Consider the following 144,179-nt stretch of genomic DNA (forward strand, 5'->3'; position numbering starts at 1 on the left):
TTTTATTTGTTCGTCTGGAATTCGTAAGTCCATTGTACCGTATTTAGGAATCATTTTTCGACCATCTATCCACTGGATTCAAGTAAATCAATTATACTTCTCAAAGCAACTTTTAATAGGTCAATAAAATTCCGTTAGACAAAGTTAGCTTAAAGTTCATTGTTCGACTTTGAATCAATTAAATTTGGATCAATATTGACCATCCATTGGAGGATGTGTGCTGTCTAGGATGATATGCGTATAGAAAGAAAACTTAGACGAATATAATAAACATACGATTCTCTTTTTGATGATAAACAATAATTCAAAAGATGTTTTTAGTAAGGTATGACGTCCTTACAGTGAAATGACTTATAAATCATCCACAAACATTTATTTTATACATAAGAAAACACATGTTATTATAATTGTTAAAAAATTGATTTAAATCACCATCATCAATTGAAAAAAACGAAAAATAAAAACAAATAAATATAACCCGATAAACATAAAGCAGTTTTACGAGCGTAAACGGGCAATCGTATCCGCACCGACTTCATATATTTTTCACGCGAAATTAACCAGAAATTCGCAGCGGCGGCAATCGAAACTGTAGTTACCACGATCTCTATTCGGGATAATACGGCAAATGCCAGATGTTACCGTCGACTAACTGCCGCAATAAATTCCCCAAAACGCCCGATAAAATGATAAAATCTCATATTTATAAGGTCATTTAAATTCGACGAAACAATACCCGGCAATCGCTATCCCGGCTCCGTTATACGGCGAATTATTTATTTTAGGGGATGAAATGATCGCTGAAAGTGGAACATTCTCCACTAGGGTTCAATTGCTTTACGAATTTAATATTTATTTTTATCTAAATTATCTATTGGTTAGTGCCATCGGGATGAATGTCGCAAAGAGCAAATCGTGATTTGCAAGATTCTTGTGACGCATTCCAGTGGTGGTTTTTAAACACCTCTTCACTAGCTTTTTTTAGCATTATAGCTGCTACTGCACAGGATATCTTTATAGACGTATAATTCAATTTAATTAAATTAATAAACTCCACTCACCAGATCTGTAGGTGCCCAGTAAAATCAATGTAATTAGTCCAAATGGAGCACCTATTTAAATCTGTTAATTAATTAAATAAGCCAATATCGATTAGCGTAATAATTAAATGGCACATGCCGATAATAATGCTCATGCAGTGTTAAGCATTAGGGGGTTCGGCAGGGAGGGTGCGCGCGGGGCGAAAATCATTCACTAAACGCGCTGATTAATTTTCGCATTAAATTTACAAACCGCGCCAATTAATCGATTTGTTTCCCCGTTAGCGGGACCGTTTGTCTCCTAATTGGATCGGCTTAATTAATTATATTTTATACTATGGATGGCGGTAAGTGTTCCAGGTGAAGCTTGGATTTTGTCGGTTTGGATGTGGCATCAGTTCTGTTGAGTAAAGCAAATGAAGATTCAACTTTTTCGAGATTCATAAGGTAGTTGAGCTTTTCTGATTGTAAGTAGAAAAAATTATTTAACTAGAAAGCAACCGGAGTCGAGGTCATAACGAATTTTTGACTAAACAACTTAACATCATACACAAAACCTTGATATTCGCATACAATGAAATTGATAACCAGAAAGCAAAACATTCCGAAAACCAAATAGGTAACAAAGCGAAGAACTGTTCTACTACGCAAACACAAGGGAACAGAGCCAACCAAAATACTTTACAAGGGCTGTAAAGAAATCAAGAAGAGAATGTCTATCTCCTGATTTGATTACCAGAAAGCTTTTGACTAGCTTTCCCAGCTGTTAACAGAAAAACTGAACATCTACAAAACATTGTACTCCTTAACTACATTAACAAAACTATAGCCTCTTGGAACATCTTAAACCAACAACTGAATTATCATCAAAACTTACAAATCAATAACACGATAGTGATAGAAGATATAAAGATTAAGAACAACATCTAGCAAGGGGCCTTTCTATTACTCTTACTATTCTGCATCGCGCTCGTCCCCCTTATTTCTATAGAACCAATAACACTAAAAACAGACACAAATGAGTAGAATGAATTAATGAATCATCTACTTTACATTGAAAACTTTAAGATCATAGTGAAAGAACAATTTTTAAAAATTTGTTCTTTGTCATGACAAAGAATTAGAGAAAAAAAGATCATAAAAGAGAAAATAAGGATAAAACTCAAAATTGAATAGAACGCAAAAAAATAAGATTACAGCCATTAATTCCCTCACAACATCGCCATGATAAAATGGATCTAGACAGAGATCAAAGAACTAAACACTCAAATAAGAAACCTGCTTGGTAGAACCCCCACGATTAGACAATGACAGGGTCTATGGACCAAGACAAGAAGAAAGCAGAGGTATGATAAATTTCGAAACTACTTATAAAATTGCCAAAGTGCGACTCTTGAACTACCTAAAACTGAAAGAGAAAGACAAATACTTGCGTGATGCGTGGTGTATTGAGAGAGCCAACAACAGGCAGCCTTAAGGATGACTCAAATATGAATGAATCTGAAATAAAGAGAGTTCAAAGAATAGAAAATAGATAATGAAGAAGTGGATACCAAAAAAGCTAATAAGAAAGTAAAAATCAAACCTTTAAATGGCCAAATGGAAAAGGAAGCACACCAAGAAAACGTCAGTCAGAGTAACTATATAAACAAAATACTAAGAATCATTAAACTATGATTATAAAAAAAAGTAAAAAACTTATTGCTTGAGTGATAAATTAAGGAGGCTTGCTGGTAATTTGTTAAATAGCTTCGCTGCATTATAAAGGAAAGATCTTTGAACACGGCACTCTGATGACATCTTAGATCCAAATTATAAACATTTGCTAGGAATTTTTTTTTCTTAAATGAACTTGGAGTTAATGTACCGTAAATTATTTTTATTTAATTATTTTTACTGTAAATTATTATTATTAGACTCTTTATATTTTACAAAATGTAAAGAGTCTATACATATCCATTTTGAGCCGAGTAATATTAGAATACAAGTGAAATTTTCTAATTCTACATATAAATCTAAGACATTCATCTAAACTCCAAATAAGAAATGGGACAAAATAAGAGAATCGCATAATTCAAGAGTGTTCAATGTTTGAAAAATTACGGTTTCAGGTGCTCTTTGGTCCTCAAACACTATACCCAAATTTTTAGATCTAAGGATAGTTCCGCTCAAAAAACATGAATTGAGACTTGGCAGAATTTAAATTTAAATTATGCATTTTTAGGTTCAAGTTTATTACTCTGAAAACTTTATTCAGTCTCATTATAATTATTATGACTTTTTTACTTTCGAGCGAAATTTAATTTTTAACAATTTAATTTAGCTTAGTATTTTTCATTATATTCCTATCACTATATATAGTCGGAATCTTCACCTTACGATAATTATTGATAACATTTAATATTAGGTCTAGATAGTCAATAAGCTTTACCATACTTCGAACCTCGTGATACCAGGTTCGATACTGGTTTTGGAGTAGATGCACATTCTGTAATAATTCATTGCAATCAAGGAAATTGGGTTGTGTTTTAAATAGAACAGTTTTCGAGTGACTCCAGAGAAAAAGTCGAGGGGTGTTCGATCTGGTGATTCTGGAGGACATTCTATTAGGACCTCCTCTCTCAATTCACTACTCTAGAAATGTTTTTAAAGATTGTCTCACAGGAAGAACATAATGATGTCGAGCTCCATCTTAATGAAAATATATTTTAGGTTCCTATTTCCATTAGTATCTAATTGATTTTCTATATGTTAAATTATAAAAGGATGAATAACGTCCAAATTATATTTCGCCATTAAGGTTCCCGCCCATACATTTATTTTTTGGGTACCATATGTGTCCTTCCCTGAAAACATGCTGGTTTTCATCATCTCAGTACTTAGACTTATGTTTATTAATAGAAACCTTAAAAAAATAGATTCGTCGAAATAACAATTATCGCAACATTGAATTCTTGGACACTTGGGTCACCTTCGCACAATGCCTAAGTATTTTTGAAAAAAGTACTTATGCAAAATATAAATTCCTTTGTCAAAGTATTTATATTTTGTATAAATATATATTATTTAATTTATGTACCTTACGAAAGGATTTATGAGAAACTCCTGTTAACACTAGGACTTGGCGTAAGTAAAGACCCTTAAATAAAAAATAAGTAATTTCTTTTAGCTGAACTGTACGCCATGTCTCATATCGGATTAAGAAGAAAAAGTATAACGATAAATTTCGTTTGAAACTTATTTTAAGTTAATCATTTATAATATTTTTGAAATACAATTCAACAAACTAAAATTGGTAGCTAATATTTAGTTTAAGACAACTAAAGCCTGACCTGTACTTAAAATAGTTATATATTAAAAAATATCCGTTGTACCTAAGAAGGAACGTAATTTGAGCATCAAATAATCTTAGAATAGCATAAACCAAATAAAAATGTTTCGGTTTTTTTATTTTGAGTTGTACTTTCTTTCGACCCACATAATTTTAATTATAAAATCGCCCACTGGTTTGGGTGCTCGGTTATTAAAAATCCCTAATCCGTTAACGTAACGCATTGATCCTTCGTCGAAATTAATTAGCGTGGTTGATTAACCGTTTAGGTAGATTCGTTACGAGCCGATCACGCCAATTAGACGCGCATTTGCGCGCACATATTCCTGTCCGACGCTCGCCATTATATCGACCCGTGCATATTAAACCTAAGCCGATTAAATTCGTTTCAATTTGTTGCTAAAATGCGATTTTTTTTCCTCTCTAGAAAAGCTGTATCATTCGGATTTTGACGTACGGGAAGTTAGCAATGGAGTCAGGCATGAGTTAAATATTATCACAAGGAAGCAAAACTATACTTACACTTAATTCTTTTGTCAACGTAAATTTTAATGTAATTTTAATTACGGAAAGATGTAGACAAAAATGATTAGGAACTCGTATATGAAATGAATACTAAAGTCATCAATTTAGATGATTGAATTTATTTAATATAAAACCTTCATACAAATTTTACGTAATTTTTATTACTTTACTTCCTACCTACCAATACCTACTAATGTCTATTTAAGTTACATAAGGTTGTAAATATAAATATTTTGAAAAGGCTTTCATGTTTCCAGTATTTTACGAAAATACAGTTATTAATTTATGTAAAATTTATTTTAAAAGAAATTGTAAAACAAATATTTTATATGGAATTAAATTTAAAAAATGATATACATAAACATGCTTCAGAATCGCTTTAAATTTCCACGTTTCTTATTAACAGTACAGGTGATTAATGTAAAAACTATATAACAAATTGTACTTATATATTAAATAAAATTATACAGGGTATTGTATAAGTATAATTAGTGGGACAAACTTGATAGGGTTGTAGAGGTCCTCAAAATTACCAATTTTTTTAATACATAATTTAATTTTTTATATAGTTAATTCTTTAAAAGAAATAGTACGCCACTGTTTTTCTCAAATAAAAAATATTTTTCAAATCCTCATTTAATTTAGAGCAAATTTTGTCTCTTGGCTTTTTTTTTGACGTACCGTTTTTGAATAAAAAAATAAAATTCACTGTTCGAAATTAATTTCTCGCTAAAATTTAAATTTTTAGTTTCATCCGTTTGATAATATTTACGGTAGGTATTAATTTTATTATTAGAAAAAAAATTAAAATTCTTTCATTTTTAGGTTTTATAAATATCTACTGATATTAAATTCTTTAAAAAAATACATAATTTTTTTCATAGCTTTTCCTCAGAAATCGTCTTAACTTTGAGTGAAAAACTCATTGAAGTACCTGGAATAGATTTTGAGCTACCAAAGATAGAAGTTTGATTTTTTTGGAAATAAGTGCTGTCAAATATGGCTCAACTAAAATCGCGGTACTTCAGTTAATTTTTTACCTAAAAAGATGTTTTACACTATTTATTGAAGATGTTTAGGCCAAAAATATTATTCAAATGTTCTATTCCCATAATACCATTGTCTTTTCATGTAATACATTCACGTTAAGCTCTTTTCATATACCGATTACAATTTTTTGTCGATATTAATTGAATTATCTAATATTACTCACTGGAAATTAGGTTTCAAATATCTAAAAAAGTCCAATAAAAAAGAGGAAGAACAACAAAACACAATCTACCATCTTATTTTGAAAGATAAAAATGATTGCAATGCCAACAAAACTTCTCTGGGTGGCTATAAAATGTTGACTTTTTTTTCTGATCTCTTCTCTTCTACATACACCAATATCTTAATTTACAGCGATAATTGGCGGACATTTTTGTGCTTACTAGGAATTAGCTTCTAAATATCAGTTTAAGTATGTATAATAAATATATAAAAATAAAAAGAAAAAAGGGCAAAACACAATCTACCATCTCATTTTAAAGATAAAAATAATTGTAATGCCAACAGAACTTCTTTGGACGACTAAAAAATGTTGACTTTCCCTTTTGATCCCTTTTCTTTTACAGCGATATCTTAATTTAAAGCGATAATTGGCGGAATTTTTTCAAGACGGGCCGAAACTATAAACTTAGCTAATCTTTAAGGACCCTTGGATAAACACCAAGCACCGTGTAAAATTAGCTGCTCATCCAGAAAATTGAAGTTACGCCGAGATTTATATAATACGCCGTTCGCCCGGGGAGGGAGGCAGGGAGGCATTACCATAATTGCTTAATATTTTGACTGCGACCCGGCGATTTACATTTAAATGAAAACCAATTTAAAGTTGTCAAATGTCTGAGCGACTCTTTTGTCGCTTAATTCGGGATCGGTTAATCGGCAGCGCGGCTTAAGGGCTCGAAGCGACCAACCGGAAATCGGGAGGGTGTGTCTGTGATATATGTGAATTTCGTCCGGAATGGACGTGTGTACCGGTTATTGTTTTCTCTTAGTTGATTTATTTTTAATAACATACGGCTAACTTGTTTAATGGTCCAGTTTAAGATGCACTTATGTCACTTATTCATACTTTATACCATGTCGCAGCGAAATGACGTTGTCAATTTCTTCTTCTCCTTTTTTCTCTCCTTCATCTATAATTCTTTTAAGTTCAATTTGATACTGAGTTAAATCCTTCAAGATAACTTAACTGAAAATATACAAAAATATCAATTAAAAATCTGGGATGTTAAAAGCACTTGATAAGAATATATTAAAGGAACATATACATAGACATGAAACAACTATTTCAAACACATTACTACAATCTCTATTTCTAAAATAGTTGGGTAAAGTGCAATGTTTTATAGTGGATTTATTCGCCTAAATTCACACTTAAAAGGAATTGAAAGTTTTGATAATTTTTGAAAATTTAAATATTACTTTAAAGGGATAAAGAGATATAAGCTTATACCAAAATTTCCAGAAAATTTATTCGCTAAATTCACATTGAATTAAAGAAAACCAATAGCCAATCTTTTGTGGCTTAACATCCAATTGTTTACCATATGATGCATGAATTTGTTTACCATATGATATCTGAACTAACGGCCGAGTTTCTGAAGGAGGAGTAATCGATAATACTATATTTATGAAAAAATTACTAGAAAATAAATTAAATTTACCGGGAGCAGAACCATTAGGTGAGGGTAAAACACCATTGAATTACGTATTTATCGGAGATGAGGCATTTCCTTTAATGCCAGATTTTTTAATGTCATACAGTCAAAAGGAACTTGATTATGACAAAGAATTTTTAATTATCGTTTATCCAGGGTGAGAAGAATCATAGAGAATACATTTGGAATACTGGCTAACCGTTTTAGAATTTTTCATACCACAATCAACTTGCAAGTACATAATATTGACAAAGTTGTTTTAGTTTGTTGTGCACATTACAATTTTCTGCAAAGAAATTGTTCCCACACATATACATCCAGTGATGTGTTTGATACTGAAGATGCTACAAATGGTACAATTATTCCTGGTTTACGAACAGACTCAAATAACTTGTCAGGCCTATTTACTACAAATTTTATTAAAAGTTTCTAAATATTTAGTTAATACTGCTAAACATTTTTTCAATGTACTTACCTGCATATCTTCAATATTCGATTTTGTATTTCTGGGAGTTTCCTGATCCCTTATAAAATTCATCATATCATAGTACCATAAGTGGGGTACGTAAATGTCCTCTTCTCCTGCACCTGATCGCTCGGAGTCCAGCACTTTTTTTAGTTCCTTCTTGTATGTGGTACGTAGCGAATTAATTTTTTTCCCAACATTCTCTCTGTTAGCCTCTGGGTTAAATGTCTGCAGTTTTTCTATTAAAATTTCGTAGGGTTGATTTTTTGCATTTCGATCACTGTATTCCTTACTCTTTACTTTCCATAGACACGGAAACGATTTATATAGCTCGATAAACTCACGGAGACACTCCTTTTCTTTCGACATTTCTGGTGTCAACAATCGAGACAAGCCCGCAACAATTAACAATAAAAACAAAAATACCACATAAAAACACCTAAACCTTCGTACTTTTTTATTGCAAGCACACAAAACGTACCAAGTTGCAAATAAACAAACAGAAACACGTGTTTACAAGTGTCACGATACTACTCCGCATGCGCCAAATTGAACCGTAGGCGCGATTATCATTCACGCTCATGCAAATCCACCAACTTAAATTAAAAAATCAAGTTTTAAAAGAGCAAATATAGAAATTTAATAAACAAATTTAGTATAGTATAAGTGTGTAATTGAGTTGATTTACTGTATACAGTTTATTCTTATTCTTATTAATTTAAAATGAGGAAATGTGCATTTTTTATTAGCATAAGATAAGTAGGACTAGCTTATATTAATCCTTGAAGAAGTTTTATTCAACATTATATGACGTTATTATCTTCAACTGTATTTTTTGTATGAACAATTTTTCATAAATAGAGATTGATTTGATTAGACTTCTATTATTAAGAATTTGTAGTTTTTCTCTATTGACTCATATTCTATCCCTTACTGATATTGTAAATTTGACAGTTAAATTCATGACAAGAGAGATCTCAGGAATTTGACTTAACATGTCAAATTCCTCCAAATCAATGGGCTTTATACCCCTGAAATATTGACAAAGCATGTAACAAGTGCACCCTTCTTTTAAAAATTGGACTAAGCATTTGCCTAAACCCCTTAAAATATTGACTAAGCATGTAACCAGTGTGCTTTAACCCTGATTTTTTGAACAAAATTTGCAGGGAAACTTCAGAAACTTGAGAACTTCTCAAAACTTAGAATGAAATTATTTTAATAAATATTAGTAGGCGTAAGGGCGGCTACCATTTGCAAAATATTTTACAATTTTATGTCAGACCGTTTTTGAGAAATTTTAATAAAACCGATTTTCCGATTTTCTTTAAAATTATGTGGAAAATTGGTGTGTTTATTTTTGCATTAAGTTCTATGTAAAAGTTCCCAAAAAAGCCAAAATAACTTTTGCCCTTAATAGCATGTTAAAGGAACTATGGAGGATTTTTGAAAAACCGCGCAATTTTTGATCAAAGCACCAAAAATGTCTAAAAATTTAAATTTTCAGAAAATCAAAAAAAAAACTTACCACATGACAAAGCGTTAAATAGGCATTAAACAATTCTTATAATACTTTTTTCTAAGTTTCATATTAATGAAACAAAAAATTTTTGAAAATTTTAATACCTCAAAAAAGACTCAAAAATTAACCCTAACTCAAAAAATTATTAATTAGAAAATGCTATAGGAAAAAAAATTGTTAAAATTGTTGTAAAATGGTTCCCAGAACTAAAAATGCAAAACTAAATAATCAATTTAATTCGACTTCGAAGAATATTTTTACTCGAATCCCGTGTGTTTTCATGATACAGGTGATGAGAATAATTTGCTGGTATAGTTAGTTAGAATACGGAAAAAATTCAATACACCCCCCGAATTACCGAATACTTGAAAAATGAAAAATCCCAAACTTTGGAGGTCGATATCTTGGCCTCTATGGACACTATCGGGAAAGTTCCAACAGTTCTGACTTAATTTCGTTATTTCTAATTCGACGAGACTATCCATAAGGTCGTAGCTTTCATATTAGCCGAGATATCGCATTTTGTGCGAGTGCCCATTTTTAGGCTCAAAAACTAGTTCAAAAATTGACTTTTTCCAAATTTTCAAAGTGCTGTCATTCCCTTAGTTCTGCTCGAATCCCTTTATAATCCGGTATTTTAGTGATGTAGGTGATGGGTGGAAGCCGCTAGTATAGTTTTGACATGTTGTTTTTTCTCGTTCTTCTTTCAAGTAACTCCACTACTCTCAAGAAAAAGACAAAGTTTGTTTAAGTCATTTAGTATATAGTATTAGTATATAGTATCAGTTATTGTTTCTTCAATATCTCCCTATTCCAAAACTCCGAGTACTCCGTTTTTACTGTTTCTTATCTTTATCACCTATAGAGTATACAGTCTTTCTCTTGTTTCCCTGTCTTATAATATGACATTCTATCCTCTGTTTCTTCCGCTTCAGACAATGGGGAGAGAATTCAGAACTTCCACAAGAAAAAAATCGCCAATCTTCTCAGGTAAATAGTAAGTCTTCGACTGAAGTGGCTCATGGTCATGATGATCTGCATTTAAGTAAACTGGACTGTAGTTCATATAAGAATATTTCCTTAAAAAAACTTTTAAAACATTTGGTATGTTTATTTTTGTATTTTTATTTTATGTACGTTATTTTTGTAATCTTTTCACGTAAGTAGTAAGTCTTTGACTGAAGTGGCTCATGGTCATGATAAACTGTATTTAAGTAAACTGAACTGTAGTTTATACAAGAATATTTCCTTAAAAAAACTAATAAAATAATTAGTACGTTTATTTTTCTAAATCTTGCTTTGGCAGTAATTCTCCATCAATTTTCCCCATTGACAAGCCAAGTTTATTCTCACATTACAACTGATAAACCGTATCGGATACAAAAGCGTGAGTGCTCCCTTGGTTTACCGATAAATCGGTATAACAAACTGCCGCTTTTGTTGACGGATGATTGATCACGTAATTAGGTGTTTTTTAATATATAGTAAAAATTATTATTGTATAATATAAAATCTAATACAGAGCAGGTCGTTTATTTTGATTGCCTTTTACCAAGGGCAGTTTTCGCCCTTTTTCTTTTAATTGGCCTCAGTTACGTTCCTGTTTGTGGTCAGAATTTTAATTAGTTTGCGAAAGGTATAATGTGTAAGGCAAACCCTTTTAGAATAATTTATTAAATCGCTTACAAATTAATTTCTACCATTATATACAATTTAATTAGTTACTTAATAATAAATATAATATTTATTCACGTGCAGGTTGTTTTACAAATATTTTAAATGTTTTTACAAAATTAATATTAGGACTAGTATTAATAAGCTAAAATACATAATATCAGTTATAAGTAAATAAGATGTTTGTATTTTTTTTCTTTGAATTTTAACTTATTATAGTGCTTGTTATAGTTAAGTGACAATATCAGAAATAATCTATTGTTATAACAATAATAAAAAGAAAACTAGTTGTCCTAATTTTAGATCAAAAATTATTATAAGAAAAGAACTTCATAAAATAATTAAAAAAAAATTAAAATCATTTTTACTAATAATGCCATAACTTATTTTTAAGAATAAATACAGAAACAAGCTGAAGACCTTAAATTAGTTTTTATTTAAATTACATTTTAAATTGGTTATTTTTTTAAAATAAGTTATTAATATAAATCAGTCTTCAATAATAAATATTTAATCACATCCAGAATATTCTGGAAAAATATGGTATAACATTTTTATTTGGAAATAAAAATAATTATAAACCCTTAAAAAACTGGAAGTTTGTGGTTAACAATTAAACAAAAATATATAATTAGTGAATATAAAAAAACCAATAATATACCAGGGATATCCCATACAAAAATCTATATATTATCCTCAAGTCTCATTACAATAACATTCCTAGAATATCTAAACCCTTGGTTTGTTCTTCAATCTTAGCTTTTGATCGGGATGCCAATTTTGTTTTTTAGACATAATGTGACAAAAAAAACATTATTCTATTACCCTCTTTTATAATAAATCAGAGAGAGAGGTAATTAATGATCAAAAATCTAATTTTTCACTCGTCTGTGATACCTCACAGACTGAGGCGAAAATATTTAAATATTCAAATTAATTTTTTTTCATTACTTTTCTATATCATCATTTTATTTCTAAATTACTGTCTAGATTTTCTAGAAATTGCATTTTCTGACATAGTTTTCGTCATACAATAGAAAAATCAATGTTATTAAAAATAATATCATCTAGATGCATGGGGATATAAGAATAAAAATTGAATGTTTCCACTTTCAAAGACAAGCGCCCACATTTAAATTTTCCACACTTAATTCCAACAAGGAAATCCCTATTTTCCGCTACTTTACATAGGTGCCGCATCTCCGGCAGGAATCCAGGAGGCATTTCTCCCAGTTTAAAACCGCAAGCAGATCCTCGCTTCCTCTCTCCAGTTGACCGCATCCTAATTCACGCTCTTAGTGCCATTAAACATTCACGCCCTCTCTCCCCCCCCACACTTCGGGATAGAAAACAGGATTCGGGATTTTCCTCCGAGTAGTTACAGGCAGTTAGAATAGACTATTAAATTGATTGTTCTCGGCTTTTGCCAAATTGAACCCTCGTGTACTAAGAACTAATTATTAGCTGCGAAGGATTAAGATTTATTAAGGGATATACAATAAGTTGATTTGAATAAATTTTGTGTAGTCAAAATGGGCAATTAAATTGATTTTTTGGAGTACAATAAACCTTATGAACAAATAGAACTCTGTATTATATGGTTATTGTTGATTGCTTCTCACACCATCTTTAATTTTTGTTATAAAATAATTAACGCGAATAATGGTCGTCACCTACAATTTTGAGTTGTTAAATTTTATTAGTCAGTTTAGTTTGGTTTAAGATTGTTTTGGACTTTTGTATGTAAGATCTGAAAATTTTAGAAGTTTTACGCAAGAAGCACGACTTTAGAATTTTTAGTAACTAATATTTGAATAAAATCCTTTTTATTTTATTTATTCAATTAAAAACTTAGAATATCAATACAAGAGTAATTACTTAAAAAGTCAAAAGCATACAACAAAAAAAACAAAAAGAAAATGTTTATATAATATATTTCAATCACACGATAGAACTTCAACTATAAATATAGGATAAAATGTCCGCATGATATACGTTGAGGAATTTAATATTAATTAGATTTTAATATTAATAGGAATTTAATATTATGTTTATGCTATTTACGTTTAACAAGGAGCATCTTAATAATATACATTTTTCTTTCAAGAAAATATTTTCTGCAAAAAAATACCGTTTTTCGGTAATCCTACCCTTAGCCCCCCACCCACCCCACATAACTTATCAGTAAGATATTCTATTAAAAAATAATTGGTTGTCGAATAAAATGCATGAATAACAGCTGGTTTTGTTGTTAATATCCAATCTAATAACGCAGTTTGTCTATTTAAATTTGATATAATTATATATATGTATATTAATAAATATTTAATACAAAAACAGTGCTATTAGATTGGATATTATGGACGAAAAGCAGGGATTTTTCAAAAGAATTTCTTATTGGAAAAATGTTTGAGGTGGGTGGGGGGGTAAGGGTTTTGTTGATGAAAAACAATATTTGTGCAGAAAATATATATGCAATATTGATTTTCATAACACTGTTTATTTAAATTTGATATAATTTTATATATAAATATTTAGTAAAAAAACAGCGTCATTCGATTGGATAATATAAACAAGAAACAGTGATTTTTCAGAAGAATTACATGAAATATTTGAATCAAGTTTAAAGACTAGATATGTAAATCCTGTGTCAATTTTTTTAAATGCCGAAATTTTCTTTGATAAATAGATCAAAACCAAAAATTTACTAAAAAAATCCTTGAATAAATATAATTTTAACAATAATAATATATGACCTGTTGCTTGGGCAATTTACCGATCAAAAAGGTAATATGTGGCCAATTAAAAAGTTACATTAAGATTTTAAATTTCTAAGTTCACTTACAGATGTGTTTAGGAAGTTAATATTATTATATTTACATAGATCATTATTGATTGATTTAAAGGACTGTCAAATGAGGATCTAATACTAGATAGCTCGTCATGCCTACATTTAAGACTGACTTTGGGAACACAAAAATTTATTGTTTTAATAAGAATAAATCTTTGGTATTTTATGTTGCTTAATATACATAGTGCCTACCAGAAAAACCGCTAAACTTTAAGAGGTGATTAAAAAAGTCATTTGCAATAAAAAAGTCCTATAACATTTTTTCGAAAAATTATTAGTTCGTCTGGTATTTACAATTTTTTGATTTTATTAAATTTCTTTGCTTTTTTCATATAAACAAGAATATCTCCGTTATTCTTACCACCACATAAAATTTAGATATGAAAGAGAATTAAATTTGCTATCAGATGGGTATATTCAAGCTTTTGAGTAATTTTTTATACCGGGTGTTATCAGAAGTTAAATGTAACATTTGGGAGATGTGCAAAATTAGTGGTATCTTCTTCGTTGTTGTTTTTCTAAAATTTGGTAAATAGGGACTTGTTTTTTTTTCCAGCAAAAACTACTGCATTTAATATGCTCCTTAATGATATACTTACTTTTGTGATAGCTATTTGTTTTCACAGCAATATCATGGGCAAAAGAAAGAAAACCACAAAAATATACAGTAAGTTGGGGTATGATCGGACAAGGGACAAACAGTTTTGTGTTTTTTTGGTTTATTTTGTGTATTCGAACTTACCCCCTTCGCCAAACTTTGCTTCAAAAGGTAAGTTATTAACATTATATAGGTAATCTCTGTTGTAAATGGTCTATCTTTATAAACTATTTGGATTAGTAAATCATAACCTCAATTAAGAGTGTTATTATGAGTTGGTTCGATCTTTCCCCGTATGTAGAAGTAAGGGGCAAGTTCGAATAAATTTTTTCCGATCTTACCCCAATACATTTACAGCATTGATTTTTTGTTACAGGTCTGACGATGGTTCGAAAATATGTAAGAAAATCCGACAGGGGGAAAAAGTACACTAAGGAGGACCTTGCGAAAGCCATTAATGAATTAGAAGGGGGATTAATAACCCTCCACGGTGCATCAAAAAAATATCACATTCCAAAATCAACACTGCATGATCATTCTAAAGGAACCCATGGGTTAAAAAGCCAAACGCTGGAAAGGAACTTGGCAATTTCCTTAGAACATGAAAGGATTTTGGCGAATGGTCTTAAAACACTTGAGAAATGGGGGTTTGGTCTCTCAAGAAAGGAAGTTTTGTTTATTGTAGCTGAGTACGTAACAAAAAATAACATATATATAACAAATAATATGCCAGGTGCCGACTGGTTTATTAATTTTAAACAACGACATAAACTTTCGATTAAAGGCGGTGGAATATTCGGGAAAGAAAATGACCGATCCTTTTATAATCAACGAGTATTTTAGCCTATTAGAGACAGTTTCAAATGACTTAAAATTAAATGATCTTCCACAGCAAATTTGGAATTTAGATGAGACGAGCTTGTCTATAGATCCATCTAAAACAAAGGTAGTTGGTGCAAGAGGTGTAGCTTGTTCGCGTGTTACCAGTGGTCCCGGAAGAGAGAACGTTACAATCTTGTCTGCTGTGAATGCTGTTGGTGACAAAGCCCCTTTAATTATCTTTAAGAGCAAGAATGTATGGGACCAGTGGATGGCAGATCGAGACGGCGAAACAGATGTAGCATACGCTGCTAGCAGTAATGGTTAGATGGAGACTGACATTTTTATCAACTTTATTAAGAAAACGTTAATTCCTGCACTGGGTGGGCAACGACCGATTTTACTTATATATGATGGACACAGTACGCACGTAGACAATAGGGTAGTAACTCTTGCACAGGAAAATGGCATAACTATTTGAAAGCTTCCGCCGCATACCTCCCACCTTTTGCAGCCCCTTGACCTTGCTATATTTAGGTCATTTAAAACATCTTGGGACCAAGAATTAGTTACTTGGCAAAGACAGAATCAAGGCGTTAAATTGCCAAAGAAAATATTTTCCTAAAAAGTGCGGAAAATATGGAATTACATAAGCCCAATTGTTATTCAAAATGGATTTAAGAAAAGTGGAATATATCCTTTTAATCCGACAGTTATTCCAAGAGAAAAATACCATCCTGAAGCATTAAAAAAGTTTGAAAATATAAAGAATGCCGGTGTAGGCGTAACTGACAAAGCGAATGGTAATAATGACATTCTGGGCAGGGATATATTAGATGCAGGGCCAAGCAGTGCTTTACCTAAAATAACACGACTAACACGACTGACGGGGAAATATCTGAGGGACAGTCTGGACCAACAAATGTTTCTTTTGAAGACCTCCTACTTGCAACCGTGAAACAGAATTCCATAAATGCTAAAATCAGAAAAAAAGACGTGTTGCAACTGGTGCTGAAGTTATCACGCATAGAGATGTAGATCAGCTGTTAGAATGCAGCACGAAGTGCCCAACACAAAGAACTAAGAAGCCTAGAAACCAAAAGTGTGGAAGCTCAGAAAGCACTAACAGTGAAAGTAGTATAGAACCATTGTACGAAGAGTCTCATAACGATTTAGATTTCCTTGACGAAGAACAGAGAGATGAATTGGAAAACTTTAAATTAAATGCTTGGATATTAGTCAAATACTGTAGCAAGAAGACTGTAAAATATTATGCGGGAAAAATCGTAGAAATAAACAAAGTTCAGCGCGAATGTGTTGTAAAGTTTTTAAGATTTAAAGAACTCAAAAAATTTGTTTGGCCTAAAACTGACACTATAATCTATGAAAACATAGAAATGTTCTTACCGGACCCTCTACAGAATGAGGAAAATCATTTCGAATTTAATGTAGATTTTAGAGGATTAAATATTGCTTAACATTTTAACTTTGTATTTTTTCTAAAAATAAAGATTGCTACTGTATTCTAGTTTTATAGGGGTGTTTTTATTTAAATACGGAGTAAGATCGAAGATATTTCTTGATTGACCAAAATTAAAAAATCAATATTTCATTAAACAAACCTAAAATTATAACAATTGTTCAAAATGTATTCCCTCTTGTTCAATAGATTTGATGCATCTTCTTCTGACACTATCAACAACCTGTTCAAGTTCAACGCGTTTTTGTCGCATTTCATTGCAACACACACTAATTCGATCAATTAGTTCGTCTCGAGTATTAATGTTAATACTATAAACATTAGATTTTAATTTGCCCCAGACATAAAGTCAAGGGGCGTAAGGTCAGGGCTTCTGGGCGGCCATCTAACCGTACCGCTCCATTTCTCCCCAAGGAATTTTGCACAATTCTACCATTATGGGCTGGGCATCCGTTCATTTGAAACCAAAGTTTCTGTCTAGCGGCTAAGGGGATTTCTTCCAGAAAGTCAACAAGGTCATTATTTAATAAATTACTTATTATTTAAAATCTCATTGGAATTGAGCCAATCAGTAAGTATTACCGACTCGAAAAAGCGACCCCTTATTAAAATCCTATCCATACGTTAACCCTTATCTCATGCCGAAAATGTGAAACAGTCGCATGAGTTCATTATTGATGCGATTTCATAAGTTCATTATTCCGGCTCTTGAAAATGTTGCTTCATCTGTGCAAAATATTTGATCTGTTCCCCACTCTTGCAACTTATTCAAGTATCACCTACAGAATTGAAGCCTGCTCTCACCATCCACTGGCAATAAATCCTGAACTTTTTTCAAATGAAACGTATGCAAATTATTTTTTTTAAAAACCCTATGTACAGTGGAATGGTGAATCCCTAATGCAGCACCAATGCTATTAACTACTTTAAGTTGAAGTGAAAACTTAATGACAGTTCTTGTCAAATTGTAAATATCTATGCTTTTATTTCAAAATTAAGTAATAATACATGGTTTGTGAATTTCCTCCTTTTGCGGACTCATTGCCATTTACAAAAGAAAGAAAACCTGCTCTTTTTCTTAAAGAATGAATATCGCGATATGTTATTTGTTTATGGCTTCTCTAATGGAAATTTATGGAGTTGTTGTATTAGGAAAGATTGACCTATAAGTACTCATCGCATTGGTGTTCAAAAAATCAAGAAATATAAAATTTGAAAATTTTCAATTTTTGTGATTTTCTTTCTTTTGCCCGTGATATTGCTGTGAAAACAAATAGCTATCACAAAAGTAAGAATATCATTGAAAAGCATATTTAATGCAGTAGTTTTTGCTGAAAAAAAACATGTCCCTATTTACCAAATTTTAGAAAAACGACAACGAAGAAGATATCACTAATTCTGTACATTTCCCAAATGTTTCATTCAACTTCTGATAACACACGGTATAAAAAATTACTCAAAAACCTAAATATACCCATCTTATAGCAAATCTAATTCTCTTTCAGATGGTAGATCTAAACTATTCTTGGTGGTAAGAATAACAGAGAAATTCTTGTTTATATGAAAAAAAAGCAAAGAAATTTGATAAAATCAAAAAATGTTAAATACCAGAAGAACTAACAACTTTTCGAAAAAATGTTATACGACTTTTTTGTTGCAAATGACTTGTATAATCACCTCTTTAAGTTTGGCGGTTTTTATAGTAGACATCCTGTATAATAAATAAAAATCATAGAATGTTGCCTTCTATTACAGAGTTCTTAAAACCTTTAGGCTTCTAACATGTTTTGAAAATAAACAAGTTAAAGATATGCATTACAACCTTTTAGAATAACTGCCATTTTCAGTTTTTCTAAAAGTGGAATAATGGATAGTTAAATTAAAGATGTGTGCAATGGATTTTGTTAGAAAATCCGTTCACTCTTTATATACAGTGCTTTCATTTCAAAACGAACCACATTAAAAAAAATATTAAATAATATATTTTTAATGCTCTGTCACACGATGGAGGTTCATATTTGACATATCAAAGTGAGGTTAGCTGGAGGTGAGGAGGTGATTGACAGAACTATGTCAAATATAAAATTAAAGATCCCTCTGTATATCTAAATCTCTATCTTGACGTTTCTTTTTACGGAGAAGTTATGAAAGAAAAATAAAGGCACGGTACAGCATAAGTAAATGAGAGCACTGCATAAAAGAGAATGTTGTCGAACCCCGTAGATTTGTGATAAAAATAAATTGTTTCACACTAAGATCAAATTAAAGCATATACAAAAATATAGAAATGTCTTCAACAAATTGATTGGAATACATCTCAGATATCATCGTGTCATCATGAGCATCATCCGGGAACGCGTAAAGGGCAATTTATCCGGTTCCCTAAGGACCGGGCCTGAATTATGGGAATATCACACGGGGGACTTCATTAATGTCCCGCAAAATGTCGCCTAAATAATATTAATAGTGATCTTTTCAGTGGGGAGTGCGGCCAACGCAATCCGCGTAATGAAATTTCAGAAGTTCTTTTGTTACGGGAATCAGGTTCATTACCGGGAACGGGGATGGTGATAAGTGGCGGAACACAAGCCGCATCTGTTTCGGGTTTTGTCTTTTTATCGTTTACTTCGGGGAGGTAATTGACATCTGTTGGCTTTGTTGTCTTTGGGACGGTTAATAATGAATGAGAGAGAGGCATAACTTATAATTTCCCTAGGAAGTTCATGAGGAATCAAAATAAATTTTATGTGTTTTTACTATAATCTGCTCAAGGGATTTTTATCAAAGCAAATTTCATTGATTATCCCGATCTAGACTCGCAATCACATGTTTATCAGGTGTTTCGTATGTAATTTCAGCTGCTGTTACCTTATAATGGAAAAAATTATTACTTACGTAATATTATCCATGTCTAATTTAAAAGAGAACTGATGTATCGATTACCTTGGAAAAATAACTAATTTGTAATTGTAATTTTTCCATTAGACCGTAACTTTTTATTTCTTATTTTTTGCGTTAAATGCCATTTAAAAACTGTCACTTCAGGTGGGCGTTAATTAAATTTTAAAAGTTTCCGGAACGTCAATTAGGACGCCTCCCCGAGTATTTCCAGGCGGTCCGCACGAAAATCCGATAAAAGATTTAAATTTTTTAATTACCAATTAGCTTTTTGCGATTTTTACTCCCAGACTGAATATCTAATTGGTTAATTAAGAGATCGCCGAGCGTCGCGAGAAACCAAAGGTGTTATTTTTAGATAAAGTTGGATAAAAATAGTCGTTTTAAAAGTCTGGAAAAGTCTTGTCAGTTCGAAAATAAACTAATTAAATATATTTATTTGTTTCGTAACTAAATTGTAATTTCTCGTCGATATCAAATATCAGGCCAACAATCCGAATTTATGTCAAATAATGCTGAACCAAATATCAATTTTTAACTTTAAAAAACACCCGCTTTACCAAAGAAAATTAACATTAAGAAAAATTATTGGAACTTTCTACAAGGTGAGTTTTTTAAGCTGTTACAATGCGATATGCAAAAATCGTTAAAATTATTTTTTTTTGATATTTTAACGACATCATAGGTATACGAGGGGACACATTTTAAGAAATTTTTGGCATTTGTCCCTCCACTCCTCTCGCCCTCACCCCAAGAGAATAATTTTCTTATTTTACATAGAATGAAGTGTTTTTTATTTTAAAAATCAAATGTACGTTAAATGTGAAGTGTGTTATTATGTGTATTGTAAAAATTAAAATAACTCTACGGGTTACGGAATTATGATCAAAAATAGTTTAATTGAATTTTAAAATAATTCTAATATTTTAACCATACTAAAAGCCGTTGCATTGGAAATCCTAGTTTATTTATATCACATACAAATTTTGATGCCATATTGACAACTAAATTGTTTTTAAAAAGAAAAAAACAGGGAAGCAAATTTTAATGTAGATGTGTTGGGATTTTGGTGAGTGCAGAAAACACTATAAGAAGGCTGCAGTAGTGTGTGCAAAGAGGTTTTCAAATATCCCAAAATTATATATGGCCTTTAAAAGATTGGACACTAGAAGTCATGTGACTCGTAGTCTAAAAACCAAACCAAGAGATCAGGTTAAAACTCAAACAAATAAATATAAGTTGGTGTTTAAAGAGCGGAAGCTTTTAATCCTCAAACAAGTACCAGGCGGCTTGATTTAGATGCAACTAGTAGAGGGGTCCCATTCCAAAACATGCCTTCTTCATAATGGGTAAAATTTCACAATTGGCAAAAAACGTTTTAGAAGATTTTCAAATACAAATTTAATATGTATGGATTTACTATAATCATTTGTGTGCTAATTTTAGTATTCATTTAAATCCTGTTTATTTCATTTCCATAAAATTTATTAAAACAATATGGACAAGACAAGTTTTGGCATGACTGCATGGATAAGACAAGTTTTGGCACGAAAAAGTACAGCAATTGATTGATCTTTTTTTTTTATTAAAAAAAGATAACATTATTGAAAAAATCGTAATTTCTTTCATTCTTAGCGGAATATCTTCTTCCACTCCTCCTTCGCAAAATTCATTATTTTCAGTTTCTTCGTCCATTCTCTCAATGTTTTTCTCCTGTTCCTCGAAGACATTTTGAACTTTTTTTTCATTAACCGCCACTCCTTTATCAATGTTACCCACTTCTATTTGATTCAATCATTTCCCACGTTTAAAAATTGTCTTGGATTCTCCAACATCACTGTTGTAGTGTTCTTGGCCTCTAACTGTTATCTTACCACCATTTTTCTCAATAACAATCCTTTTCGCTTTAGAAAATTTAAAGTGCCAAGACTGCACACCTTTCAGATACTCCTTTGCAATTTCCTTCCAAGATTTGACACCAGAATCTCTTAAATTAATGACGGTTCCTCTTTCCTTAAAGATATCGATATACGTGTTGGGGTTTGTGATTTCACTAAGTTTTCTTAATTTTTTTTCGATGATTCCAAATACACGGTCCGATGGTAGGAATGAATGACCTCTAATGGGAAAAACCAGCTCGATTTCACCAATATGGGGCGGTGCGATATTCCCCAAGAAGTAAATGCACATTGCAACCATTGTGGAGTTTCTGTTTTGCCCTCCGCAGCCATCTGCACACAATCTTATTTTGCTGTAACCCGACATATTTATGAGATCTGATAGGCAATGGAAAACAGCTGAGGCGATTTCGTTCGAGCCTTTATGGAACTCGTGTTCCATCCAGGTGTATAAGAACACGTTATTATTTTGTAATTTAGTTTTTGAGGAACCCTTAACGATGGTAAAGTTATAAGTGTAGAGCTGGCGGCTATAATAGGCGATCTGATCTTGGACTTTTGGGTTTACCAAGTTTTTTTGACAGTCAAAAGATAAGACGAGCATGTTTTCCTTTGTTTCCCTCAACTTGGAAAAGAAGGCCTTTTGCCTTTTAAGAAATGAACTCTTTTTTCAATTTGAAGCTGACTACGTTTGTCATTATCCTTTTCTTGTTTAATTTTTTCTGTTAAAGAACTGCAACGAGAGCAAATGTGTAGTTTCTCAATAAATATTTTTTATTTTGGGCATACATAGGTTTTTGTTTTGAGCCACCACGATTTTCTTTAGGTGGTAAGCCAGTTTGTAGAAAAACTCGTAACCAATTCTTTGAATGTGATCCTTAGAAACTTGCAGAACACCTTTAAATGTATTTTGACATACCTGTATTTTGAAATTCTTTGTTTCTCGTATTTTAATAAAATACTTGATCGCCACCGACTTCCTAGATGAATCAGGTTTTCTCGCTCTTGATCTGGATGGGATCTCAACAGACATATATTTTAAAATAAAATTGTCTTATTCAATCTTTGTTTTTAAAGAATAAAATAGGGCATGAAACTCTTTAATATCTTACATTGTAAGAGTTGAACAGCGGTAGGTTTTACCTGATAAATGGTGAAATTTTGGAAAAACTGATAGTTTTAATGGAGCACGCCCACAAAAAAATATCTAAATAATAATATTTAAACGTTATAAACGAAAACAATGTAGGTACCTTTTTAATTTTGCAACACCTTTTTTTCCATTTTGTCGGATCGCTGGGACGTCGTCTTTTTCTTGTCCCACGGGTAAACAAAATAAATCATTATTACTATCCATTCTTGTTTTAATTATTAAAATTTTTGTTACAACAGCTGTTTAAAAACGTAGACCAAACGCTTAGGATTTACTCATAAAATGAGGCAAAAATAATAAATATATCACGCGACCACCAGCATGAAAACAAAATTCTGCGCTCTGATTGGTCACTTAGACGACTTTTGGAATGATACAGGCGATGGATAAGACAAGTTTTGAAATGATACTAAATTTTTCCTATGCTTTTACCGTAGGTAAGGGCGAGTTTTGGCATGGTTAAGTTTGTCTAATGTATAGAGGGACATTAACAGATGCTATAGACACCATGACCTTATTTTTCGCAAAAAATGGATAAGGCGAGTTTTGGAATGGAACCCCTCAGTAATTCTGCATAGGTGCAATTTTCATCCTTACCATATGACAGTCATATACGGATATGACTTTCGCAATTGCATTAATTAATTTTTGCAGTTGGTATTTTGTGCTCGTTGTATATGAAAACCATGTTGTTTAATGAGCAATTAGTTAGGGGTATGAATTGAGCCTCTGAAATATGTCTAAGTGGGCCTGTTGGTTACAAGTAATAAATTCATTAAATTAAAAACACTTCATTTTGATTATCTGTATCTTCCTCTGACCATTTTTTTCCCTTCGACTTGTTCTAGGCTTCGACACATATGATACACGACCACTCTTTTTTTTAATTAAATATACTCGTTAAATACACAATAAATATTAGGTATATAATATAGGTAATTTTTTTCCTGTAAATCTTACAAAATTCCTATAACTTAAAAATTAGCAATTAGATTTTGAAAACTGGTACACATATTTCTGGAATAATTTTTCTGGATACCTGTTTCAGAGTTTTCCAACAAATATAAAGAGCAATGAGAAAAAAAAAATTAGGAAAATAATGATTTTTTAAAAATTTTACAAAATGAACTGAAAACGTATAAGACTGGATACGTATTTTAACGTTTTTTAAAAAATGAACAAAGTAATGAGAAAAACTTTTTTATTTATATAAACAAATATTTTTTTTATATTAACAATTCTTTTATATTTCTTAAATTTATTTTTAATTTGTTTCTGTGATATACGCGTCTATGCAACATATGCATTAGGGTGCTTATGTTATTGGTTTTTTTTATAATCGCTGCGCAGGTCACCATATTGTTAATTTTTATTTTTTATTGATAAATAAATTATTTTTCAACCTAGATTTCACGAAAAATGAATAAAAATTATCATTTTTTAAAACACGTTATTTATTCTCCTGATGAAGTTTCTTTTAATAATTGTGGGCAGGTGAATTCAATTTGTTTTAATTAGGTCATATTCAGTTTCTCATGTTTGTTTTTCTAAAAGGTAGACTGACAAAATATGTCACCTGGCCTGCTCGTTCGCCAGATTTGACCCCTTTTGATTTTTGGTATTGAGAGATATAAAGGATAAAGTAAATTATAAAGGGTAAAGTACGAAACTCATTTTAAGAAAAAATATGAAATTATCGAAGGTGGTCATTTTTAATAACTTCGTAGGCATAATAGACGATAAATAATTAAAAACTAGCTGATAAAAATGTGTTTTATTGTAGTTACAGACTTAGTTATAATTCCGTAACTAGTACAGCTAATAAATTTTTTCAAGCCCGCGCGAAAAACCTTTATTTTTAGCGTCATATGATGAAAAATCGCTAAAAATCTCGTCTAAAGGCCACTTCTTATGTCATGGATTTTACGTTTTTATTTTTTACTTGTTTAGCGGGTAATATTATCTTTAATGCACTTTTATGTATGACAGTTTACTTAACCGTTTTCTTATAAGTGATTTTCTTTTGGACAATATTCAAAAAAAGCTCATTGCTTGAAACAAAAGTTAAAATTAAATTTTAAATATTTGAATATATATACATTCTTTGAAATGATTTAAGCAGACACCTGTTTCAGCATTTTTCAATATATGTAGATGTCAAAAAAAATGATTTTGGAGGAAGGTTATTTTTTTCTAAAAAAATGAACAAAATGCTAATTCATAACTCAAAATCTAGTTCGAATCTAATTTTGAAAATTTGTATATGGATTCTTTGAATAATTTTATTGAATACCTTTTTTAGCATTTTTCAAATAATATACAGGATGTTAGGAGAAAAAACATTTCTATAGAAGGTAATTTTTTTCCTGTAAATCTTACAAAATCTCAACTTGAAAATAACATTTTGAAACTAGTACACATATTTCTGGAATAATTTTTCTGAATACAGAGTTTCCAATATAACAGTTTCAGAGTTTTCCAACAAATATATAAAGTAATGAGAAAAACAATTTATTTTTCAAGGAAAGTAATGTTTTTTTCGTAATAGTTTTACAAAATAGTCAGACTTCAAAATTTAGCAAAAAAATTTAAAAATGTATACACATATTTCTCGAATAATTTGTCTGAATGTCTATTTCAGCGTTTTTCAAAAAATATGCCGGGTGATCCAGTTCAAACGTCAATAATTTAACTACGTGATAGAGAATTGAAAAAAAAATAGACTTTTATTATAATTTTTTTCTGAAAAATGTTTAATAACAAAGATACAGGGTGTTAAAGTTAAGAATAATTATTTGTTTATTTATCATAACTTTTAAACTACAAGCTCAATTTTAATTCAATTTCGCAAGCTGATTATTTTAGTAAATTATTAATTACTGATGAAAACAATTTTTAAAAAAATTGCCAGTGGCGTAACATACGGAGGAACTTGGTCCTTTTTTGTCTCAAATCTGCGAAGTGATTAAATATTTTTTTATAAAAAGTCAACTGTTAGATTCTCTATTTAATTTAAACAAAAATCTTACTCTTGCAAAATAATGATTTAAGTTTTTGCAGCATTTTAACTAACGTTTCTGTACAATTAAAGTAGGATATTTTAAAAACAGTGCCTTAAATCATAATTTTCCAAGACAATTTTTCCAAATTAAATGGAAAATCAGCAGTTTTTATAAAAAAATATTTTATCACCTCGCAGATTTAAGACAAAAAAGAACCAAGTCCCCTCCGTATGTTACGCCACTGCCAATTTTTTAAAAAAATTGGCCTGATCAGTAATTGATAATTTACTACAATAACCTGCATATGAAATTTAATTAAAATTGAGCTAGTAGTTTAAAAGTCATGATAAATAAACAATTAATTAAATTTAACTTTAACACCCTGTATCATTGTTATTAAACATTTCTGAGAAATATTTTATAATGAAAGTCTATTTCTTTTTAAATTCTCTATCACGTATTAAAATTACTGACGTTTAAACTGGACCACCCTGTATCAATGAGAAAAAAAATTGTTTGAAGCAAGTATTTTTTTACTGGAAGTATTTTTATACCGGAAAATAATTGGAGCTGATTTCAGTTTATTGAAAATTTAGCAGATTAATTGGTTTTTTTACGTTTACATTGAAAATTTAAAATGCTAACGCTACAAAACCAAATCAAAAAATTAAAAGGAAGAAACATTTGCTGAACATGAAGAAAAACTTGAAATACGAAAATATGCACGATATGTCCATTAAAATTAAGGCGAGACTTCATATTTATGTAGTTATTGTCAAAAACCAGTTTGTTCCCGAAAATTGTGTATAAATTGCACTAAGAAAAAACGAGATTAATTATTTTTACCATTATTTTGTTTATTTGCAAATTTCATGTAAAATTTACGTTTTAATATTTTTTTTAAATAAAATATACTCAGTTTAGGTTCACAACGTGCTATTTTGAATTAACTAAAGATTGTTTTGTCATAGAATTCATGTTCAATTAAAAAAAATATATATTTTTTTGTATGTACGAATTTTAAGCTTTATAAATCACTTTTTTAAACAAATAATATATGCAAATTAGCGGTGCTGTTTTTTTAAAATATACCATTATATTGCAATTTTTTTCAATTCAATTTCAACAGCTTCTTTGAGCTAGGGTTCTGACGGACTCTAGTGTAACTTAATATAGGGTCACCAGTTAAGGGTTATTTGACTTAATTTAAATTGTACTTAAAGTATTAAAAGGCAATTCTTTGTTCCAAAAATCCCTCCTTTCCATACATGCATATATTTCTATTGTTAGCACTGCCGTCAAAACGAAGGGTCTGGCTTGGTATCCACAGTTTACCTCTGGGCTCGGTTTCAATTCCACTTAATTTTGTGAGTGGAGTTGTACAAATATTTGCCGAACGGAAATAGCCGGGGCGGCAGCTCAATTCGCCCTCCGCCCCCCCGTTTTGTCTGTTTAGTTATACACTAGCTTTATGGTAATTTTTTAGAAAATTTTCACGTTAAGTTCGAAATAAAAAAAAGTCAAAAATCAGGGTTTAATTAAAAAGGGTCGCACGGTATAAAGATTCCCGGAGCGGGATCAAGAACGCCCGTTAAATCCGTTATTGCCTTCGGCGTTATTGGCGTTTTAAATTCGAACCTAATCCAACTTAAAATGCCATTTCATAGATCCGACTGCGAGGCCCCCGGAGTAAGTGCCACACTCGCCCCGGATTTTTCCGAAAAAGAATTTTAAATTCCTTAAGTAGCCGATCGCGTCCTCTCTCTCGCTCGCACTTTAAGCCCTAACGCGATCCTCGTTCCGGGAAAAACAACAGATTTTTAATTCCCACAGTCTTCCGGGGGCTACATATATATTTTTCTTGCTTTTGCTCGTTCCCACTTTACCACTGCAGCGTTTTCTTTTAAAGGATTTTCCGGGACTCCATTTTTACGTTTAAATTATTTAAGGGCCAACGGTGGTGTGCGGGGGGACGGTGGGGGTAGTTTGAGTGGTTTAACAGCGTGGAGGGAGCAGTTTTGTATTTCTTTTTTTTTGTGTAAAATAATGACTAGCAGTGTTTTGCATTTTTGATAGGCATGAAACAGTGTACATTTAAATAAATGAAAAGAATAGTAAATAAATAAAAATATATATATTAGAAAAAGGAGCCTGCGATGTGTGATGTGATATATTTTACGTTTTTGGGTGAACTGAAGAATTATTAAAAATTTAATTATTTATTCGGTGGTGCACCGAAAACTCTCCACCCCAAATTTCTAATAAAAATTCTAAAAAAATAAAATTCAAATGTTGGCGCCACCCAAAAAAAACACAATTATTACATTGTACCTAAAATATTTAAACATTTTTACACAATAATAATTGTCCCAAAATACACCCTCGAGGTACAACATGATCTAGTCAGCTTTATTTCCCTGAGATCCCTGTCCCTCAGATATTTAGCCATAAGTGTTGTTCTTTCCTCTGATAACCACATATTCATAAGACATACAATCAAAGGCCTTGGACAAGTAACAATATGTCACGTTAACTTATTGCTGGACGACAGTTATTAGGGTCATTTCTATCTCCATTTTTATGGGTTGGTTTGGTCTTGGCATTTTCAAGGCAAGATGGAAATGTGCTTTTTCTGATGCATAAGTTATGATGAATAATAATGAATTTTTTTATTAATTCAATCAACTTGGTAAATTAGAAATATCTCAACTATTTTAATTTTTTAGTGAGTCAATGGTATCTCTAACTTGGTTGTAGCTAAGTTCATTAAATTAAAAATGTAACCTCAGAAATTCGTCAAGAGAAAAAAAATTAAACTGCTTTCATTTAGTCAAGTCGTTTATGAAATTTAAGATTTGCTTCATATTTCTAAATAATTTTTTTGAATTTGTATTTTTATTGCAAAGAACTTATTAAATTTACTTGTTATATTAAAAAGGCAAAAAATGCTGTCAACTCTATCTGAGCATTTAGAAAACCCCAATCTTGGAATTCCAACATGAAGCAAAGTCTCTTTAGGCCTCGTCTAGTGAGGGTTTGGTAGGTTTGAAAAGAAAATTTAATTTTAATACCTTATGAAGGAAGCACTGGACATGGAAATTTACAGCGACGTGGTCAGAGATCAGAGAGCAGGATCAAAAAATATCTGTAAAGTAGTGTAATATGTTTTTAAACCTAATATAAAACGTTATAAATACAATTGATTTTATTTGTATTCTTAATAACTTGCTGATATAAGTTGAGATGCATGAGATCACATGAGACCGTGGCTTTTCTACGATTATGAGTAACGAAAATTATGTTAAAATCACTATTAAAAATTATATACCTGAACCGGTTGTAACTTTTGTGGATGAAGTGCAAGGCGTGTTTATATCTAGAACCTTTGTGTTTATATCTAGAACAAATTAGGATCAAATTCAGGTGCTCTATCAATTCTTGCAATTACAATTATTCTTTAGACAAAGTCACAATACCTTCAACATTACTGCCTTGCACGCCCGGTCTGGTTAGGATAATACAGCCATCACGACTGAGTTAATCTGTACTGGGATTCTAAAATTTTAATTCGACACGATTATTCGATATGACTAAATGATGATTCTAAATAAAATTTTCAATCGTGAATGTCTTGCGGATTGCTTAGTTTTTAACGATTTGTGGACGATATAGCTTCTTCCTTATTTAATACGTGCATAATGTGCCAGCATCCTTTTTTAAACGTATTTGTTTCATTGATTGTTTACCAATAGTCATATGCTTTTCATTTATATATCAAGAAGCTTTCTTAAACACAACAACTAATAGATCTAATTTGACCTCCTATTTATCACAACCTTCTGTTAATAATAGAGGCAGAAGAAGTAGAGTTACCATTGAGGGCAGTTTTAGTATGTCAAGATTTTATGCCACAGATTGTTACCAAAGAAGCATTCGAGAAGATTTTAAATTTGGAATTAGGGAAACTACTGCAAGTCGTTGGATCTATAAAATTACTGAAATTATTGACAATCACCTTGCTGACCGATTCATTAATTTTGCAAATATAAGAGACAAATAAATAAAGTAACATTTATGGAGATATCCGAATTCCCTGGTGTTATAGGTCCTATTGATTGCACCCATGTTGCCATATTAAAACCAAAAGTGGATGAACACAACAACCTTTTATGATTTTCTATGAATTCAGTTATTATTTCCCAATGGGTAGTGGTGGTTTTAAACGACATTTTTTTATTTTAGAGAAATAACAGGCACTTATTTAAATAAAAAAAACACGGAGGCGAAGAAAATTAACAAAATAAATGAAAATTCTTAGTGTTTATTAAAAGCAAAGACAATTAACGCATCCAGCTGTCAAATATTAGGGAAAAGAACAAATATATATCCAAAAAACCTAAATCAAATCAAATAAAACGAGTTTAGCCGACGATTGAAATTTAAAATCATCTTTCTCGTCACGACTGAGTCGCGATCGAATTCGAAGTCGTGATTTTAGAATTCCAGCCCTGGAGCAGTAATATGTGACTGTATGGTTTTCAATAGTCAAATTTGCCACTTCCTCTGTTCTAAGAAGAAACCGGGATAGGCATATTAAATGGCTTCTTAAACTACTTCTAAGTCAGGTCTTTTATTCCTCTGGGAACAAATACTGTATCAGTAGGAAATTTAGTTGGAAATTATGACTTGAATGCCCTATTTCTTATTCTACTTTGGGTTTTATAAATGGTTTATTAAATAACGCAATTCAAATTTTAATAGAAACAGTTCTTAAAGTCAAAAAATGAAACTCATATCCAAAAAGTGCGAAACTCCCTTCCCTTAATAACACGAAAACTACGACAAGCCAATTATTCCGGACTCGGTGAATCTCATTGTTGTGCTGGGGAGTTTCGCTCGCTTCCTGGAAACTTAGGGACAATTACGAATGTAACTTTGTAACCGTGGTGGTAAACTCCGACCGACTCCCCATATTTATACCGATGCAATCACGACAATAAGGACCTTATAACAGCAGTTCCCTGCGTTTGGTTGTTTTGGCCATTGTTACCGTTTCCGTAAACAGTTTCGAGAAGGCGATGGTGTTCGGGAAGTTTGTAACATATTGTCTAAATATATTAGATTATATGAAGTTTTAGGTTCGTTAAAGAATAAGAGCGTTGCCTTTATTTATGTAAATGTTTTTTTGGTTGAATGATTTGTTAATAGAACACACTTTTTCTAACCATCTGAGATCAATTTCTTTGATCAACAAAATGTCTATGGTTAATTTGTATATTTCAGGCTAAAAGGTTCTGCTTTAATATTGTCCTATTAAGGTTTTCTTATGCCCTTAAAAACTTAATACTTATGAATTCCAATAAGAAACGCAACTTTTTTAGCTCCCTTTTTTCCTAATTTTGGTGAAAAAAAAAAACTTTCGCAGCTCGTTTTAGTAAAACGGCCCTCCGAAAAAAGCTTTTAAGGGAACTTTTCCCGAAACTCCCCGAGGAACTCTTGCAGGCGGAATGAAAGCTCCGCTTGCCTCCTATCCGATTAAAGAAAAGTTAATTAAGTAGGCACCTCGTCCTAATTGGAACGCCGATTTATTAATTACCTATTATAATTTCGGTTCATTGTACCGGTAAAATCCCCGATTACTTCCACTCGGGATATTTTATTTTAAAAATTATTTTTAACTAAACAAATTTAATATAAATTAATAAATAACATTAAAACTGGCACAACATAAATTTAATCTGTTTAGATGGCAACGTTGGAAGCTGATAAAACTTGACACAAATTCATTATTAAATAGTCAGTATTCAAGCAAGCCAAGATGAGATTTTTAAAATAACTTAAAGCGATGCTGCCAATGTTCTTACAATTTCTAAAAAGTTTAAATTTGTTTACGTTATGTCTTAAGAGTAAAAGAGTTGTTCAACATTTTTTTATTGGGTAAGCTTATACTAACTACTGTTTACCATTGATTTCGATCTCGTACATACTAGATCCAGTTTCCTGCGATCCATTTTATGTAATCTGTCCAGCGTGCGGATGGTCTGCCTCTACTTCTAAAAGCTTTGGATCTTAATCGCCATTCTATAATAATCTTTTTCGTTTATCTACCATCTCTCATTATGGATACATACTGAGTTCCATTTCAGATGTAAAATAGTCTCTCAAACTCCTGATTTGATTCGTATGGTTTGATTAGGGATTTCGTAAAAAAGTTTGATTCCTTGCACGGCATTTTCCATTTTCCGTTACATCCATCTGTATTTTGTAAGCATTTTTCAATGAAAGTAGCGGGTAGATACTCCTCTATGACAACGATAAAGGACAAATCTACTTCAGGGATATTATCCTACCTATGCAAGCCTTGATTATCATCAAATATCCTAACGCATTGAAAAAAAAATTATATGAATACCTAAACAGGTTAATCCTAAGTCTAAGTATTATCCCAGATATTAAGTATTATTAAGATGGATGCTGTTGCAATATTTACCTGATTTATTCCCTGAGATGGTATGAGTAAATCGTTAGTGAGTGAGATTCACTCAACATAAGATAAAAACAAAGCTAACAATTTCATCTGCATAATAAATAACGTTATCCAAAAACTCTTCCAAATGTATTTGCTGCCGAGATCGCTTTTACACAAAATGTTTATACTTGGATGTTGTATATCAGCTTTTATATCCAGCTTGGATCATACTGTAGGTAATGACCTTATAAATCATTGTGAGATTGAATTTCACTAGTTGCAAGATATGGAATCATGGTTTCTTGGGAATACAAACTCATTTGCTGTAATGGTATCAAATTGCTCGGAAGTTTCTTAACCTTATGTTGAAATACTAGTGAGCTATTAGGCGAGTGAGTTTCGAAAGGCTTGAAAACATTGTGATGTCATTCAGATATTTCATGGTTACCACCTAAGTAATATATGAATGGATCTGTCATGTAACAAAACTTTCATGTATTCATGAATGATTGGAGGACTAGGTAGCTGAAAGTTTCAAGGCGATATTTGCATATTTTATATGCCTATGATGGATTTAAAAAAAAAATAATAGTATTCCATTAATTGGCTCATTTGGCATTTAAGAACCCTAGCAGTAAATAGGCAAAAATTTAAAAGTAAAATAAATATTATTATTCTAATTTTTCATAGTTATGTCTGAAAGTCAATAAGGATAGCAGCATTATTTTTAAAGATTTAACTTTTCTTTATATAGAAAGTTAATTATAGTTAATGGTCCATCGTTATCACGTACAAATAAAACATGATTATTATGATCCAGCTTCATAATATAACAGGTAAACCTATTATAAAGCATTTTATTTAATTACACTTGACCGCCTATGAACTTAATATAGGTTAAAAATAAGATTCTACTTGAGATTCTAGCTCGAAGTATCGGTTTTTGAACTATATTAGCTCTTACGTAACGCCCTTTCGATTTTTTTGCAAAATTGTTATATTTCCGACTATATTTTTAATATATCCCACTCTTTGCCACTAGCAATAAATCATAATATTGTATAATATATAAGTTATAGTTTCGTAATACGTACTCCATTCATTACTGCCTGTTTAGCAATACTGTTGGGTAGTTCATTGCCTTTAATTTTAACATGCCAATAAACACATACAAATATCTATATCTTATTTTATCTTATTTTGAATTAGGTCTAATATTTTTAATTGAATGTATATTTTTTATAATAAAGTTTTTTATACAACCTATGCACTCTAAATCTTAATATTTTCGTCAAATACTCATTAAAAAAGTCTTTAATTTGTTTTCATGTGCATAACTTTTATGCCTATTATGGCGTATTTATTAAAAGAAAACTAATATATGAATAAGTTTCAATTATTTTTTATTGTGCATATTTTAAACAACTCTGATACATCTTTTATTTCAACAATGGTATATGTAAAGAAAATCAACGAAAATATAAAATTGAGAATATATATCATATGCTTTATTGTCAAAAAATTACAAAATTTTGTAGACAAAGCTAATAACAAAAAACATATAAAAACAAAACAAAACACACAAAATAAAAATAACAATAAAATATACAAACAAAATAAATACATGCAAAACTGCACAAAAACAATGTACCTGGTCAATATACATCATGATGTATAAAATGTCAATAAAAATAAATACAATAATCAATAACAGTAAATTAATTAAATACAAAATGAAAGTGCAATTCATTTACTAAAGAAAAAAAAAACTAATATATTTTCTATTTTAAGACATAAAAAGAGCCAGTGTGGGATACCCAAAAAGTTATCCTAGAAAAAAATCCTCCACTGCGTACAAGGCTTTTTCCAGAAAGTATGCCTTCAAAGCATTATGAAATCGAGGAAAAGAAGTAATTGATTTAATTTCCAAAGGTAAATGATTATGCATCTTTTTGGCTCTGTATAGAATAGAGCTTTTTACTAACTCGGACCGAGGAGTTTGCAGATAAAGATCATGCACTGCGTTGCGAAGTGAATAATTGTTAGACGGCCTACTTGGCATTTCTGACTTATGTTTGCGTACTAAGCAAATAGATTCCAATATGAATAAAGAGGGAAGGTAAGTATCTTGTATTTTTTAAAGATTTCTTGACAGTGAGCTCTGCTATTAAGTCCAAGCAGATACCGAACTGCTCTTTTTTGGAGTTTAAAGATGCGCTCAAATTGAGTCACACCGCATATGCCCTAGAATGGAAGGGCATAACGTAGATGTGACTCAAAAAGGGCATAATAAACTGTTCTTGATGTTTGAAAACTTAATTCCCTGGAAACTGATCTTAAGGCAAAACATGCTGAACTTAATTTTTTATATAAGGCATCAATATGCAAGTCCCATTTTAGGGAGTAGTCAACATTAAGTCCCAAGAACTTCACAGATTCAACAACGTCCAAACTGGTGTTGTTAAGTACAAAGGGTTGAATAGTAGTTTTATATGATAAGACTTTAGTTTTTGAGACATTTAGGCACAGAAGATTAGAATCGCACCACGATTTAATGGTAATTAAGTCATTAGAAATAGTAGCATGTAGTGCCCTAGCATCCGGATTGCTCCATGTAAAGCTAGTATCGTCAGCAAAAAGACAGATTTTGCTACTGATGTTAAGATTGGCCATGTCATTTACAAAAATCAGAAACAAAATAGGGCCCAGGACTGAACCTTGAGGTACCCCACATTCTATTGGTTTGCAAGAAGACTTCGTCGTATCAACCTTTACAAGCTGATTTCTGTAACTGAGATACGATTTAAACCACTCAAGGGGCGTTCTTCTCAACCCATAGTGATTCAATTTGTCAATTAAGATGTTATGGTTTACACAATCAAAAGCCTTGGAGAAATCACAAAAATTGTTGCTATGTACCACTTTTGGTCATATGCACTATTTTATAGAGCTGACTGCTGTAAATCCAGTGAAACTTTCGCATTTTAAATCGTAATTTTTTAAACAAACACTCGCTAAAACAGACTACTCGTTAATTAATTGAAATATTTTTTTATTATGCATAACTTAATTGCCTATGACGCACCTTTCATTAAAAAATTAAATATTTGATTATTGGGTAACTAAAGATACTTCGGTCATCCTCCACTAAATTTATTTAAAAAATATTAATCCGACATGTTTCGGACATATAACATGTTCATTATCAGGGATAGTATAAAAGAACCAAGGAAACTTATAAGATATAGATTCAAATTGTTAAACTACAAAAGGTATTAAAATTACTTACACCAATTAAGGGGTTCCGTCAATACATCTTACAGACCTAGTGTCTCAGACAAGGCTAAAAGGTTAAAACGACTAAAACCCAATAAAAATGGCATCCACGGGATATGATAAAAACCTTAATTAATTAACAAATAATTAGACGTTGAAGACATAAAACTTACATTAAGATACATGAGAATGGGACCAAACATGGATTTTTAAAAATTTTCAAATTACATTATTACAATACGATAATTATGACCATATAAATTTTCAAACAGTAGCGTGCGACTTATTTAAGTTTAAGTAGTACTTCAACTTTAAAAATTTGATTGGATTTTGATATTTGACACTCTTAGGAGTAAACTAGTGATGATTCAAAAATGCAAAAGAAGTTCTATAAGGAGATTCGAACCTAGACTATTGGATTAAATGCACTCACTTCTTCTTCTTCTTCTTTCAGCAACCCTTCACAGTCCACTCCTGGACATAGATCTCCCCTATATTCTTCCATGTTTATTTGTTCTGTACCACTTGGTGCCATCTGTTGCCCACTTTGTTTTTGATATCATCGAGCCAGCGTAACTGTGGTCTGCCAACGCTGCGTTTATGTATGCGAGGTCTTCATTGAACGATGTATCTTGACCATCTCAAGTCGTCCTGTCGGGCGATGTCGGGCGACGTGTCCTACCCAGCTCCATTTCAGGTGGGCTATGCGTGTTATGACGTCTTCAACTTTAGAGTTCTTTGTCTAATACTCTCATTTGTTATATGGTCTCTCAGGCTTATTCCTAGCATCATCCGCTCTATGGCTCTTTGGGTGGTCCTAAGCTTGTTAGCTGATTTAACAGTGAGTGTCATGGTTTCCATTCCGTAAGTCATCACGGGCAGTAAGCAGGCATTGAAGACCTTTCTTTTCAAATTAATTGGAATAGTTTCATTTCTCAAGACGTGTGAGAGTTTACCCGTGGCTGCCCATGTCAAACGAACACGTCTATTTATTTCGGCAGTTTGATTTTCTTTGCCCAATTTAATGCAATGTCCCAAATATACATATTCTTCGACGTTGTCAATAATTCGGTCTTCTATATGTACTTGAATATTGTCAGGTGACATGACTTTTGTTTTATTTAAATTCATGGTTAAACCTATTCTTTTCGATTCTCTTTGAAGTTCTGCCAACATGTCCTGTAATTCTATTATATTCTGGCTAAAGAGTACTATATCATCCGCAAAGCGTAAATGGCTCAGATGTTTGCCGTCGATTTTGATGCCTCTCTCGTTCCAGTCCAGAGTTTTAAAAACGTCTTCCAGTGCCAGTGTAAACAGCTTTGGGGAGATGGTGCAAGGGGACACCACCTGTCTTACTCCTCTTTTTATTTGAATTTTGTTTGTTTATATCTCTTCTGAGATTTTAACGGTGATTTTCGCATTTTCGTATATGTATTTGAGAAGCTGCTTGTATCGAGAGTCGATTCTCGCATTGTTCATGGCCTTAAAAATAGCCCACAACTATACGGAGTCAAAAGCTTTGTTATAGTCAACAAATGCGAGGTGTAGTGGTTTATTGTACTCGTTGCAGTTTTCTATTATAGTGCGAACGGATTGTATGTGTTCTATTGTGCTATGACCTTTTCAGAAGCCAGCTTGTTCCGGGGGCTGATAGGCCTCTAGTTTAGCTGTAAGCCTATTTGTTACTATCTTTGTCAGAAGTTTGTACGGCTGGAGGTGTAAGCTAATAGGTCGATAGGTTGTCGATTCTCAACCTTTTTTGTACTGTAAAATTACCTGGGCCTTTTGCCATGCTTGGGGTATCACGCCTTCTGTCATACATTTATTAAGAAGAATTGTCATTGCTTCTACAGTAGTTCTTCCCCCAAGTTTTATCATTTTAGCTATAATTCCATCTTCCCCTGGTGCTTTACCGTTTTTCTTTTGAGACAATGCTAGTTCTACTTCTTCTCTGGTAATGTCAGGAAGATCTTCGGAGCCTACATTGAGAATCGTTTCATCAACTCCGATTGCTTGTTCTGGGTTGACTCCTGTGTACAGTGTGCTGTAGAAATTTTCCACGATATCCATTAAATCTTTACTGTCCGCTTTAATGTTTCCGTTAGTTGATGTATTTGGAGGCGTCCATCATTGTTACGTGTTTTACGTACTTTCATGTTTTTGTTGTTTTCGATGGTCGTTGCTATCATTTATGTGTTGTATTGCCTTAAATCTTCCCTTGTTTTCTTTTTTATCAATCTGTTAATTTCGTTGTATTCATAAGTCCCTTTCTCCAAGTTTCTTCTCTTCGCCATGGGTTCTCTAGTTTCCTTTTTTATTTTTGAATTATTTTTCTTGGTAGTGGCACATATCTTTTTGGCTGTCGTTCTAATGTCAGTACTTATTCTGTTTTCTAGGTCGTTTATATTCAAGCTGTTCAGTGCTTCTTTATTAGACAATTTCTTCAGCTTGGAATTTTTGGCGGTTTTCCTGGATTGTTTTTGATGTGGGAAATGGTTGTATTTTGATTAGCTTATTTCGTTCACTCTTCACGTTTATTTCTATTTTAGCTCTTACCAACCTGTGATCGCTACCAGTATCAAAGCGATTTAGGGCCGAAACGTCTTTTATAGTGAGCTTTTTATTGGTTAGTACGTAGTCGATCTCGTTTTTCGTATTTGAGTTCGGGTTTCTCTACGTCCAACGTCTCTTTTCTGATTTTTTGAAGAAGGAGTTCATACAGTACATACTTTCTTTTTGGAGATAATTGATCAGTCTTTCTCCTCTTTCGTTGGTACAACCCAGTCCGAATTTACCCACATATTGATTTCCGTTTCCCGCTGGTACTCCTAGTTTAGCATTGAAATCGCCAATATTGTATTTGTAGTGTGCTGTTTCTATTGTCAGCGCTTGTGAAATGTCATCGTAGAATCTCTCTATCTCATCATCGAGTGCAGAGCATGTAGGGGCATATACTTGAATTATTTGGACGCTATATCTTTTCGATATCTTCAATACTATGTAAATGACTCTACTCGATATGGATTTCATCTTAGTAACTAGCCGCTTTATACTCTTATGAATCATTATCGCTGTTCCGCCAATGTATTTTCCTCTCTGTTGTTTCGATACAAAAGGTGGCCTGATTTCAGTGTGATGCATTTTTCGTCCGGTAATCTGGTTTCGCATAGGCCCAAGATGTTCCATTTGATATGGGATAGTTCCACCTTTAATTCTTCCAGATGTTCGGTTGATCTCATTGTTCGAATATTATAGGTGGCTAGGTGAAGTTTAAATTTGTTCTGTAATAAGAGTCGAGGGGATGGATTTTTGCTTCCCCCAGAATCCTTGAGGCTGACCTTGTTACTGGTGTGGGATTTGTCATGCGATGATCTACCTACCTGGGGTACTATTTCGTTTATTTTAAAATCCATCATGGTTTACGGAGGTTTTTAGCCATAATCTTCCACGTTGGCTAAACGGGTTGGAAGATGTGAATATCAGCCGCTCCTGACATGGAGAACAGACGCTGTTTGCAGCCGTCCACTCTGGATCAGACGCTGCGTGGGAACTTTCTTAGCTTCACCTTCAGCACTTCGAGACCTTACCGGCATGGGTCGCTCTACCGGTAGCTATGCTACCGCCGGCATTGCTCCCTGGCTGTAGGTTACTGAGCCCTCTCACCGACGACAAGGTGACAGTTCCCCCAGAGAGGGAAACCACTACTATAAATTCAAAATAGTACTTTTTTAACCAATATCTACCAAAAGTTCTTTCTTTCAGACTTGGACATTTGTTTTGGATTTTTATTTTGGATTTTTGAAAAAATTCAATTTAATTCTTTTTCAATTTACGGAATGTTTGCGTGATAGCGATTTGCTATTTTTTCATTATTATTTGGCCAAAAAATTCATGATAAGTAATAAGGGATTGTTCTTAAATATTTAAGTCTATACTTTCTATACTAATTAGACAGGAAAAATAATCTGAAGAACTTTAAGGTTTTCAGTTAAGTGTTTTCCTCAAATATTAAATATATGTATCTTTCCGTGAGGTGTTAACTAAGTGTTTTGTATACAAAGAGCACTAAAATTTTTTTGCTAGCTAGAAATACTTTCATATAACCTGGGGGTCTGTTTTCTCTATGATAGTTTTCAGTGTGTTAAATTTCTTTCAATAATATTGGTGTATTTGCCTTCGTAGATTAAGTACATCGTTCTACAACAAAAAAATTTCTATAATCTTTAAGATTCCATCCCAACTTCTCAACTTCTTCAGTCATCTTCCTACTGGTCATTGAGCTTGATAGTTTTACGCTTTTGACAATAGGATAGTCTAGAGCTATTTTTTCTACATAGATTTGCTAATATTGACTTTTTTCTTTTACCACCTGAGTATGTTCCAGCAAGTATTAAGAGAAAATTAAATTGAAAATTAATGTGGTTAACAAATCCAGATGAATGCGAGTGATTGGACAACGCACCAAACTAGAAGAATCGTTAAAATGCTAAGAATATTCAAATTTATAATTTAGTTATAAAATAATAAATTAATTCAAGTGTTGAAGTTAAGTTGAAAGTTACTTCATCTGGTTTGCGAAAACATTTAAAGCTTCAATTATTCTATTAAGTTTTAATGCCTCTTATATGAACAATTATGCTGCAATTTTGTGCCAGGTTCATTCTATTAAACATAATATGATACACTATGCCAATTCTGGTTTTGGAATCTACTAAATGCTCTTCAGTTCTATTTAATTTAAGTCGTTGGCTCCTCGAACGAATACGAACTGTTCGAAAATTAACCAAATCATTTACCACTGACAAAAGACGGTGCTTCTGGCCCGGCCAGCTACTTATTCAATTCAATTAAAAATAAATCTTGTGCCTGGATCTGTTACGGGGCGAAGTCCCCCGGGAACCCCCTTCGGGACTCGGACCCCGAAATCCCGGCGGTGGCTTGTTGCCGACCCTCATTTGTCTAACAGCTGTTCACATATCGTCGGATTGCGTCATTACGAGTTATCGACGATTGTTCTCGCCTGTGTTTATACACCATCCCCCTCATTCATTTGAGGTAACTTTGTACATTTTTAATTTTATCGGCTCTAAGAAAAATTAGCGATTTTTAGACAGCTTATAAAGAAGCTGCATGATCTGTAAGAAGTACTGGAAAGTGTTTTAAAGTGATCATGTTAAAAATCAAAGTTTTACGAACCATACTGTTCTTAAAAAAAGGCTTTTACGGTAGCAATTGTTCCTTTTTCCCTTCCTTCCCCCCCGGAAAATCTCTGGCTTAATTCGCATTAAAACAAACCGAAAACAAGAGTTCGTTATGTACACCGTAATTAAGAAACAAACCGGGAGAGTTAAGTTAGCATTTCCGCAAGACGGATCCCCATCTGAGTTTCGTCTGAGGCAATTAATTCACTTTTAAAGTTAATTTATTTGTTTGAACGGCTCGAAAAGCCGACGGAGAAGTCACTTAATCACCTTAATTAAAACGTTTACCGTTGCTGCCGCCGCTGTACTCTACAGCTATATAGTTTCACTTTCCTGGGGGCCTAGATATGTGGGAAAACTCTAGCTGTTCCGTGGAGATTTATAAATTTAATTAAAACGTTAATGTTACAATAATTAGGTAATTTAACTGTAATATACAGGTTGTTCGAAAAATATACCGACAAACTTCAAGAGATAGAAGGGGATATCAAAATAAATATTTTTTAATTATTTTTCTCTGGTAAAAATATGTCCGCAAATGAGCCGTTTGGGTTCTAAAGTAAAAAAAACTGTTTTTGGTCCTATTATTTGGCTCATTAACTGAATCGCTGTTTGCAATGCTCGCCTGTATTAAGAGACATGCACAAATTGTAGGCAATCGCATTATATAACCTTTTCTTCTATCTATCGTTGCCTTGGAGAGACTGGAACATTAATATGACATGGTGAAGCTGAAGAACAAGAACATCTCGTCAAGTAGGATTGCAAGGTATTGATACAGTTAATAATAGAATTCTGACATCCTTTGATACATCTTCGTTTATATAAATGCTTCTTATAGGGCCTTCTAGTCCAATGGTTAAAGAGTTTACATCTTTTAACATTTTCCTCTTTTCAATAGCTAGCTCTCTCAGTTTTAAAGATTTAAATGTGGCAAGGGTTGTTTTGTTGGTTGATTGACTTGAAATGGTTTTTACCCCCTGGTAGTCGTTTTCTGTGGTATCAACGCCTATTGCAGTTAGCACTTTTCTAACACCATTTTTAAGCGTTTCATTAGCACCATTAAGTATCATTATATTATTTTCTCTTAGTTTTTACATATGCATGCTTCTTTAACTTCATGATTTCATTCTCCAATACTGTCACCTTGTTCTTTAACTCTCCATGTTCCTTCCTAATTCTTTCGCTTTGTTGGAATGATATTGTATTTTCTACTTTATGTTTTATACTCATAGAAAAATATTTTTTTTTATTATAAAAGGTTGCCATAAATGCATTCAAAGTTTTTAATCAAGTAATAACGAAAAAATCACTTTTATTGCATTTTATGACCTAAATCTTTTACACGCCTATTTAAACTGGCCAAAGCATTAATTTTGGCATTTACTTTGTTTTTTAAATAGAACATTATTGGGAACAACTACTCTTGAAATGCGGTTTCTTTTGCTTAATAATTTAATATGATTATCTTTTAAATCGGTTGATAAATAAGCCTATAAGGAGAAAAAAACTATGTCACATAAATAAACATTCTAAATTACTAATTAATTACTACCTACGTTATATTAGCTACTATTACAAAATATGATGTGTTGTCATTTGAAAAAAATAGGCCGGCATGTCATTACAATGCTTCTTGTTCGTTCATTTTTGTGAATTAGTATTTTTCTTCTTATGGGCTTATTTATCAACCGATTTAAAAAATAATCCTATCAAATTATAGGGACAAAAAACCGCATTTTAAAAGTGGTTGTTCCCAGTAATGCGCTATTTAAAAAAATAATGTAAATGCCAAAATTAATGATTTGGGCGTTGTAAATAGGCGTGTAAACGATTTAAGATTTCATAAAACGCAATGAAAACTATTTTTCCGTAATAAATTGATTAAAAATTAAAACTTTCAACGCATTCATGGCACCCTAATTTAAAATTAAAAAAAAAAGATTTTTTTTATGAGGATAAAACAAAAAGTAGCAAATAGAATTCCATTGTTTTCAGAATATAATTTTCTATCGAAATACGTAATAATATATTTAAAATATGAAAGTTAGTGTCATTTCCTGTTAGACCAGAAGTGATGGAAAACAATAGAATATGTCAAAAGATGCTCTTACAACTATTCTATCGATACACCAAATTTCATTTGTTTATCCTAAAAAGTAAAAAATTTATAAGTGTTCCCTCTTTTCTGTGTCACCCAGTATATATATGTTACGCTAAATAGTCAAATTCGAAAAATACGCAATTCTAGTTTTGAGCAAGAAATATTTCCCAAACCCGAAAAAAATATTTTATACGACTTTTGAGCATTACAAAATAAACAAAACTAGTTTTGCGCAATTTAAAATGCACAGAACTAGTTTTGAATATTTCTAAATGACCAGTTCTAATTCTGCTTTTTTTATTCAATTAGCGTCAGCATCGGAATAAATTAGATATAAAGTTGGAAATGGTATGTAAATTTATTTTATTTAAATTAAAAATATTCTAACAAATACAAAATCAAAAAATTATTCTTTGGTAAGTATCCAGTTAATTTAAAAATATTATTTATTTAAACAAGAGCCTGAATGATGACATTTAGAATTACAGAGGACATTTTTTTTTCGACAAGAGCATGATATACTTTTTAATGCACATACATGAAATAAATCCTTGTTTAGACCCTGGTATATTGGATGATGCTGTTCTAAGTGATATTTCTCTGTCGTTCTTATCGCCAAAATTGTTGTTCTCTATAAAAATATTATTATCAGCCAACTGAAACCCGTTTCTACAAAAATGTTTTTGTAAAATTCCAGACTTTGTTGCTAATTTGTAAAACCCATCATCAATTGATTGAACAACTGCCATTACATTTCGTGGTGCTAATCCGCCACGATCCACGTCTGGTATGCGTACAAGGACATTGTCGCCAACTGAGGCTGGTTTAAATTTTTTATTTGATTGTGCGAGCATTAAATTGGCTTGTACTTCCAAACCTCATTTAGCGTTTTCACGATTCGTAATTATATCGCAGGAACGTTGGCAAAGAAAACATTAAAACTCTGATTACAATTCGTTGTTAACTTTTAAAATGCTGCAGGTGTTAGGCTTTTGATACACAGTACATAACGAAAGTTCATTTTCGTTTCTCGTGTTTTCAATGGCTATATTACCTTTAGAAGTTTCTTCTTCTCCTTTTACTCTATCTTAATCGATAATAGAAAGTTGCACTTCGGTATTATCCATATTATCCTTGTTGACTATAAAAACTTGCACTTTACTATTTGCTATATTTTTCCTATGAATCATAGAAACTTGCACGTTATCTTCAACTGTTTCGGTTTCATCTATAGATCCTATAGTTTTTTAAAGTTTGTTGCTTTAATTTAACATTTTTACGAGATCGTCTTCAGTTTCCAAAGAAGCAACTAAATCTTGGGGCAAGTCAGTATCCTTTTAACCATTTCTCTGAGCGCAACCAAATCTAGCCTCGTATGAGGATCGCTTAATTGCACTGTGGTAGCTTCTATTTTTTTTTTGACTGGACGAAACACGTTTTGTATTTTCATCGGACATCCAACATATAAAAGCATCTCGCACATCTCTGTTACACCGTTCCACAGAACCTTGATTCTGTGAGTGGCGCGGTTTTCCATGAACGATTTTCAATTTCGATGTGGCCACTGGCATTTTAAATTATTAATGACCTGATTGGAAAATTCACGGCTATTATCAGAATGAAGTATTGACGGAGCTTCAAATAAACAAAAAAATTCTATTAGTTTCTACAGCAGCTTTACTTTTCATTGGGCGTAGAACACAAAACTTGTCAAATGGTCTTGCTAGTTCAAGATGAATTTGTAGTCTCCATTTGGATCGGACTGCATATCAATAAGATCAACTTGACACCGAGAATTCATTACTTTACTTAAAATAGGCTTAACAACGATTCTCTTTCTAGGTGCCGTTTTTTTCAGTTGACATATTTCACACAGTTTTGGATATGTGTTAATAGTTTCTCTAGTAATGTTTGCGTATTTTTTGTTTAACACTTCTTCCAATGCTGAAACAAAGTGCATGCGTTATAAAAAAATTCTAGATTGAGATCTAACGTGCCGGAAACGGTATCCGAATAAATCCCCGTAATAAGACGTTATAGGCAACCAATAACCTAAATGTTAGTTTATTAGTTGCTAAGAATTTTAACTAACCTTATAAGTTATTGTTAATTCTTGTCGTTATCCTACAATTTCCTGGCATTTGTTTGGATACCGGTAGCGGGAGGCATATTTACTAAATTAATTTAATATTGTACAACTTAAGTACCGCCCGGACGCACCATACCGTGCCGTCCTATTGGCTAGACTAGCCGTCAAAAACAGCTACATATTTCAGAATTCTATTGGATGGCTTAGTTTACAAATTAGTTTGTGTTAGTTCAGGTTGGTTTTGATTAGCTTAGGATAGTTTTTTTGATTATTCGACCAACTTAAGGTAATCAAACTAACCTGAACTAACCCAAACTAATTTGTAAACTAAACCAGCCAATAGCATCTTGTAATATGTAGCTGTTTTTAACGGCTTGTCTAGCCAATGGGGCGGTACTTGCATTGTACAATATAAACAATAGATTTAGTAAATAATTAGTGTTGTTCCGAGACATACTTTTATGCCGTTTTTGACCCGTAGAAATATGTGCCTGGTGAACGATAGGAAACACCTCGTCCGTAGAAACAAAATATAGTATGGCATCAGAATCATCTTTGCGTTTTTTAATTAACTTTTCCACGCCACTTATACTTATTATATCAAAACGCTTTATTCTTATGTACTGTTTAGCAGATAGGGGTTTTGATTGGGCTTTGCACAAATTTGCCTCCTTTACATCATTTTTCCCCATAAGATTAAGTTTTTGAGTACCTGAAGCCTCCAATAACCGAACTAATTGTGACTCGAATTCAGCTTGCATTTTTATAGAGGTAAATGGTTAAATATCGTACTTAAAATAATTGTGATATCTATAATTTCACGAGCACAAACGAAATAAATTTAAAACAACACCATAAACATAACCCTACTTTTTAGCTGGGTTTGGGAGGCTGCAAAATAAGCAAAACTAGTGCTAATAACACAGAAATATACAGAACTAGTTCTGTTCATTTCATATTGCGTAAAACTAGTTTTAATTATTTTAAAATGCTCAATAGTCGTATAAAATATTTTTTTCGGGTTTGGGAACTATTTCTTGCTCAAAACTAGAATTGCGTATATTTTTCGGGAAAGGTCTCGGCGCTTTTCCATTTTTTAAAGATTTGCATATTGTTTTGACTTCGTTTACAGTTATTTTATTTGGGAATGCTATTACTTGTACATTTTGTTGTTGTTTTTAAAAGTTATTTAAAATAAAAATTAGTGCGTGAAAATCATTATTTAATATATATAAAAAACAGCAAAAAAGATCAACATTTTTTTTAATTGCTTTTTTGTAGATTTAATTTTGGAGAGGAGTTGGGTTCAATTGCATTGAATTGGATTAGATTGGGTTGGGTTGACAATTAGACCTCACTGTGATAAATCCAAAGGCCATACTTGATGCTCGACATCCTGAGCTAAACTAAATATAAAGAAGAATCCTAAATGCGTAGAAGAAATATTATAAACCCAATTCAACTTCTCTCCACATCCCATCAAACTCTGCAAAAAAAAAATGTTTAATTTTTTTTGTGGTTTTTTATATATAAAAGAAAATTAAAATATGTATATACTTTACTGGAATTGGCGCAATTATATCTCTTTTTTTCTACTCTTAGGAACTTTATAATTTTCTAGCTCTCTGTATTCTGTCCTTCTAGAAAAGCGTTGATAAACTTGTATTCCCATGTTTCGTTCTTCTTCTGCTTTATCTTTCTCTGTGCTTGACCTTCCTCGTATTTTGCGTTGTCTTTATCAGATTTACAATTTAAAGAGCTTCTGTATTTGTCCTTCTTTTCCTTCATATCCCTTTCAATATCTTCATCTTATCAATAGGGTCTTCCTGGTTGTTTTCTTTCTTGGAATTCCTGAAACACACAATTCCCTTGCCACTTCATGAAAACATACTTTAATAAGTTGACACTGTACTGAATCTTCTATTTCTTCCTCTCTTGGCTTAGAGTCTAGCCTTCCCTTATACAGTATTATTGTGCTGTCATATTCTAGGTTATCTAGATTATAATTTATACCTAATTTTCTTCGTTTCTTTCATGTTTCTTTTGTTGTTTTTCCGTCAGCTTTCAGCAATCTTATTGTTATTACTTTCTTAAGTTGTTCCAAGAATCCTTCTCAGAGACCACACAGCCTACTACTGTACTACCTACTAAGTTAATCTTTATAATATATGGTTGATGGCTTCCTAAGATGTTATGCATTTTCGTAGTCTTTTAAATATAAAAAAATTACTATTAAATATAAAAAGTCTCTTAATTAACAAAAAATTAAATATTCATAGTTGGAATAAATATATCTGAAAATACTTTATTAAATTAACCTATATAATAAAATATGATTAAAAAAATAATTAAAATCAACATCACAGCTAAAACGCCAAACATCCAGTTTATCTTCGATGGTAGTCAATAACGAGCGAACTTTGGCATAACACTAAAGGAACAGCTTCGTAAGCATCCGTAATGGGGTTAACCCGTGCGCGGTTGGTTAATGTCGAGGGGATCGCGTTTATTGTTCCGAATATTCCGTAATTAAAGGAAGTTATGGCCCGTTACATTGTTCGCGAATACGATAATTACCAACTTTATCTCTCGCGGCCCTTTAACTTTGCGTGCTTTGCACTTCCTACTTCCTTTGGGTTATCATATTTTTTATGACCCGGTTATAATTTACATTTCTATCATAACATAAATTAAAGAGGCCAAAAATTACTTGGAAAACTATAAAAAGCGTTTTGATTTTGGCATAACTTAATTGGATACGACTAAAAGGTTTATGACATGAGAATTATTTGTTCCCCTTAGACGTGGTTTACGTATGTGACATTTCAAAAATGACAAATTCTTTTGTGATGCATCAACTTACCAAGAAACCTTTTCTTAAGCTAACCATAAATCTAGTGATTGTCGCATGCCTGGTTGTATTTTTTGTTGCTAGTCCCGGAACGAAATCGGTTCCATTCCGGGCGGAACGTTTCAATTTGCCGCTCCCTTGGCCACCGCGGCTCCTAATCCGACGCTCGATTACGTCACCGGAAACAAAACACTGTCTAAACGACGCCGAGCACCGCCTTATTTTGTTCGTCGTCGCTGAAAAATGACCGCCCTCATTATTCGGCTCTATTAGATCCTGGATGGGAATTTATGACTGATGGAGCAAAGAAATTCACATGCAAGAACACCAAGATGTCTAAGGAGGTGCAATTATGAAGATGTTAAAGAGCTGAAATCAGTGCGAGGGGAAGAAAGTTTATAACACTCAGAGATGGCAAGAATAGTTCATAAGAAATATTTCTTAACAGTCCAGTAACATTATTCAAAAAGTGAATAATTATATTATAAGAAAAGATTTGTATTTTTCAATTTTTTAACGTAATGGCAAAATTTAAACAACTTGTATTTTTTCGGTTTTTAAAATCCTAATAATAGTTTGCCTTAAGTTTAAGACTACCGGCATATTTGAATTTAAATTTTAAATGAAATTTAATTTTTTTTTATAAATATTTTGAAATAACGATTGTTTTAATATAGGCCAAAAATGTAAAATTAAGAATTAAAATGTTATGATTTTTTTAAATCTAACATTGCACTAATGTTAAAATTAAGATTTAAAATTTTTAAATTTAAAATATTTTATTAAAAAAAGTTAAAAAGTAGAAGTGGAATTAAAACAATTATTTATTAAATAAATTGAATATTTAGCAAAATCAAGGGTTCTATCTAATCTTCTATCTGAAGTGACTCAAAAATTATGCAATATACATATATACATATTTTATTTTCGTAATTTATTTATCTTCTAGATTTATATGCAGCTCAGTAATATTTTTTTATTGCTGGTATTATTTTTGTATTAATAAATGGATGGTGTTCTATCCAATCAAGGTTTTCATCTATATAATATTAGATCTAGATATGTTATACGTACTTTTTTAAATTATATTTTTAATTTCGTTTATCTTATTAATTTTTTTGTGAAACGTTAGGGTTCATTGTAACTTAGGAGTGGGAATGAAACACTGTTAGTTTATAGTGCGATGTTTCGCCTGTTTAATTCTATTTTTTTTATATTTTTCTTTAAAAAAATTGATTTTTGCATATAATGCTCAACAACCAGTTCAATTATTTTGTTAAATCTAAATTTATTTGTTGTTCTATTAGTTTTTCATTGTAACCACCCTCGTTGGCTAAGTATATTATATGTAGGGAGTATAGCAGGAGTCCAAGCACTGATCCGTGTGGTACTCTTCCCTACGTAAACTCCCGAGTGCTAGCTACTATTTTCACCCAATATAATTTTCTGATATTTATATACCTATATGACTAAAATAAATTGTAAATAAATCCCAGAAAACCAAGATTTTTTAGTTCTTTGAAGCAATATATCAAAATTAACCACATCAAATGCCTTCTTTAAATCTTTAAATACAATAATATCGATTTCTCTGCTATACAACTCATTACTAATTTTATTGCTACTTTTTTTAATATACCCAAATTGAAACTTATCTGTTTCATTATATTTACCTATAAATATTAAGATTCTGTCTTTCAGTATTCTTTTCATAATTTTCAAAAATTTTGTAAACATTAACCTCTCTAAATTTTTTTTCTTAAAACTGGGTACATTTTAACAAAATGCTGAAACAGGTATTTACTTAAATTGTTCTAGAAATATGTGTAAACATTTTCAGAATTTTATTGCTACTGGGCTTGAGTTATAGACATTTTGAAAATAAAAAAAAATGGACTAAAATTTTTTTTTTCAAAACTTTCATAATTTTCTAAAGAACGCTAAAATAGATGTATAGTTAAAATTATTTCAGGAATGTGTATGGAAATTTTCAATTTTTTTTTATCAGATTTTGGTTTATACGCATTTAATGAAATTTCGAAAAAATAAAATAAACCTCTCCAAAAATATTTTTTTTTTATAAAAACTTCACATTATATCAAATCTGCTAAAATGGATGTCTAAATAAATTATCTTAGAAAGACGTGTAGAAATTTTCAAAATTTTATTTTTACTAGTTTTTGAGTTATAGGTATTTTATAAAATGTTTTGCAAAAAAATTGATAGAAATTTTCAAAATCTTATTTTCACTTTTTTTTTGAAATATGAGCATTTTGTAAGATTTAAAAAAAAAAAAATCAGTTTCTCCAAAAATATTTCTTTTTTCGATACTCAATTTCAACTGAATTTCAATTTCGATGTCAGTTTTTTGAAAAACGCTAAAATAGGTGTCCAGTTTGAGCTAGGTCGCCAGTTTAATTATCCTAGGAATATGTATAAACATTTTCAAAACATATCAATTATTTCTACTGGTTTTCGCGACATGACAATTTTTTTAAAATTTGGAGAAAAAATGGACCTTGAGAAAAAAATATTTTTTTCCTCAAAATCCGGTGGTTTTTTGAAAAACGCTGAAAGAGGTGTGTAGGTAAATTATTCTAGGATTTTGTATAGGAATTTTCAAAATTTAATTTTTACTGGTTTTTGAGTTATGGACAAATTTTTTTAAAGAAAAAATCGATTCATCCGGAATTTTTTTTTAAAACTCCCTTAATTTTTTTACAGGATGCTAAAATAGAGGTCCAGTCAAATTATCCTTGGAATATGCACAGACATTTTCAGAGCTCTATTGCTATGGTTTTTTTGTGAAATTTTGAAAAAATCGACCTTTCTAAAAATCTCTTTTTTTCAAAACCCTGTATATTTTTTGAAAAACAGTAAAATAAAAACCGTTATTTATTATAGTATTATTGTAATATTGGACTAAGTAATTTGCCAATAAAAAATGTTTAAAGCTATCAAATTTGACGAAAATAAGTCCTTATTTCTAAAACGCTGCTACATAGATATATATGCTGATAGAAATATGTTATATTAAATGAAAGGTAATCTAACTGTCCATTAAAATATCAAATAAAATATACGAGTAGGATATTCCAGTTCAAAAAATTAGTTTTGGACCATTTTAATAGATAAAAGATTTTAATTAAATTTTCGATGCCACATGCTCAACTCTGCAGAAAGTGGCCAATTGCCTCAATACATATTTCGATATTAATCATTAAATATTCTCTCCAAACTTCTAGCTCAAATAAACACTAATTAAAAATCAATTTAGATTGGTCGGAAAATCAACTTAACTGCAACCAAACGATAAAACCGCATAATATTAATCGCCAAAAGGGTTGGTTAACGCTACGTTCGGCCACCATCCAGCCACCACTCAATCAATCAGAAATACATTAGCAAAGTAAACAGCATCGATTACACTTTTAATCTGTTTCAGGAACGGGCGCAGTAGCAGCAGCAGCAGCAGCCAAAGCGCGGTTTAAAAGCACAATCTATAAATAAAAAAACAAACCGGAGCTATGCAAACAACGGCAGACGGCCGGCGTTGGCCCAATACAAAAGGGGAGGCCTCCCGTTTGCACAACGTTCGAATTAAAAATGTATTAATCCATTTTTGAACCGGCGGCTACAAACAGACCCGGGGTAATTATTTTACCATTTCCACCCCTAATCAATCTAAATCATTCGTTGATCAAACTCGGTAGGCTTTTCACTACTACCCTTCGGAAAAGGGATCTTTATTAATTTGGCTTCGGGATTGTATCGTTTATGTGTTAACACTGCCATAAACTTGATTATTAGTCTTTTAAGGGGTTTGTTATTGCAACCCCCGGTTCTTTTTCTGTTCTGTTTCTATTTCCGTTATATTGTTTTGTTAACGTCGTTAGATGAAATAGTCTTGATGAATTTATTGTTATCAATTACCTTTTTTATTAATGTATTTTTTTTTTAATTTTTATCAATTTTTGTCTGTTTTTTTTAAGCTCTATAGAAAACACACACAATCTGATGTTCTCTTTGTATTTCATACTAAAATTATATGGAACCATGTAACCTTCTAGAGTAGAAAATACTATAGTAAATAATGTACAGAGAAGATATACTTGGAGAAGCCCATAGAGTAAAGTTAGGAATAAAATTGACTATATTCTGATGAATAGAATGGATATATTCCATAACCGAATTTATACGGACCGGACGAACCATAAAAATAAATACAAGATTCGAAAGAAGTAAACTAGAGCGCAGCAACAAAAATACGTTGAAGCTTTGAGTCGGAACAAAGCTAATTTTTACGTATTATTAAATCTAAACTAGGTCACAGTATAAAGAACAAGACAGTAGGTTCACTCTCTTGCGGCCCTTTGAAGTAGGGACTTCTAAACAGTGCCGACTTTTTTTACGCGGTCGTAAATCATTATTTAGTTTCGACGGCAATCCTTTACGATACGGGGGGTGTTTGAAACATTTTTAATAAGGAATATTTTCGTACATCGCGGCGGGCAGCGTGTAATATATGAAATTTTTTGAAATTAAAGGCACTTTGTATTATTGTTAAAATGAAATTGAAAGAATATTATTAAGTATCTCTTTTGAACAAATAACTGTAAGAAAAACACTTGGTAGATAGCTTTAAAATTAAGTTTATTAGAATGTACACAATTAAATCTTAGCTTTACGTTCCTTTCATGCTCTTTTCTTAACTGACCAAGAAACTACCTACCTAATATTACATACCACTTAATTAATAATAACTTCGTTAATATACCCATTTTTTAAAGATTTAATAAAATTTACATAATAATGTGATAACAACACTTAGCATATGGAACTCGGTAACAGTGAAATATAAAAAGGCAGTTAAATAAAAAAAACTTATTAAATGCCTAATTATTTACTTTTTAAATAGGGGATGAAAGAACAAACCACTAAAATTCAAATAAAACGAAAATAGGTGTTTTACAACCTAGAATTCATATAAATATGCAAAATAAATATAGTTTTACATTGGGGATTATAGTACACATCAATATTTTGAAACTTAAACCCTTAAAAACCACCCTTAATGACGAAAAAAATGCAGTTTTAAGTATGGTTAGACGGTATAAGTGGCTAAAATTTATATCATTCAAATGATTGCAATGCAACTATAATAAATAATAAATCGGATAGCTTTCACTATTAAAAACCACCACTAATAACAGAATATTACCAAAAATTTTGCATTTTTTTAGATTAAAATCACGATTTAAAAAAAATATGTACTCTAAATCGCTGACACTTTTTGAAGATATTATTGGTACCTATATATAGTCCATTGTAGCCTTAAGCGTAGCCTTCTGCCTTAATTTTTGAAATAAATACATACTTCTTTATGATAATTTTTTTTAAAACTGCAATTATTTTTATTTTATTCCTGACTTTTTTAATTTTTATACTAATGACTTACAATCAAGTTTATTTTTAAAGTTTTTGATAGTACATACTTGAAAAAATGTGCTAGATATTTGTCTAAAAAACGTTTTTTTTTTAATTACTTCACGTTATTATTTTACGTCATTATATTTTGTTATCTAAAAAAAGAGGTTATGTTCACACAGTTGTATCTTAGCGCCTATAGCACCTAGATAAATCAAACAAAAGCCAATCTTTTGTTTTTAAACCAACTTTTGTTTATTAGATTTTTTTGTAGGATCTCAATTTTCCGAGATATTTAAGAAATACCGAAGAAAAGCGTGTATTTTTTTCTGTAAACTAATCCATTTTTATTTAAAAAAAAATGTATATCCCCTTTTACTCCTGCAGCCATCTACGCAACATATCGCCGGCATTTTTAAAGTACAAAATTTCCGCACAACGCTATTATAGTTCTAATATTGAAGACGCCCCTGTATAACGCAGTCGCCACCGGGCAGCAAAAAAGAGTAGCATCAGAAAGCGAGTGAGAAAGGCAATATTTTGGGCGGCGCTTAGAGTGATCCTTCTATTCTAGTTTATGTTCGGTGACTAGGTATACCGCTAACACTCACTAGGAATAGACGAACTATGCAATAACATCTCAAATAGTATTCAACTTGCAACAAGAAGTATATGCTTTAAACAAAGGGGGTAAGTATATGCTTTTGAGCAAAATCAGCCACACACAAAAAATCTAATAAAATGTAGAAAAAAAATGGCTCAAGAAAACCAATGATATAAGAATCTTAACAAAGAAATAAATAGAAATATACGAAAATAATTATATAACGGTTAAATTATTACGAATTATATGAAGATATTAAAATGTATAAAAGTTTTAAGATCCGAACTATTAAACGGAAAGTCAAAATATTTTTTTTCTTGAAGCCCTGTCAATTTTTTGAAAAACGTTGAAATAGATTTCTAGTCAAATTGTCTCAGAAATATGTGTAAAATTAAATTATTATTAGTTTTTTGAGTTATAGGTATTTTGCAAAATTTTTGGAAAAAATCGACTTTTCCAAAAAAATTTTTTTTCTCAAAATTCTGTAGATTTTGTTAAAAATGTTAAAATAGGTGTTAAGTCAATTCAAATTTTTTTCAAATTCGTCAAATTCTTCCGGGAATAAGAATGGAAGTTCTCGAAATTTTATTTTTACTGTTTTTTGAAGTATGGGCATTTTGTAAAATTTTTGAAAAAATATCGATTTATTCAATAATTTTTATCGATACTCGATACGATAACTTTTGGAAAAACACTGAAGTAGGTGTCTAGTTTGAACTAGGTAGCCAGTTTATTTATCCTAGGAATATGTATGAACATTTTCAAAATATATCAATTATTTCAATTATTAAAAAATGAGCCTTGAGAAAAAATATTTTTTTCCTCAAAATTTTGTGATTTTTTAAACATGCTGAAAGAGGTGTGTAGGTAAATTATTCTAGGATTTTATATAGGAATTTTTAAAATTTAATTTTTACTGGTTTTTGAGTTATGGACAAATTTTTTAAAGAAAAAATCGATTCCTTCAAACAATTTTTTTTTTATCAAAACTCTAAAACTATTTTTTTTACAGAACGCTGAAATAGATGTCCAGTCAAATTATCATTGGAATATGTACACAAATTTTCAGAGCTCTATTGTTACTGGTTTTCGAGATTTTTTTTTGTGAAATTTTGAAAAAATCGACTTTTTCCAAAAATCTTTTTTATGTCAAAATCCAAAGTAGAAGACAAAAAGGGTAATATAATTAGCGAACCTACAAAGATGGTGACAATGCAGAACTTCTAAAAATTTTGTATAGTTCTAAAATTCAGGGCCGTCAATATCAGAGGAAAATAATACAAAATATAAGATCGGATGGAGTCTCAGAAATGAATATTGAAGAATTGGAGATAGCACTACATCAAATGAAAGACAGAAAGTGACCAGGCACAGTTAAAATCACGAGTAAATTTTTTTGAATAAGAGGTGAGATGCTGATAAAGCATAAAATATTATTGCTTAACAGAACGAAAAATCCCAACTGAGAGGCCAAATGCAGAATCAGCCTTTTATGCAAGAAAGAACGCAGAAACAACATAGGCAATTATCGACTTATCAGCTTATTATCACACTTATATAAATTGCTTACTAAAAATTAACCGATTGACGATCAAGCTAGCAACCAGTCGAATAAGCGGGATCCTGTAAGGGGCTTAGCACTATTGACACCTACAGACAATTTGTACTCTTATTGCAAGTATCAAAGAATATACTTTATTTTGACTACCACAAGGATTTTGACTCTGTCGAAACTTGGGCAATAGGGATTCCATTTGTCAAATATATCTATAGTAAGGCTTTCATTTGTGTTAATTTTTTTTTTAAATTATGATTTAAAAACAGAGAAAATTCCAATCAAAAGAGGAGTAAGGCAGGGAAACGCTGTTCAAAAAGCTTGACTGGCAAGAACACGGGATTAATATTGATGGAGTGCATTTTAACCACTTACAAATTGCCGACGATATTGTTGTCATTGTCAATACAGAGCTTAATATCATGATTCGGTTAATTCATGGAACATTGCTATAAATTGGACTTAAACAAAACAAAGATCATGAGTACAGAATACATCCAAGTCACTGTAACGACCAACCCCTAGAAACCATCTTAGAATATATTTATTTAGGCGACAAAATTCAGTTTAGTAAAGAAAATTAATTTTGTAATCATACGAAAAATAGGTTTAATTAAATTTTTTTAAAAAGTTCAATCTAAGAAAAAAGAGATATAATTTTGAGTACATAAAATGTAATACTATTTTAGGAACTGATAAAAATCTGCCAAAAATCCCAAAACAAGGCAAATTAAAAAAGAAACATTTTTTTAAGAACATTATTTTAGAAAAAAACTTGTTTTTTCAGGAATATTTTGAAAATTTGGATCTCCAAAAGGCAAAATTTAAAAAAAATATGTTTTTGTAGTATCCAGGGACCTGAGTAGCTAATTATTTCTCCTAGGTAGCTGAAACTTCAGAAAAGACTTTTTAAATTTTTTGAGAGAGGTTGTGAAACTGAAAAAAAAATTTTAAAAAATTAAAAAAATTACGTGCTTGTCACAGACAAAAAGAAGATCTGAGAGAAAAACAGCAAATAACTGAAAGACTTAAGAGATTAATTACACTGATTAAAAGTCAAATTTCTGAAATAAAACGAAAATCAAAGGCTTTTAAGATATGAAAAGTTATTGAATTGAACTGAATCCCTGGAAAAGCCGAAAAATGGCGTCAAATGCCTAGAATAAACGCAGAATTTACTCGATATGTAAAAAAAATATTTTTAGTGCCAGGAAAATGACTAGCCACCTAAAAAAATGACATTAAATGCCTGGAATAAATTGTAAAAGTTGTTCTATGACTAAAAGACTGTAAAGAATTGTTGTCATTGCCTGGAAGGCCAAAAAACAGAGTAACTAAGATAAAATTAAAGTCAATGAATGCCTGGAATAGAATAGGTTAATTTTCACGGGATTTATTTCAAAAACTATTTATTTTTCTCAGAAACTGTTGATTTCTCCGTTTTTTATTCATGCATTAAAATTGCTTTATTAGTTGAGGCATTTTGAATTATATTTCTATCTCCTAAAGCAAAGAAATTATAAAATTTTTGGGAAATTACCTGCAACATAACAAAGGCTTTTTTATTCAACATAAAAAATTTCTTTTTCAATTCATAAAAACTTGATTGTTTTTAGATTTTTTATTGATTGATATTGAGGTTAAAGTTACTTTATTCACTAATGCTTTTGCCCATTATGTCTCTATTTCTAAAAGCAAAGAATTCATTAAAATTTTGGAAAATTACTTTAAAATTTTTTGGTTAATGCATAAAAGTTACTTTATTCATTTAGACATTTGTCCGTTATTGAATTATGTCTCTATCTTTAAAAGCAAAGAAATTTTAGAACATCACTTGAAATATAAAAATATCAAAATAGAATATTATGTGATTTTTCTCTAAAACTATTAATTTTTTTATATTTTTTTGATTGATACATAAATACGTTTCGACATAAAAAAGACTCATAAAAAACATATTTAAAATGGCTTTTAAACCTGTATTTGAATACTGGAAAAGTACTTCAAAGTTAATAAAAATAAATAGAAGAGTTACGTTAAAATACATAATTAAAATCGAATCAATTCTAGATATGCACAAAAAGTGGGAAAATTTAATGTCAGAAACTATATCAGTCTTTCTTTATTAGGTTTTAGTTTGAAGCTTTTATTATTTTAAAGCACTAAAACATGCTACATAAAGCAAAAATTTATATTATTAGACTGTTTGTGTTGTAATGTTAAGTATCAAAGTTATGCACACAAATTTTCGGTATTAAAATGCCCAGAAAATAGGAAAAAAATTATCATTTTAAAAACTTGATCCAATTTTTTTTTAAAGCAATGAAACAGGTTCTATAAAGAAATTAATTATTTAATTGCAAATCTAATATCAGACATCGCATTTTGGGTTACTTTTTAATATAAAATTTCTTATAAATAATGCACAAAAAGGTATAAAATTTAGAAAAAAAAAACAAATGTCGAGAGTTACCATTTTAGATAATACATGTTTCTTTCTCTTTTTAGGCATTAAAATATAAAATGTAATCAACTGCTATATTAATTATGTTCTAAAATATGGTGATTGCATATCCTTTTATGTTATGCACAAAATAGTATTTACAATAATAAAAAACGACAAAATTATCATCTTAGAAAGTACGTCTGCTCCCTTTTATTGCAATATTTAATATAATAAACAGCAAGTGATATACAATTGGTATACGATTATAAGCATATTACACAAAAAACACACAAAAATAAAAAGTAGCCATTAAAAAGTAATTTATCAACAGTTCTGGACCACGCCTCGTTAACAATAGACGACGTCGTCACAACGTCCCGGACGCTAAGCGTCGTCTGTTTCGGGATGATAGGCCGACGCCTGTTTGCTTTTCATTAGACCACACCGGACCCACATCACTCAAAGCTGACTGACATCCCGACTTATCCCGCTTTTCTTTGGTTTTTAGTTTCGTTCGTTGAAAAAACATTAAAGATTTTGAGGAGAGTATACTGGGTGTATAAGTAGATACCTTGTTATATAATAATAATAATAATACCGTTTATTAATCCACATATACATATCTTTACAAAGTTGTAAAAAAAACATCATTGTAACAAAAAAAGACAGACAAAATGCAGATTAAAAGGCATAATTTCAGCTTCTCAGCGCAGTTGAGGGCTGTTGTAGCCTATAAAGTACAATAATTTATCCAAAAAAAGTATCTAATAGTAAGTACCCAAAGAAAAATAAATAAATAGTGCACAAAAATCGAGAAAACACATTTAAAATATTTTTACATAAATAAAATGAAAAAGAGAATATACAAAAATAAAAACCTATAACAAATTCAAAATTCATATTTTTAAATGCATTGCTCTGTTTTTATTTTCTCCGTTTGTCATTAGCGAAAGATCAGTAATATATTTATTTACTACAGATGCAATATTATAAGAAAATGATCGTTTAAAAATTTCTTTCCGATGTCGTGGAATATCTAAACGCCGTCTATTTCTAACATTAGCCTGATGATGAATATCAGCTCTAAATACCACCCTATCCAATAGATATTGTAGACAAATATTCCTAGTGTATTTTTTGTGTTCTTTTTTTTTCTTTTTTTTTCATTAATTTATATATATTTTCACTGTTGGATAAATGATTTAAAATATTTCATGGATATGATCGTAATGAAAGAAATACTATTTATTAATCAAATTAACAAATATTCTTAGACCATACCGTTTCCTAATAATATTTATAGAACATAGCTAATAGTCAAAATAAATTATAAGTAACGAGAGTCAAAGAACTCAGTAAACTTATTAAACTCTTCTCCTTACTCCGCCAATCAAATTGTTGAGGCTGAAACGAATACCAAAGCTACGTTTGTCAAAAGGGTTTAAGGTTGGATCTATTAGAAATTCTGCAAATAAATAAAGCCATTAAATCATGTGCTTACACTTGCGTTAATAAGCAAGCTAAACTTGATAAGAACACTTTTTTCAATTCCTTGGCTTCTAACAATAACATAAATATTCAATTTTACTTTCACCCCAATATATTTAAAACACATTTACTATTTATTTACACCCGGTAACATTACACTCTCACTCGCTCTCAGTACTGAGTAGAAATCTGCTAATTAGAGATTGCTTAATTTGTTGTAATTTTAATTGTTTACTGGATGTAGTTCAATGTACCATTCGAGAATTATTTATTATTGTTTCTATTTAATGAACGTGTCAAGCAGTAACTTTGTGTAAGTCTTTTACGGTTTTAAAATTTTAATCTGCATTTTTTTAAACCATTTATCACAAAAAAATTTTTTTTGGAATTCTTGACAAATTAATTAACTATATAACTTTTCAAAATTCTAAGAAAAAGGGAATTAAAGTCTTTTAGAGATTTTTACTAAACGCAAGCAGATGTTTAGTAGAGTTGAATATGTCTCAGGCAATTAATTTTTTTTTATCTTTAACTATCTAGGAGAAACAATTAACTTAACTGTCTAAGATTGCATCAAAATTATTCTAAAGAATCGTTATAAATTATATTTTTTTAAAGAAATTTTGTCATTCTCTCAGTTTTTCAGTGGCTATAAGAAAGTTATAAATTTTAGATATTTAGAATATTATTTTAATATTATTGTAGTCCAACCATTATTTTTAAAATTTCTTTGATTTTATATATTTTTGGTTTTTATTGTTAAGATTGTTTACTTATATTCACACTTATTAATATAGTTCGGATTGTTCACCATGTTTGATTATGTTACTCCTATGGTGGCCTATATGGGTTAGACGCGCACCTGTGAATTTAAAGGTTGCTGGATCGTTCCCCACTGGTGACATTTTACATTTTTACTTTTTTATTTTTTAAGCATACATTTTTATCTATGGTGAGAATTGTTAACTTAACCTAGCTTTTCTTTTGTTGTTAGTTGTAATGTGATCTGTGTAGGTCTAGGTAACGAGTTTTATCATAATTTATAAGCGTTCTTTTTGTGAAAAATATCTGAATGTATTTTTTAGGCCTAATGATGCTCCAATAGGAGCGAAACACGTGTAGCTTTGAAAAAAACAATTATATGGATTTGATGAGACCGTGACTTTGTGTTCTTACTTTTGTTTTGTTTTCGTCTCTCCCATCTTTCGCTTTTAGAGAAAAATGGATGATACGTTTCTACTTAAACAATTGCTCTTTAAGCTTCTATTCCAGCTGTTACCCAATAATACCACTACCAACTTATGAATCTAAATATGACAAAAAGTTTATTTTACTTCACCCAATAAGAGAAAATATTTATTTTTATAAATTACCACAAAAATCACTGTAATTTTTTCTCAATTACAGCAAAACGTGCCTCGTACCCTTTTAAGTTATGCCTAACCAAGCAACTCATAAATTCATTCACTTGTCTCCTCTTTGTTCGTCATGCAGCATCGTACGCCCTGCATAGCACTCCGACATGATCTCCAATACCAGGAGCCACCACCAGCAGCTATTATATCACTCCATATATACACAAAATCCCGTAAGCGGGTGATTTCACCATGGTTACGGGGACAATGGTGTTTATTTATCCTGCGAGACCGCTAACAACGTGACATCGGAACGCTCAACGATAAGGAGCGAGCGATGGCGGCAAGCGAGAGAACCGGGATACGGGGGAGGCAAGGGGTGAAAACCGCCCCCCCTCTACCCCGACCCGATGCCGCCCCAACAGAGCCAATCGCGATTAGCCTTTGTTTAGACAGTCATGCAATCTTTGCCGATAAATGTTTTCCTCCCCCGTCGGTGTTATGCGAGAGGGGATGATGGTTGAAAGGGGGAATGAAGGGGTCGCGGGGCGGAAGGCGCTTATGATGGATGAAATTGTTTTGCGGTTTTATAATATACAGTTGGGAGAGTTATGTTGGAGGTATTTAAGTTTAGATCGGAGTAAAAGGGAGGAATATCTCAAATTGTAAAAGCATAGATTAATATTATAAAAGTTTATTAAAAGAAAAAGATAAACCCAGAAAAATTACATGTATAAATAATACTCAAAAAAGCTCTGCACTGAAACATATTATGAAGCTGTCTTTTTCCATCCAGAAGAGTGCCATACATCTGATATTCGGATATTCAGAGATAAGTAGAAGCTTGAACAGTTTGCCACATAGAAGGAAGGTAGCGGACCTGATTCTGTTTTATTGATATAGTTGTCAATAATATTGCAAAATCCATATATCTGTTAAAACAACCTTAAAAAGTTAGAAAGTAGGTTCTTCTGATCGTGTTTCATTATTCAGTCCAGTTGGGCGATACTGGCATGGGATCATGCACCGCAGGCAGAATGTATATCTATATTTCAAAGGCGAACCTTAAAGGTGTTCAGCGAAGATGAGAGAAATTCTTTCAGACACTTAGAAATACTGACATTACCTGAACGCTACATTTTTAAGTGCCTCCTCTATATAAAAAAGAATGTCATAGAATGTACATAATCATAATATAAGACAGACTGATAATTTACATACACTCTTCCTTAAACTGCAAAATCCTTAGACCAAACATCTGCAATATCAACATTTTATCAGGCTCCATCTTTTTTTAATAGGCTGCCACCAGACATAAGAGCCTTACCAGAGAAGCATTTTGCAAAAACTATAAAGCGTATTCTATCAGGCTATGCTTTAATTAATCAAAAATTTATTTTTAGATAATTTTAACTAAAATCACCAATTCATGTTTTAAATATCTTTAATGCTTTGGTGTATTTTTTTAATTTTTAAATGTATGTCATATTTTTATCATTGACTTTTAGTACTATTGTAATTTAAACTTAGGAATAATCCTAGTAAAAGTGTTATAAGGTAGGTACGGACGCTATATTTGTATTGCAAGATGTTTGTAAGATTTGAATATGATAAGCATGAATAAAGTTTATTTTATACCACTTTACTTTAATAATAATGGTAGCTTATATTTTTAGAAGGCTCTTGTAACCACTTCTCCAGTTTAAGTTTGCTAACAGGCTTATATCAGTAGTACACTTGAATCGGTCATTTCAAAAACGACTTAAATCAGAAAACTAGATTTTACAGGAGAAACAGAAAACTAATACTACACAGAATAAATTAATTTTTAATGAAAACGCATTGAGGAAATATCTAGTATACTAAGCTATTTGAAAAACACATACCACCCAGAAAAAAAATCAACCGTTTTTTTTTAAACGATACAAAAAATGACTTAGATTGATTGATTGACTTAGATTACTTGAATATTAGAAGAAAAATATATTTTATTGCAAAATTTAAGTAAGAACATAAAAAAAGAAACATTGTAGTTCCGCATTATAAAAATAAGTAAACCAACTTTAAAAAAAAATTAGGGCACATTATATTATCTTCATCGGTGGGCCAACGCAGGATTTTTTCGTAGAAGCCCTTTAATGCTTCTCTAAAATACTGTTCTGCACTTGTCGGATGTTTTCAATTTTTTTTGGGTTTATTGGCACACAGTTTCTTGGGTAGGCTTTTCCGAGAGGTGGAAAACTAATAGGTTGAGCTTGATTTCTCAACAAAGGAAAAGAATGAGTTTTTAACCCATCAATATAGTTACTAGTTAATATAACTCGGTTCGGTTCTTCTTGTATTCATAATACATAAACGTGGATGGTGCAAATGCTTGTGTGAGACCCTTAGGTATTCCTTTTCCAACAGACTCAATAGAAAAACATGTCTTCTTATAGTATTCTAACCACCGTTGAACAAAATCATAAATCTGGTTGGATTGAATCATAAATACTCTAAAAACATTACTGGCATTAGCAATAATACTATAATATTCATCCGGAACGTAAATACGATCGTGTTTTGTAATTTTCCTTTTAATAACTCCAAAGTCCCGGTCATTAGGTAAAAAAGAGTGACCTCGGATGGGAAAATAGTGCTGAATGTTATTAAAGCGTCCCGTGTCAGTTAGGGCAGAAAAAAACCTTATAACAGTATAATTTTTATTTTGCCCTGGACAATTATCCGAAAATAAAAACAATTCCTTAACATTCTCATCCAGAAAATTATCGAAGTAGTGTAGTAAAATAGAGCCGATCTCATTTGCCCCTTTGTTGGCTATACCTTTATGATGCCGCTTTTGAGATCTTTTATTCCGAAGTAATTCACCCAAAGCTGTCGTAGGTAAAATATTTCTTGAATGGGAATATTTGGGAGGGGCAAGTTTTGCATGAAATCGAATGTGATTGCTGCGATGTCATCCCGGGATTTACAAAGCTCTTGGACCGCAGATATTTTATTATGGAACTTTTTACTTCGTCGTTTGTGGACTGCTAGCTCGGCTTCAGCTGCCCTTTTTGCATGATCTCCCATAAAGTTGGAACTTTTAATTTTCACTATAAGTTCTTCGCATGTTATACACGTGTCGACCTGGGGCCTGCCAAAACGAAGTGAGAAGTTTTCCTTAAAATACCCAATATAAAACTTGTACTTTATACCCAGGTCGGGGTATTTCGATTTAAAAAGTAAATACATAGACTTGACGTCCAACCGTGCGTCTAGATATTCCATATGACGCCAAGAGTAGTGGGTTTGTTTCCTTGGGAAAGACATAATATGATCATGAATTTTTTGTAGGATATTTGGAGGTATGATGTTCTTCTTGGGGTGCTTACTACGTCTATCGTGTGGTGTTACTGACTAGGATTTTAGTTTAAGTAGACGTTTTACACGGGCAATCGTAATGCCATAGATTGAACAAAAAGCTTTCTTGCAAACAACTTGTTTTTTCGAGGACGAGTCAATAAAATATTTAAACGAGTACTCACGGGGAATGCTTAAGTCACCTTTACGGGGTCTGTGTGATTTTATAGATTTTTTTTCTATTAACTGTTGCAGGTAAATATCCTGTTCATCCTTTGTATTAAAACCGTTTAGTTTTGTTATGTAGAGACTGAAGTCGGCTTGAAGTAACGTGCGAAAACAGTGCATTTTACAACTGAAAATAAAAAAATATTGTAAAACTTATCCTCAACAAAAGTATTTGAAAAATCAACTTACTTGCAATCGGGACCTGTACTACGTGCGGAGACAGAACGACCTTTCCAGTTTACGTGTTGGTCCCCTTTGACCCTTGCATGTTTTATAATATTTCTTTTATACAATTCAGGATGTGGTTTTCTTTTTTTAAGCGGGTCAGGATTAACACTTTTACTAGAGCCCGACATTTTAACGTTTCTTGTTTAACAGACACTACAATAATCGACTAGCCACGCGTGATTGAGCTTGTAAAATAAACTGTATAAACTGGAGCCAGTGTTGCCAGGTGACTCGAAGCTTTTTACGGTAGGTAGAACCGGAAAAATACGGTAGAAAACGGGAGATATACGATGAAGATTGAAGATGTCAAATTGGTTGTTTTTACATGAAGTGACGGCCTGTTTAAATGCCTTTTTATAATTGTACGTTCAGTTGTAAATACGTTTTACCAGAAAATAATTACCAAACAAAAAAAAACTTTATTTAAAAAAAAATTAATGCAGAAAAACTTCAAAAACTAAGCCTAAATTAAGTGAAAACAAAACTAAACATAAAAAATAAAGTAACAGAAACACTTAATTAAAAAAACCGACTATAAGATCTCGTCATTATCAGAGTCCTGCTCGTAAATGTCTTTAGTTAGCACTTTTCGCCCATCATTTTCAACATAGCAACTTCCGTCGGAATCAACTTATCTCTTACTATGTAATAGTCCCTCAATGGTTTTTGTGGTTAATCTATTTCTCTGCTAATTTTTTAATATATTGACAACCGAAAAAATTCTCTCGACATTTGCACTAGAATGCGGTAAGGTCAATATATTAAAAACAGGTAAGGATAAATTGGGGAACATATTCAATCCATTTCCATAATTTATCTAACTTACTTCAGACCAAAATTCTAATATGTCGTTAAATTCAGGCAACGCGGTGTTTCTTAATAGTCTCCACTCATTATCTAATGATTGAAGATCGCCCTGATTTATCCCAATTTTAATGAAGTATTTGCAATAGAATTAATTTTTTTGCCTCGCACGCAATCAGAATTTATTAACTGTAAATCTTCCAGGATATTATTTTTCAAAGAAAACCTTTTTAATAATAGGTCCAGAGCCTCTATATAAAATTCCAAACACTTTAACTTTACAAATTCTAAATCATTTTTATCTACAGTAGAAGTAGAAATACATCTCTTTAATGGACAACATATTTCTCGGATTTTTACAGTCTATATCGAATATTGCAGTTTTATCAATAATGTCTCTTTTTATAAAACAGTCCAAAATAGTTTTTATGACGGATTTGATGTTTGAATATATGTAACTAATTTGTGGTGATTTTGACTGCATTTTCAGGTTTACGTAATTAAAATATGGAAGAACATAATTTAAAAATTGCAAAAAGAGTTTATTTTTTTGATTTTGCAGAGAGGTTAAAATATTGGATGCTTGATCGTCTGTAGGACTATTGTAAGAGACGTCTGTAAAAAATAATACAAGTGCATTATACTGTTCTATAACCCTACGTATAACAGCAAGTAATGACATCCATATTGTTTGAGATGAATGCAAAATTTTGTGTATTTTAACTTGGGCGAACTCCTGAAATTGTTTTAGTTCAGACACCCGTTTTGGGCTATTACTAAAATAGTTATATATATCGCTTGTTAACTGTTCAACATAATTTAGAATTTTTGCACAAGCATAAGACGCAACTAAATGGAAACTATGACATATACAATTTAAAATAAAAAGGTTAGGTATAGATTCCGAAAATCGCGCTGCAACTAAATTGTAACGTCCCATCATTACATTAGCTCCGTCAGCTGCAAAACCGATCATATTTTGTTTGTAATCGATGTTATTTTTATTAAAAAAATCTGTAATTTGATTAAAGAGGCCCTCGGCATTTGCATTTACGACTTCTAACAGACTTAAGAAAGAATCTTGAATTGCTTTATCATAAAACACCCTAACTACTAGACATAACTGTTTTGTACAAGTACAGTCAGTTGACTTATCAATTATTAAACTAAATTTCTTAATTTTTAACATGGAAATAAGTTTTTCTTTGGAAAAACGGCCTAGTACATGTTTAATAATGTTTGTCGTTTTAGTACGAGCACACTATATGTTCTTGGCTATGTTGGAGTCTGGAAAGATTGACTGCAATAAATTCGGCATGTGGTCCATAACGCGCATGGGTAAATTGTGTTCAACAACAAAAGCACACAGCTTAATTTCTGCATCTTTTACTGCATTATGCGTAGATGCATGTCCTAAAAAACTAGGCAAGCTTCTCTCAGTTTTTTTCCTTTTACAGTTATCTTTTTTTTTCAACAGCATGCCTTTCTAGTCGTATTTTACCTGATTTAATATCTACGTGACATGCAGAACAGTAAGCAAAATATTCTCCCTATAAAATTCGTTGCTATTTTTACATAAAAAAGAACTCTATAAGAATCATTTTTCAAAATCATTTTTACTTTTTTCAATCCAGCCTTTAAAATTACTTTCTTCTTCCCATAAAATCCTATAAACTTGGGAATGTTTTCTTTTCTTTACAACTTTGGCACTGGAATCACTGTCAGGCATTATTATGTTAATATTAATAAATATTCACTCAATAATATAACGCAACATAAACCACCAAATTGAAAAGCGCATACATTAATACCGATTATCGTCTCGGGTCTCGGCAGGGTCAGGCGTCGACCGGATTGGCGTATTTCACCAATGTCTTTTTGTGTGAATCCCCGCAAGCCCAACTTGCAGCTCGCAGTAATAATCCTAGCTGCCACGCTGCCAGTAAAACTCGCACGTCATAGACGCGCGAATATATGTTTAGTTTTACATTTTCTTTAAAAAATCAGACAGAGAAAGAGAAAAAAGACAGAGAAAAATAAATAAGCAAATATTTATTGTTTTATGTTACATCCTTTAAATTAAAAATGCGGCAGAATCTGCAGTTAAAACGGTAGGGCGGTAGATCGAGGTGAAAAACGGTGGTGGAAAGACCTGGCAGCACTGACTGGAGCCAATCCCAAACACGGCATTCTATGATGAACAAAATGTCCCCCCACCAGTTTTTGTTTCATTTCTGTTCGGTGTTAAAACGACCCAAGTCGACGACTTAGGATGTTTTTGCAGCGAACATAGAAAATCTACTTGTGAATTATACATACATATATACGGAACCGTCAGACTTGTGTCGTTTTAACACAGAATGTGCGTCTATGGTCGAACAAATGTTTGGTAGAGAAATATCAAAAAGCAAAATTATTGACTTAAGTCGTTTTTGAAATGAAAGATTCACTTAATTTTTAAGTATTTAAAATGCTTTTTCAGGGTTATTTTATTACCTAAAATTAATTCAAGAGTTTGTATGACATAACAGTAGAAATCTCAGAATTTTTAATTTCAATAATGTTTGTCTTAGAGGCAAATTCTTTTTTTACAAAATTCCATTATGTTAGATTTATTTGGTGAGGAAGTTCGTTTTTATGAGCCCAAGATATAACACCTTCATTTATGCATTCATTTATGTCTTTTTGCAACTTCCGTTGACCTATTTGGTTATCTCATAAAGAGTGATATATTACTATGTCATTAGCGAATATTCTGTAATTTATATCTTACAGCTATTATAAATAAGGTTGAGCTGAGTACAGATCTTTGAGGAATACCATTTTTCATTAAAAAACTTGGAGAGAGGGTGTTCTGGCTATTTTTATGCAGAAGTTTCCGTTTGTCAAAAAATGTTTATAAAGTTTAGTAGTGCTTAGTGATAGATCACCTTAAAATATTAAAACGTTAGAATTAGTATTGGCGTGGAACTATGGGCGGTTTGTTTGCTTGCCACATCTCTAATACAATGATGCCAAATGCTTATGTAGAATTATCACAAAACAGTACTATTGTACCTCTTTAATAAAATCTAAAGCATTTTCTTTAATAAAATATGATAAGATGCTCTACAAAGAAGTAAATATTCAAAGTAGAGGCAGATAACGTGTATTAGAGAAAAAGGCAAAAACATCGCAACGCCGCTTGAACGCATTGTTAATTCCACCGACGCAAGGAATCTTTACCAGTGACGTCGTCAAAAAATTTTTACATGATATATATTTATTAATTATGCTTTAAATTATAAATAATATTACCGATAATGAAATCTTTATTCGTTTTTTAACATACTTCATTGAAGTTAAGGTACCTATTTAATAAAAAGCATGTTTATGGAAATTAAATATTTCATAATTATTAAAGAGTTCATAAATATTTTATTATTCTACGTTTGTGAACAAAGTTGTTGTTCACTAATTCTAGTCTTTCAATAGTCTAAGATGACCTCTTGTTTCTTAGGAAAAGAGACTCCTAATAATATTGTATTTCCATGTGGTATTAAATAACAATATAATTAAAGAGAATATTCACAGGGGTATTCGACATATTCATTTGTTTGGAATAATTCCTGGAAATTGGCAATATATTATTTATTAACTGGTCAAACCCAATACAAAATTATGCAAGTAACTAAATACAAGCTTAAGTAACAAAACTCAAAATTAGACACCAAAAAAAGGATACAAAGGTTCATTGACAATCAAGTTAAATTAATAAATGAAGGCCAGGTAAAGCTCCTAGAAAAGGCTTTAAAGGTTGAAAGAAATCATGGCTATGTAGCTCATTGCCTACTTGTAATATTTGAGAAATGAATGAGTTTTTGGCTTGTAAAAAGGTACAAGGAAAGTTTAGGAGAAACATGTATTGCGATATAATACATGTGAAGTGAGACAATCTATAGTTAAATAGACTAACCTATAGAAAATGTTTAAGCCTTTCTGCTTTCTTTTAGTTGATAAGGTCTTAAGATCAAGTATTGAGCAGAGAATCTTATAATGCAATTCTCAATGATTATAAAACCTCTAGTGAATTTACTTTCCAGTGTGTGGTTATGGGATATATAGTTTGTACTTCAGACAAAGGTGACATACTCCAAGTGGGTTCTAACAAAAGCAAAGTAGGCTGTGTTAATGGAGATACGGTGATTAAAATGTCTTGTACTACGTTTAGTAAATCTTAGCAACTTTAGAGGTTTATTCATAACGTGATTCATATGTGCAGTGAAGTCTAGGTTGGAATCAAGTAGCAATCTCAAATCTCCTATCTATTGCACACTCTCTAAAGGATCATTGTTGATATGATTAATAAAGTTACATGATTGTTTTACCTTAAGGTCGTCAGCAAAGAAGAGAAAGTGACTATGGTCAAAACAAAATTTGATATCATTGATAAAGAAGTTGAATAGCAGAATATCCGGGTGAGACTCCTATGAATCTCTGAGGAGACTGCTAATGGGAATATTCTAATGTTTTGAATAATCTAGGATCTATGGGTAAAAAAAAGAGCTTTAAGAATATTCATTGGATATTTAAAATAGCCTTTTTTGACGGTATCTACTGGTATAAACCTTATAGTACTCGAATATCACGAATATTACACTCGATATTCATGAGTCGCATCTGTCTGTCTAGTTTATATGAGTAAATACCTGTCTGTCTCTTCAATTATATGTCTGTCATAAATCTCAAGATATAGGCTGCAAATGCATAAAATGTCAAAGATGTCGCATGTAAATTTTCGTAATTATTAATAATATTCAAAAATCGAAATAAAAAAGGTTGAAAGTAACGTCAATGAGACATTTATGTGCACTGTACATGCCTAAGTAAATTGTGTAATATATGGGCGATATTAAAGAACTTCTATTTTAAATTAATAACACCCGTTAACAATAAATTTACAGTTCACAGTACTCATTTCCGCCAGTGATTTCTCAACAGCAAAAAGAAAACCATAAATCAATTTTCACACATTTCTATGGATGTCGTATAGGCCGTAAAAAGCGACACCGAAAATCCCCAGTCAGTATCAAAAACAGATCCGCCAAATAACGTAAACAACCCTAAAAAAGGGGGACCTTAACGCTGGCCGACCCTTATTTTATCAATAAAAAAGCTATTTTAGAACTTGAGTAGATTTACACCGAAAACTTTAACACCTCTCATCTCATACAAACATATCGCAAAAAGAACTATAATTTTTTTCTCAACTAACCCTTATTATATCGTGATAAACGAACTCATTTATCTCCGATTCGACCCTATATGAGCCCGGACCGAATCTTTTTTGTATTGTTTTCGCATCAAATTGCGGCACCCACGCAGCCCAAATCCCCATTTATTATAGATCCGGAGGAGGAAAAGGTTTCGGAAACTGCGGAAACAATTGGCCATCAAAAAGACAACGACGGAACGATTGGAAGCTCGTTTATCAACGCTTTGGCAGGCAGCCCGAGACACCAAAATAACAAAAAAAAATTAGAGGGGAAAGAAAGGAGCTTGTTAACCAAGGCCATATATTCCGATAGAGCAACATGGTATAGAGCTAAAAGCCTTTTAAAAAAATATTGTTTTTGTTAAAGTATTTACAAAATTGTCTAAATGTGTCTTACCGTTTGAAATGATTAATGCCTTGTAAAGAATATCAAAAATGGCGCCAAGCCAAATCATACTTTTACTAATTATGAAGAAAAAAAAGAAGAAATATTCTTGCAGAAAGATAGTGAAAATGTATGAAAAATTAGCTGGTAAAAATTAAGAAAAAGAAAAACTGTTTAATAAATAAATCTTTAGGATCTTTCTAATTTTTTAATTAGTATTATTTTGCCAAGAAGATATTTTAAAATAATTCTTCAAGCAAATTGCTTCAAATATAAGGAAATGTCAAAAATTGTCTCAAACGCTTATACAAACCTTATAACATAATTTCAATGGCCTTAAAGGAAATATTAAAAAAAATTAAAAGTGGCTTCAAATGGGAAACTAGGAAGAAATATAAACTTAATTGAAATTCCGGAAATAAAATTGAAAATTATTATTAAATGCCTAAAATATGTAAGAAACTATGAAAGATTATGACTCAGTTTAGTTGTGTTAGTGGCACTTGTGTATTAATATAATGATTTTATGAATGGTTTATAATGTCTATACCAGAATATTACAGCAATATTTTACTGGCTCATTAATTTTTATATAATTATATAAATATTTTTAAGAGGCAAAGATGTTAATAAAAAAAGTTAAAAGATAAGAAAGCTGCCCTGACACCCTCTCTATAGGGCGAAAACTTTACGCGGCAAATAAGAAAAGTTTAATTTTCCATTTATCTGTGCGGATGGGGAGAGGGCGGTCGCCCATCAGTCCGTTATATTCTTTCGTTAAGTGGGAAATCTGACGTAAAAAGAAACCGTCCGGAATTTTATGGAGGTGTTTGTTAAATTAACCGTGGCGTCGACGAAAAAAGATGTTTGCATATTGTTCCGCTCGGCGTGGAAAGTTTCTAACTCAGTTACCACCGAACACACGTTCTTCCGCTTGAAAGTGCCCGCCCTTATATAGAACTTTTATATAAATTGCCCAATTTTCCTTCATATTTTTTCTCTGTAAATAAGATGGCGAAAATCGAGTAGGAGGAAAAGGGGGATCATAAAGGGGTTTGACGGCGTAAGAAATTACCGAATCTAATGCTAAAGACTCATTATTTAACACATGTGTGACTAATGGCCGTTTTCTCTTTAAAGTTGGATGCGCGTTGCGGCTTTGATCTCGTTTAAGTCACACACAGGAAATATTAAATTTATTATGGGCCAATTGGAACATGCCATGGAACACTTAATTCACCTCATTATAACGGGTTATTTAATAGGCTTTTTAAATTTTGGATGTCTCTTTTATTTTATATGTGAGGATTTTTTTACGTACTCTTTCTTCTTGAAGTCAAAAAAGTCCCATTAGTCCCACGATTCCATCTCTCGATCATGACGTAGACAAGACGGGTGTTTTGTTTACAAACATATTCATCGATTGTCTGTTGTCAAGTTTACACGCATTTTCAGCGTGTGCATAAAAATTTAAGTTACCATCAAATATTACTCCTAAATATATAATTTGGGTTTCATGTTTTTTATCTTTTCATTATTTACCTCAATGTTAATATCTTTCACTTTGACGTGCATTAATTTGCTCTTTTTCCCAAATAAACAAAATTTCGATTTTGATGTGTCTAGACAAAGTCTATTACTGCAAAGCCATTTAAATAAATTAGATAAATCATTATTAGGAATTATTTGCATTTCATTTAGATCCCGTCATAGTGTCGTCAGCAAAAAGCTCTATTTTACAATCACTTATAACATTAACGATATCAACAATATCAACGATATCAACAGAAATAACAGAGGATCTAAAACAGTTCCCTGAGGCACTCTATATTCGTTTATTAGTAACTCTGACACACTGTTTTTAAACTTGACTTTTTGGGTTTTGTAATTAAGATTTAAACCACATTAAAACTTTATTTTTAATAATTTTTTAACAGATCAGCTCTATTTACAGTCTCAAATGCTCTCTTAAAATCGAGAAATATAGCCAGAACAAAGTTGCCCTTATCCAGTTCTTTCAAGGAGATATCGTATATATTAATTACAGCAGATTCACATGAGTGACACTCACGAAAACCTGATTATTGATTTATCACGAAAATATCGTTAGAATTGCAGTATTCTTTTAGTTGTTCTTTCACGGCAAGTTCTAGCACTTTCTCATCAACCTCCACAGTATTTATCGGTCTAAACTCATTGTAAAAAATAGTATTTTGTACTTTTGGTACAGGGATTATTATTGACCCTTTCCAAGCCTCTGGAAACACTCTGCCTGAGGGTGATGTATTTACTATATTTAAAAGTTGATTTCCAGCCACACTACATACGTCACACAAACTCTTTTTTTAAATTCCATTTTCTCCGCCTCCGACATTCTTCATGTTTTTCAGAATTATCTTTAATTCAGCTAGGGATATTGCTTTAAAATTTGAAAACTCCGGATATTGAATATTAGGGGAATTGTCAAAGGTGTCATAAGAGAGAGACTAGTTTGGAATACTATTGATAATATCAATAATACTATTTATAAAATATTTATTCAACTTCGTTGCAATTTGTGATTAATTTTAAATTATTTGGTCATTAAATTTAATTTCGTTTGGTAATAAAATATTTTTTCCAGGAAGTAACTTTTTTAGGTTTTTCTACATTTCACGCGGATTTTTTTTATTTTCATCAATAACTTCTCTAAAATATTTATCTTTTTCATTTTTAATTTGATTAATAATTAAGTTTCGTATTTTTTTTGTTGTATACCCTCCATACTCCACCATCTTTTTCTACAATTATATGTTGTATTATCTCTTACATTAATTCTCTCACAGATATCAAAAGTAATCCAATCTTTGTGCAAATATTTCTGTTCTTTAATGGTTTTATTTGGGCACATAGAATTTAATATATTTGAGATACTATCAACAAAAATATTCACGTCCGCACTATTATTTGTCCATTCAGTATCATAAAGATAATCATGGACTTGATTTACATTGAAGCTCTTCATACACCTGCGATTAATAATCACATCACGGTTTTCATTTATTTTCAGTGCAGGATGTACAGTGATCACTTATCTTGGGTATTAAATGAACCTTAAATGGCAAATTCGCATTACTAGTCACAATATAATCAATTAATGTCTGACTTCTATCTGTAATACGAATAGGGAAGCCAACAATTTGAGAAAAACCATTTGAGTATATGGAAGATTTTATCAATATATTAATTTTTCACTATAAAACGAAGGTTTAAGTAAATCAAAATTAAAGTCTCCTACAATAATGTTGACACCCTCAAACGCACTAACCTGATCAAGATAATCATTAAAAAAGGCCACGAACTTTTTGCATTTTCAGTTTGACGTGGATGATATAAAACGGTACAAAGATATTTGACCCTTGACATTAAAAATTCCAGCGATAGACACCGTACATAATTTTAAACACACTGTATATATTTTAATTTATAAAAACGCTACATTTCAAGCAACCAATGATGTTAATTCGAGCGTCCTATACAATATTAAACGTTTATTGTTAATTATTTGTTACACAAAAATATATGAAAAAATATTAGATATAAATTACCCCTTAATAAAATATTATTATGGTCATTTGATCACGCCACCTATCTACATTAACGTATATCCATGCAAGTTTACGCGGGTAAACCCAATCTGAAGAGTTTTGCTGCTGCGTTCCAGAATTTTTATTTATTTCGAGTCATATAGACATAGAACGCTTATAAAAAGAAAATTTGCATTCCTTTTAATAAAAAAAAAAGCACAATTTGATTAATTTTTAGTTTTTTTTTTACATTTTTACTACTACAACCGGGGACATTAAAAAAAAAACTACTAATTTTTTGTTTAAAAACCTATACACGCATATTTATAGATTATAAATCCATTCATATTTATATGTGTTATCTGTTTTAGTATAATCTACCCCTGGTACAATCCACCTGTATTTTCAACCCTCAAAAAAGGGGTTTTTACTTTGATTTGACGCACCTGCGAATATCGTTATTTTCTTTCGGATGGGCAAAGGCGCATCCAACCAAAAACATCATTTAAGTCCGACGATCCGTGACAGAGATCTTATTGTGTCATTTCCAGTTAGGATCGGGTGATCGCTTATTACGGGGGATGCACTTAACGATCTTAATTAATAACGAATTAGATAGGGCTCAAAATCAGTTAAGTAATATACAGGGGTAGGCAAATTATTAAAAAAAAAAACAGTTCTTTAAATACTCTTCAGTTTTAAAATATGGTTCATCTTATCGGGTGAGTTGATACTCTTAATACATGATTTATTCTACAATAGCCACAATCTGTCGAAAAACCTTTTGTCCTCGCCCTCCCTAGGCTTTGCTGACCGAAAATCGTTCTGGCCCATAAAGTGCGAAAATCGTGCAAGGTCCTCATTTAAAATTCCTCAATTATAATATAAATAGAGCCCATTAGGGGCGCTAATAACGCCATAATGTAACAGAATCGTTCTGCACGGTCTCCCGGGTGTCGTGCGACGTAATTTATGAACCGGAGGGTGTCGAATGCCTTTGTCGGGTCGCGAGGACGATCTAACACGTTATTAGGATTAGATTGGACACGCTGTGTATGGTGTTTAATTTTTGATGATGATCGATATGATCGTTTTGGAAATAACAGTTTCTTACGATGGCAAATTTGCGATAAAAAGAAAAGGCAGGCATCAATTTATCTTCTTTAGTTTAGAGATCCTTTTTGTCTTGGAGGAATGGCTTGAAAATTAACAGGAATAAGTTTAAAAATAACTCTTAATTCCTATAATAAGAAAATATTAAAAATTCAGAATTTTTCATATCAAAAATTACCTAAAATTAAACGATGATTCTAGTTAAAGGAATGAAAAAGTCAGTCCAGGAAGAAATGTCAAAATAGCTTTAAAATGTTACTTTAAAATTCTAAACTACTCTAGAAGTCTGGAGCATAAAAAAGGGTTTTAAGTTTCTGGAATAAAATAAAAAATGACGTAATAAAACTAGAATATCTAGGGACAACACAATAAGTCCCAATAACCTAAAATTTCAAAACAACTTCAAATATGAAACCATAAAGAAACTTAAAATGCATGGAATAAAACTAAAAATTATTCCTAAAGTGGATTTCCGTGGAAACTGAATGAAATAGAAGTTAAATTGAATTATGGAAAAAAGCTGAATATTGAACTTAAAATAAACTTTGACTTCTTTATTAAAGAGACTATAAGCCAACAGTTCATGATCTGATTCAAGCAAATTGATTTAGCTACAAGGAGATTTTAACAATACCTTCAAGTGCCTAGAATAAATAAAGAATTACTCCATAAGCCTAAAAAATAATTGTAAATTAAATGCACATCTTACATCAAGATTACCAATAAGAAGAAAAGCTATAAAATTACTTTAAATGCCTGAAATATATAAGAAAATATTTCACACATTTAGAAAGAAAATCCATAATTTCAATTGTAATGAAAGAAAAATTGCAAATACAAAGAAGAAATGTAAAACCGGCTTCAAATAAAAAACTAAAATAAAAAAAAAACTAAAAATGTCTTCAGAAGCCTGAAATATATAAAGAAAATAGGGGAAAAAGGGAATTAAAAAACAAGAAACTATCATATTAGTTGCCGCGAATTAAAATTGCAAACACCAAAAAGAAGCATTAAAATAGCTTAAAATGCCTGGACTTTATATACGAAATCGCTTTAAAAATCCAACAAGTCAGATTAGATTTCAAAGTGGCTTTAAATGAGAAACTAGGAACACATATAAAATGAATCCAAGTCCCTACAATACAATAAAAAATTACACTGTCTGGAATAAATAAAATATTACCTCACATATCTAGAAAGAAGAAAACAGGATTGAAAATACAAAGTGAAAATGTTAAAATGGCTTCAAATGCCTCGAATATGAAAGACAGTTCTTCAAAGAAATTATTTGAAACGTTAAAGGAGACTTCAACAATTATTTCAAATACCTGGAATAAATAATACATTCACACATCTGGAAAAAAAACCGCAGTTTAAATTGCCTTGAAGAAAAAATTTCAAAGTGGCTTTAATTGGGAAATTAGGAAAAAACATGGAATTAACTAAAATTCCAAAAATAAAATGGGAAAATGACTCCAGAGAGCTGCAATATATAAGAAATTACTTTACATACCTAGAATTATGAAAACTGGCAAATAGAAAAGCAATTGCTTTAAAGCAAAGAATGTAAATAATTTCAAATACCAAAGAAATATTGCAAATACCGAAAACGAATGTCAACTTGGCTTTAAATGCCTGAAATATATAAAGTCTATAAAATATATAAAAGTTTAAAATGCTTCGAATAAATAAGAAAATGCCTCCATACATCTGGAAAGGACAAACCATGATTTCAATTGCTTTGAATGAAATATTGCAAATACGAAGAAGAAACGTCAAAATAGCTTGAAATTCCTCTATATGTAATAATTTGCTTTTAAAGCCCAACAACTCAAAATGAATTTCAAATTTGCTTCCAAATTTCTGGAATACATAGAAAAATAACATCTCTACATATTATCTAGAAAGAGGAAAACATGAAAGTAATTGCCTGGAATGCAGGATTGCAAATACAAAAAAAAAACTTCAAAATGATTTTAAATGCCTGGAATATATAAATAATTCTTTTAAGAAATGTCTTCAAATATAAGGAAGTTTTAAGAAATGTTTGAGCAATTGCATTAAATGAAACATTTTAAATATAAAGAAGAAAATTCAAAATTGCTTTAAATGTCTGGAATGATTGATGAGTTATTTTAAAGAAATTTCTTCACATCTTTAAATCTTAGAAATTCAAATTGTTTTCGAGGAAATATTGCAAATACCAAGAAGAAATGTGAAAACGACTTTATATAGAAAACTAGGTCAAAACACACAATTAATCGAAATTTTTGAAATAAAATTAAAATTTACTTAACATATATAAAAAGCAATTGCCTTGAAAAAAAAGATTGTATATATCAAGAAAAAATATCCAAATGGCTTAAATTGCCAAGAATATATATGATCTGATGACTTTAAAAGTTTAACAATTTAAAATGAATTAGAAAATTGCTTTAAATATAGAAAACCAAAATGCAAATTAAAATAAATCTAAATGGATGAAATAGAATAAAAAATGTCTTCAAGTACCTGAAATAAAACATAAAATAAAATTAAAGTCTGGATCTTAAAGTTAGAAAAGATCCTAAAGATTTGATTATCAAACAAACTTCTAGGTATTGGATCAAGAAAAAGTTTTTTTACTAGCGTGCGTAAAGGACTCACTTTACACACTTCCCAGGATGTGTACATTTTCACTTTTAACGAAATAGTGCGTAAAGTAATTTGGTATTTTTGATTTTGTTTAATATTTTCTTTGGTAGTAGAAAAAATTTTGTATGTTGCACATGTGTAAAAATCCCCTTTTTTATTCATAGGATAAATTTCCTATTCATAAAAAAAGATCATCTTACATACTTGTTACATAAATATTAAATAATTCATAAAATTATAAATATTATATAAAATCATTATAACTATAAAGTCACAGAGAGTAATTTCTTTGATAAAAAAGTCTTCGTTTATCTAGTACAACTTACTACTTAAACCTTTATAAAAAGATTCTATATCTATTTTATAGATATGTTTTGAAATAATTCTTAAGCGACTAAATAAAAAATTTTGCTTAATACAATCTAGTTATATAACTTTATTTTATCAATCCTCTTTACCAAATATTTTATTAAGCTTTTACAGAGTTATCTACAAAATTTTGTTATAAAATAGGGTTCTTTATAAGACAGACAAAATTATTTTAATTAAAGCCGTTAAAACTCGTAGTTACTCGTAAAATAATTTTTTCTAGTAGCAGAGTTTTCGTGCTGCTTCGAGAGTTTGGCCGAAAAAAACCGAAACGATCGGTGCTATGTTCCAGACTTAATCCCAAAAAGAAAATTATATAATATATTAAAATTGAATTCCATAGGCTTATAATCTAAAAATAATATAATTAATTATTTCTCACTGGGATGCTTGACCCCCTCTTTTCTACACGAGAAATGTCACAGATGCAAATGTGCCCAAACCAACCCCATCCCCCGTTCAAAATCTCGAAACAGGAAACAAACATGAAAATACAAAAAAAAAATCTGGAGCATCACCGTCCACTTTCTGGATCGTCGCAGTCGGCAGCGCCCTCCGGGCTCTCGGTCTTCGCTAAAAGCCCCGGCTAACTGGGAGAGATAGATGCCGCTGCAGGGACTCAACTTTAATTGAAAATGACAAATCCCTCTATTGAAATGGTAATCAACTACTAGGAAATCCTATTAGGATAAACTCGGGGCCGTTATAATGTGCAAGAACGAGACGGCGATACGGGGCGAGAACGATAAGGGACGAGGACGGGGCTTATCCGACGCTTTTTATTCGCTACTTATCTTAAAGACGGTGATTGTTTTCGATTATTAGGGATACGCCGATTTAATGAAGCTTTTTGTGTTTTCCCGTTGGAGCTAAAGGGAGATTTTGGGGACAACGATTGAAATTGATGGGATGAGGATTTAATTGATAGAGAATTGTAACGTAAATCGAGAAAAGGGATCGGTTTTAGGTTAATGGGAGTCGAGTACAAATAGGTTATGCCATTTTGTCTTTATTTTAGTGTCTATGCAAATGTGCATTTTTTTTCTTTTCTTTCTTAGGACCTTTTAAAGGCTTTCAATAACGTACAAATGTCATATCATAAGTGGACTTTTATAAAGACAATCCGTCATGACCACATTATTTAAAAAAATTAAATTAACTTAGGCAAACGATTGTCATATCTATTAAAGTTATGCTATTTTAATGTTATTTATTCAATAAAAATACAATAGTTTCACTAAATTTTCTCCTGTACATGTTTGACCACATATATAATATGTTCGAAATTAGATCATCTACCATCCTTTTAAAGGATTGCATCTACCTTTTGGACACTTTATAAATTTTTCTTGTACTCTACGTTTCACACACGATTTTACAATATTTAATAAATGATTTGTAGTTTTATTAACATCCTATATAATTCTTGCCAATTTTAGATTTTTAGGTTTGATCTATAATATATTAAATAGACCTTTGCCTTTGCGTACCTTAGGATTTTTACAAGGTTTTTGAAATAATTAAATTGCGTTATTTGTTTAGAGTCATGATCTGTTATATTGAATAAAAAATTATTATTTTGGTTGGTTTTTTTGTATTAAAAAATGTTGCCTTGGTATTATTGTATTTAGGGAAGTTTAATATGTTAGACTAGTAATAGATAGACTAGTAGCAGATATGTACGATTGCATTTGCATTTTTAATAATTAAAAGATTATTGTGAACTAATTGATTTTTTTTAGGTTTATAGCTAACTGATTTTTGGAATATAATATATGAGTTTTATATTCTTTTACACTTTTTTTTAGATAATAATGAAATTTGACTTGCCTGGAAAAATTAAAACTTTTGTTTTTATTTTATAAAACTTTATTATTTAACGTTATTTAATTAAATTGTAAAAATTCGAACAATAATCGTAACGTTGCCAAAATGCTGACTTTTTATGATGGCTTTATACCAGACAGTTAAAATAATAAAAATCTAGATAGTTTTCGTACTTAATATCTATTTTAAATTGCCTGGAACATTAAAATATGCCTTTAGCTATTTGCAGAAATCAATTTTACAACCTGAATATTAGTACGTTATTATTTAATTAGTAAAATAATAATAAAAGTAATTTATTAGTAAACAAATTAAAAATTTTAATTTATGCTTCAGGTAGCTTAAATAACTTTTCAGCCTTTTCCAGGGAGTGACCCTTATTTCTTATGCTTTCGAGGCACTCTTGAGAATGATTAAATCCTTGCCTAAAAATGTTGAAATATGCTTGTAAATACTCATTAAAAAAATTAAAACCATCTTAATCATTCTTAATTTACATCAAAATTTTAATAAACTTCAATAATTTTGCATAATTTTAGTTTAGGACACCTTTTCATTAGGCCTTAAGTTTAAGTTTTGCATAATATTTTTGTAAAATTCCCTTATTTAGGTTGTTTGGAGACACCAAATGATAAGACGAGGATTTAATTGATGGAGAATTGTAACGTCAATCGAAAAAAGGTATGAGTTTTGGGATAGTAGGACTCAACTACAAATAGGTCATGCTATTTTGTCTTTATTTCAGTACCCATGCAAATGCTCAAGTGTCTTTCTTCCATTAAGACTTTCTAAAGAAGTTGAACTACAGATGGCACAATATACATGACCTTTTACAGAGCCAAATATTGTAATTAAAATATTTTAGGCAAAGGTTTGTCATATCCATTTAAGTTGTGCACTAAATTGCACTTGCATTTTAAATCATTAGGAGACTATTGTGGAATTAAATAGATTTAAATTCTTTATAAATTTTTAATTAAATTGAAGAATGAAATAATATTCTTTTATAAGTTATTATTTTATAAAACAATTTCATATATTTTATAAAATAATTTTGCATTTTTTTGTTAGTTTTTTTCTTATGCAGTTTATTTTGTTTTGAGATTTTCTTCAAAAATTTAATAAAGTAAAGTTATACCTATTTCTTATATTTCCCATGCCGATAATTCTTTTTACATATTTTCATAGTCTATTAGTATAAATATTAAAATTTAACGTAGATTGCTTGGAAAGATTAAAAAATTGTCAAAAGATTAATGAATAATTGGGACGTGGCTAAAATAGTGACTGTTAATGTTATTCACAGCTTTTACAATTAATAACTCTAGGTTAAAATAAACTCAAATCATTTCAAAATTTTCATATATGCAGTTGCTATTTTCCGGATATTTTCTAGGCAGTTAAAATATATATATTTTTTAAAATAGGCAGTTCATAAAAGAATTATTATCTGACTTGACTTGTTGTAATTATTTTTAAATATTTTCTAATGCATTTTACAAAAATAAAAAAATTTGACGTAAATAACTTTAACATTTTCAAAATTCGAGTATTGCGATATTTCAAAATATTTACTTTTTCTGTTATAAACAGTTTTTATTATTTAAATTTTTTTTTTAATATTAGTATTATTTACAAATTCATTGCTATCAATATTAGGATTTTGTCTTAAAAAAAGTTCTATGAAAGTAAACGAGTATAATATTTCAGTAGTATTAAAAATTGGTATTTCAGAGCAATACACATTTTTAGAGGCACTTTGCCTTTTTTTGTGCTCCAAAATTCCCAAATTTATTGGGGTTATTTACAATATTATTTTCAATATGCACTATATAAAAAAAATACGCTTTTGAGATATCTTTTTAACATCAACTTTTAAGCATCTAAATCATCAATCTTACCATATTTTTTGTAATATCCATTTTTAACTTTTATAATATTTGATGAAAACTACGGTGGATAATTTCTCTTAGGAATAACTTAATATCTTGGTACCAAGTTGTCCAGTGTTTGAAAAATTATATCATAAAAAGCTTTAAATCCATTTTCAACAGGTAATGAAGTATCCAAAGATGACCAATGAAGGTATGTAGATTCACTGTATAAAGGGATAAAATTAATCCTTTTAAAGTTTTATATGCCTTCTGTAGGTTAATTTCTGCTTTTCGTTAAGAATTTATGAATTGGCAATATTTCAAAAAAAACTACAAAAGCAGGATGATGGGCGTCTTTATCCAAAAATATTGAATAAAATGACTTTTGTACCATGGAGTTCTCATTATTATTAATAATAAAATCAAGAATTCTATTGCTACAATTTTGTATATAATTGCTCTGTTTAAGGTTCAAAGAACTTATGAAGAACTTATATACTTAAAAAGGAATTATGCAATGTTGCACAAAGCTTATCTTGAGATCCTATAATATTGTAATTAACATAGTGTGGTATATTAAAATCACCGAATAACTAATAAATAGCAATTCAGCTTCTTTATGTTGTTTTTTTTAAAGGCATATAAATCATTGTGTAAGCCAAATTTGTTTGTATAAGCTTAAAAAAAAAACACAAGTAATTAATAAAATTAATTTTATTTCTTAGACTACTTCAGATCTCTTAATTTATAAAATTCTTAATATAATTTGTGTTTCAGGTAGTTGATGATTTTTAGGCTTTTTCCAGGGAGTGGCCCTTATTTTCCTATATTTACCAGGCTATAAAATGAGATTTCAAGAACTTTTCCATTTATTTATGAAATATTTAAGTCTGACTTGACTAATTTGGAAAAATTAATTTGTGTTTTTAATTACCTAGAAAAGAATTAAAATTTTATTTTATTTTATAATTTTTAATTTAAATTCTTATATATAAGCACAGATCATTTTTATTAAGGGTTTATTTTTTCTTCTATTTTTATTTCTGAAAGTTGCTTTAGCCAGTAAAATTAATTTTTGATGTTTTCAGCCATTTCAACTAATTTCTTATATACTACAGGAAATTAAATTAATAATTTCATGAATTCAATCAATTAATGAAATGTTTAAACATTTTACTAAAAATAATAAAATTAGACCTTAATTGCCTGGACAAATGCAAAAGTTAATTTTTGAAAAAAAATCGGTTTTTAATATTTCTTTTGAACTTTTTTCATAGAGTTGCAAATATAGTTTAAAACTTTTCAGACAATTCAAGTTATATTTTTATGCCACTCTTTGGAAAATTTAAATACTATTTTTATAGTAAATTTAAATTTAAGGCAATTCATAATTTCTTTTACGTGGGCTTTAGACTTACCTACTGATTCCATTGAATTCTGGTAATGAAAGTTAAGTACTGCTGGCCTAATTTATACTAAAGGTACTCAACTAAAGGAAAACTAAGCTTATGTTGCCGCTTTATAAATTTTTATTTCACGTTAATGTATCCCGTCAGCCCGGTAAACCCAATCGAACCTCTTAACTTTTCAATTTCCCGACAGAATCCCGATACTCGATCACATCGGATTCGCAGTAAAGGAAACCAATTAAAGGGTACAAGAGGCACCTCTATACGCGGCCCTCCAGATAATTGACTTCGCTTTATCCCCATATTAAATTTAAATAATCAATTCCGACGGAGGAGCTCCAAAATGCTAATTCTCGCCCCGGCTCCTGCTCGAGGCGGCGGTTAAACTCCACAAACAGCTCCGGCTCTATTATACGCGCAATGAGACTATCCGGATCCGTTCTTGAGTGTATAGTATATGTATATACGAATAATACGTTCTCGATTTAGTTTAGTTCTGCTCTGTTACGTTGGTAGCGTGAGCCAATTTTTTCCAGAGTAGGAGTCAGGCTAAAAGCTACAGAAAAAAAACTTTTAAGTTTTACTTACTCTAATATTTTTTTTTGGAAAGCAAAACTCTGGACTAATTTTTTATGTCATTCAGGCATTTTACGTTTATCCCCTTCTGGTTTGTACGGATACTTCTATTAGTCTTGAGCTTTTCAATTAATTTTTTATATATAAGAGTTATTTGGTGTCCTCTTCTAATTCATTACAAACATTTGAAGAAATTTTAAAGTTATTTTTAGTATTTGAAGACAAGGCAGTTGAAATTATGCTTAATTTATTCCAGGAGTCGCAATGGAGGAATCAACAGACCGAATCTATAAGTGAAAAAAAGGTTTTATTCTTGAAAGGGCATTTGACACAATAATAAACGCGTATTCATAGAGTCTTAAGCCATTTCCTTTATTTTTTTGAATTACGAATTTCCTATCTTGTAAGCCTTGGGTTTTTCAGTTATTTCTTATATATTCAACACTTTTGGAGCTACTTTCCATTTTATTCCAGGTTTTCTAAACCATTCTATTGCAATAAATGTGTACATTCCAAACACAAAAATTCATTTTAAATTCCTTTTTATTATTCAACACCAATTTTTTCGATCTTTTATGAGAGTTAATTTGCATGTAAAACTTTATATGTATTAGCCATCAATATCATTGATCAAATTTATCAATAAAATTATGAAATTGGATGGACACAAAGTCAATGGTCTTAGATTATAATCTGAGTTTCTATAAGAGGTCTTTTTAAGAAAAACGAACTACTTTTTTAAATAAAATTGTTTTTCTATATATTTTTTTTAATCGTGAAGTGGGAGTCCAATCAAATATTAAAGCATATCATCTATATATAAGTTTTTAAATATGTACCTTTACTAATTTTTGAGTAATGAGCATTTTACAATTAATTTTTTTTTAAATATAATTATTTTATACTTATTTTAAAAGTCCTGAAAAAAATGCCCAAATTTATTAATCGAAAAACTCGTATATATATATTAAATGTTTGTCTTTACTAATTATTTAATAAAATAGGTATTTTGTAATTTTTTTTATAATAATTTTTTTTTCAAAATTCTGGAAATCTGTGTCTCATTAAAATAAATAAAAAAGCTTGTAAAAAAGTCAAATTTTCATTAAGTTATCATCAAACCTTCTTTAAATTATTTAAACTTTGGAATATTTTTTATCAAAAAAAAATTTCATTTATATTTTGTATATAAGTTAATAAACAACGTCTTGATTAGAAAAATATTAGTGTAACTATAAGGAAATATTTCAACAGACATATAAGTAAAAAAGGGCAGTCCTGTGGCGGAACATAGTAAGGCGAAAAATTAAATAGTAATAAAACAAATAAACTCTAAGTCACAGGCCTCAAATTTATTAAAATAAAAGTCAAAGATTTACACGTGTTTCGCCTATATTAGGAGTCATCAGATAGATCCACTTGTGCATTCACTAATAAAAAGAAAGAAAAAAGAAGCAGATAACAACACTACATGATACAAGTCAAAGGTAGATCTTAAGTTAAAATTGGCAAAATCGGACGGAGACTAGAGTCAGAGACATGGTCATATTTCCTTAATTTAAAATTGAATCGACAACAAACATACTGACGATGTTTTTACAACAAATCAAAATAAAGACAGTATACAATATTATACTAATTTAAAATACGTAAAATTAATAAGTGACATATTTTTGTTTTTATGTTAAAATTAAAGATGTGACAATTTGCATTTAACATTTTCATCCTTAAATAGGTTTTTTCATAATATTGTTCTAATATACTCCCTTAAACATCCGGATATAATATAATCTAAGCTGAACATCCAGATATAATAACCCCAAATTCCTTACACATTTTGTAAATGGTAAATTCTTATCAACCAAATTTAAATTAAAAATCTCCTCTAATTCTACTTTGATTTTTTTTGTAAAATACGAAGTAGCAAAAACTTTCCCTGTTCAGGGTTAATTTCAAATTATAGATATTAATAATTTCAATTTTATTGCAAATTAAATTTAGATCATTATTTAGCTAAATCAGGAGCCTCAGTATAAAAGTAATGGAAATGCTTGGTATCATCAGCCTATATATTTTAATTTTATATATAGTAGGTCATGTATAAAAGCCCTAGAATAGTCAAGACAAACAGATAAGTCTGACACATTTTAATTAATTGCTATTATAATATTGTCATTAGTAACATTAAGTAAGGCTGTTGATATGCTGTAACGCTCCTTAAAGCCAGGAAACTAAAGTCAGTAAAATGACCTTTTTTGATATTTGAATCCAGTTTTTCATAGTAATTGAATTTATGATCTAATTTAAATAAATTTTACGGGAAAGTAAACTAGATGCTGCGACTATGGTTTGTGAAGACTACTCAGGTCATACAAAAACGCTTATTCCAGTGGATCTGATTGCAATAAATCCAAAGGCAAATCCCTTTAGCATCATTGGGCATTTTCTAGATTCCGAAGGACTGAAAATGTTTTTCAAAATAAAACTCCAGTGAATTATTGAGTACTGTTTTATCTATACATATTAATATATATATTTACAATAATTGTAAAGTCTTACTATAATACTCATAAAGACATATTTAAATAATATTATAAATTACATCATATGGATTTTAATTACTGCTTGTCGGGCTAACAGCGAAGAACGGTCAGCTCACTTAAATTAAAGTACCTGCTCAGTCCTTTTTGATTGAAATAAATTTTTTTACTATAAAAGTGACTTATTTGGTCATAAATTAAGGCTGATTAAATGCATACTAAATTAACATTGAGTGGGCGCAAACAGGGGGAAGGGATTTGGTACTTTATACAAGCATTCAACTATTTTTTCTTTTATCACAATAATTTTCCATCTTTTTTTGGTACTATTATAAGAACTTACTCAAGTTCAGGTTACTATGCTAGAAGAAGCGAATGGTAAGCTTTTGGTAAGAGAAGACTTGATGCTTTTTTATTAAATTTCTCAGCTACCATAATCCTTCTCATACCATTTATTACCACCACTCAAAACTCCCTTAAGTCTATCAAATTTACAAAACATCTTACAAATTTACAACCCATTTACACTCACTTTCACGACCCTAAACTGTGTCCGTGGTTCGCTAAATGAAAATACGGGGTGTAACCCCCGGTGCTAGCCGCCTGTAGAGGGTACACCCCACCGTAAGGAACATGATGTGAATACAGTAACCCAGAATGCGTATGGTGTCCAGGAAATCCTGGAAAACCTCCGCCGCCTCCCACGCTTGGAGGTGGTACCGTTGGACTGTTCACGTCCATACCAGGGTTCTGCTTTTTCCACTTGGTTCTACGATTTTGGAACCAGATTTTCACTTGGGTTTCAGTCAGGCTGAGGCTGAGTGCTAAATTTAGGCGTTCGCAGACGCTTAGGTACCTGGTGGTCTTGAATTTATTTTCCAGAGCCACCAGTTGCTCGTAGGTGAAGGCGGTACGGGCACGTCTCGGTTTTCCGGTGTTTTGCGATTTTGAGTCGGAGGATTTTTTCTTTTTGGAGTTGGGGTCTTTTAGGTCGTCCGTACTGCTGATGTCACTTCGGATATCGTCGTCGTCGTCCGATTGATGGTCTTTACCTGGAAGAAATAGGAAAAAGTGAAAAATCGAATGTATAGGTGTATAAAGAGTTAGTTTTTTATGGTTAGCACAAAGATTTTAATAAAAATTTAAACGGATTAATAATTGGTGTTTTTGGACACCTACTTATAAAGACCAATTTAAATTCATATCAACTAACCAAACATGACTTACGGAGAAAAAGAAACGTATATCTGAGAGTCATTTGCGTATTTTAGACTATGCATATTTGATACATATAAAGGGAAAAGAAGGAATATACACATATGAATATACTTGGTTTTTAAGATACGATTTAAAAAAACTAATTGCATTCTTAGATAATTCAAAATATGTTAGTTTGGCTAAAAACTAACACAACCTTAATCAAAAGCCTTATTAAAATCTAAAAGTCCAACGAAAGGTATTACTTTTTAATCCAGATTAGTTGAAATATCATTTATAGGTATATGAGATATGGTGGTACTGAAGATGCAAATATTCAGTATGTTTAAAAGAGGCTATTTGCAAAATGAAAAATATAATTTAATATCATGTATAGAAATTTTATCTTCACTAACTGCATTTAATTTTATAGAGTTTACAATTTATAACAGGCTTATTTTGTTTAATAATGATATAAATAAAATATTTGTCACTTTGTGTTATATATTTTATCATGGGAAAAAATCGTTCGGTATATTCCATCCTTAATATTCGAAAATTATATAATTTTATATATTGATATTATCAATATAGGGTAATATTATAAATAATTATAGATATAGTGTGAACAAATTTTAACTCAAGAAATGTTTTTATTATTAATTACTATATTTAATTACCCGAATTGCTAAGTACTTTATTCGGAGGCGATAAGTGATTTTGGTTTAAAAATTATTGTTTAAAGTTGACTTAGTTTGGAGAAAAATCGGCGTCGTCTACTTGACTCAAAGGTGCAAAAAAAAACTGTTTTTAGAAGATTCCCATAAGAAAACAATTAAGGTAAAATATAATTAAAAAAATTAAAAAGGTAACTAAACCGGGTAAAATAAGCTGATATGATTGAATCCAAAGTACAGTACAAAATACTGACGTTAAATTATTTTAAGTCAAATATTACAACTAAATGATAATAAACAAATTAAAACTATAAACACATAACAGTATGTCATTAGTTAATAGCAGAATCGGGAAGCGGGAAATTTAAATTTATATAGTCAGTTCACCGCGCTGAAAATATATACGGCTGGCAAGCTTATTACGTCACACGTGACTTGTTTATTGTTTATTTGGTAAGAATTATATAAAATTATCTGTAATATGTCATAATACATAATAATAATAATAATTTTACAAATATTACAAAATTTAATTAGGAGATAACTCTATTTATACTCTCTTTTTTAGGAGATAACTCTACATTTCAGGTCACTTAAGAGCACCGAAAAGGCCCCCACAGACCACAGAGCTTAATCCTTTTGATATCGGAGGTATCTGGGATAAGTAAATGATTCCCTTCCCCTTAGAGGGAGTGCGAGCCGTAACTGGCTGTAAAAATAATAATAATAATTATAATAATAATAATGAGTGGCAAAGAATGTAATAATAACTTAAGAATCTGAAAATGCACAAAACTATAGCAAAAATAAAAAACAAAAAATTCAAAAACATAAAACTTAACCCTACAGAAAATTTCACTACTTTACATTTTTCAAGTCTTAATAAAATGAATTAATAGACTTACATACCAGGGGTCAATACGAAGCTCATTAAATGCTCTCATTCTGGTGATTGGAGAAAAGTATCCGTAATTAGCATGATGAAAAGGAAAACGAAACATAAGATTCTGACATCTATTATTGTCATTGAATGGTAGTTTTAAAAATGTCAGGGTAATAATAAATTTTATTTAATATTTTATAACATATGAGTAAATCTGATCGAGTCCTGCTTGCTTTAGATATCCTCTATTATCTTCTAAAAATTCTGGAAAATGTTCATATTAGCCTTGAAGGCTAAGAAAAGAAGAAATGCTTTTTGAACGGCTTCAATTGCTTCCACACGGTTAGAATAAAGAGGTGACCATACAGATGAAGCATATTCAAGCCCAGAATAAACAATTTAACAGTTGACCATCTTGAAATAAAAGACAGACAATTTATTAGAGTTACGCAAAACAAAACCAAGATTACGCATACCCTTATTGAGAATCTCATCATAATGATGTACCAATGTTAATATAAGGTTAAAAAAATGTCAATTTATATATTAAGTAATATGCGTCTAATTCAAAAGTGTTATAATAGGATTATTATAAAGAGGTATTTTATATTCCAAATATCTTTCCACTTATATAAATACATTTTTGACTTCAATATAATGAATTGTCTAAGATGAGCATTTTACTTCCTTCTAAGAAAGTATCTTCCTTATTGCATATTTAAGGTAAAGCCATTTGGCATTAAATGGCTTTTAGTTTAAAAATTTCTTTTAGCGTCTTGAGTTTGAATTAAAATTTTATATTGCTTAATTTTGTCCTATTAAGTGATAAGCTTTACATTCTAATAATGAGTTCTCCTTTTTCTCATTATTCTTCACTTTAGGATAAAAATAAAGATAATTTTAAAATGCATGGTAATAATGTACTCTCTAATCTTTCTCGCTCCATCCCTTGTTCGCTCTCGCTTATTTTCCGCTCAAGCTCTAATCGGGCCCAAATGATTACGGACCGCGAAATCAATACCACGTGACACCGTGTTAACCGCATTCATTTGCCTGCGAAAACCGCGAAAACAATATACTCCGGGAATGATAGTGTTTGCTAGAGAGGGAGGATTTTTGACCAGGGGCGTAACATTGGAAACTACCCTTTAATTCATTGAAATATCACTTGAATTAATAATATTTTATTAATTACTTTATTAAAAAAAAGCTCTATGCTTAGCATGTTTCTTCCATCAAATTTTAAGTAGGAAATGCCCATAGAACTAAAATGCTTTAGGTTATTTTTAAATAGTAATTTTTTGTAGGCTTTTTAAATAAAAACCTATTTTAGCAAATTTTTTATTTATTAGTTACAGAATATTCCAATAATAAGTGCATAATTGCCAAAGAGAAAAAAAGGAAAATTTCAATTCCAAGGAGATAGCGTCGTGTTCTTCGTCTTTTCGTAATTGGCTCTTGGGCACGTTAGCGAGCTGTGAACTTAATTAATTGGCTGGTTGTGCTTTCGTTCTTCTCCTTGCAGCACTTTTCTGCAATTTGTATTTGAAATTGTACTAATATTTGCATTTAAATAAAATTAGGTTAAGCATAATAACCATTTTTTAAAAATTTCATAAAATTTCGTGTAGCGTAAATATTTTTGTAGTAAAAAATACATACCCTTTTATAAATCCAAACTTTTGAAGAAAATTATGATAGTTCCAATGGTTTCTTAATATGCTCACTATATACCCTACATTTGGCATTTTGGAGGCCAATTTTGGAGTCAAAAAAATTGTCGGAAATATTAAGAAAACCGAAACAAATAATATTATAAAAATTTCTTAAACAACAAAAAAAAAGGTTTCAACTTATTTTGTAATTTATATATTTAATTGATTAATTTATTTAAATATTCTTACTTTCGGTCCAGAAAAATCACTTTTTTTACTAAATGGTTTTTTGTGAAAAAATTTGACCTTCCAAGGGTGGTTTCTCAAAAAATAAAAATTCCTATTATTCAATTTGTTAAAATAATTAATTTTTATACTTATATGATGTGGAAGTTATTGTAAATTTGTCTCTCTAAGAGGTTTTTACCTAATAACTAGTAATTTTATTTTTATAGTTAATTAGTTTATACTTATATGTATTGTCTACAATTTTATATATGCGGGCATTAAATAAAGATATTTTTTTGCAATAAACTAGGTTTAATTTTTTTGAATGCTGAGTGTCTTCTCAATGCACTTTAAATATATAACTCAAAATCAGTCTACTTATTATTATTAAGTGCCAAGTCCAGTGTCTTTTTTCAAAAAATTATCCGTGACTGTATACAAAATTAGTAAGTATGATTTTTCTTGTAAGAATGATACTTTTTGACATGCAATCTTCAATGTAAATTAAATTGCTCACTCACCCTTGTCCCTTAATATCTCAGTTACTACTAATCTGATAACACTAAGGATTATTTTCAAAGATGTAGTTTTCAATAAGGCCTGTCCAAATTATTAGAAATATTTTTTTTGTAAGGATGATACTTTTTAAAATACAGCTTCTTGAAATTTGCTTCAATGCAAATTAGGCTTATAACTGCTCACTCAACCTTAACCCTTAATATTTTAGTTAGTGCTAATATGAAATATTATATTAAGGCCTATTTCCAAGGTTGTAGTTTTTAATCAGGTCTACAAAATTAGTAAAAATAATTTTTTTCTGAGGATGATCCCTTTCGAGATACAGCTTTTGGAAGTTTGCCATGATGCAAATTAGGCCTAAAAGTACTTACTCGCATTTGTCCCTTAATATCTCAGTTAATACTGTTCTTAATTAATAAAGTTCTATTTTTTAATAAATTAAATTAAGGCATGTTAAATTATAACAAAAATATTTCGGTTAGTCCAAAAATTCAAAGGATGTAAAAAATAGACAATATTACTAGTCACTATTTGTTTTTTGAAAAAATCCTTATAAAATATGGTAATGAGTAATTATTTATTAAATGATCATGTTGATTCTGAGGATTTAGGGTAAAAAACCAGTAAAACCAGTTAAAAATTGAATTATGTTCTTATAATTTTAAGTACATATTTACTTGTTCTACATAAAAATCACCGTTAAATAAAATGCTTGTCATACGCAATTAAGTTATGCATCTTAAAAAAATAATAAGCGAATTAGGTTTTCATCATGTTTTTTTTAGCATGCAAAAAATGTTAATAAAACAGAAACAAAAAATATTATAAGAACCTATTGAACTGAAAAAATCAGGTTTCAATTTATTTCGTATTAATTAGGATACCGATTAATCCCAATATAAAAATTATATATTTTCACATTTATAAAAAAATTTTATGAGAATAATAATATTATAGGAATATTTTATTCTATTTATATTCATTAGTCGGTTGTAGTATTCTGCCAAACATGATGCTCATTAAACTAGGCAAAAAATTACTTTTGGTTTTTTTTCCATAAGATCTTCATAATTTTTATCCTTAAAATAGCACCAATAAGAAAAAAAAGTGCTGATGGTGACAAAAAGACAAAACGTCATATTAATTGTTAATTACTATTCACCTTTATAAATTATCACTTTAAATTAATACCATAGTGAATACATAAAACGTTAAGTCATAATACAGGATATACCTAAATCAGATAACTGAAGAATAATGAGATTTTCACAGAAAAAATAATGACTATTTTATTTAAACCTTGTAAAATTCTGTTTCTAGATTTGCAAATTATGCCATTTGCTTATTTGCCTATTTTTAAGTCAACTTTAGGGTTATTCTCTATCTAGAGAAACTCAGCCTCAGCTAAGAGTTAATCTAAAGTTGGACTTTACTAAATATAAACTACCAAAGTTGCAAACAGCCCATTAGTCTTACCAATGAAATTATATAAAAAATAAAGAGTTTAAAGGATGCATACTTTTAAAACTATATTTCAAAAAATTCTAATAAGAAATTCCTTTTACACTATATCAAAATATATGAATTGCGGCGTCTCTACTTCCTTAATCACATACTTTTATTAAACATTTAATAGTGGTATTTTCATTTATTATTTTGTTTTTTAATTATAATTTCTTTTTTTTTTAAGGGCTACTACTTTATAGTATTGCAGCGTTTATTTATTATTATTTGATATTATTTGATACTTATCAAATTTTGTTGTAATTAATCAATATTTGTCTCTTGTCTATTGTTTAAAAGGATATAGGGTGCCAAAAATTACATGAAAAATTATGATTTTATTAATTTAATTATTATTTTTAACAGCATACTTTTTAGTCGTTGTTTTATCATTTATACTTAAAATTTGGGACACCATGTGTTAAAAATAAAGACAATAAAAATGTATAACAAAAAAATATACAACGTATTAAAATGTTGATAAGAAAATAAAATCTTAAAAGTCCTCATTTTCCATAGAGAAGCCAAGAAAAAATATTACTACTCATATTTGTTTATCATTAATATTTTTTTAACAGTAAACACTAGCGAATCAAAAACCTTATATCTTTAATGAAAATAGACAAAAATAAGGAAAAAAATTATTAAAAATTAAAAAGTTTGACTCAAAAATTAACTATAATATTAACAAACTAATAAAATATTAAACAATTTTTTTATAATTCCAATATTTCTATGAATTTGCAAAAATATGTTTAAAAAAATTAAGATTTTTTTAGATATTGGAATTTTGATTTTTATTTCCTTATATTGCAAAAAGTCTTTTGCTAAAAGCGAATCATAATTTAAAATGTATACAAAATTACAGTTTCTGAGGCAAGTTTATTTATCAAAATTGAAATACAATAAAAAATCTCTTAAAATATCATCATCAATCATTAAAAAAGCAAGAAAAAATCATTACACAAAACTTTTCATAAAGTTTAAAATTTATAATATATTTTTAACCAAATATTCATATTTTTAAATATAATCCAAAATTGAAACCTTAAAAACCTAAAATTTATTTTAAAAAAGTCCAATTATGTATGTGATTTAAAAAATTAAATTTATATGAAATATATTATTTAATTATATTATATTATAATTTTTTTTTCAATTTTTACAATAAAATTATCTATTTTAGGTATAACCAGAAAGGATTTGACACAAACCTATTAATAATTTTTGATTTTAAACAAAAAAATTTGAATATAAATAATATTGGTTCTTAGACAATCACCATGACAAAACTCTTTTACCAAACACCCTGTATACACCCCTAATTATCCCCATTTTTTTATTCCAATTAATCCGCATCGAATCTTGAACGCATATCAAAAGGGAAAATATGAACCCGACGGACGTCATCAAGCAACGAAGCGAAAAATTAGGGAAGTTTGTCCCTAAGACTACCACCACCCTCTTCGTATAACATTGATGTATCGTTACTAGCATAATCTGTCCCCCTTAAATTGATCGGTTACACTTGCTAAACACATAAAGAGGCACCCGGTTTGCCATTATTTTCTCGATTGTTAGCCTAATGCCCGGAACGGATCTATTAATTGGATCGTTAAGGTTTTTTATTTTTCCTTCGTAGTGTATATATGTGGTGTTTGTTGGGGGGAAATAAGGGTCGTTTTCAGTCTCATAAAAATATGGTTTTTAGTTGGAGATATCATATAGGATGTTAAAACTATAGGTGAAATTTTGTTTTTAGTGTCAAAGCAATCATACAATTAAGTTATGCATTTAGTAACTCTGTAAACTTATCAAATCAAAATCATTTATTACCAGAAAATAAAAATACAAGTGTGTATCTTATGAACACTTTTTAATAATACATTTTTCCCTTTAAGTATAATATGATGAAAATAATTATTTCACTTTTCATACAAATTAAAAACACTAAAATATTTAAAAATTAAACTAAAATATTAGCAAATTTAATTCTTCTGATAAAAAAAAACAATTTTTTTTATTGTAAATTTTTCTTTGAGTATATATTTAGGTATATAACAAAAAAATATATAATTATTTTAAATTTTTCTTATGAAGCCCTTAATGATCTGTGGTGATTGTGGACGGGAATTAACTGTTATTTTCAATATCATAAAAAGGTAATTTCTATTATGAAATGTAGTCTTTGAGAGAAAGTGAATAGACGTCCCTTTATAGTCAAAATCTAAATTTATGAAAAGACAATCGCATGCAGTTAAGTTATACATACATTCCCGATTATTTTCCCTTGAAATTTAAATTTTTTCCTGAGTTCCTAGCAAAAATTAATTGAAAAATATTGGTTAAAAAGAAAATTAAGTTTTTAAAGAACTAATCAGACAATAACACAATTTCATAATAAAGGAAGTTGTAGGCCCATGAATTTATACTAACAATATTATGAAAATTGTAAATTCAAAAATTTTAAATAAAAAAAAATCAAAAAATGAAATAGAAACAAAATGTAAAAAAATAGATTTTTTTAAACCCTCTTTTAAAGATAATTAACAGAATCAATTTAATAAATAAAAAGAATTTAATAAAAATTAGATAGTCGAATCTTTATTGTGTTATGTTATATTAATTATTTTACTAAGAATTTACATTTTAAATTTTAGTTCTAAATACATATGAGATAAAACTGTAAGATATTTAAATGTCATTTATGAGTATCTTGTTTTAATTTTTAACATTTTAATAATTTTTTAAATTAAACAAATTTCTACAAAAAATTTCGATAGAAAATGCAAGTAATAAAATTTCAGTTTTAAAATATTTTAATGTTAGTTACGTAAAGGTTGATTTAATTTTTTTTTTGGTGAGTTTCACAAATAATTCTAAATAAATTTGATTTATATAAATAAAAAAATTACTTTAAATCGTAAAAAAATTAAAAAGTATATTAAAGTTTCCTTATATATTAAGAAAAATTAAATTTATGTAAATATTTTTTTTTAATTAAACTAGAAAAATACTAAATAATTAATTTTTATGGAAAAAACATTGTCGTTTAAAAAAATATCTTGATTTTTGGGAACATATTTAGAGAATTAACAAAAAAAATTAAATTAAAGTTCTCTATTAGAATACTTTAAATAATAAAACTCTATTTTTTTGTAATTATTTGTAAATATATTTTAATAAAAAATAAAAATTTGAGGATTAAACAAGCTTCAAATATTTTAATCTTAATTATGGATATACATTAATTTTTAAAATAATGATGATGACAAAGAATAGTAAGTAATTAAATTTTAAGCGAGCAAATCTGATCCACTATAAATCTTACTTATATTTAAAAAAAACTTTATTATATTTATTTAGAGTCAAGATATTTCATGAACAAAATACCTATTAAAATAAAAAAATAATTTTATAAAAAAACAGGGGATTATATTAAACTGTAGGGAGAAATAATTCCATAAATAATACGATAACTATTAAGCAATGATAAACCGTTTCTCAAAATTATCATAGAGTCATAATGTGTGTGAATATGAAACTTCTTCAATAAAAAGAAAGAAGAACCTCAAATAACCTTAATTTACATGCAACGCAATAAATATTCATTTACTATACTGTGACTGCATAAGCATATTTTTTGTACTAGAAAAATAACAAAATAAAGCTAATTATTCTACGAATGAATTGCAACGTAACTAAATGATGTTTGAAAAGCTACAAGTTGTATGTCGAGGAAACATGTTAAAATTAGATGTAAAGCCTTGATATTTAAATATTATTTACGAATATTTTGTTTTTAATTTTAACGATTTAATTATATTTAAAAAATTAAGTGTTGATTGAATTTTTTGTCGTCGCTTTTAGAAATAATTTAAAATAAATTAATTTTAAGTGAACAAATAATTAAATTTAAATCTTAAAAGGTAGAAAAATCTACCAAATCTTCCATACAAAATAAAAACAATGACGTTAAACTACAAAAAATATTTTATCTAAAAAAAGAGCGATTTTGTTAATTAATAATAATTATCCATTTAAAAGAATATCTTGGATAAAAATTTAGATAGAGCATCTTAAAAAAGCATGTTTTAGTGATACAAGTTTTGCTTGCGATATATCTAGAATATCCTTTTGAGAGCTCTAAAGATATTCCTAAAATGTTCTAAATAGCCTAATATAACATTCCTGGAATATTTTTGTATTACTAAAGTTATTTTTATACATGATATAATCAGTTTAACACTCTAAATTTTATTACATATTAAGACGTTTAAGTTAAAAACTTTTTCATGACTCTAGAAATTTGTTAATCTTTTGAAAATTCTGAAAATCCTTAAAACCATAGTATTTTTGGAGAAAACTGCCTAAATTGAGCCTAATAGCAACACACTATTTTACAAAAACTTAGACACTTTTTAAAAACTAAGAGAAAAACAATTAAAATAACGTGCCTCAGACACAATAAAGTTATGCACTAATTAAAAAAAGAATTTAGTTACTCGAACCTACCTGTATCACTTCCTTCATAGTCAGCCGAATCCCTGGAAGTCTCCAAGGGCTTCCAGCAGCAAATCCCGTCACTAAACACCCCCTGGTGCCTCCCGGTAAACTTATTAGGGTCCAAAATGTTCTCCACCGAAAACGCCAACCGTCTCTGCGGGTGTGACACCACCACCGACGGACTCGGACTTTCCCTTATCGGTGACCGGCTGTTATCACTACAAATATCACTGTTATCCGACGGTTTCACTGGTTCCTGTTTAAAGTCACAAAAACTGAACTTGTCCCGTCGCGTCAAGTCAACTGGACACAGGGTGGAACCCTCGTCGTTCTCCACGTCCACGTTCAAGTCCTCCTCCTCCTCCTCGCACATCTCCATGTCGCGCGAGTCCTCCGAATGATGATTCTTCTGGTCCAGATAGTGTTTTTCCGCGAGTACACTAGGAGACACTAATCGTTCCATGATGAGCATAGTCATTTTGTAAACACTAGGGCATAGTAACCAAATTAACCGTCGCTGACGTTGTGTTTAGGAGTTTAAGCAGCTCTTCTTCGCCCGAAGCTAGAACGCGTACAGAATGGATGCTGCGTCCCAGGATAAGAGGTTGGACCAATTCGCGTGCGGCAGCACGATTGGCCGCCGGTAAAATCCCGATTGGTCCGTTTACTAATCTACGGGCGGTGCCTGCGGATGGGGTCTATTTGCTTTGTAATTATGAATATGATTTGTAATAACGGAAGGAGTCACCGGGAAATTAGTAGCGGAGGCACAAAGGCACTTTGGAGTGTATGATGATGGAACAATTTAAATTTAGTAGCGACGAAAATTGTTATGGTCACCCGCTTAATTGGTGCCCGATTGTGTAGTCGAGCGGGGTATGTTCGTGCGGTTTTGGAGCTTTTATCGGAAGATGTTTTAATGTTACTATTTGGTTAATGAGCTGATGCTAAGTGTTGTTTTTATATCTTTATTTTATGTAACTTTATTTACGTGTAGGATGCGTGATAAAAATAAAAATCATGGGATTTCCTGGCAATGTCCCATGAAGATTTTATTGTTTAATATATTGCTACCCAGACAGCACAATCTTGCAATGGATATACAGGATTGGTCCAAATTAAGTCGAAACGTCTATGGATTAATAATGGACATCCTATAGACAATAAGTTTAGGCACTGCAATAGACCAATGGCTAATTTTGTCTAATAGAATTTCATTGACTTTCCAATAGATGCTTTGAAAAGTATAATTAGTTTACTTGAGTCCAGTGGATAGATTTTCTGGAGCAGTCGTTGGACTCTTATTTTTATAGATACAGAAGATGTTCATTTCTGGTTGAAAATTTTTTACGCTCATACCCAAACAGCACAGATACGTACTAAAGACGTATTTTGTACGTAGTCCACGACATAATGTACGTATACAGTAGGTATAACGTACGTACCCCAAAAGACGCATTACGTACTATGGATGCATATAGGACGTTCACTTTCCGCAGGATTTTACGTCAAATTTATGTACTTTTAGGATATTTTACGTCTTTTATAAATACATGAATCTTTTTTTTTTTTTGGTAAAATGTATTTGAAAAAAATTAACTTATTTATAAGCACTGAATATATTAATTATAAAAAATAATATAAAACAAAACATGTATATGTATAAAAAACCAAACAAAAAATAAACGTTTAAGAAAATACAAAAAACATCATTTGTTCTTCGCAACTATTGTGAAATGCAGTCTTCAATTTTCTTTGTGCTTTCGATCCCTGCTTGTAGTGCTGCACCTTAAAATGATATTTTAAAATAAGCAAGTTGTCAATTAAATAATTAATTATTACTAAAATAGATAACTATGATCTTGATAATTTTGATATATTATTACGACAAATACCCATTATCTATAGTTTTTAGATGTCTTGAAAATCTTGTACCTAATTACTTTTCGGCCAGATCAACATGTAAACTAACTAAATTTATAGGGTATGTTAGTCCTTTGGAAAGAGAGAATCTCGATTTGACAGTTGTCGTCTCATTTATACCGAATTCGTTGATTTTTTTTATCAAAGCAAAGAAGCATGCAAATAGGTTTTTTTTCTATTTACCCTACTGAGATATTGAAAATAAAATTTAGAAGTATTTAAAAATACGTATATTTGAAAAAAAAAATTCCTGGCATATAGTTTTGTGTATTGACAAAAATTTATGTTTTTTTTTATTCTTGTATAATCCATGAGCTAAAACATTTTCTAAGTATTTATATATACATGTATGTACGTAATAAACGTACGAACTACGTATCCAAAAGTACGTACTAAAGACGTAATTTTTATAACAATGGACGTATGTACATAAATATGACATAAAAATTACGTACCTAGGACGTATGATTGTGTTTGGGTACTGGGAAAGCATTCATGGACACTGTACATAATATACCTTAAGCAAAACACATATTTGTACATATATTATTCACAATCCGCGTTGTGAATGGAAATATTGTACTTGGAAAGATTATGTAATTTTCTTTCTATTTTTTATTAGATAAAGATTTAAAAACCCTCATACAATATTATTTTAACAATATAGTTCATCTATTAACGTATTTGGTGATGGAAACAAAAGTCAAACTAAATAATTACTGATAAAAATTATACACCAGTTTACTAAAGTTTTTTAGATCATTGGTAGTTCTTACTAAGGATATTAATGAAATATTCAGCTGATAATTAGAAGAGAGGTCGGTAATTAGACTAAGTAGAAGTTGGAATATTACTAATTAAGGTTCAGACTTATCCAGAATTCCTGCTGTAGACTTTTCCCTTAGAGCTGTTCCGCTATGGAAGTGATCATTTATCTGAAAATAAATAAGTGATTTTATAATGCGAGAAGAAACATTTGGATTAATTTAGGATAATGAGACTTCCAGAAGAATAAGTTGGTAAAAAAGCCAAAATATAGGTACTAGCCTGATGCCCACATTTCTACTATTATCAAATATAAATGATTTATAAGTCCGACAATTTTTTCAGTATATTTCAAAAGAAGTAACAATCTAGTATTGATATGAAGATATTGAACTCTCTGATCTACAAGGCTACAGAAATAAACGATTAGAGTATCATGAAAAGAAAGAATAAGTATAAACATTTTAATGAAAAATATAAAAAATAATATCAGACTTTAAACACAAACACTACTCTAATTCGAATTCTTTATAGTCACCACTATAGAATAATAAGGAATGTTTCTACGAACCCCTATATATTTTGCTATAAACTCCTATATGTTTTACTATATCTACATAGTCATAATAAAGGAAACGATTATCAGCTCAGTACCCCTAATGGCATTAATATAAATACTCTTATAGTTGAATCTTCAGAACAAAAATTCTTAAAGAAAGTTAAATTTAGGGCTGTTTAGACACAAATTGGTCGCAAGTATCTTTGGACTATAAGCCGACATCTTTGAGAAAATTGAACTGTAGAAGGAACTGGTAAGGGAAATAAGAATTTAGATAGCCGGTATTAAAATTGTTAATAACTTAACAATTTTATTAGACAACTCTAGGAGCGTTCTATATCTTGAAAATATATTATCTTTTTTTTATCTTATTTGATAATATAGAGATAAAAGATAAATAAAATATAATTTTATATTACAGATCATTTGTCTTTAATTAAAAAAATCAATTACTTTTATTTCTATTTACTTTATGAGATATAATCTATTTCATTTATATAACATATATTAAGTTTAAATTTAAAATACTCTAATTTCGTTGATTTTTTTTAATTTGGATTTTTTAGTAAAGTTTACAAAAATAAGCAAATATTTACTTGGAAATTCTTATATTTTTAAGAATTATTTATATATGAAATAAAATTAATCATAAACTTTGTAATTAGAATCACAGTATATAATAGTAGTAAGTTTGGTGGCTCTGGGTGAAAACAAACAGCCAACGTCTTTTTTTTTTAAGATATCTTAACATATCGGGCATGTTAATTTTTTTTTAATTAATTTATTTTTTCATTTTTTTTATGTTTTATTACTTTCTTTTTCCTTTCTCATCATAACAATTTTCATCATTTTTTAGTTTTTAATAAGAATAAAATTTAAAGCTGTGATTAAAAATTTAATTTTAAATTTTTGATCATTTAAGTGTTATCCATTTTAAATTACTGTTTTATCGTTTACTATCCCTATCTTGATAAAATAACCCAGCAGAAACTGCAACGTGTACAAAATACGTTTTGTCGATTTGTGTATAATTTAAGAAAATTTGATCATGTGTCCATAATATATCTATCAATTGCAGTGGCTAAAAATATAATTTCTTTTTAAGTTTTATTTTCTTACATTTATGTATCGGCTCTATAAAAACCAAAAGCACAGCTCTTTTCTCACGTAGTTATACTTACATTGCCGTAAAAATTTATACTCGATTTAGATCTAATTTTTCAATTCCAATATCTTGCTTTAAAAATGATAATTAAACTTTGTTCTCGGAGGAACAATTGCATAATTAGTTTTTTGTTCTCTGTGGATTTTCAAATGTATTTAATAATTTATTTCTCTCCATTTGTTCTTTGGTTAATTTTTATACTACTATTACTGCTTGTTTGTCAAAACATTTGTAATTATTATTATTATTAGGGTTAAGAGATAAAAGTAGCTTTAGCTAATCTTCGCCTTTTTGGGCAAATGTAATGTAATGTGTATTTAATACCAAATAAAGACATACTTATTTATTTTTATTTCAGATATTTTAATATTAATTATAAATATCTTTTTAATGTGGAACTTAAATAGAATTTTAAAAATTCGTTTTGTTTTTTAACATAAATTAAGAAGACTTCTTTTTTGTTTATTTTGTGAGACAGAAAATTATAAAAAATCTTTAAAATTAAAAAATATTCAAGAATATTGTATAAATAAATGTTTAACTAAAATTTATGTCAGATCAAATTTTAACACAGTTTGTAACTGAAATTTAAAGTAATAATTAAAATAACTGGAGTTAATAAAAATTAAGAAAATATAAAAATTTCATTTTAAAATTATTGACTATTTTTCAAATCGTTTTATAATTACAAAAATTTAATTGCAAATTGAAAAAAAATTACTTTTTAAAGCTTTTTTTTTAATTTACTAAAAAATCTAAATAAAAAAAATAATTTACTTATTTTAACTTTAATAATTGATTTATTTAATGGTATTTTTATACATATATCTACTTTTTATATAAAATATATAATAATCGAGGTTTAAAATAAGACCACTCTATTTTTTCTTCATAAAAGATATTTTTTTTCACTTCTGTTTAGAATCAATTAATTAGTTTGTATTTACAATTAATGAATTTATTTGTAATTTCGGAACTTGCAAACTGAAAAATTTACTTGAAACTTTTAATTAATATTACAAAATTCCATAAACAAAACCTCTTAATTAACATTATTTTATATTATTCCTCTATTGGAATATAAATTTGTCAATATATATATATATATTGGATTATCATTATAAAAAAAACATTAAATTACCTCAAACGAAAAGAAGAAAGAGTTATAGACATGATAAATTAGGTTATATTAAAAATAGTACAACAAGGAAAAAACATTAGATAAGGATTATTTAAGACTTAAAAACTAGAGAAAAAATTATCAAAATGAAATGTAAGCCAATGGTTTAAATCTCTAAAAAAAAAGTATAGTTCAGGGAAAAATGTCTATGAATACTATAAAAAACATTGCAAAAATGTCTTCTAAAAAAAGTTCTAAGAATACCAAATTTAGTTAGTAAGTAAATATTATTTGGGTCTAAAAGGTGCAAACAAAAAGTTCTTCAAAAAAAATTATGATTTTTAAGACTTTTCTGACAATTATCATTTAACTGGAAATGTTCCGTCGATAACTACATCAAAGCGGTATATATATATATATATATATCTTCAAGATTTAATTGGGAAACATAACGAAAAAATGCCGGTAGACAGGAAGCCTCTCTTAATGAAACGATGACAAACGTACTCGAGCCTCCCACAGTGCCTTCAAAGTAACACCGCAGGGCCGACAAAAGGGCATCGGATGTCAGTTCGGTCGGAATAGGGTTGGCTAATTAAAAATCGCCAGATCATCAATCAATTCCCCCATCACGTTTAAAGGTGTCGGCTGTCAATTTATGTCAATTAAGTGATTCGATTTGGCACCAAAAGCGGTTGATTGCGGTTGATTTTCTTTTTTTTTAACTTAAGCTATTTAATGATAAACGCATCTATTTAATTGTTATTTACAGGGTGTTTTCAAAGATGAGTCATTTATTTTAATACCTGGTAGAACTCGTGAAAAAAAGTTAATATATCAATAATCACCTATATAAACCGTTACCGTTTTTACAAAAATTGTTCACAACACATAATCCTGGTCGGCGAATTTACGACTCTTTACAAGCTTCGAACATAAAATCCGAATTATGTGATTTAATTAGTATCTCTCTCTTTCTATCAATTTACTGTAAGGGATACAAATATTTTACTGATTCCAGGAAGTTGATCAAGTCTTTCTTCTAATCCTCTTTGATATTTCTAGGGCAAAGTTGGCAAAGACAAAGGGGTTTTATACTTTTGAACATAGTTCTCTCTATTTCTCTCTCAAGTGCCAGGAAGAAATATATAATTGCTTGCTAATTCCAGGTTATTTTGTTAATTCTGTGACAATCTCTGTCTATTTCTATTCCTTGTAAGGGAAAAAATGTTTTACGAATTTCAGACAGTCGATCAAGTTACTATCTCTCTGTCTCTCTCTCAGGCATTTGTGCCCGAAAGAAATATGTAAATATTGGCTATTTTTAGGTAATTAATAGAGTTCAATTAGCTGTAAGGTAGTCGTGGAACCGCGCCACTTCGAATTGACTACAAACTTAGACAGCTCTCTTAAAATACTGAAACAGAGAGTTATAATCTATCAATTGAATGAATTTTACTGCACTATTGGTAGGAACTAAGCGTGTAAAATTCCAAATTTTTGTGATTTTCATCAATACTTTGATCATCAAGCTGAGTCAAATTAATTTTTTTTCTTAACTGTTGATCTTGTGGAACTGAAATCAACTTTAAGAGAAATTAAATAAATCATGAATAAAAAATAAATGGGCTCTGGCTATGATGGAATAACTGGGCAGCACTTTGGTAAATGCCATAAATCAGTCTTTTTCTAGAGGCATATTTCCAAAATGTCTTAAGATAGCGAGAGTAATTCCCTTGCATAAGGGTGGTGATCCTGAAACTCCCTCTAATTACAAACCCATAGAATTGCTCTTAACCCTTTCCAAAATGATTAAAAAATTATAGTAAAAAGCCGCATGGTATCATATCTGACGCAAAAAAATATATAATTTGAGAGAGCAGTTTGGGTTTCAGGAGACCAAAAGAACATTGGATGCAATTTTTTAATTTTTAGCCTTTTTATATCTGGGACTCAATAATGAGGACCTTGCTGCAGCGGTATTCTGTGATTTGATCAAGGCATTTGATTGTGTTGATCATCGAGTGCTGCTGTGGAAGATTGATCGGTACGGATTTAGAGGGCTATCTCTTCGATGGTTTGGTTCATATTTGAGAGATAGGCGTCAGACTGTAACTGTAACTGATGTATTGTAAAGGGAGCAATTTGTCACACACAGTGTCCCTCAGGGATCAGTGTTGGGAATGATGTTGTTTTAACTGTACATAAATAATATGGCAAATCTAAAGATTACAGGTAAATTTACTCAATTTGCAGATGATGCATCAGTGCTGTGGCATGATCTTAGTGCTGCAAATCTAAATGAAAGAATAAATAGGGACATTACTGTGATGAAAATGGTGTGACTGTAATAAATAAATTCTAAATATTGCCAAAACTTAGGCTACTAAGCAATAAACAAGCATCAAATTGTTATGCTCTTAAGGTGGTGTCCCAGGAGGTTGAGCTTAGTGTTGCCAAAAATATTTATTTTGCATTAATTGAATCAAATCTAATGTATGGACTATGTTTCTGGGAAGCATGTTGTGGCCAACTTTTCAAAAGTGTCTTTGTGTTGCAAGAAAGGGCTATCAGATACATCTGCAAAATTGGAGCGACGGATTCATGCAAATAACTTCTCATTTCACACAAAATCTTAACTCTGCCTTCTTTATTCATTTTGGAAGCCGTTTGTCTTATTCATAAAAAATATAGAAACTACAGCAATATAACAGAAATATATGAATATAGCAGTTTTAGTATTTTATCGATATAATTCATATCATTTAGTATTTTATCGTATAGTAAATTTAAGTTTGAATTTTAATATTGTAATTTGTTTGTTGTATATTGTTTTATTGTATTCTTACTATATTATGGTTTGTTCATTTTTCTTTTATTTTTTTACAGCTTTGTCAGAAAGATTTCTTATGACAATAAAGCTTATATTAATAAATGATTGATAAATTCAAATAAGGAACAGCATAAATAAAAAATCTCCTGGATCATACCAAGTGCACATAGAGGTAATAAAACTCCCAGAAGAAAAGTATATAGATACCAGCAACAGTACAAAAAAGCCGCAGGATTATATTTTGTCCCCAATATTATTTAGTTTATACTCCGAACATATTTTTGAGGGGGCAATAAGAGACACAAGTCATGGGATAAAGAACAACGATAGAACTCTTAACAATCTTAGGTATGCTGATGACGGAATAATAGCCAATCCAGAAGTCCTGCAACACTAGCTAAAGCAACTTACTGCAGTCGAGGTTGATTTAAGTTCAATTCACATTGTCTGTAAAATGTAATGTGTATTTTGATGTTTTAGTTTTAGACCTGATAATGCTGTAATAGAGCGAAACACGTGTCGTCAATAATAAATGTTTGTGAGAACGTGACTTGGTTGTTTTTTTTCGTTTGTTTATGTTATACCTGGTTTTTTTAAGAAAATGAATGAAGCCTTTTTGTTGATTTGAGATCGTTACAGCCTATAAATAAATACCACTAAAACAAAAATCAGACAAAAAAAGTAAAAAAAATAAAAACCAAAATTATGAACATTTTCTCATGGAATCCTTTGAATTTTTTGAGAGACTTTTTAGGAAAATTGGGTATAACTTTTTTCTGGTAATTTTTTGAAATATTTCTTATAAGACTTTTTTGAAGCTTTGTAAGCAGTTAATCAACTAATAAAAAAATATATTATTTTTTAAAAAAAATTTCCTAAATTCACCCAAAAATTTAACAAAAATTCTTAATAACTTCTTTATTTTGGGGTTTACGACTTAATGTTATTTTTTATCATTTTGTTCTATTCTTGATTAGAATTCTAATACTACAAGAAAATTTTCTATATTCTTATTAGTCTTAGAGAAAATTAGGAAAAAATATTTACAGATTTTTCGCCAAATGGGATTTTTGCCTTTTTTGGTGGCAATTTCGGTAATTTTCTCCCTGGAATTCTTATTCCAATAATTGAACTTTAGAATTGAGTTTTATTTTTATATTGATAAAAACAAAACAACGTCTGCTTTTTAACAAAATATTTAATTTAAATATTCAATAATATGTCCAGTAACTGTAAATTTTACTAAACTATACGACTTCATCACTTTTACATATCGCTGAGGGATGTTTACTGGACCAAGACCTACTATATTTTGGTTAGAGTTTAAAAAATATTTATATAAGTTAAAATTAGATTTATCACATTAAATAATTTCATTTTTATGAGAAGGGCTCATATTTTAGAATTGTAATGCAGATGGTAAATATTATATGGAATTCCCTACCGATCCCTTCCTCACAAACTCTGAAAATATAGACTCTCCATAATTGGCACAGGAAAAACAGTTTAACAAATGAGATAATTAAAAAGTTCCTAAACAAAGAAAACCCGGTGGATCAGCTGGGTTGTTTGTCATCTCAATTAAATCAGCTCGTTAAAAGTTCTCTTTTAAAAACGTCTGCTTAGTCAATTAAAAAAAAGCACTGAAAAAAACGCCTTATATTGCGCATTCAAGGCGCAACAAAATAACCTTTAATGACTAAGCAGTAAAACTAAATTATCTATAAAAACATCTCATATTACCAATAATAATTCCCGTACAGGTACAAAACAAAATCTGGAAATCCGATCTGACATATCAATGGAAAGCGGCACAATGAAACCCCCGGGCACAAAAGCCAAAATAATTTCGGGCGGCTTTTACGAGATACCGGATCCAATTATGATACGAAATTGGCGAAAATCTCTTGCGAGATATCGGTTTCGTTAATTTCGACTTGTTATGGCTTAATTTGCACTTTGTCGTGCCGTTATTATGGAACTTAATTAGAACCAGATGGGAGGTTACATAAGGTTTTATATGCCACACATTAATAGAGTACATTATATTAAGATATTAGACAAAGAGGTGCCCTATTTCTAACTCATTTTGATCTGTCACCGTGGTGCAAAACGAATGCGCTAATGAATAGGCGAGGTCCACGCTTCGAAGGAAACAACTTTCCACGCTTCTGGATCAAAGAGTGGTCTGACTGGCTTCAAACACTGTACGCATTTTCGTTGAGGCAATTGAGAAAAAAGAACTATCATATTTATAAACTGAACGAAGTACAGGGTTGTATTGAGGCAAAAATTTTGGGTTAAAGAGCGGATTGAAGAGAAGGGATAGTTGTTTTTGTAACTTTTGCTTTATAAAATTGTATCTTAAAGATGACAATATAAACCAGTCAAAGTATCGTGTAAACAGTCAACATAATTCTACGTTGTATTCTCTACTAACCTTCGTCTAGGTACTCCTGAATAATTGCTTACTAATTCACTAACTTTTCTTGGTATTTGTATTTGCAGACTTTGCTAAAGCTTTCGATACAGTACACCATCATTTTTTAATATAAAACCTAAATTAATGTGCTTGAAATAAAATTTCTACCGGGAATATTAAATATAACATTCTTGACTCTAAAGCATTTGACAGTATCAATATTTTTTCAATCGGCTGTATTTACGAGTAAATTATAATATATGATAAAAAATAATAATATATAATATAAAATAATATATAATATAATATATAGGGTCTACCAATAAAAATGATATAAGTTTAAATTGCTAAAAAATAAAAACGAATTGGTTAATGTCTATGATTCATATTTCATGTTGTAGTTTATTATGTAACATTATGTTTTAAACAAAGTATCATTAAGATGTCCACCTCGGCTACGGCGGCAGACGTTTAGACGATGAACCCAATTTTCAATCACTTTTTCTAACAAGTTGGGCTGAATTTCGCGAATAACCCTAGTTATGTTAACTTTCAACTCATTGATGATTTGAGAATTGTTAGAATACCCCTTCGACTTCACATATCTCCAAAGAAAAAAGTCCAGGAGAGTAAGATCACAGGACCTTGGTGGCCAGTTGATATTACCATGTCGCGAAATTATTCGCTCTCTTAATAAATTAATTGTGGCTCGGGCGGTGTGTGATGTTGCTCCGTCCTGTTGAAACCAATTCTGTTCGAAGTCTGCACCATCAATTGCAGGCCAAAGAAAGTTTGTTATCATGTCGCGGTAGCGCGCTCCGGTGACTGTCACAGTACGCCCCCCCTGCATCCTCAAAAAAGTATGGACCGATAATTCCACCGACATGCAAACCACACCACACAGTCACTTTTAACGGGTGTAATGGCACCTGTACTAATTTCTGGGGATTGTTCTGACACCAGAAGCAGCAATTTTGCGTATTGACAACGCCACTAAGACAAAAATGGCCTTCATCTGAAAAGATGATTTGTTTCCCAAAATCGTCATTTTGTTCCAACTGCAACAGGGCTCAGTCGGTAAACGTTCTTCGCAAACCATGGTCAGCAGGCTTCCATTCTTGAGTTAGAACCATCTTATATGGATGTAGGCCTAAGTCTTTCTTCAAAATGCGCCACAGAGACATTGGTGAAATGCCTAATTGCTGAGAACGACGCAAAACAGACACATTGTTATTCGCGTCAACGCTTTCTCTTGCAGCGCCGATATTTTCAGCGGTCCTTGCACTTTTTTGTCGCGTTGGTGGCTTATTATCCAGAAGAGTGTACTCCCGTTCAAACTTATAAATTGTGCGTCTTATTGCAAGCTCAGAAGGCCGTCCACGATGGTCAAAATTTTTGCTAAGAGCACGATAACAGGCTCTAACCGATTGCGCATTTTCGTAATACCTTTTCACGATAGCTATACGTTGCTCTTGACTTAAACGATTCATGATGAAATGTCAAAGTATAATTAACACAACTGACGCTTGATCCGCGTTTTGACACATACCATTTTGCGTATATGACCCACTAAACTTCTATTACTTCTATTGGTAGACCCATTATTTAGAAGTACCTTTAAATTCCTGAAATTTTCAAAAAAATGTGTGATAAACTGCCTAAAATGAAAAAAACACGATATCTAAGTTATATAGAATCAAAACAAATTTCTGGACAAAACTGCCTGTACAACTCAAGCAATTGATTATCATTTCGTAAAATTTCAGATACATAAGCCAATAGATATTTTTTTCAACTTCCAAGATATTTTTCTCAATTATTTTTTTTAATTTGGGAAAAATGCTGAAATGTTCCAATTTTCAGGTCACTTACTTTCTTAATTTCAGATATATAAGCACTATAGTGCTTTAAAAATTCTGATTGAAAAAAATGCTGAAATAGATGTCCAATGATTCTATTAGAAGAACTTACGTTAAAATTTTTAAAAAATAGAAGGAAAGTAACAGCAAATTTCTATTATTATATAAGCTCATTTGGTTTTTTATTTGGCAAATGATACCTAGGAGAAAAAATCCAATATTAGCGAACATACACTTGCTGTTAATTTGCCAGATATTGTGTTTTTGCATCTTAAAGAGTTTTGCAAATATCACCAGATAATCTAGAAAGTCCCTTAGATATTATAATACTATTAGCAAAAATCACTTATAATATATTCGGAATGCAAGTAATTTGGCAAATGTTACTTGTATAATAAATGTAAATATTAATTATTAGCAAACATCGCTTGTAACAACATATTGTCATACTAACTTCTTGCATCATTGACCAATGACCAAATGTTTCACAAATTATTCAATTTCTGACTAATAGCTATAAAAAGGATAACATTGCCACCCTAGATAAGAAATGACAATCTACGAACAATAGTTGCTTGCTTAAGATAAGTCATTACCTGGATTCGTCCCTGTCTTAAAGGTAGTATATATCCACGTCTAATTAGCATCGTATCGCATGCGGCGAATGGTTAGGAAGTCGCGGCACCGTATAACTAATTCGGCAATTTGTTAGTCGTTAAAATTCCCAGCTGTCTGGATCTGTCATTTGACGGTCGGCTGATTTAAGAAGCCGAAAGATACACGTGTGCTCTCGTCGAATAAGACGTATGTACGCGGCCTAAGACGAAATTAGTCGCGTTAAATGAAGTGAAGGGAAACTGATGACTTTCGACTCGGTAAGTTAAGAAAAAATCGGATTAGGTGTTATGTGTCACAGGAAATGGGATATTTTACTGGATAAGTTTAACTGGATGAATCTCTAACCAATTACAAACATTTATTTTCAGTTTGGCTTTCCTCTAAAAACAGAAGATATTGATACATACAGCAAATGTTCACGAAGAACTTTGCAAATATTCTGGGTATGCTCTAAATTATGTTCTTGCTCAGTTGTGCGTTCTGTATCATGTTATTCATTAAAACTTTAACATACTTTTTTAAAATATCTAAATCAAAGATTACAATGAGCAGTTGAATTAGGATATATGAATCCAAAATGAATTAGAAAATTAATATACATCATATGTATGCATTCAACTTTAATTTTAACAAGCATTTTTAGAAAAATTATATTATAAGAATAATAATTTATAGTATGGGTCTACAAAAGGCAATGAAATCTGTTTTCTGTGGTTACTTCATGAAAATTAATATTTTTAACGCATTCATGGCATCCTATTACTATACTACTATATTATAAATTTAAAAAAAATATTTTTTCTATGAGTATAAATCAAAAAGTAGCATCATTGTTCTTAGAATATTATTTTCTATCGAAATACGTAATGATATACCAAGTGTCTCATTTGAACTAAGAAAGTTAGTGTCACTTTCGGTTAAACAGGAAGTGTCGAAAAACAACTGAATATGTCAAAAGATGCTCTTATATCAATTCCCTTAATATACCAAATTTCATTTGCTTATCTTGAAGAGTAAAATAGTTATTGTTTCCTTTTTCCTGTATCACCCGGTACTTACGTCCCTATCTCAATTTAAGTTTTTCGATCCTAACTTAACAAATGAAGGGAAAAAAACGCTATTTTCGAAAGATCTAAACACTATTAAGGAAAATAGGTGGAAAAATGAAATTCTCATTTATATATTCCTATCTCAGTCTAAAAGATAGATAAGGATGGGAATAATTGGGTATAATTAGAGACATTATGGAAAAAATACACTATTTTCAGGCGGTCTAAACACTATTTAGAAAATTATACAATGATGAAAAAAGGTAAAAAAAATCGAATTATTATTTATATATCCCTATCTAAGTCTAAAAATTAGATAAGGATGGGAATAAAATAATAATTGTTGGATATAATTAGAGACATTACGGAAGAAATAACTATTTTCAAGCGATCCAAACACTATATAGAAAATAATACAATGATGAAAAAAGGTGGAAAAATCGAATTATTATCTATATATTCCTAGACTGTGGTATCTAAAAATTGGAAGAGAGTGGGAATAAAGTGATGTTTTTCGGGTATAATTAGACACATATATCATATATATCACGCCGATATATCGCATTTAAATATTGATTTAATACAGGATAATAAGCCCAGGCAGAACCTGGTCGATGCGTTTTCCTCATATAACTTTGTATTGATAACTTTTTTATAAACTTTGATATAAATTTAAGTACAAAAATGTAAAATGCAGAATTATCGGATCATGAATGTATTGTCATTGTCATTATTTCATTCCATTATTTCATTTTTCTTTTTTTGTCATTGGGGATTGTGAGAATGGCGATGTAAAGGCGAGGGTATTTAGATAAAATATAGAATATTTCTCCTCCTGACTAACTAAAGAACCCTGGAATGACATTCTTCACCATACCAGCACAAATGACCTGTTTACATCATTTGTGATATATTTATCCATTACTATAACTTAGCTTTTCCAAAAAAAAAAATAAAATATAAAAACCCAAAAAAAAAGGTGAATGTATTGCGCCTTTCTAACCAAATAAAAGATCTTGATTAGTTAAAAAAAATGCAAATAATGCTGAAATAAATTAAAAATACATTAAAAAATAAAAAGAAAGTATAAGGCACAAATTCTAAATAATCAGACATTTTTTTATCACTCTCAAATCAAAAATTCTGAAAATAAAAGCAAACCTGTACGAAATAATTTAAATAAAGAAAGTGGCAAAGCTAATAAGGCATCCTCCTTGGAAATAATCTTAAGTGGCCACCAAATCATTGACGCTAATGAGCTATGTGAGTTGCTTAATGGACACTTTTGTGATCTTCCTACACCAGAAAAAATTAAAAACCCCATACAAATCCCTTTTACTAAAAACAAACAAAATTTTGTCATACAACCAGTAGTAGATGTGTATGAAGTTTACAATATAATTAATAAGAGTTGTTCCAAGAAATCAGCAGGAATTGATGAGATACCATGCAACATTTTAAAAAAAAAGTCGCTCCTGCAATCTGTATATTAATTAATTTTATATTATAATAGGTTAAGAAGTACAGACACATTATATGCCGAGTTAGGGGTTTCCAGACATATTAAAATTTTTAGCAAACTTTTAACAAAAAAATTAATTTATAAGGTCATTCATAAGGATCAGAGATCCAATGTAAATATATTTTTTATTTAAAGTGTACATAGTTATTGTGCTCGATAAAAAAAATATCTACTTGGTAGGAGTTATATGGAATAAAATGGAATTAAATAACCCAATCTCTCAAGCGTCAAAAGTATACAATACAATTCCCGAATACATAAGATGTAAAAATAAATTTAAAAAGCTTATTCAACTAGTTAAGATATATTTAGGTATTAATTTAAGTATCATTGTTATACATTTTTTGTTTAAAATTATATTGTCTAGTAAATTAAAGGATTTGTAATAATTTTTTAAACTAATTTTGAATTTAATTTTAATTTTACTGGACTAAGAAATAAACTACTAAGTAACTTATAATGCGCACAAAAAGTAAAAGTAAGGACACGCGCACCCCCCTCTACTGACAGCGTGTAGTCTTTCGGGGGTGGGGGAGGGGGTTCGGGCTTCACTTGGAAGGTACTTCAGTCAGTCTTGTTCTGACATCGGACGAAGTAGGTCGGAAGAAAGTGGTACAGTGTCAGTTTTTTTGTATTCAGTGTGAGTGTGTGTTTTTAATGTGGTTCCTGTCAAGTCGGAGTAAAAGGTAAGTACTGATTTTTTTTAGAATTGCATGCAATTTATTTTCAATTATAGACACTTAATGCAGAAGCAGAAATTCACATTTTTTTAGTAGTAATTCTTGAGTCAATTTGTTAAATATAAATTTTAAATTAATTAATATTAAACGTATTGTGGATTTATTCGTTAAATGCACATTTAAAGAACGAAACAATTCTAGTAACAATAAAATCAATTCAAATTTTATATTTGAATTACTATTTTAATTTTATTAATGCATATCCATTTCTGGGTAATTCTTGTTAGTGTTGATTTTTTTTGCATGTTTATGTACGATTGGTTATTGGATTCGGCTTAGTTTGCATGAAGAACTAAAAAAAATATGTGAATTTATTCGCTAAATTCACATCTACATGAAATCACTAAGGGGTTATAATACAAATACGGATTTTAATAAATTCTAATTTCATACAAAAACTTTCATATTTTTTCTCAAAAGATTCTTGTGAATTTATTCGCTAAATTCACATTTAAATAAAACTAATAGAGGAGTTAACATATAAATAAAGGGGTTAAAAATAAAAATACGGGTTTTAATAAACTCTAACAGTTTTTCGAAATATTTTAAAAACTTAGGGAAATTTATTCGTTAAATTTCCACCTTTTACAACAGCGAAATATTTTTTTCAAAAGTGTCTCGTGAATTTATTCGCTAAATTCACATCTACACAAAATCACCAAAGGGTTATAAATACAAATACGGATTTTAATACGCTAAATTCACATTTAAATAAAACTAATAAAGGGGTTAACATATAAATAAAAATTTTCAATTTTTTTTTCAAAATATTCCAGTGAATTTATTCGCTAAATGTACATCTACACAAAATCACCAAGCGATTATAAATACAAATACGGATTTTAGTAAACTCAGATATTTTTTCAAAATTTTCTGTAAACTTAGGGAAATTTATTCGTTAAATTTCCACCTTTTACGACAGTGAAATATTTTCTTTAAAGCACTTTATTGTTTTTTCCCAAAAATGTCTTGTGAATTTATTCGCTAAATTCACATTTAAATAAAACTAATAGAGGGGTTAACATATAAATAAAAATTATCATATTCTCTTTTCAAAATATTCCGGTGAATTTATTCGCTAAATTCACATCTACACAAAATCACTAAGGGGTCATAAATACAAATACGGATTTTAATAAACTCTAATATTTTTTCAAAATTTTCTAAAAACTTAGGGAAATTTATTCGTTAAATTTCCACCTTTTACAACAGTGAAATATTTTCTTTAGAACACTTTAATATTTTTCTCAAAAGTATTTCGTGAATTTATTCGCTAAATTCACATTTAAGTAAAACTAATAAAGGGGTTAACATATAAATAAAAGTTATCATATTCTCTTTTCAAAATATTCCAGTGAATTTATTCGCTAAATTCACATCTACACAAAATCACCAAGGGGTTATAAATACAAATATGAATTTTAATAAACTCTAATATTTTTTCAAAATTTTCTGAATACTTAGGGAAATTTATTCGTTAAATTTCCACCTTTTACAACAGTGAAATATTTTCTTTAAAACACTTTAATATTTTTTCTCAAAAGTGTCTTATGAATTTATTCGCTAAATTCACATTTAAATAAAACTAATAAAGGGGTTAGCATGTAAATTGAAATTATCATATTCTCTTTTCAAAATATTTCAGTGAATTTATTCGCTAAATTCACATCTACACAAAATCACCAGGCGGTTATAAATACAAATACGGATTTTAGTGAACTCTAATATTTTATCAAAATTTTCTGAAAACTTAGGGAAATTTATTCCTTAAATTTCCACCTTTTACAACAGTAAAATATTTTCTTTAGAACACTTTAATATTTTTCTCAAAAGTATCTCGTGAATTTATTCGCTAAATTCACATTTAAATAAAACTAATAAAGGGGTTAACATATAAATAGAAATTATCATATTCTCTTTTCAAAATATTCCAGTGAATTTATTCGCTAAATTCACATCTACACAAAATCACCAAGCGGTTATAAATACAAATACGGATTTTAGTAAACTCTAATATTTTTTCAAAATTTTCTAAAAACTTAGAGAAATTTATTCGTTAAATTTCCACTTTTTACAACAGTAAACTATTTTCTTTAGAACACTTTAATATTTTTCTCAAAAGTATCTCGAGAATTTATTCGCTAAATTCACATTTAAATAAAACTAATAGAGGGGTTAACATATAAATAAAAATTATCATATTCTCTTTTCAAAATATTCCAGTGAATTTATTCGCTAAATTCACATCTACACAAAATCACTAAGGGGTCATAAATACAAATACGGATTTTAATAAACTCTAATATTTTTTCAAAATTTTCTAAAAACTTAGGGAAATTTATTCGTTAAATTTCCACCTTTTACAACAGTGAAATATTTTCTTTAGAACACTTTAATATTTTTCTCAAAAGTATTTCGTGAATTTATTCGCTAAATTCACATTTAAGTAAAACTAATAAAGGGGTTAACATATAAATAAAAGTTATCATATTCTCTTTTCAAAATATTCCAGTGAATTTATTCGCTAAATTCACATCTACACAAAATCACCAAGGGGTTATAAATACAAATATGAATTTTAATAAACTCTAATATTTTTTCAAAATTTTCTGAATACTTAGGGAAATTTATTCGTTAAATTTCCACCTTTTACATCAGTGATATATTTTCTTAAGAACACTTTAATATTTTTCTCAAAAGTATCTCGTGAATTTATTCGCTAAATTCACATTTAAATAAAACTAATAAAGGGGTTAACATATAAATAGAAATTATCATATTCTCTTTTCAAAATATTGCAGTGAATTTATTCGCTAAATTCACATCTACACAAAATCACCAAGCGGTTATAAATACAAATACGGATTTTAGTAAACTCTAATATTTTTTCAAAATTTTCTAAAAACTTAGAGAAATTTATTCGTTAAATTTCCACTTTTTACAACAGTAAACTATTTTCTTTAGAACACTTTAATATTTTTCTCAAAAGTATCTCGAGAATTTATTCGCTAAATTCACATTTAAATAAAACTAATAGAGGGGTTAACATATAAATAAAAATTATCATATTCTCTTTTCAAAATATTCCAGTGAATTTATTCGCTAAATTCACATCTACACAAAATCACTAAGGGGTCATAAATACAAATACGGATTTTAATAAACTCTAATATTTTTTCAAAATTTTCTAAAAACTTAGGGAAATTTATTCGTTAAATTTCCACCTTTTACAACAGTGAAATATTTTCTTTAGAACACTTTAATATTTTTCTCAAAAGTATTTCGTGAATTTATTCGCTAAATTCACATTTAAGTAAAACTAATAAAGGGGTTAACATATAAATAAAAGTTATCATATTCTCTTTTCAAAATATTCCAGTGAATTTATTCGCTAAATTCACATCTACACAAAATCACCAAGGGGTTATAAATACAAATATGAATTTTAATAAACTCTAATATTTTTTCAAAATTTTCTGAATACTTAGGGAAATTTATTCGTTAAATTTCCACCTTTTACAACAGTGAAATATTTTCTTTAAAACACTTTAATATTTTTTCTCAAAAGTGTCTTATGAATTTATTCGCTAAATTCACATTTAAATAAAACTAATAAAGGGGTTAGCATGTAAATTGAAATTATCATATTCTCTTTTCAAAATATTTCAGTGAATTTATTCGCTAAATTCACATCTACACAAAATCACCAGGCGGTTATAAATACAAATACGGATTTTAGTGAACTCTAATATTTTATCAAAATTTTCTGAAAACTTAGGGAAATTTATTCGTTAAATTTCCACCTTTTACAACAGTAAAATATTTTCTTTAGAACACTTTAATATTTTTCTCAAAAGTATCTCGTGAATTTATTCGCTAAATTCACATTTAAATAAAACTAATAAAGGGGTTAACATATAAATAGAAATTATCATATTCTCTTTTCAAAATATTCCAGTGAATTTATTCGCTAAATTCACATCTACACAAAATCACCAAGCGGTTATAAATACAAATACGGATTTTAGTAAACTCTAATATTTTTTCAACATTTTCTGAAAACTTAGGGAAATTTATTCGTTAAATTTCCACCTTTTACATCAGTGATATATTTTCTTAAGAACACTTTAATATTTTTCTCAAAAGTATCTCGTGAATTTATTCGCTAAATTCACATTTAAATAAAACTAATAAAGGGGTTAACATATAAATAGAAATTATCATATTCTCTTTTCAAAATATTGCAGTGAATTTATTCGCTAAATTCACATCTACACAAAATCACCAAGCGGTTATAAATACAAATACGGATTTTAGTAAACTCTAATATTTTTTCAAAATTTTCTAAAAACTTAGAGAAATTTATTCGTTAAATTTCCACTTTTTACAACAGTAAACTATTTTCTTTAGAACACTTTAATATTTTTCTCAAAAGTATCTCGAGAATTTATTCGCTAAATTCACATTTAAATAAAAGTAATAAAGGGGTTAACATATGAATAAAAATTATCATATTCTCTTTTCAAAATATTCCAGTGAATTTATTCGCTAAATTCACATCTACACAAAATCACCAAGCGGTTATAAATACAAATACGGATTTTAATAAATTCTAATATTTTTTCAAAATTTTCTGTTAAATGTGGAATTTATTCGCTAAATTCACATATAAATAAAACTAATAAAGGGGTTAACATATAAATAAAAATTATCATATTCTCTTTTCAAAATATTCCAGTAAATTTATTCGCTAAATTCACATCTACACAGAACCAAGGGGTTATAAATACAAATATGGATTTTAGTAAACTCTAATATTTTTTCAACATTTTCTGAAAACTTAGGGAAATTTATTCGTTAAATTTCCACCTTTTACAACAGTGATATATTTTCTTTAGAACACTTTAATATTTTTCTCAAAAGTGTCTCGTGAATTTATTCGCTAAATTCAAATTTAAATAAAATAACATGATAAACATATAAATAAAAATTCTCTTTTCAAAATATTCCGGTGAATTTATTCGCGTTTAACCAAAACTATTAAGCGGGTTAAGATATAAGTAAAAACCCTCATAGTCTTTAAACATCTTGTCAAAATTTACCTCTCTTATTAGCTAAATTTGACATAAAGATCATGATAGTCAAACATTATTATAAGGGATTCTAAGAAACAACGATCAAAATATTTATTGGCAGATTTATTCGCTAAATTTGCACTTCAAACTAATTTTATAAAAAAAGGATTTAGAATTTATTAAAATCTTGGGAAGTTTTCTGAAGGAAATTTATTCGTTAAATTTTCTTATTAAAATTGCTTTCTCTTGATAATATAATTGAAATAAGGGTTTTTATAAATAAAACTAAATGGGATTTAAATAAGTTAATATCCAATCGTAGATAAGCAGCAAAAACAATTAGGATGTATCAGCTTCGTTTTAAACCTAAATTTTTGTAATTTGAAAGCGTCCTTTTTAGATTTTAAGAAGTAATTTTTCGTTTTATTTATCTTATTAATAAGAATTATAACTGGACGTGACTTGACTCGACTTACTAATAATATTGACTAAGTTGGTAAGCAGTGTGATTTTACCCTGAAAATTTGACAAAGCATGTAACCAGTGTTCTTTTCCCTTGAAAAATTGACAAAGCATATAACCAGTGTGCTTTTCCCTTGAAAAATTGACAAAGCATGTAATCAGTGTGCTTTTCCCTTAAAAAATTGACAAAGCATGTAAACAGTGTGCTTTTCCCTTGAAAAATTGACAAAGCATGTAACCATTGTGCTTTTCCCTTGAAAAATTGACGAAGCATGTAACCAGTGTGCTTCTTCCTGGAAATATTGACAAAACATGTAACCAGTGTGCTTTTCCCTTGAAAAATTGACAAAGCATGTAACCAGTGTGCTTTTTCCTTGAAAAATTGACAAAGCATATAACCAGTGTGCTTTTCCCTTGAAAAATTGACAAAGCATGTAACCAGTGTGCTTTTCCCTTGAAAAATTGACAAAGCATGTAACCAGTGTGCTTTTTCCTTGAAAAATTGACAAAGCATGTAACCAGTGTGCTTCTCCCTTGAAAAATTAACAAAGCATGTAACCAGTATGCTTTTCCCTTGAAAAATTGATAAAGCATGTAACCAGTGTGCTTTTCCCTTAAAATATTGACAAAGCATGTAATCAGTATGCTTTTACCCTGAATTTTTGACTTAGAGGAATGGTTTTTAGTGGGTCGGGGCTGGAAAAGGCCTTAACCCCACACTACCCCGGGCCGGCCCGGGGTGTCTGTTTGCAGATTTTTTTAACCTCTCTAAAAAATAAAAAAAAAAAAACGATGGTAAGTATGTTTAAGGCAATCCGAGACAGAAGAATCTCCATTAGAGGATAATTCATATATTAAGCACTAATATAACTACATATATACATGTTTACAGGTATTTTTAGGCAATTTTTCTAGGTAAAAAACTTTAATTTTTAACAATTCTTTGCAGACGATGAGCAATATAGTAAAATTTTCTTTTACCTATTGTGCATAGCTTAATAAAAAAATTATTCAAGCAGCACGATTTTAAATTTAGTGAAAAATATAGAAATAAAATGATATCCATTACAGGTCAGCAATACCAATATTCACAGACCAGCACCTTAATGAAAAATTTGAAATTCTGAATTGTAGAGATAATTAGCAACGTGGAAAAAAATAGCAAAAGTTATCATCCTTCACATATTACCAGTTTGATAAAAATTATTATATAAGTAACGGAATTTTCTTATTTAAGTAGAATACGTAACTTCATCCGGTATCATAGTAGTTCCATCAGACTACAATATAAAGCAGAAATAAGCTGAAAAACAACTTTAGTACGAGGAACTAGTAAAGAACTCTCAGAGAAACACAACCTGCTACAAATGCAATAATATACAGTGGTGTTAGGTACAGCTTATATTAGTGCAAAAATTATATCACCACAACAAAAATAACACTGTAGGTGAACTTAATAATAATAATAATAATCTGTCGATTTATTGCTTTACAGTCACCATCATCAAGTTTAACAGACTTAAAATATACTTCCTAAAGAGAGGAAAGGATATACCACGAAACCAAGAAAGTCAAGCTTAGAAAATACGGTTAGAACAGGATATAAATAAATTCTGTGCAAAAGCAGATATATTAGGTGAGCATCTGAAGAATATTCGGTCAAAAACATAGTTAGAAAAACAACACCTATAGCACAAAGAGCTGGAATAAACGTAAATAAATCACAACACCACCACAAATTTCAGGAATTAAAAGAACGTTTTAGGCATCAAATCAAGGCTGAAGGAATTGGACTGCGAAGGTATAAAGAACTAAAGAGGAAAAAACAAAACAGGGATTTCACACAGACAAAAAGAAATCTTTCAACGTTAATGATTGCTATGATTACTAAATAATTGTTTCAAAAAATCAATTTTTTTACCCAAAAATTCAAATAAAAAAATTTGATAGTTAAATTAGGTAATTGCGGTCTGTAATCGGCATTGTATAGTAACATCACCCAATTTGAGCTGGATTTTCTGCTTTCGGAGGTTCAAGCTACAATAAACAACTTAAAATTTAATAAGTCTCGTGGAATTGATCTTATAACAGCCGAGGAACTAAGGGACAAGAAGGCTTGAGAATAATACGTCAATTATGTCAGGGAATATGAAGGACTGCTTTATGACCAGTTGACTGAAGAACATCAGTCTTTATTCTATTTCATAAAAAAGGTGACACTAATAATTGTAATACCTATATCTTACTTGCCATGATACAATTGACAAACTTGATTGACAAACTCGAGGGAGTTCTATAGTCCACCATATTTATGTTTTATCGATTATAAGCTCTTGATAACGTACAATAAGTAAATCTCTGCTAGATTCTGTTGCCAATAAGCCCAATGGAATCCCAGACCATTTAGTGTATCTCATACATCAATTATATCGTCCCCTCAATACTAAATTCACAAATGTGCAAATTTTAAACTTTTCGCCTATATGAAATAAAAAAAATAAAAATCAATATAAATTTAATTTGCAACCCGAACAGCGACCAATCCTAATTATACATCAGGACTCTAAATAAAGGGTGTATTTTTAGTGCTCAATGGGAGTTTTCTCAAAACTACAAATTTGCGCTTTCGCCGTTTTGGCATTGGAGGGACGATATGATAACAATGTTGCAGGAGTTAGGGTTGAAAATGTTTATATGATGAAAATGCCTTATACAGGGGTATAAGACAGGACTGAGTTTTCTCGCCGCTTCATTTTAATATATACATTAATTTCCAAAAACCAAAACTATTATCATTGATAGAGAACATAACAATTACCCTGAAACTCGAGGTATTGGATTTTGTGAAGTTGTTTGAAACAGTTTCGTGTGTCGTGGAGACCTAACATAAAATACCGGAGGATGTGATGGCAAGATAAAACGGCTCATTTAGCTTGCTAGGTCAGCAATTTAGGATCAGAGTATCACAATATAAACCAAAATCAAACTAGTGAGTACCTTGGTCTTTTCGGTCTTTCTATGTGCTTCAGAACCATATGTCGTGATTGTTAAAGAAGTAGATCGTCGTTGTCCTGTTTTGCGTTCTCTCGAACTCTTACATTTTTCATAGTGAGCATATGGTGGTAGTTATTGTACAGGAAAATCCTGAAGAAAATAGAAAGCGTGGTCAATCACCAAATCAATAAGAGGATGTTACCAAAAATTATTAAATGCTACGCTCTCACAACCGGTTCTACCAGTTTAACCAGAGATAAATGGCGAGATGCAGTCAAGAGAACTCGTTAATATGGATCACATATGATGTTTCGATTAAGAAAAAAAAAACAACTTAACCTTTTTACGATGTACATTTATTATTGGAATACAATAATTAAAATTACATTGTCATGTCAGAACGAAGTATATGTAATTTTTATGAGTTATTTAAAACAAACATTTCATTGCAAAAAACCACCTAAATCTTTTAAAGTAATATTATTATGTAAAAATTATATAATACAATATTTCCCAATTTTTTATGTAAATGAATTATATTTTTTTGCTGCCTAAAACACATTAAGATTTCACATTTTTCTATGTTATTTATGCGCCTATGGACAATCGTATGATTAATTAAGGTTTTAAAATGCTCTTTTACAAAAATTATTTACAACTAATCAGAGTAGCTTACGCTTTTCTGAAATTAACAATAAATCATAACTTAAATGGATATGATATACCTCTAAATCATATATAAAAATGAACCGTTTTATTTTCGTAGTATAGTTTCTAAATATAAATTTAAATAATATATTCTTGGTTCCTTTAATAAAATAAAGCAAATTGCCATGAAATTTACGGGCGATTTTATTGCCAATTTAGCCTAAGCATGCCCGCGATCATTCTTAAAAGACACTTGGTGGTAAAATTAAATTTAAAGCGACATTTTGAGCGCGGTACAAATAGCTTCATTAGGACACAGTATATCAAAAATATGGGCGCTGGCCCGCTCCCAAAAACCATTTGCCGTATAATGGCCTGGGACCACAAACGTTTACACTCACTTTTTTGAAATGTTTAATTAGTTTGGTTTATTTTAAGTCGGGAATAATGAGGATTTTACGATTTCGGATTTTTAACTAATTGACAATCGGATGTCAGGACTGTTTTCCGTTTCCAATGTTTTGGTGTATCAATTATGATAATGGGAATACATTGCTTTCTGGTTTAGTTGCTAAAGAAAATATTTGAGCCATTTTTTTCTGGATAAGAAAATCATTTTTAGCCCAATCCATATATCAAATAACTTTTTCTAGTTTCTTGTATGTAAAGCATGTTAATATGATAGTTCATAAGAAAATTGAACAAATCGGAAATAAATGTAAAATGAATTAAAAGATTTGTACTGATCTCAAATGTTGTGATTGATCTCAAATACTGATAATCAAATGTTGTCTGAAACCTGTTGACCTTTCTTCATATGAAGTTTGGTTCCCTATTTCTGGATAACTTTAAAAAATGTTAGACTGTAACAGGCTGTAATAAAAACTGCTGGCCTTTAATCGATGTCAAGTTAATTTTTAAATAATTGCTTCAATGTTGCTATATGTCATTTATACTGCAATTATTAGAACACGCTATCAATCCTACGCTGAGAGAATTGCTTAAAAAGAACAACAGTTATGTTCACGAAGAATTAGACATTTCACTAAAATTATTTAAGTCCTTTTTATATCGTTGTTATTGGTGAATATTTAAATTATTATTATTATTATTATTATTATTATTATTATTATTAATTTTATTATTATTATTATTATTATTATTATTATTATTATTATTATTATTATTATTATTATTACTTAAAATGAGATTGGATTTCTCTATAAATTTCTTGAATATAAATGTTTTGTCCCTTTAGCACTACCTTTAAATTTGCTTTGCATACTCATTACATTTAGTTATTTTGTTTTCTGAATGTAGATTTGAAGCTTTCAGTGATCTTCATTGCTCTATCATACATGAAAGGTTTGTGGGCCCATCGATGATTGTCTTGATATAGAGTGTCATCTGCTTTGACTTTGAGTGATACATATCGGTCTAACATATCGAATGCCCATTCCCTGATGTGAAACATGTAGGGGCATAAACCTGTACTATACTTCAAAAACATCATATGCCTCTAAATAAATAAATCAGGCTTTTTTTATTATTATTATTATTCAGTCATCTGGAATCTTTACAGCTATAACATGTTGGAATAATCAAAGATAATACATTGAATACTGCGAAATATTTAATGCATTCTTGAAAAACCTTATTAAGGAAATATACTATCAAGTATTATATATTCTTGTAAATATTTTTAATAATAATATGAATATTCCTAAAGTTGTTTTGTCAACCAAATTAAATATGAGCTTAATGGACAGAATCACACATGTTTGACATGCAACTGATATTCAGCGAATATTCCATTAATAAAACACTCCATAAATATATTTAAATCGCTAGCACAGATTATACCCTGAATAATCTAGGAATGTTCACAACCAATTCAGAACTAAAAATGCCATCATTGCTAACTAATAAGTAAGTAAATTAGAAAATCATCACGCTAATAACATTTCAAAAATAGACCTTTAACTCAACAGATATAAATGTTTCTTCGGGCGTTTCAATTGCGACTAACTGGCGACCGTAAAACCGTCCGCACATCCAATAACGTATTTCGTATATATCCGGTGTAGTCCGACTACCGTTTCGACAATTCCTTCAGAAATTTATTGGATCTGCCATTATAACGAGATCAAACAGGGTTCAAAGTAAATATTTTCCAAGCGGGTCTATATGATCGTTAATAATCGCGCCACGCTGACAGAATTATTGAGACGAAACTTATTTAGTGCATATAATTATTTTAAAATTGGTTTAAGTGTTACTTAATTGGTTTCCAAAGTATGTTAATGCATAACTTAAATTAGTCTGATGCACCTTTTTTTATTTGTTTTTATGATTTTTTTTTGTTAAGCTTACTGTTTGGAGTCGAGTATATTAAGGCATAACTTAAATTGATAAGATATGTCAATTTTTAAAATTTGTATTCACTTGTGATTTACCAAATTTTTCATAGATCTTAACCTCAACGTTTCGGCACTTACTTGTACTATTAACAGAGTTAGAGAGAGAATATCTAGTTTTTTTACAATAATAATGATATTAGTTACTATTATTAGTTATAGAGTTTAATATTAAAATCTATAGACATACAATTGAACATCAAAAGAACTGAGTCGAAGAGAATATTTATTATTTTATTTTTAGGTCGAGTAAATAAAATTATTTTTTTAAGCATAACTTTAATGTTTATAATACACATTTTTTAGTATTTTTTATGCAGACAAAAATATTAAATAATTGTTTTAAGATTAGAACTCTTGATATAAAAAAATAAGAGCACATGATTAGATTATTGTTAACTACTGTTATACGATATTAAGTATATTAAAGCATAACTTAAATGGATAGGACATACCTATTTTTTATAAAAAAATATTTGTTTATTTTTACCACATTTTTTTCACTTTGCCACAATTAGGCATTCACCTAATTTTTTTGTTAACGCCAACATTTCGGCATTAATTTGTACCTTCATCAGAATATATTCAATTTCTGAAAATAATAATTATTATTCAATTTTTAAAAAAGAGCTCAGAATTAATATTAATTTTTTAATATTTTATTAATAGTTAATAACATAATTTTTTAGGCAAAGAAATATTGTCTTAAGATTAGACCTTTAAAGTACATTAATGTAACTCATAGTTTTATATAAAAATATAATTTAACTTTATTTTATGTTCTTCCAAATAATAATTTTAATGCCCAGTGTAATATTTTATTACTAAACAATGAGTTTGATTGACTATATCATAAAAGAGTTTTTAATAGAGATTCTGTAAATATACTAGACTCATTTGAGCCTAAAATGTAATTCTACATTTGTTTACAAAAAGTTCTAATCAAAAAGTTAGAATCTATGTATCATATTGTTTTCATAAAAATTAAATTTATAGGATAATACTTCTCACTTTGTAATTTTCTCATAAAGCTTAAGAAAATTAATTAATAATAAAAAAAATGTAATGTATTTAGTTACCTTATCCCTCTGACAATTTATGCACAATTACTGCAATACATAAGAACACATTTTTGACATTTTAATTTATGAACGAGTAATTAAATAGATGCATGGGGTATTAAAAAAATTTTATTGTAAAAAAACTTAAAACCTTTGAACGTAATATTCGTATTTACAAATTACATAGTACATTTTACAAAATTTTAATGTAAATTTTAATTACATCTTTTTTCACCGTTTAAAAAGCTAAACACATTAAAATTTTAATTTTTTTTTGTATTATTGAAGCGTTTAAATTATAGAAAACCATATAATTAATTAGAGTTTTAAAATGCTTTTTTTCAAAAATTACTTACACTCTATAAAAATAAAATTGCATAAACGCAAGAAATCGGAGTAACTTGTAACTTAATAGTACAGGCAATATGGGTGTCGAGGTAGAACAAATTAGAGACATGCTAATTTTTTTTTAATGTGTAGGTAAAGGCCTCTAGAATAACATACTAAAAGTCCCATTCGATCCAACTATGACAAATGTTATAAAAATGTCCGCCATCTTGTTTTTTTTCATTTTATAGTATATAGAATAACTTTTTTATTTATGTTATTATCGAAAGTTACGCAGATAACTAATTTTTAGTATTTAAAGAGACGCATCTTTTGATATAATAAAATATATTTTAGCCCAAAAAAAAAGTTACAGATTTTCTTCATAATGCTACGAGCAAAAAAATGAAAATTTTGAATGAAAAGTAAGTTAACTAAAGATTTTACTTGCTGATTATAAAAACTCTGTTATGTCTTAATACTCCAGTTCAAAAATAGCATTAGTACAATTTATTCCACAACATTGGCCACATTTTGGGGAACACTTAATCCCTAACTTTTTGCAGGAACAATTCCGTCCACAAGTACTTTGTTTGCAATTGCAAAAAACTTGCTTGAGCAGATCTGAGGGTGCAACATCTTGTTTTGTTTTGTCCGGAATGAGGTCACCATTATGCGTTTTTATCCAACCCCAATTGGTAGGGTCACATGTTATTACTGAGCCATTCTTGAACCTAAAAAATTCAAGATTAAAATTATTAATCTTAATAATTTTTAAATGGATTTAATTAATTTACCTTTTAGTAAATGTTGTTCAGTAGATTTTTCAGTGGGAGGCAACACTGCTAGATTAAAATGACCTGACAGGCCCTGCCTTAAACATATTTTATGGTACATGTAGTACCGAAGTTCGTTTAAACTTTTGGCTTTTTTGGCATTATATAATTTCAATAGAAACTCGAAGCCTGCTTTGAAAAGGTCTGATCTTAAAGTGCCTTTGGTATAAAACAAAGAAAGCTCTTCATAGAATTGAGGATTCTTCCTTAAAATAGACAAGCATGTTTTCTTGCTTTTGTTAAAAATAAAAGATGTTGTGTCGCATCCCGATACTGCATGCAAAAACAAAATCTTGTCTTTTACTGAACTAAGGCAATTTTGTAATTTTGATATGTTCGTAAACCTATCATGAGTTCCAGCTTTGCCAGGACGAAGCAAATACAAGTTGTTTTTGTTATAGTGGTGTAGAGCCAAAATTGATTGTGTATCACTTCTTATCTTACCATCCTTAAAAAATGAGGGAGGATATAGAGCCAACTCAAAAACGAAACATTTTTTGAGTTTTTCGGGTGAATTGTTGGAACATACAATTCGGTTAAAAAGTTGTATATGGTTTATAACGACTTCACGTTTATTAGCAGTAACGGTGTTGTTTATTTGTGCAAAAGTAACAACCTGTTTTTTCTTCACACACTTAATTTCTGTATACTTCTTTCCATAATTTTGATTTAAAATTTTTTCACCTACAGTCTGTGCCTTATCACAGTTGACGGTATCATGTGCCAGAACTTGAGAATACAGTGATATGAACTGATCAGATTCAAAAGGATTGTACGTTTCCAACCATTTTAAAATTTTGTTGTGGTCCTTTTCATCGCGTTGTTGTCGGGAATTTCGGAGTTCAACATGCTGTTCTGACGAACAAGACTTGACACCTGAAAATTCTTCAACCATATTTGATACAGAACTACATGGGGCCATACTAGCAATCTACCGTGCTAGAGTAGCTTCTTTAAAACCTCGCCCTTGAGTCAAACCTCCTTGTGTTTTTATTGCTCTTATCAAACACTGTTCTATTATCATATCAGTTCATGTTCCACACCAAAACTCTTCTGTTCTTTTTATAGTAAACATTCCTTGGACAACGAATTTGTTATATTCAATTGGACTAATCATTTTTAATTTTTCCATCTGTAAAACATATAAATGTGCAGATTTGGCATAATTATTGTGGCCTGTGGCGTAAAAAATTGGAATAATACGTTTTGTACAGCACAAATGGAGTGACAGTTCTCTTTCTGCACATATGTACAATTTTATTAGATAGACCATTTTCCAGTAAAATATCCTCAGCTGCGCTGTTCTACTCTTATTACCGATTTCGTCGATTTTTTCAAGCCAATTTTCTGAAACAGTTGTTAAAGTCTCGTTAATTTCTATATCATCCGTAACTGCGTTTTCGTAGAGATTTTTAAGAGTTTCAAGTTGAGATTCGTTTAATGTAAGATTTTTAAAAATTAGTATGCTTAGAGCCTGGTGAGTTAAAAAATGCGCACGAAGTGCTCTGGCATATGCATGTCCAGATATCATGTGGATTAGGGTGTGTTTGTGTATACAGTTTGCCATAATTCTTCATTCCCCGTCCCACTCATTAACTGTCCAAGACTACCCAAAAAGGACATAAGTGTGTGAAAACCTCCCAGTCGAACTACTACTGAGGATAAAATGGACTTTGGGCTTGAAGATTGCACAATATCAACTGCTTTCAAAAATAATGGTTGATCGAATGTTATGATGCAAGTCTTCTTGTATTTCTTATATTTTTCTGCAGCAAACAATAACGACGTAGATATTGTACTCATATTGCTATGATCAAGGTTTATAAATGGCAATGATAATATGTTGCTGGTTTTTTAAGCCATCATATTGTTGACATGTAACCACTCCACAAAGGATTTAAACCGCTAGAAAAAAATATTTTACTAATCCAAAGCGTGGCCAAGGCAAATGCTAGTTTTTCACCTGGTATATTTATATTTACTTGTAAAGGCTCCATTATTATTCTTTTTAGCTCTAATTTTGATGAACGAGTGTAAGTCTGAAAGAAACGAATAAAACATGGTAAAGTTTATACTTAAATTATTAAAAAAAAAATAGTGCTGGAAACTTTAGGATTGAGGGTTCTAATAATATATATGAACTGAAGCCATAAAAATTTCGAACTTAATTTCAAATGGGAAATACTAAAAGGTGTGCAAAATTTATGTTTATTTATTTGTATGGGAACATGGCCAAATTGTCCTATTTCATTTGATCCTTTTCCTCTAGGAATGCTGGTGGTTAAAACGTTATTGTCAGGTGAAACACACATTATCGCCATCACATGAAATGTACCAAGTTCATCTAATGTCCGAATATAACAAGTCAACATTGTCATAAATAAATTGAAGAAAACACTCATTTGAAATATCCTCTGTATAGTGTTGCCGCATTCTCAAATTTCAGACACTCAGAATATGAAACACAAACTCCAAGGGATGAAAGTATATCAATTAAATATCTTGAGCCATATTTCCTATGTAGCTGTACACCAAGTCCAAACATTACAGGAGAGACATACGATTTAACTCTTACCAATGAAATAATAAAATTTTGAAGTGCTTTAATTTTTGTTTCAGTTTTTGAAGCTTTTATTCTTATTATTTACAATTAACTCATTCAGGAACATATTTAATGAATCAGGAACCGCATCTTGTCCACCTAACTTAATTTCGTCGAGAGAAGGGTATTCATCGGTTGTACATACCATTGATCTGATATCTTGTCTCAAAATTTGTGCTGCAGTTTTTAAAATTCTGGTGCGTTCTTCTTAGGGTTATACGTTCTTTTGTTTACACCATTCATCATTAATCAATTTTTCACAAATGTCATGAAAACAAAAAACGCTGCTTTTACCGGCCCTATCTGAAATCACAACATTATTGCCATATTTTTCAACTATTTTAGTTTTCAAATATGTTTCAGATCAAGCTTCTATTTCTGGAGGCAAGGTATTAACTAACTTTTCATGTATTTCCTTGAATGAGAATTGGCAATTATTAAAATCGTTTTTAATATCGATACAAACGTTTTCTGCCTGGAAATAATTTTTAAAACTCTTTGTAATTAAAAATTATTTTTAACTTTTTAGTTCGATTAGCAATGAAAGCGTATCTTTTTAAGCTATTATTTATTATACTTTAATTAATAAAAGTTTAATCTGATTAATTACAAAAAAACTACCCTAAAGACATTTTGGTCTCCGTTGTGTAGAGCCGCGTGCCCAAGCAAGTTCAAAAGAGTAAGTTGTAGAAATCAGTATGAGTAACTCTGAGAGTGCAGGCATAATCAGATCGCGCGCTAGCTCTATCTCTCTTACTCTCTTACGGAGGATCTAAAAAAGAATTAAGCAGTAACTCTGGCAGTCCAACTGTTATCAAATTATTGCATCATCATCGGTCCTTGATACGTGTGCAAAGTCTTAAGTTAATCAGGTTTTAAGAAACCAGTGAAAATTAAGCTCAAAGATTCTGTTACATACATAGATACAACCCGTGCCAATAAAAGTGTGTAAAAAACTAACTGCATCTGCCGAAAAACCAAAATAGGGCAACTTTGCCAAAAGCATTGGATGATCTATGGTATCAAATGCTTTACTTAGATCTAAAAGTTTGAAAATAAAACTGAAAGCCTTACAAAAGGCTGATTAGTTGTCAGAAATAATTTTTAAATTATAAACATGGTCAGCTATTTCATTATATATGTGACGTTCCAAATTTTTTTTAAATTACAGGAAGTATACTTATTGGTTTAATATTTTTAAAATCTGTTGGTGTAAGTATTTTTGGTAAGGGAATAGTATTGCTTATTTTTATTCAAAAGAAAATTTATTTTCTTAAATGCATGAATTTAAAATAAAGTTTAAGATCTCTTATGTAATTGCCTATTGTATTTATATTTTTAATAGTTTTTTGTTCCCTAATAAGGCCTATGTTAAATTCACTAAAAGTATTTGTGTTACAATAGTTGAGTTTTTTTAATTAGGAATTTGTAAAGTCTTCGGGTATTTTAATATTTTCAGGAATTAGACTGTTTTTTTTTAGTAAAATTAAACTTGCTTGCTTTGCTTTAATTTTTTTTACTTTTCTAAAGACATTTATTTAAAAAAGTTATTTTTTCGCAATTAATAGCGTTAAGTATTATTTCTTAATTGCCTATAATATGCCAAATTGTTGGGCGGTTTTTGTCCCTTATCTTAAAATTGCTCGTAATCCATGGTCTAACATCTTTTGAGCTTCTGTGGCACAAGAATCGTTCTATTTATATGGAAAAAAATAAATTTTCTTTTTAATGAAACCCTTTTAAGAGTATCCTAATCGCTTCCTATTAAAATATTCTCAAGTGTGTTCCTCGAAACATTAAAATCCTGACAAATGGACCAGGATAATAATAATAATGAGAATATCACACACTTAAATGAACCTCTTTATATATCGCGTAAGTAGCAGATGTGTCAATTTCGTTTCAATCAGGTTTAAATAGGTCGAGTAATGGAATCGGTACTCGGTCTATTTGCTCGTCCCTTTCGAGTGTTCCTCCGCCAATTCGGCCCGGCATTATAAAGTTTAATTCGGGCCCGGGTCTCGTCTGTTTGCCGAAGGTCTTTACTCCTCCGGAGTGGTTTAATCGTGGCGGTTAGCGATATCTAACCTACTCTAAATAGGAAAATGGTTTGTGTGGATCGAGGGGAGCGTGCCACGAGAGGCCCTTTGCTTTTAAGTACTTTGATTTGATTATACTTGCCAGGGTTTTATTGCTGAGTGTCTCTCGATTAAATTATTTAGCAGTCTGTGTACTTATTAAATTTGGGTGACTGTAACTTAAATTTCAACTTAATCTGTCGTATTATCATTCAAAACAAACGGTGTTTGTGGTCCTTAGCTAGATTGAGTTGATTTAAGAGCATGGAAAAATGGTGAATTAAATATAATAATCCTAGGGAGTATTAGGTTTTATGAATATCTCAAAATATTTTCTACACAAGACAACAAGATTCGGATTTTTTTAATGTTCATAGAAGTCTTATTTATCAAATATTTTGATATATTTATTGAACAGGGTGTTTATTTAATATCGCGGTGCTTGATTGCGTCTAAACCTTGAAACGCAAAAAATCTTTAATTGGAGGAATGTTAATTAAGTTCGAGGGGCTACTTATTAAAATTAGTTTGGTTGATACAGGATGTCCCAAAAAAGAATGATATATAATTTGAATCTTTTTTTAAATAGAACCACCTATATTTTTTTTCCGAAATGAGAGTCCCATTTGACTCCCTTTTTAACCCTAAACAGTTATTAAGAATTTAAAGAATTGTTCACAAAAATCAATTCTTCACACTTAAATGTTAATATTTACCACCGACGTTTTTTATGTTTTTGAAAAATCTATGTAGAGTCCTTGGCTAAGTTCATTTTATCTTTTAAAATTCCAAAATTTATTTTTTTTTAAACAGGGTTATCAAAATCGTCATTCAAATAATGACATCTTCAATTCAATTTTACGCTATTTTTTTTAATAGAACACCCTGTATCTAGTAAGGTATTTTGAAGGAGCATTTTTTTATCTTTAATTTGATATTAACAAGTTTGCCTTTATCTCTAACCGTTTTCTCAAAATTTGTAGTTAAAAGAAGAGTGACACATATTTTTTATTATTAATGAATCGTATCCATGTAAGTTATGCAGCAGACAATTACTCTAGTCTACATTTTGACATATATATAATATATTCAGAGTTTGAGGACTTTAAGGATAACTGGTCCAGCTTAATCTTTCCCGCAATCGGTTCTGCTGTATAAAGCTTGAAAAAAACGGGAAAAAACTAGCAAGTGCTATAAGCAATACTAAAAATCTCCCTTAAGAGTAAAATAGTATGGGAAATTTAAAAGGTATCTCTATTCAGACATAAATTTTTAAGCGGCTCATAACAGCAACGGAACGCGACGTGTCCCAAGCGAGTATAACAGGGGCAGGCAGGCAGGCATTTGCCGCCATGTTGTGTGCACAAACTTGATGGCCGAATGATGATTGTTTGATGAATATTTGATGAGCAGGAAGCCGGGGTAATGGCACGCCCGCCCTCAAATCACTGTTTATGACCGCACCGCCGCCACAGGCCGTAATATTCCGCCGATTCCGCGATGTTTTATGGATGATGCGCTTATTATTGCGTCTTTTTCACTGCCAATTTGCCAAGCGAGAATCTGGAAATGGGATATTACGACTACGAGTGATGAATGGACTGAATAAAGTTTTAGGTTCAATATGTTACTAAAAGCACGGATATTATTAATATTTCTAGGGCGTACCTAAGATAATTTAAAGCATTTAGATTAGGGGCTTGATTATATAGAAATGCATTAAATACTGTTGCGTAATTATTGTCAGAGTCAGTTATACGGTTTCGCACTCATTGGGCACCCGGTATAAGAAATCGAATTCATCATGCACATGAGATTCATCGTTATAGAGGAGGCACAATTATGGTATGGGCAGGATTTTTTCTTGAGAGTGCAACTAAGCTGGTTCTTCTGGATCGCTTCTTATTGGCAGAAATATTCTAGAACCTACTGATGTTCCATACGCTCAAAATATTATTGCAAATTTTGTTTTAATAAATGATCATGCTACTCCTCACACATCTAGAATGAGACGAAATTATTTGGAAGAGCAAAATATTCGTATTTTAAAGTGGTCAGCTCAATCACCTGATCTTAATCCTATAGAGCATACCTGGGATATGGTGCAGCGAAGAGTTCTTTAGGGCCAGAATCAGCTTCAAAATAGAGATCAGCTGTTTCAAGTCCTTCAACAGTGTTGGATAGCAATTCCCCAAGAGGATATAGGCAACTTAATTCTTAGCATGCAAAGACATTGTAGAGCCACAATCAATGCACGAGAAGATCACATTCCATATTAATTTTTTCTTTTCAATTTTTTTGTAAAATTTTGATTACAATTTTTTTATTGTTTTGCATATATTGTAAATAAGTTAAAAATTTTCTCAAAAAAATCAGTATTTTTATATCACGTTATAATTAATTTATTACTAGAGTACTTACAAAAAACATTTTACTTTTTAATTTAAAACCACTTAATTGTAACACTGTTATTAAAATAATTTAATATCCCTGGATTTTGAACATGTGTGTTTAAGTGTATTTGTAAGTAAGTTCCAAAAGAATACATATAAAAGATATCTGGAAGCCTAATTTAGTGGATGGAGAACGACAAATTAGTTGAGCTGCTATTGAGAAAGTTTGATGAGCAGAGGAAAGAGGTCGTAAACAAAGAAGAGAATAATAAGAACAAAAAGAAAAGAGGGAAGAAATAAGGAACAAAGAAAAAAACAAGAAGAATAAAAAGAGCAAGGTGAGAAACAAAAAGAATAATAAGAAGAACAAGAATAACGAGACAAGAAACATGAAGTTCTGCTCATAATTTTAAGAGACGGCTTGATAGATGAAAATGAAGAGTGAGATGTAGAACAAGAAAACCTGACGAAGGCCAGGAAAGAAGAATTACTATACTTACAAGCAGATCTTAAAACAAACCAGAGAAGAATTAGGCACAAGACCGATAACAAATAGAACGAGATTCACAACTTCAAAAAAATCTTAAGACAAAGCAAAAAGGTAATGACCCACTTTGAAGCAACAGTTGAAGAAAAATTTAGAGAAGCACATAAAAGAATATGAGAACTAGAAAAGGTAAGCCGTGCCCTCGTTTTCTTTTATCTTGAAATATAAGAAATTATGAAAGTAAAGCCACTAAAATTCGATGTCAAAGAAGCATAGAGAACCTACTTGAATCAGTACAATATGCCTGAGAGGAGGAGCTACAGAAATATTGAGAATGTTGCTACCTGTGGATCAGCTTAATTTCGACGTACTGGTGCATACCTTAGACATAAAATATGGTGATTAACATCTAGAAAACACGAATCCGAGGAAGGACTCCAACAATTTGAGGACAAGTATGACCTTAAAGGCACTATAGCTAAGCAGAAAACCTACAAGATTTCAGAAACCAGAAAAACTTCCACTAGTCAGATTTATGGTGCGTAAGCTGGTTAGGTGCTAACAAGCCTCACGAATAAAACGACGTTAACCGACCTAGAGAGAGATTGGTACTACCTGAAAAAATATTCGGCCCTGAATCTTAAGATGGTGGTAGATGCAGGATCAAGTAATACTATAAGGAATATAGTATAGCTTGATGGATAGAAAAGGGAAACCTATCATTCGACTACATGAACCTTAAGTCACCATTTGTTTACCCATATTCCAACAGCTAGTACTAGTCGCAGAAATCATGAATACGTTATCTACGCACAAGAAATCTACTAATTTGGTTTCAGTGGTAAACCTAAGAGATATGATCAACACGTGAAACGTGTATGCTCTGAAGTAGGGGCAGTCATTAAGAGCGCTAATAGATTATCATTCAAGCAGTTCTATTTGCAGAATTGTCTGCCAATTTGATAATGAACCAGAGATTTAAATTATGACGTCTTATTAGAGAAAATCGACATACGTTTTCCTTGTACAATAATGACCTAGAATGTACTTATTTAGTGGAGCATTGAATTAAAATTGAAAAAAATGCTTAAGGGAATCAAGGTGAAGTTTCTTCAATGCGTCAAGAAATTAGGAAACAAGGAGTTATAGAACCATCTTAGAGTCTTTAGACATCTTCAGTTGTACTTGTATAGAAAAAGACAGATATATACACTGGACACCTGGATACACTATCAGTTTGACAATGGTTTTGAACGTTGGATCTGAAAGGCGGATACTGGAAGATTAAAATGCATGGAAGAAAGACTGGATTCTTGACTGGAACAAGACTTTAGCAATTTACAGTCATGCTCTTTGAACTATGTAATGTAGCAGCTATCCTTTAAAGGCTTACGTAAACTGTGTTACGTGAAATGACTTGGGAATCATATCTAATTTATCTGATTCTGGATGGCATAATTATACTGGGAAAAATATTTAAAGATCATTTAAGATTCAGAAGATAGATGTTGAAATATATTATAAAATAGTGTCAAGACTGATATAGATAGACTGATATAGTAAAAGTAATCGAAAATTGACTACGACCCACCTGCAAACACCAGTTAAGAAGTTTTTGAACCTTTGTACACATTACACAAGAGTTGTAAGTAATTTTACTGAACTTGTAAAATCTCTACGTAAGGTCACGAAGGATAAAATAGTATTTAGTTGGTCAATAGTGGTCTAGTATTGAAACCTGACAACACTGTTTCAAAAAGGAATTAAAACAACTACCGAAGATATTTACTTGTCATCGTATTAGCATTAGCAGTCCTGGAAAGCAGCTGATATAATCCAGGATCTGTATGACAACCTAGTATTTGGCTTTATTTATGAACTGAAGTTTCGGGAAAATTCATGGCTAGAATGGAAAGATATTTCTGACAAACCCTGCAATAAGGGACGTGATGTACCGGATCTTGACTCAAATCGCAATATCTTTGACCCTTGAGGTATTGATTAATCAAAAGTCTTGATAGCAAAAAAGTTGGTACCTAAAATTTTCTAGAATTTGTATTTTTGCGTTGTCAATAAAAGGCGTGTGTTTTTGACATAAAATTATATAACTGCAGTAAGTTAGTTTCAGAGAAGGAGCATATTTCTAAATTCCGTTACAATATTGTATTGTTACATTTTGTTACATTATTGTTACATTATAAGTTATAGGCCTTAGGAGAATGCGTATTTTACTTATGGGTTTTACTAGTTTTTTTTTCACTTTTTTACGCTGATATTAAAGAAATTTCAACTAATAGCAAGAAGGTAGCATTATGTAAATTAAAATTCTTAAAAAATATTAAAATTCACTAATTTATTTTAAAAAATTACCGCAAGAACAAGTTAATTTTTTTCATTATTCCATCAGAATCGGAATATGAAAAAAATTTTAATAAAATGATTACTTTTTGAGAAAAAGAATAATATTCCAAGAATATTTTAACAAAATTCTAAATATTTTACAAATCTGACAAAAATATTGAGTATTTCTTCCTTATATTATATTCTTCTAATTCTAATAATATTCCAACTACTGTTCATATGGTCCAGAATCTTAAAAAAATAAATTAATATTCAATCGGAGCATCCCTAGAATATTCTGCCCTTTATAGCACTTATTATATAAAGCATTATTAATATCTCATTGATCTATAAAACTCTCTTTAAACCCCAAAATAAACCCATTAACTGTCAGATTTTCACACTTAGAATAATGGTTTCCATATTGCCGTGGCCACACAAATATGTGCGCGAGTTCATTAATCATAATCTTTCTGGCAATTAACCGGCAAACAAATTGCCAGCCGAAGAGACAACGGCACTCTGGAAATAAAAATTTGTCGCTCCTTTTCGGAATTTATTATCTCGACGGTCGGAATGTCGAAAACGTTAACTAGAACCCCGTTTAAATTTAGAGAGAACATCATTAATAATAACGTCTTTGGTAAAAGACCACCTATAAAGGAAATATTAGAAAAAAATATTTAGAAGGTGGTTAGATTGTAAGGCTACATCTTTTAGGGTGGTAATATTGGCATCAAAGTAACATTTTTTAATATTTTTCTATTTGCAAAAATAACATTTCCAAAATTCACTTTTTTCTGACCTATCTGGAACACTAAAAGGGAGTTGCATAATTCTCCTAAATAGTCCTATAAAAAATTAAAAAATCAACAAGTTTTACCTCACAATTGCAAAAAGAATTTTTCAATACGACAGTTTCAGTAGATTATAGTTTTGTCTTGCCTTAAATCCCCTATCGAATACTCTTAAATCAACGAGAGATGGTTTTAACACCATAACCAATAACAATTGTAATATAGAAATTGATATAATTTTTACTTATAAATCAATTTTTCTCTCAAAATTGCAAAATTCTTCTTTTTTGACAATTTCTTAAGCCTCAAAGTAAATTTCCAAAACTGCCAGACCTGGAAAACTACAAGAAAAATTATAGCCTCTTACACCTTTTACAAAACAACTATTTTATACTAATTATCTTACTCTACTCAAGACTTTATTTCTTCGCATACACTACCACCCCCTTCAAGGGTCTTTCCCAATTACACACCCTTAACATAGCCCCAAAAACAGACCTCTTTTGCCCCAATTCCCGCCATCTGTATGCGAATAAGCGAAATGGAACTTTCGAAAGAACAAAATCTGTATACAGTAAGGCATGAATTCAGCTATATAGAAAGAGAGGGTGTGTTAATGGCGCCGCTAGTTCCCTCTATGCAGTTTAACGTGAAACTTCTAAAGGGTTTTTAAGTATTGACTATTTAAAGCTTTTAGTTTATAGAGTCACTGTGAAGGTTGCTGGTCGATATTTTTTGTTAGCGAATTTCCCAATAGATGGGGATAAAGTTATTTTCCAAGAGAAAATATATATAATTTATTATAATGCACATCTTGTTATTATATTTATCACTTTTTTATTAAATGAGTCTTGTTTTCAACGGCTAAGGAAAGAACATGGAAGAGAAATAATCATTATTAATGGCACAATTATGTATTTTAAAATCTTCTTTCTTATTTTGTCTAATTTGGCTCAATGATTTTATTAAGATGCATAACTTAAATGGATACGTTTCTCATTTTTTGTTGATTATTTGAAACAATAGATTAACTGTGATTTTTTTATATCAATGATTCTTAGCGTCAGTGTCTCAATAGAGAACATTATGAATGGTGGAAAAATAGTATTTTTTGTTGCAAAATATGTATGATATTAAGCATTATTTATAGTAAAGTTTTCATAATTTGTGCCGTTTTTTACTAATCTAACGTATTATTTTGTATTAGAATGCATAATTTTCGTAAATCAGTTGATCTTCTTTTTACTTTTTAATGATTTTATTAAAATGCATAACTTAAATGGATACGTTTATTATTTTTTGTTGATTTTTGGAAGCAATAGATCAACTGTGATTTTTTTATATCAATGATTCTTAGCGTGAGTGTCTCAATAGAGAACATTATGAATGGTGGAAAAATAGTATTTTTTGTTGCAAAATATATATGATATTAAGCATTATTTATACTAATTTTTTACTAATTTGGCGTATTATTTTTATTAGAATGCACAATTTTTGTAAATCAGTTGATCTTCTTTTTACTACAGGACTATTGCTAGCTTAACTATAAATTTCTAATCGATTATTCTAGTAGTTTCAACTAAGTAATTCCAATAAGGATAGGAAGGAAGAAAAACGGTAAAAAAATAATAATTTTCCATTGACAAATGTATGTATATTAAATTTTTCTAGATTTGTGTCAATTTTGGCTAATTCGGCATAATTTTTTTGAAAAATAAAATGCATAATTCAAATGGATAAAATTACCATCTCTTTATTGATAAGTATTTATTGAAGCGAGAGAAGTTTATAAAGATTTCTTTGAAATTATATTTATATAAAAAAATGTTTTGTTGCAGTACGGCTTTTGCAGAATTCATGCAGTACCAAATTAATCTAAAATTCCAATAGCAAATCAAAAATAACTAAAAACTTAAAGAACTGACTGACAATTTTTGTCATTATAATTCTTATAAAAAAATCGAGAAATTTAGGAAAAAACTGAACTTGTGAGCAATTTTTAACTGAAATTCGCTAAGTTCTATGTATCTAACTTTAAGGTTCCATACGCAAAATAGAAATATCGGAAAATATGACCTCCATGGACATATGACTTCCTTGGTTATAGTATTATTTATAGATTCAAAATTCTAGCAGATCTGGCTAATAAAGAAAGCGGTACCAAATATCGTAATATTTTTTATAAAAGTGCACAGAAAATATAAATGCTAATCTTTAATTATATTGCGTAACTTATAAATATATTTATAATCTTTTTATTGAATAAATATTGTTCCCAATAGAAGTGGTTAAGGAAGGAAAATGGTAGAAAGATATTCGTTTTCCAGGGCGAAATTCTGTTATATTTAAAAAATAGGTAAATATTTTGTTGTACTTATTATGACTAATTTGACAAAATAATTTCATTAAAATGCATAACTTAAGTGGATACGTTTATTGTCTTTTCTATATTGATAATTGTCAACAATAGATTATTTGTAATTTTTTAGATCAATGATTCTTAGCGTAAGTGTTCCAATAGAGGAGATTATGTATGGGAAGAAGATAGTAAAAAAAGTTATTTTATACAGTATTTATTTTTATTTAAAGATATTTACTTTTATTAAAGATATTTACAATAAAGCTTTTTTTAAAGATATTTACAATAAGTTTTTCACTTTATTCTTGACATTTACCAATGATATTTTTTTAATTTTTCAGATATTTTGAGTAATTTCCTCAATGTCCCTTAAGAATTTGCCATAAATTTGGAATTAATTTTCTACTTAAATTAAAAACAATTTTTTTTTTATACAAGGAACATTTTTTCTAGATTAAAATGTCTTACATTTTTATAGTGATTTTTATAGCTTTAAAGTTCTAGCAGAACTGGCTAATCAAGAAACTGACTCCTTTGTTCTATCTATGTTTAAGATAGAATTTATAAAAAGTGCCTTACACTGCTGATAAGAGAAGGATACAGTTTATCCAAAATTACGGTTTAAAGTTTATTATTATTCTTACTATTTCAGAAAAAATGCCGACGTTTCGGCCTCTATTTAGACCATCTTCAAAGTTACTTTTGTTTAAAACTTAGACCATAATCCAGTGATGGATATGAAAATTATATGAAGTGTTGCACTTTCGATCTACGTTAACAAATTTTAAAAAACACAACAATTTAAGGAACAAAACAAAACAGCTCGTAAATTCAGCGGTGACAGCTGTATGTATTTCAAAAATTAGTAAATAAATTGTAGTTATTTTGATTAATTTAGCTTAATAATTTTATTAAAATGCATAACTTAAATGGATACGTTTATTATATTTTATTGGTAATTGGAAGCAATAGATTAACTGTAATTTTTGAAGTGTCCCAATAGAGGAGAGGTATATGTATGGGAGGAAGATGGTGAAGAAATAGTAATTTTCTATAGTTTTCCTTTATATATATAATAAGTATAGATATATTTTATGTATGTATGGATATTTACTTTCTTTTTATTATAGGAGGATTATTATAATCATAACTACAAATTTCTAATTGATTATTGCAAATTTGGCAATCCAGTTGGAAGCTGAAGAACTCAATAAAAAAAATGAATTTTACAATTTTGAAATTCAAGTAAAATTTGTTGGTCTTTTAATTTCATATGAAAATATTTAGTCTTCCTTTTTTCTAGTGTTTTAGATCTCAAAAAAGAAAGAGTGATATTATGGAATTTTATTTGAGGTAAAATCGAAAGAAAACTTTATTTTAACTAGTAAGTATTACTCAGTATAATTTTTTTTAAACAATTGGAAAAATAGTACTTTTGTACCCAGATTCTCTCACCTCCTAACCAGCTTATAAATATTTTTTCTTATTTTTTCTATATAGACATTATTAATGATGTTCTCTCTAAATTTAAACATATTACCTGGATACAATTTACTCATAATAATTGTTTGAAAATTTGTAAATTTTTACCATTATCTGTTTTATTAGCAATTTACTCTTATAGAAACTCATGGATAACCTCTATCCTATTTTTTTCCATTTTTCCTTCAAGCGAGGCTAGCTTCGATTAAAAAGTAAGCATTCGCGTGATCCAGGGCAATAGTAATCGAGCACAAGATAGGTTGAAGTGGCGCGCATAAAAATGTTGTTTCGCGTGTTCGCTTTGCCGGAAAAATAAACGCTAAAAGCCTAATTTAATTAACGCTTTATTGGAGTGGCCGCGTGGCTTTGTTTCATGCTTATTATTGCGCCTTTGGTTAATTAAGCGATTTTTTTTGCCACTCGATAATAGCGTAATATACAGGGCATGACGTGAAAATAGGTCAGTCAATCCTTTAAATATTTATTTATAAATATGTTACTAAATATGATACAAAACTGTTACTTTTATATTTTTACAAACAAAAAATAAAGTAGCAGCATAGTATTATTTTTATGGGAATAGGCCAAATCAACCCTTGGAATTAATTCTTCGCTATAACTCACGTTTGAGTGCCCCCAAGGGGTAAAAATTTTGAGAAAACCTTCCTAGAGAGCTCATTTTTAAAAGAATGGAAAAAAAATATATGTATACTACAGGCTTTATTTTCAGCAACAGTGTATTGTCTAAATAAATAAAAAATATTTTTATAAAAAAGAGCTGTAGCTCGGAAAATATTTAACCCAGAAACAGATTTCTAATGCCAAATCCATCCTCAGGAATATCTTTAAGTGTGAAGAGTTACTTAAATTACTATTAATGAAAGACACTGCGACAATCTATAATAGCACAACTACTTTAAATCATTTATATATATACATTTTTTTTCTAATTTTAACTCTGCAGTTATAAAATTGATTGTATATAAAAACTTAACCTCGTTTAATTTTCTTGTCCCTCTAGGATATTCTGGAGTTTTGAGCTTATTATAATCTATGGGTAATATTAAGGAAAACGCAGGAGTATATGAATTATTAA

At 30.1% G+C, this 144,179-nt stretch overlaps 5 protein-coding genes across 5 annotated transcripts; all 5 read right to left on the minus strand.

The window, feature by feature from the left end:
• Positions 1 to 5,627: 5,627 nt before the first annotated feature.
• LOC126746316 (uncharacterized) lies at positions 5,628 to 8,535 on the minus strand. The gene is made up of 2 exons (XM_050454495.1): positions 8,080 to 8,535; positions 5,628 to 7,135 (listed from the first exon to the last, which is right to left on the minus strand). Exons 1-2 carry the CDS (start codon positions 8,437 to 8,439, stop codon positions 7,097 to 7,099), a joined length of 399 nt encoding a protein of 132 aa, XP_050310452.1. The 5' UTR covers positions 8,440 to 8,535; the 3' UTR covers positions 5,628 to 7,096.
• A 13,171-nt stretch (positions 8,536 to 21,706) lies between these two features.
• On the minus strand, positions 21,707 to 22,414 carry LOC126746594 (uncharacterized). The gene has a single exon (XM_050454903.1). It carries the CDS (start codon positions 22,412 to 22,414, stop codon positions 21,707 to 21,709), a length of 708 nt encoding a protein of 235 aa, XP_050310860.1.
• Positions 22,415 to 36,421: 14,007 nt separating this feature from the next.
• On the minus strand, positions 36,422 to 40,668 carry LOC126746595 (uncharacterized). Its single transcript, XM_050454904.1, has 5 exons — positions 40,593 to 40,668; positions 39,301 to 39,417; positions 38,443 to 38,667; positions 37,490 to 37,800; positions 36,422 to 37,060 (listed from the first exon to the last, which is right to left on the minus strand). Exons 1-5 carry the CDS (start codon positions 40,666 to 40,668, stop codon positions 36,422 to 36,424), a joined length of 1,368 nt encoding a protein of 455 aa, XP_050310861.1.
• A 22,206-nt stretch (positions 40,669 to 62,874) lies between these two features.
• On the minus strand, positions 62,875 to 64,935 carry LOC126746312 (uncharacterized). The gene is made up of 2 exons (XM_050454489.1): positions 64,593 to 64,935; positions 62,875 to 64,530 (listed from the first exon to the last, which is right to left on the minus strand). The coding sequence occupies exons 1-2, from the start codon at positions 64,757 to 64,759 to the stop codon at positions 64,233 to 64,235; spliced, it is 465 nt and encodes a 154-aa protein (XP_050310446.1). The 5' UTR covers positions 64,760 to 64,935; the 3' UTR covers positions 62,875 to 64,232.
• A 22,000-nt stretch (positions 64,936 to 86,935) lies between these two features.
• LOC126746227 (homeobox protein slou-like) lies at positions 86,936 to 98,698 on the minus strand. Its single transcript, XM_050454381.1, has 2 exons — positions 98,160 to 98,698; positions 86,936 to 88,034 (listed from the first exon to the last, which is right to left on the minus strand). The coding sequence occupies exons 1-2, from the start codon at positions 98,626 to 98,628 to the stop codon at positions 87,517 to 87,519; spliced, it is 987 nt and encodes a 328-aa protein (XP_050310338.1). The 5' UTR covers positions 98,629 to 98,698; the 3' UTR covers positions 86,936 to 87,516.
• Positions 98,699 to 144,179: the final 45,481 nt, after the last annotated feature.

The sequence above is a fragment of the Anthonomus grandis genome, chromosome 17 (assembly GCF_022605725.1).
Source record: "Anthonomus grandis grandis chromosome 17, icAntGran1.3, whole genome shotgun sequence".
NCBI classification, from domain to species: Eukaryota; Metazoa; Arthropoda; class Insecta; order Coleoptera; family Curculionidae; genus Anthonomus; species Anthonomus grandis.

What these genes read in the sequence shown, in the direction of transcription:
- LOC126746595 (XM_050454904.1), bottom strand. Translation starts at nt 40,668, where the DNA reads ATGAGGGTCGGCAACAAGCCACCGCCGGGATTTCGGGGTCCGAGTCCC. An exon ending in CGGTAGAGCGACCCATGCCG is followed by an intron (nt 38,668 to 39,300) that starts GTAAGGTCTCGA and finishes AAATAATTCAAG; the next exon opens with TATATGCCCCTACATGCTCT. An exon ending in CAATTATCTCCAAAAAGAAA is followed by an intron (nt 37,801 to 38,442) that starts GTATGTACTGTA and finishes GAAACATTAAAG; the next exon opens with CGGACAGTAAAGATTTAATG.
- LOC126746227 (XM_050454381.1), bottom strand. Translation starts at nt 98,628, where the DNA reads ATGACTATGCTCATCATGGAACGATTAGTGTCTCCTAGTGTACTCGCG. An exon ending in CTATGAAGGAAGTGATACAG is followed by an intron (nt 88,035 to 98,159) that starts GTAGGTTCGAGT and finishes TATTTCTTCCAG; the next exon opens with GTAAAGACCATCAATCGGAC.
- LOC126746312 (XM_050454489.1), bottom strand. Translation starts at nt 64,759, where the DNA reads ATGTCGGGCTCTAGTAAAAGTGTTAATCCTGACCCGCTTAAAAAAAGA. An exon ending in AGTACAGGTCCCGATTGCAA is followed by an intron (nt 64,531 to 64,592) that starts GTAAGTTGATTT and finishes TTTTATTTTCAG; the next exon opens with TTGTAAAATGCACTGTTTTC.
- LOC126746594 (XM_050454903.1), bottom strand. Translation starts at nt 22,414, where the DNA reads ATGCTCGTCTTATCTTTTGACTGTCAAAAAAACTTGGTAAACCCAAAA.
- LOC126746316 (XM_050454495.1), bottom strand. Translation starts at nt 8,439, where the DNA reads ATGTCGAAAGAAAAGGAGTGTCTCCGTGAGTTTATCGAGCTATATAAA. An exon ending in CGAATATTGAAGATATGCAG is followed by an intron (nt 7,136 to 8,079) that starts GTAAGTACATTG and finishes GTATATTTTCAG; the next exon opens with TTAAGTTATCTTGAAGGATT.